The sequence below is a fragment of the Copadichromis virginalis genome, linkage group LG20 (genome assembly GCF_057382275.1).
Source record: "Copadichromis virginalis isolate Kocher_CV1m ecotype Utaka linkage group LG20, C_Virginalis_male_GT1.1, whole genome shotgun sequence".
Taxonomy (NCBI): domain Eukaryota; kingdom Metazoa; phylum Chordata; class Actinopteri; order Cichliformes; family Cichlidae; genus Copadichromis; species Copadichromis virginalis.
In genome coordinates, this window is record NC_140637.1 from 23,959,726 (window position 1) to 24,089,443 (window position 129,718).

Consider the following 129,718-nt stretch of genomic DNA (forward strand, 5'->3'; position numbering starts at 1 on the left):
CTTTCAGTAGTGCAGTAACGGGACGTTGTTACTGTACTAAATTCAGTAATTACAATTCAGTTACAATAATGCTGAACTTGACTCTTAATAAATAAGGCATTAAATAAATGAATGTATTAAATAATAATACATTTTATTGCATACACCTGTTCAATTGTTCATTAAGACAAATACCTGATCAGCCATGGTAAAAACATGGTCAAGACTTTGAACCTCCTGAAGTTCGAACCAAGCACCAGAATTGGGATAACGGTGATTTAAGTGACTTTGAATGTTCATGGTTGTTGGTGACAGACAGGCTGGTCTGAGTATTTTAGACACTACTGATCTACTGGGATTTTTTCAGACAATGGTCCAAAAGAGAGAAAGTATCCAATGAGCATCATTTCTGTGGACAAAAATGCTTTGTTGATGTTAGAGATCTGATAAGGAAGGCAAAAGTAGCTCAAATAACAACTCGTTACAACCAAAGTATGCAGAAGAGCATCTATGAACACACAATATGCCAAACCATCAAGAAGATGGGTAACAGCACCATAAGACCACAGACCACACTGATGCCACTCCTGTCAACGAAAAACAAGAAACTGAGGCTCACCAAAATTGGACAAAATAGGATTGAAAAGAAATTAGCTGATCTTTTGGGTCTCAATTCCTGCCACAATACTTGGATGCAAGGATATCTCCAAGTCATAAAGCTCTAATCATCTCAAGCTGGTTTAGTGAACATGACATTGAGTGCAATGTACTTAAATGATCTCCACAGTCACCAGAACTTAACCTGACAGAGCATCTGTTGTATGTGGTGAAATACAAGGCACACATCATTAACATGCAGCCAACAAATCCCCAAAAACTATATGATGCTAAAATGTCAGTATGGATCAAAATATCTGAGAAATGTTTTCAAACATCTGTTTAAATCTATGTAACAAAGAATGAAGGCAGTTCTGAAGACGAAAGAGGTCAAATCCTCTTCTGCCTTCAGAATAAGGTGGTCAGTGAATGTACAGGGTGGGCCATTTATATGGATACACCGTAATAACATGGGAATGGTTGGTGATATTAAAGTCCTGTTTGTGGCACATTAGTATATGTGAGCAGGCAAACTCCTCAAGATGGGTGGTGACCATGGTGGCCATTTAGAAGTCGGCCATCTTGGATACAACTTTTGTTTTTTCAATAGGAAGAGGGCCATGTGACACATCAAACTTATTGGTAATGTCACAAGAAAAACAATGGTGTGCTTCACACCATAGACAATTGCCTTCAGATGACCCCAAAGATAAAAGTCTAAGGGGGTCAGATCGGGAGACCTTGGGGGCCATTCAACTGGCCCATGACGACCAATCCACTTTCCAGGAAACTGTTCATCTAGGAATGCTCGGACCTGGCACCCATAATGTGGTGGTGCACCATCTTGCTGGAAAAACTCAGGGAACGTGTCAGCTTCAGTGTATAAAGAGGGAAACACATCATCATGTAGCAATTTCAAATATCCAGTGGCCTTGAGGTTTCCATTGATGAAGAATTGACCCACTATCGTTGTACCCCACACCAAACCATCACTTTTGTTGTTCCAACAGTCTTGGAGGGATCCATCCAATGTGGGTTAGTGTCAGACCAATAGACCACAATTTTGAACTGCTCCTCGCGTGTTAACCTCTTCGACATGTCAATGGCTGTGAAGAAAGAGAAACTTGTAAATAACTCATGAAAGAACAAAGTTACGTTGAAACCAAGCACACCATTGTTTTTCTTGTGACATTACCAATAAGTTTGATGTGTCACATGGCCCTCTTCCTATTGAAAAAACAAAAGTTGTATCCAAGATGGCCGACTTCCAAATGGCCACCATGGTCACCACCCATCTTGAGGAGTTTGCCCCCTCACATATACTAATGTGCCACAAACAGGACTTTAATATCACCAACCATTCCCATGTTATTACGGTGTATCCATATAAATGGCCCACCCTGTACATTTAATGAATGTCAATGGCTACAGAAAATAACAAAATAAATAGAAAATTACCTGGACAATAATCACAAATATTACTAATGATATAATAAACACACACACACACACACACACACACACACACACATATATATATATATATATATACACAAGTATTATAAATAGAGGAAAGTGAAAAGTCAGTCAGTCTCGTTCTCAAGTTAGCACTTTCACAAAGTTGGGTGTCCACACTGCTAGCCCACCCGGCACGGTGACAATACCCCATCAGCCTTTCACGGCTGAGGGGTAAAAGTGAAAATATCTACTATGATATCCCAAAAGCTAATGCTGTGTTTTTGCAGGTCTCGCTTTTTAACAGAAAAAAATAGAAACTGTTAATTCCATAATGGTCATTTTTCTTTTTACTAAAATTTAAATTGGCCTCTTTTTATTGATTAAAAATTGTGGTGCTTCAGGCAGAAATTTTTCTTGGAGTAGGAAAACTGGAAAAAGTTTGAGAACCACTCTTCTAATGCAACCTGAAATTGTACTGTTTTTATGGAAGAATGAAAAATATTTTAAAAGGCCACAAAATCTCCCATTTGAGAAGCTGTAATGAATATTTATCTAATTTGATTTGATTTGTTTTATCAGTTGACTAATCAGCTGCTTGATCTCATAAATGAACTCTGCATATGCTGTCGTGCAATCCTTACTTATTAGTGGCTTAAAGCTGATCTACTTCTCGGTGTAGTAAGTTGAATCCATTGAGTTATTTTTTTAAATGAGTTTGTGATTGATCACAAGCATGATCATCAGTATGTGTTGTTCTCAGCATTCCCTATGGATGAAATCAACTTTGTTTTGTTAGTACATTAATATCTTTCATCACCAACAGATACCAACACCTTTCCTCTCAGTGCTGTCCTGGCAACTTAACGGGAGAAAGAGGTTTATCAGCTTGTTACGTCAATCTCCATACCCCCTGCTTTGAGGTTTTTTAGCCTGTATGTGTGTGTGTGTGTGTGTGTGTGGTAGTAGTAGTGCATGTGTGCGTTTGTTTGAGCAACTGTGCGTATCAGCATACTCGTGAACAGAGTCAGTCGGCTCGCTCGCAGTCCCAGTTTCGCTCCCATTGAGTGATTGTGAGCGTTCGTTTCCTGCAGAGCAAACATGTTAGTTCGTCTGTTCTCACAGTGGGCAAACAGTGAAGGGGGCTCATGAGTGATGTTAATGGAGAGAAGATGGAGCGGGCTAAAGGGTAGATTGCGGAGGTGCAACGGAATATGATAGAGGGAATAGGGGTTTATAATCTAATGTGGAGCAAGAGTTGCGTCAGTATTTAATGCAAGTGATCACTCGTGTGTGTGTGTGTCTGTGTGTGTGTCTGTGTGTGTGTATAGGTGTGTGTAAGGGGCCACAGGGCAACCTTGGAGAGACTTCACTAATTGCGACCACTGGGTTTTACCTGAGGGTCTACTCTGGCTAATATCATTAGCTAATCTGCTGTGTGTTGTCCCCTTTGCCCTCTTCATCAGAGCAACCCACTCTAGTAACACAGCCAGCAGCATCCACATCCTTCCCCCCATCCCCCCCGCCTTACACCCCATGCCTACTTCCCAGAGCCCAGTGCAGACTGCTGAGTCCGGGCTTGTGCTGCTAGAAGGGCCCTGCATCTGGGCTCCACTGACAAAGAAGATTAATACCTCAGACACACACAGACACACAAGCGAGGGCATACTCACACACATTTCGCGCCCACGCAGCAAGGTACCCTCGTAGATCGTCACCAAATGCACACAAACACTCCAACCTCAATCTGAACTCAAAACAAAAGAGGGGTTCGGCCCAGGGTTCTCCTAACTTCCCACCACCCATACTCTCTCCTTCATCCCACCTACCTTTCTCCAGGCTGCGGACCACTCCACACTTCAAGACTATCTCCAAATTCCCCCCTCCTTAGCACCCGCTACCCCTAGACCCCACTTTAAATAGAGTCTCCGGGCCACAGAACAACAACTTTCTGCTGATGCGACTACTCCTTCATCCTTCCCATCTTTCCCCTCTTCCTCCCACTCTTATCACACACCTATGGATATGAATATTAGCTTTGAGCTTTGTTGCAAACATTATACCCATGTGGCTTTCAGCATGCTCCCGATGCCATCGGGGGCATCCATTTCCATTCAAAACCAACAACATCCAGATTGTTCAGTGAATGAAAAGAGTAGCACAACTAGTGAAAATAACTGGAAGCTCCAAAAATAATTAAGACATTTTATAAAATAAAGAAATCTGTGATCACAGTAGGATAAATAACTAGATTTTTTTTAATGCCAATTTTAAAGCACTGATGTTGTATTAGAATAAAAAGGAAGGTTATGTTACTTACTGATATGAATATCTCGTTTAAATCCGAAGCTTCTGTTGTTTTATGTTTTGCTTCTATCCACTTCCCTCTTCATCCTGTTTTGCCTTCCTCTGATAACGAGTGTTCTCCTTTGCTCAGGTAAAGTTTCATTGTGCCGTCTCATTGTCTTTTTACATGAGCAATGTAAAAACATAAATCAGTGCTGTTGTCTTCCTGTTTTGGTTGTGCAATCGAGCCCTACTTTTCTGAGGTTTGGTAGCTGGTGGCAGATAAACCTGCATAGGTTAAAAAATAAAATAAAAAAACTTCTAAACAAGAAATCCAAACATTGATGGTGTCACTATTCTATTAACAGTCACTGTTTAATGCTAGGTTGAAGCAAAAGGAAAAAATTAGCATGTCAACTCTTAAATTCCCACAATGTGGAGATGATGATCTCAGGGAGTAGTAAATGTGAAACTACTGACACCTATGTTAGCTAGAAAAGGTCAAAAAGGCAAAAGGGAAGTGGCGAAGTCTTAAGGAAACAGAGGAGAGGGTTATTTCCAGATGTGAATTATTTCTATACCTCATCTCTGTTCAAAGTGGAAACTCCCTGGCAATCCCCTGCCTCCTGCCAAATGTGTGGTTTGACCCATAAGAGAGTGGAGAGACGGGTGTCAAGGGGGCTAGAGGTGTTGACATAACCTTCTTCACCCACATTCACCTGTGGCAGCCTGCGGGACTCAAGCACCACACCTGCCACTGGAGTCCAGGTGTATATGTATATGTATACAGTATGTGTGACTTGGAGTTGTAGGAGGAGGAATAAAGAAAATGGGATCGAGAGAGAAAAGGAAAAAAAGAGCTAAGTGAGTGGAAAAATATTTGACCGTAACATCAGAGCTAAGGATCAGATAAAAGAGTAATCACTTAGACAAGGACGACTCTGGCACATCGCTGCACGCTTAAACGCTTCCCGGTGTCAGCACATTGGCTGCTTGTCAAAGCACAGAAAGAGAGCAACAGAGAGACTGAGATGGAAACACCGACCGAATCTACCACTGAAGCCAAAACTGTTTGGGGAAAAACACGGACAGGAAAAGGGTGAAGCGTCTCTCCTGGTGACGGTGTAAGCGCTCACTCAGCCACAGAAGGTGGTTTAAGGGGTGAGCGAAATTGAAACAACCAGCAGACACTTCCAACAGAAATTCAAACTCCTGGAGAGGAACAACAAGAAGGCTTTTAGATTAATTAAAAATGAAAAGAACTCCAAAGAGAGACGAGCTGTTTAAAGCACATGAAGCGAGGTGCTAAAAACCACATCCACCCTGGCCTGTGTATTAGGGAAGTTACAAAAAAATAACACTGCACTGTATTCCTCTTAAAATAGCTCTGACACTTTAACACAGAAAAAGCTTCATCTTCGTCTCTTTGTCACACTGTTTGTTTCTTCTTAAAATTTTGTCAGATCATCAAAAATCCTACCTTATAAATTTACATCCTTAACAACAGAGCTTTGATTTAGTGTACGAAACAATGAAACCGTAAAGTAGAAAAACAACCCGCCTGATGTTTTGCGAGTTATCAATAAGGGATTCAGTCTTTCCCTATATGTGTATCATAGTGTGATGCACTATACGATTCATGCACCAGAGAGAGGTGACACGAAAATAGCAACAAAAGTGGGTTTTAACTGATTTGATATCTGGCTTTATAGCATCCGTGAAAATATATCAAACTGTCTTTTAGACCGCGCGTGTGGGTGAGGCGGTGAAAGCAGAGGTAATATTATTCGAACAAAAATAATAAACCACTTTTACCATGTAATTTTACCATGAGCTATATTTCAATATCAGAATAAAAGGGGAACATTTGTGAACATTATAAAAATGAATAACTACAGTATGTGTCATGATCAAAGTTGTAATGTTATTTGGGATATATTGTTGGTGTATTCTTCCAGTCTCTGCACCCTGTCGGACCGGCTTTCCATGTCCTTATAAATAATTCATTTTTTAATCTGATTTACCAGAGCGATTCTCAGTGTGTTAGTCACATATTCAATAATGGCGTACCGTGAATAATCTGGCTGTGTATTTCTGTGATTTTCCCCCGTTTTCAGCGTAGGGGTGGGGAGGTCTGTCGGAGTCTGAAAGTAACTGGAAGAGGAGAGGAGAGGATCAGGTGCATCATCAGTCAACATCCCTACAAGATGACAATGAACAGATGCATGCCGTTTTTCTCCACATCCATGTTTAGGATTACTTGTCTCTCTCATCTGGAGCTTGAACATCAGTGCTGTCGCTCCTAACGCTTTCTCGTCGCCACACATCTGGAGGGCCTGGGATGGCTTTTTCAATGATTAAACAATTTCTCATCTGACAATGAGAGGTAGGAAATTATCAAGTAAAAAAAATGAGGTTGTGTTTAAATACTATAAAACTTCTGCATGTATAGAGTGTTTTTTAAGGATCTGCATAAAAGCAGAAAATAAACACATTAACAATACAAATCAAAATCTGAAACACACATGAGACATTTTCATTCATTTCTGGTTCTGGAATTTTTTCCAGTGTTTCGTCACAAAAGCAAAACCATGGCAAACAAGACAAATGATTTATAGTGGAATAAATTGTATTGGGGAAATGGCTTCAACAATGTAAGACAAACACATGCTAAAAATCTTCTTTTTTTTTTGTGCTTCTTGAAGCAGCGCAAACTTAAAGAGTGTGACACAAACATTTTGCCCAGGGTGCTGTATCCTTCACCAACACTGTCTGGCCACAAACACAGGCAAACATTCAAATGCAGTTAACCAAAACCTCGAAACACTGCAGAAACTGATTTTAATAAGTTTCCATATTGTAGCTATGTCTTTCAAAAAATATGTATCTAATTTACAATCATGCCAGGATTATATTTTTTTCAGCCACAGACAAGTGAGTCCCACAACAATAGAGCTGGAGGTCAATGAAAGGGTTCATACTGTGTCAGTACAAATGAAAGACAGTGCACGAGATGCCACAAAGCTGGAAAAATACGCAAAAAGAAATACTGCGTTGAAACAATGGGGCCGCAATGTTGTGCTTCTATAAGGACAGCTTAATCATAGAGCATTTCCCCTAAAGGCCGCATGATTGAATTACTGAGTTTATAGGTTTGAAGAGATACACACACACACACACACACTTACTTGTTTTAGTACTTCACTGTACTGAAACTGAGAAGACACATCTCAAACGTCGTGAATTAGTGCGCTAGTGTATGTGCACAAAAAAAAAGAAAGGGCAAAAAGTACATAATTAAGGACAGAATTAGCGAGTCCTTCCAATTCGGAAAATGCATAAACAAGACTAACAGTATATCTTTCAAATACCCAATTAGAGCACTCACTCTTTGTCCACTCAGCAAGTTTTATTCATATTCAGTGGTATTAGGTAACTAAATATGAAGCTGCGGACCAACTCCTGGAAAAGCCGTCATCTATTAACTCTTTTCTCACACAATAATTTGTAACTTAGAAGCTTAACCTCTGACCGTTCGCGGACATACACAGGGACACAGGGTTAATCATAAATATGTCTTGTGGAAGGATGTGGTGTGACAGGACTGGACAGCCAGTCCTTTCACATCTGCATGCACACCAACATTCTGAACATACAGCTCCAACTGTAAGCAGCGTGAAGCCTCAACAGTTGGCTTGACAAACCTAGAGCACCCCCTAGTGTCACTTTTCCATAATCCACAATCTCAACAAAATGCGTTTTTGATGACGGTGTTCATAACAACCATCAAATTCTGCGAGCCAAAGTGCAGCAACATAAGGATTAAGCATAAGCATTATTATAATAAGACATTTATTTTCTAAAAACTAAGAACAAAATTAATTATAAAAGAAAAACTACTCAGATCGCCACTGTCTAAGAGCAGAGCTGTGACTGGCCCACACAATATCATTTTAGATATGTGAATGAACAAACCTTTAAACTCATTTTCCCTGTATTTAATCCTAAGAGGTCAGATTGGAATGATTTTTAACATGCACTTTAACACAGCCCAACTTCTTTTTGGGCAGTAACATTTGAATAAATGAGTAGTTTTACAACACCCAAGTTGAAGCCTGACCTAAGATCTTTCTCTCAGGCTAGAAGGCAAAGATCCCACTTAGATTTTGGAGGGCTGAGTGCGATCTGAGACCTGGCTCGGCATCCAAAGAAAATCCTTGGCTAAAGCCTAATGTGCGTTTCCATCCAGACTCGTCTAAATGTTAGTGATTAAAAAGGGAGATATGAGAGCCGAGGCGTTTCTGCAATCTTGCACATCCTAATTTGGTACTAGGGGAGTTAACGCACCTGCCAGCTTCCTGCTGACGAGGGTGATTTCTCAACTGTTGTTGTTCGTGCCGTCAGTTTAAGGAAAGGTGAAGACAGTGAGATAGGGAGAGAAGTCTAGGCTGGGCAAGACAGAGCAAACACACACGCACACACAAACGGATCTCTGGCTGCTGCCAATGAGAGCCAATCCTAACATGTGAAAATGTTGACTGCTTGATGATTGATGGTAGTTATTTGTGGCTTTCTAACCCTCCTCCTTTGCCTCCACTCCCCTCCTCTTCCTCCTCTTTCTTCGTCCTCCCCCTCCTCATCATCCCCTCTCCTCCTCCTCATCTTTGCACACCCCCCCCAATTCCGAAAATGTGAAGATGATTAATAATATGTAATGTTGCATAAACAGCCTTCTGTCCATCACTCCTGCATTGTCTGACATTTTTTAAAACCAGAACAGAGTTAATGCTTTGTGTACTCTCTGTGTTAACCATATGTAGGTAAAATATAGACTTGCAACAAACATCCCTGAAGATATTAATAATAATCCATCAGAGTGTTATAAACATTTTTGTTCAGAAAATAAAACTTCTAGAAGCCTTCTGTGAGAAAATTTTGATTTTTCTCATTATGTACATCGATATTTAGATGTGCAAAAGACATAAAGACATGGAAATGAAAACAAATCAATGAGCAACAGAGCTGTTCTATTACTGCCACACTGCCATCTCTCCATCCATCATTGGCTAACACTGTGCATTGAAGTCAGCGTGTGTCTGAAGGAGGAAGAGGAGGAGGATAAGGAGGGAGGAAGACGAGAGGACATCGGAGGCCACAGTGCAAGCTCCTCATCCATCATCCTGTAAGACCAAACTTTAGAAGCAAAGGAAAAGGGCGAGGGGAGAGGATGAGAAGAGATGTTTTCTCAGAATGATTCTTTGCTTCCTTCCACTTTTCCTCAAGTAATCAATGAGGCAAAACCATGCCCTCGATGTTCCAACAGCACAGGAATTCCTCCGTTTCTGTGACTCACCCTCTACAACTAACAGTCGCTGCCCCTTCTGGCCGGCCCGCTACAACGTCCTTCCTCTGGCTGGTCTACAGACAAACGGGGGAAGGGTCACAGAGAGAGAGAGAGCGAGCGAAGGAGGAGGGAGGGAGAGAGGGGGAGACAAGACAGGACAGGGCCTTTAGTCTAGAGATCATTACCTTTACATTATTAATGTATGGCCAAACCACAAAGGACATTCGCAGACAATGAGGAACAGAGTGACTGCTTCTCTGCTCTTTACACCAGAACCCATAGAGAAGGTAGATTTTAAGATTAAAGTAGGTCGTGTGCCACCCTAAATGACTTCAAAAGGCCACTCATAAACAAGTTATTCAGTGAATTTCTTTGCTACAAAATTAATTTCTTCCAAATTTTATAATCAGGGCTGACTATCAAACTTCTTCTAAACCAGAATCTGTGCATATCTTTAAATGTATATATCCAAAGGGAAATACGCTTAAGAAAACAACAATTAAAATCAAAGAATTTTTTTCCCCAAATGCAAATAAATGCATGAAAAAAACCCGCCTGTGTGTTTTTGTATGTATATGCAAGGCATAAACGCAGGTTTGGCAGACAATTTGGTGAAGCAGTGAGCATAATTAAGGAGTGTGCTGTGTGTTTCATTAAATGCTCAATATATCTTGTGTTTTCTGGATCATTTAAGCCCCATTACAGAACAGTGGCACTGCTTTAATTTCTAAAGTGCCTTTGAAAGGCATCACCTCAGGCGCTTATTTCTGCTCCGTCACACACACGTATGCACGTGCACACTTCTATATGTATACATCATGTGCACACACTTTTGCTAGCGTGCAAGAAATGGCCCTGCCCACACACCTGCATTTTTACTCACACATACAACAATTTAAAGAAAAAAATCAGACCCTTCTTATAGTTTAAAACTTTATTTGTCTCCTCTCTGCTCATTATCTGCAACCGTCCCACTGTGTATCATGCTGCATAACAGATGACAGCAGCCTTGCAGTGGCTGAGGCCACTGTCTTGGCTGCCAGAAGCATTTGACTTGCCAGCTTGGCCGGAGGATGAACTCCCGGACTAACTGCTGCCAAGGTCAGATTCTCCCCGAGTGTGTTTGTGTGAACACAGGAATACTTGTCCATTTAGCTCGAGGTGTTAATGCTGATGAAGTTTGGTTTGGTTACTGTATATGCACCGTTGTTAACATTACAGGAGAGAGAAAAAAATCCTTTTGCGCTACTGCAAATTTGAGCTCGAGTCGCTGCACGTGAAGGTATGTGAGAAGTGTCTGCTGAGCCAGCTGCAGATTGAAGGGAGGTGGAGGTAAGAGGAGTGTTGTTCAGAGCAATTGATACATTGTGAATAGAGTGGGCTTCCTGTCCGTGTTTTGTGGCTAAGATGCTAAATGCTTCAGGAAACCAGATACACTTGCACATCCTCTAAACAGACAGAGGTCCAGGGTGGAAAGTTGGAGGGGTAAATGGAGTAAGAGCAAAAGTAGAGAAGGAGCCAGTCACTCTGAGGTTTCACTGTAGCCCTCCTGCTTCTTCTGTTAGCGCAAGATTATTCAAACTGTTGGCACTACAGCAGCCGCGATGGCAGCTTGAAGTCAAAGAAGGGTTCATTTCTCGGCGAATGCCTTTGTTGTTTGTTCTCCTTCTCCTCTCTAATGAGATGGAATGTGGCTAAATTAGCAGCTGAGAGGCAAAGCTTCATTTACAAGACAATCAAATGATCCTTTACAAAACACACTCAATATGCATTAGATGTCGGCTTTGTGAATATAGGATGGCCTCTTTATGCACTCAAATGAGGAGGGGGGGAGTATTTGGATGGTGCGCGGTGGTGAAAAATGCCAAACTGAAATCATCCATCACCATGCAATATAAAGGCCTGCAGCGCTCTGAGTGGGTGAGAGGAGTGAGATGTTTGTAGTGGCCCACTGGGTTTCCCCTCTGTGAAGGAGGGAATGCGTAAATGAACGTGTGAATGTTAAAAAATGTTCTTTTTATTAGACGAATTGCATCATTAAATCACATTATAAAAACAAAAAATGCACCATTAATTTCCTTCCCAAACAGCCGTAAGTACACGTCTCTCTGTCCCAGTGCCCATCTCTGTGTACCCCCATGGGGCGTCAATCTCAAAGCTATTCCATTCCATTATACTGATCAGTCCAGTAGGGCAGATCTATGAACACATGTTCGGGAATAGAGTTAGAAGTGAAGACAAAAGGGGGGAAAAATCAACTTTTTTAACTAATTGTGTGTAGGCTTCTTCCTCTGAAACAGACATGCCAGCAAACAGGTAGTATCTCCTTTCCACTTTTTGCCCTTCCTCCATCAGGACATGAAAGGTGGCATGAATAATAGATGAGGGAGGTGATGAGATCAATCAGAGGCTATCAGTCCAGGAGATAGGAGTGGACAGAGTAGGATGTAGATCTGCTGCGGACTAGAACAGCAGGGCTGCTGTCAGTGATAGCAGGAAGAGGCACAGATAAGCTCTGATCTGTAAAACACCAGGATGTCTTGACTAGAGAGTCCAAATATATGTGCAGAGCGGAATGAGAAACATCTCATCACGAGCCGGCATCCACACCCATCCCCGCATGCATTGACCTCCTGCACCTCTGCATCTCACATCTGTGACAATGCCACCGCTGCATGACAAATGCAAACAAAAGGTTCACCTATTCATCACTGTAGAGAGGAGGGTGGGGCTAATTATACAGCTGTGAAAATTATGACATTCTGCTGTTTGTTTGTCCTCTAAGAGATTACAATGCTGAGGATGAAGGTGTAGAGGGGAAAAAATAGCCCTACAGCTTCTCCTCCTTCATGAAGGAGGAGAGACACACAAAAAAGACAGACTCGCTAACACACACACACACAAAATACAGTTTGCATCCGTACCACCTCGTCTTCGCTTGCGGGCGTGATTAATCCAGTGCAGCGTGAGAAGATTTTGACCCTAAACAGAAAAGTCCTGTTGAGGCTGCAAGAGGCACTGATTTATGTTGGTACCACTCCATCCACATTAATTATCCCCATGCAGGTGTAGGCCCAAATTCTTCATCCCCCCAGCTGTACCCGTATGCTGGGATGCACTGAAATACACATACACACACACACATATGAAGACTCAAATAAATAAATAAGGCAAGCGCATGCAGCCTGCCCTCATTGTGGTGCCAGGCTGTACTTATGGTGTCTGGGTGGCACAGAGAACACTGGCCGTCACAGCCGTGAAGGATTGTGCACCCAGATTTAGCACAAACGCAAATAACAAACCAACTGCAAACACGAATAGACGCACACAGAGTTTGTCCTGAAACGTGGTTTTCCTGACTCCACTTCTTCTCTGAGAAGCTTACCATGCTCCAAGAAGGCTCCACTGCAAGCTTTAAAGCGCTAAAACTGACCTTTAGCAAGTCCAATTTCCAAAGCAACAAAGTTTGTTTGAATTTATCAGTTGTGTAACTATATTCTATTGTATGGTCATGATTCTAATAGTGTGCATGGTCCAAATGGTGCTCTATAATACTACTTAGTTACAGTTATTACAGTACTCAAATTATGGAAATAATAGTGCAGCTTCAGAAACATACTAGTCACCTCTGCCACCTATTTCAGCATTATCCACTACAACGCATCTGTGATCCTCCACTCCTTTATTTCTTTCCCTTATATTGGTTTTGTTCTGAAGTTATTGTCCCAGGTGTCACCAGGCTCGCAGTTACACCTGCATTTGTGTCTGCATGTGTGTCTGTGTGGTACTAGCAGCTCTACCACTGTGCTTCCCACCACTGTGTTAACAGAGCTAGTGGTGTGTGATGTGTCACTGAGAGCTCAACTCATTATGGCCTACATTAGCACCCTACCTCGCCCTGATTACTCCCCTGCTGAGCTCAAATCCACAGTACAAATGTGTTTGCGTGTGTGTGAAATCAAGACGAGGCAAAGGAAGCGAAAACGGAACACAGGGAGAAAGAGAGAGAGACCTTTTTTCACTTTAGGATGAACACTGTCTCTTCATCCCTGTGACAGCTTCCTCATTTTTCTAATACAAATGGCTGCCAGTGCTGGTCGGCATGCATCAGGAGCTTGGGAGTGGGCCCCATCACTGCTGCTCTGTCGCTCTCATTTATTACCCAGTTTGTTTGCACTCTTATCCGCGGCCTTGCCCTGCCGGCCCATCCATCAACACGCAGACACACTCAGGCACACATGTATACATGTCTACCCACCGACTGTCAGCACATAGTATTCCTGGGTAAGAAAAACACAGACGTATATGTGTACGTAATGCTTTCACATTTACATAAGCTTTTATATACTTATCGCCACACCAATGTGATTGTAAGGGAATATTACACCACACACTTACATGGCTAGATCAAATGGCGAATTCTCCCACATTTCTTTTTCCAGTAATACCACTTCATCACTGCCATCTGTTCTTTAGCTCGTTTTCTTTCCCCGCTCTCATTTTCAATACGTAAAGACTGTCTCCCAATCACAAATTCCCAAGAGAATAAGTTATGTGAAAGAGCATGGCGCTGGTCAAATCCTCTTTTATCAATATCAGTCAATACACATAATCTTACAGATTCATCAATCAATAGCTTCAAGAAAGCCCAGACACAGATCACGCTATCCCTCGGGGGATCTTTGAACATGTTTGCACAGAGGACAAGTGTGTAAATCCAACCAATCACAACAGCAACACCTTTATAATGACTGGGAGAGTGGTGGGGGCTATCTTTGTGGAAACAGAGATTTGAAGATGGCAACCCTCGTGCAAAGAAAGTGACAAGTGCGATTTAAGCATTGTTTTTTTTTAAATATGTAAAATTTACAGCTTTAAAATACTAAATAATTTTTAATCAAGCATATTTAAGGACCTTTTAAGTTTCTTCTTTCATACAATTAATCAGAAAAACATTGTCTGTGAAATTGGGAACATTTTATAAAATATTATCTTAATCTGTATATTTTTGCTCAGTTATTTGTGAAAATAAGATGCACTAAAAAACCTCTGACCAAATAAGAAACATAGTGAAGGCTTCGAAAAGTTTTATCCATTCTGAATCCATTATTTAAATCAGAAATTTAGTGTGATCCCTCCAAACCTGATTTAATCTAATTTGTTGACTTTTAAAAGCTTCCAGAGTAAAGTTTGAAATTCAAGAGTAAATTTTAAAATGCTAACAACCAGACAATCCAGCTAAAATTTGTAGGCCTTGAGGAGATTAAGTCCACTTCACACTTCTAGCTATAACCTCAAAGTTGAACAGCTTCACATACAGCGTCAAAGAAATATGTTTGCAAAGGTGCTCAATATATTGCATAGTGTAAATACAGACAACGTATAATGTTCCACACTTTAATTTCCAGTGTACTGAAAATACCTAAAGTCATGATCGATCACATGACCTCCCATTGATTACAAAGCTGAGAGACGTTTATTTGGGGCACAAATAGTACACCCATACTTTATGTTAAAAAAATGTAAATAATTTTAAATAATTAAAATCTGCTTAATTTTGGCCTGTCATGAAGTTAAATTATTAAATGATTACTAAGATAAAACCTGTTGTTAGTCATTTTAACCATCAACCCAATGCATGAAGTTGCTCCCGCCTTTCACATATAAGTTGCTTGCGATGTTTGTGCTGTAGAGCCCCAGTGTATTTCACAGACTGTAGATTATTGGGTCATTTAAACACTTTGTATGAGCTATAGCTCAAATAGAAAACCCCTAAAAGAGGGAGGACTAGATCATCTGATGCGTTATTAAACAAGTATTACAAATTAAATTTTACCGAAAACCTTAAATGCACCTCCTGTTCAGGGCACTAGACAGCACTGAGACCAAAGCATAGATTTCTCATACTGTCTCAAGGTCACACCACTGCACAAAAACCCATCACCTTCCTGTTAAGTGCTACTTCACTAAAGCCATATTTTTCTTTTCCAGGGACGGATTAGCCAGAGACAATCAATAACATTAATTATGTCTAGTGGAGGTCTTACCTAAATAGACAGTTCAAGTGGGAAATGTTAAAAAAAAATAAAGGTTGATTCTTTACACTGAGTATATAAAAAATTCACAGTACAAATCCTTATAAAACTTTGTGGTTTACATAACCCATTTATAACAGTGAAGTATTCGTCTTTCATATGCAAATTAAGCACAAGGGGGACTTGATGAAAAATACTGATATGCTTCATCATTAAGATATTCTCACATTCAAACCAATCACTGTGTGACCACACATACACAGTCCCCCCCTCACAGACACACACATACAGAGCATGTTTTGGGGGCCAACTGCCAGCAAATGAAGGATCTCCTTCCCAATTCACTTGTTATTGTGCTGTCTGGGTGACAAGTATACCTATAGAGTGAGTATTTATTTCCGGAATGTTTTGTTCCGTTTTCCTGCAATGATGAATGTTTCTTTTATAAATCCATCGCCAGGCCTTTTAAACCATAAACAATATTTCTCGAGCCCAGATTCCTTGTGCAGCAGTCTTGGGGAACCTTGAGATTTCCAGGCTCTGATTTAATGGCTCGTAATTCTTGAAAGGCAATCCTTCTTCACCCTCTGACGCGCAGATGCACCATCGTTCGGGCAGCCCACCATGCTTGCCCTGTGCTCCTCTCCAGATCCCCAGGCCAGGCCAACGCCAGATAAAACTATTCAGCTGGAAACAGCACCAGGTCCCTTCCATCAGTGGCACTGGATGATCTGCTGGGGGCTGACAGGGCAGGGCTTCCCGGTAAGGTTTTTTTGCAGACTGTGTGAGGAATGCTGCTTGTGAATCTGAGACGTCTACTGTGTGCTAACGGATCGGTGAGAACAGGAAGATGAGTAGTACGGCACATGGCTAATTAAACAATATTATAAAAGGTGTCTTTTAACCCCTTGAAATCCTACTAGTGGTAACCCTTGAAGCCCTTCTCACAAACGTAGGATTTCTATCATATTCCAGACCCGATCATAGGAAAAATAGTCAGCTGTCGGAAGTCAATGATGGTGCCTGTCGATGCAGCTAGCCTCGGAAAAATCTGGAAACTATTCTAATGGTCGTTAAATCACGTCTTTATTAATATACCCTGAGGTGTCAAAACCTATCATTAAAGGTACAGAGGAGGTCGTGAAACATTGTCTTTAAGGCAGGACAGAGTTCAGACTAATAGGCTTTGCTAACCGTGTGCTTATGATGACTGAAGAAACCTCTAAATTAGAATCCAAGCTCAGACGCTCTAAATAATGGACTCCTGTTTACACTAGGACACAGTGATTGCCTATATTTAGCCAATAAACACTGAAATACTTTGTGCACCAAACAGATAATGTTGAAAATGGGCAGACGACACATGACTGAGGAAACAAAAACGTGTACTTGATTAATTCAAAAGCAATGTTGAAATTAAGTTTTAAGAATTGATTGAGCAAGTACTGCACAATAAAAGGACACCAGTGGATCAAAGGGGACCGGCGCATATGCTGCAGGCCCGGATGCGCTGTCTACACTGGCTGTCTCTCACCTTTTACCCATCCCTGTTGCTTGTCATGTGTTTCTATGGTGGATTAAGAGTTTTCATGTGCTATGCGCTGAGGTGTTTTTTTTCTGTTCAAACTGATCTCCCTGTTGGAGCTCAGTCTGGGGGGAGTTCTTTTTTCTCCTTGTCCTTCCTGATGTTGTGCATTTTTCCATTGTTCGGTTCCAGGTCGCTGCTCGTGCAGCTGACCGGCCAGCTACCTAGCCTGACCTGTCTCCCCAATGTGATGTTTGTGTATTGTATGTATGGTCGACAAGGTCAGTCTCTTAATTGCCCCTTGGGGATAAATAAAGTCTTCTGAATCTGAAACCAGGGTGGATTAAATATTAGACTGTTCGGAAGGGAAGTTGGGCAATCAGAGGGCACAAAACGGAAAAAATCATTAAAGCTTTCTTTCGCATCTGGATATAACATGAGACAATTAAGCACCAACATACAGAGAGAATATAATTTGGTGCTTCATGCTGTTTAACAAGCTTATAGCAATAATAACTAAACAAGGATCCTTGATAATGCCTGCAGACATGCAGCTCAGCTCGTCTCCACAAGTCTGTGCAGTATTTAAAAACAATAATCAATTGGTGGTTTTTAATGGCATAGGCTGTTAAAACATTAGTGAATTTCACATGACACTGAACTTTACCTTATCGTGGTGGCACGTGGCAGAGGTTACGCTGATTTGAAAATATGCAATAAAAGCACCCCAGCAAGTCAACTAAGTACAAGAGGAAAAACAACAGCAAGTTAAAAAAGCAATCATTAAGCTGGTATCACTAATTGTGTTCCTTCCTCTCCTTGTGTATAATCTCTGGTTCCTTGCTTTGCCTTCATTAACAATGGATGAATTAATTAGAAACCTTCACAGGATTTCTGCACAGTGAACCCAGGAGATAAAAACATCCTATTCCTCAGACCTGCTCCTTTCCTTCTTTCTTCTTTTCCGCACTCTCTCCTCCCTCTGCTCTTAATTGTATTGTTTGCTTGTTGTGTCGATAGCAGGATTAATTTCACTATAGATCAGGATTATTGACCTTCTCGTCAATGTTATTTCATTTCTGTAAGGTGCTAATTATAGAGAACAGGGAGAAGCAAATTGCACTGTAACTTGCCTCACTTGCTTTCCAATAAAACAGAAAGAAAACAACATTAATTTCCTCTTAGCTGCTTTCCTTGGCGAGGTAAATTCAAACATTATCGCCCTATCTATGACAAATAGAGGGGACGCTGTTAGCGACTGTTTTACTTGATTGGTCAACTTTATATTCACAGCACTGTTGATTACTCTGACCTATTCCTCTCAGACAAATGCCATTCTTGTCACACTGCTCCCTTCTTGGTTCCCTCACTTCATTTCAGAGAAGGGGAGGGCACAGTTCATAAACAATTAACCGGCTGGATAAGTGATACACTCAAGCGCTAACAGACCTGAAAAACATTGTGTTAAATTCTGGTAATTGACTGGAGGGAGGTGAGCACCAGGCCACCGAGACTGAGCAGGCAGTATCTTAGAGCTGGTGCTTGGGGGGGGGGGCCTTTGGAACCATCATAATCTCATGAAAGGTGACAAAGGACCACACTTTTTTCAAAGGGAACGTGAAAGGCAACAGTATAAATGTCTTTAAATAGGCAATTACAGCCAACAAATCAAAAAAAGATCTCCAAGTCCAGTAATTTGCCACCATTATGGTCGTTTTGTGATTGAATCTACTTCCAAAGGTCTACCCAAGTACAATGAGCCCTAAGACCCTCTTATCCACCCTTTTCTTCCCCTCTCCACCCCTCCCTTCTCCAGCAGTCCTCTAATGAACTGAAAGGTCAGAGCACTAATAAAACTATTAGCAGAAATGAATCTCTCAGATGTGTTAATGCACTTTTAATTCCTGTTAGCAAATTTCATCCCCCAGCAGTTTGCTGCCCGCTAATGAGAAATAAAACGCCCCGCTCTAGGGAAGGGGGATGGGGGAATGGGTCGATGCTCCGGCTACTCCATAGCAGACTCCATACGCACACACACAAGTCATATACACTAACACTGCACCTTACAACACCCTGGATGTGCTGGATGTTATTCACGGACCGAGGCCTGTTTTCAGCCCTGTGATTCCGCAGGGTTAATTAAAGAGCACATCTCCATCTGTTCTCATTCAGCCTCAGCTCAGTCTCTTCCCATCAAGCACGCAAGACAGTCTCACACACACACACCCAAACACACACAACTGAATCGCGTTTTGACTCTGCTGGCGCTCTTCGGCACAAAGACAAGAAACTTGACAGTACGGTGTTCACAGGGACACAGGTAAACATGCTGGGTCTTAAAGACATGATCTGAGCTCTCAGCCTTTCCTGACCTGACTAATGAGGTACAGACAGATGATGTGACCCTGATGTCAACCGCTAACAGAGCTGGAGAATATACAGCCATTGTAGACAAGATGTTCCCTGTGTTTGTGTCAATGTGTCTGTCAGCTCAGCTGCCACGTGTGACCTTTCCCAGGAAATCAAGTGGGCTTTTTTTAACAACTTTTTTCCACTTACAAGGTGCATATGCTAGTGGAAGAAATCAATTTGAGCAACTAAGTCCATTAGTAAATAATTAATGTATCACTACAACTGGAAGCAGACAAAATGTGTTAGGAAGTTGGATTTACTGAGTCAGAATGAATGAAATATATATCTGAAATATGACTACAGCACTGTACAACAGTCTTGAACCACACTCTGTCAATATTCTGTGTGACCACCTTTATTCTTCAGCAAAACTATAGTAGCAAAACTTGGTTGCACTTTCTTGTTTCTCTTGTAATAGTTTTCATGAATAGTTCTCCAGGCTTCACAAGAGTCACAAGACAAAACCTGAACTTTTTATAAGTCCCATTACACGTGGCATAAAACCATCAAAACATTTCATAAAAAGAACATCATACCAGTAGAATTAATTGAATCATAAATTCTGCTCTCTACCAAAAAATCCTGCAGGAGAATGTCGGGCCATCAGTTGAGCACACCTAGATTATGCAGCAGGACAATGAAAGACACATATGAATCTTTTCAGAATGAAATCAGCATTTAAAAACTGCATTTTATATCAACTTGATTGATCTTTGTCTAATATTAAAATATCACTGATGATCTAAAACATGTAAGTGTAACGAATATGCAAAAACTAAGAAATCAGGAAGGGGGCAAATACTTTTTCACTGCATTTGACAACAAGTAAAGTGCTTTTGGTCCCATCCCTGGCTCCTGGGGTGGCACAGTTGTTTTTTTAATTGCATAGATAAAATGAAACACATAAATTTGCAAAACAGACAATTAATTCACAAAGTGATAATTATCCTGTAACAGAGGTCAAAAACTGACCTTTCAATTTGACTGGCTGACAACTTGATTTGGTTTGTTGAAAAACTTAAAATTAAATATATCTTTTTTTTCACAACCACAGAGGGGTAACTGATAAAACTGAGAGCACAAAAATGAAACGAAGAGCCCAGGGGGGAGGGGCAGAGAATTCTATTATCAAACTAAGCCTTTTAATCAATAAAGAGATAAAAGATATTTTAATCAAAGACATATTTCCTTGTTTGTATAATGCTTCTGCCGCCAACGTGCACATAATCTTTAAATGCTGAAAAGGATGCATAATGCTCTCCCAGAGAGCCACTCATCCATATAAACACAAAATAGGAGCAGTCAGCAGAAATACACACCAGCCCGGCCCGGCTCACAGACACTCCATAGACGCCAAATTACATTAGGATGGGCATATTAAGGGGAATTGCATCCTGTAAACTAGAATATTATTTCTACACACAAACATGCTGTGTATCCATACACACGCACACAAATAATTTTTCAACATCATACTCTCCCGTCCTGTGCTCACTATTAAGTAACAGATCCATATTGTTATATGTGTGTGCCTGAACATACACACGTAAACCATAAACACAAAGCATGGTGCTATTAGTGTGAGGGCTGTTTGTCGGACATGCAGGCATCCGCTGGCCGTGGCTAAAGCGTTTCAATGAGATTAGAGGGGTAACCGGAACCCTTCCAGGCCCACTGAACTGAGCTCACACCAGGATAACAAGTCCAGAGGTGGTGAGCAGGCTGGATCAGGTTCCAGGAGCTAATGGGTCAAATACCAACTGACACTTAATTGCGTGATAAAGTGTGCACATTTAGTTTTGTGTGTGTGTGTGTGTGTGTGTGTGTGTGTGTGTGTGTGTGTGTGTGTGTGTGTGGGAGGGGGGGTGTTTTCCTGTTTAATTCTCCTTTAGATTCCTGTATATGAATACTATTCTTGGTACAAACAATCTGTCTGTGTGTGAGTGTGTGTGGTCAAGAACAGTACACTCCTTGCAGTGCATCAGAGTTTGCACTTCTCCACTGGGGAAGCAAACAGCAGCTCCAGTAATGGTGATTCATGCTTTCCGTCAGGCCCCCTGACAGGCTGGGTTCGATCCCCTGCTCAGCGCGCTGTAGCGGCAGTAACAGCAGCCGAGCCAAGCGCAGGACCACGGACATCATCATAACTGCTGAGGGTGTGCTGGGCTGCTGACATATTGATCGACCCTCAGTTAGAAGATTTGATAGATTGACCCGAGACTCTTGACTTTAAACAGTAAATCGAGGAGGACAAATCAAAAAGTCTGAGAAAACAACTGAGGGAAAAGGTTAAAAGTAACAGATATAATTCAATTCATGCGTTTAAGAATGCAACTGCAAATTAACCTTTAGCCTGTTAAAAAAAGAAGAAGAAAGAAACTATATTGGTTTCTAAGAGCCCAAAGTCACCTTGACACAATTTCTAACTGCTTACTGATGACCAGTCAAAAAGTTTTCAAAAAGTACTTATACAAGCAGATAAATAAAACACTCTAAATCAGACTTCATGACTACACTACAATAATCTGCATATAGAACCACACCAGCAGTCTGCAGGCCCAATAACATATCAGACAGCCAGGCAAAGCTTAAGCCCTTTCCTCCTGTGGGTCCTGTGGGGCTCAGGGGCCAGGAAGGACCAGAGAGGCTACGAACTCACACTAACGATGGAGGAAACCGTGTCCAGTCGGCTGGAGCCTGAGATGGAACAGAAGACCCTGCACCATTGTTCTGCCAACACACTGACAGTCGGTGATTTAGGACCAGGGCTGCCCAGGAGCGTTAGGGGAGGGACAGGAGCAAGGGAGGTCAGAGAGAGGCTCCACAGGCACCCTTCAACAATCTTACCCGAATGCCTCCATCCATGAGATGGCAGAATTAATCATGGCTGACCTAGTGCGAGGCTTGGACCTGGCTCCTCTCCACCACCCCTATCCCCTCCATCGACCCCCTCTTCTCCCTGGACAAACATGACAAATCTTGTGTTTATTTACTTAAAAAGACCAGGAGAAAAAGCAAAAGGGGGGCAGATAAAAAACTGTATAAAATCAATACAGAGTTAGTAGTTCCTGCCCTGCTGCTGCTCTTTCTTGTCTGAGCAGCAGAAGAAACCTAAGCTCGGGATAATAAGGACTCCAGGAGGAAAGGGACGCAGGTGCCTTCAGCTACCTCCACATAACTGGAGGGAAATGTGTTAAAAAAAAAAATAAAAAAAAAAGCCAGCAGAGAATGAGAGCCTGGTACAAAATCCACCTAAAAATTACTTTACTACAAACATACCTAATTACCACCAAATAGGAATTTTAAAAAGCACTATTTAATTTCTCTGGATCATCTCAGGATCATCTTAAAAAATATGTAAGACAAGGCCTATGGTGTGCGCAATGTGTGTGCATAGTCAGGCATGTTGTGGTACAGCTAGTTTCTAAGTTTGAGTGCAGGCAGCAGAGGATTGAATCCACAGAGCCTCTGCTCTCGCCACATGACAGGGAGAAAACAGATAAGGCTTGCTCTCAGGGGAGAGGGAGGGTGGCCATCAAGCTAAACCCCTAAAAAGAAATAGCAGCAGTGAGTTGTCAAGGTTTCTGTCATATCCTACATCACGTCAGCCGCCCATTCCATCCCATCTCCTGGCAAACCATGCAGACTGCTACGGCCAAGGATGAAAGTGCTTGAAAATGGGAGTCATTGTAAACCATTTTCTGCCCTGGAGCCCCACCACCAACACCGCCCCCTCACCCTCACCATCCCCTCCATCTCCACCCCTCTTCTTCCCGACTGCTCTTGAAGACAAATGGGTCCAGGGCAATGACAGAGTGCCTGATCCACAAATCACCAGCGGCCGGTCTGCTCGTCCACTGCTTCCTCTTCCCCCACTGCCTCCTCCCTGCACCCAGCCTCACCCCCTCCCCGTTCCCAGCCCCTCCATTAGTCATGTGCACGCGGGCAGCAGCCAGCAGCCATAATTAGACAAGGACAAATAGCCAGCCGCGGACACGGACGAGTCCGGCCGCTAAATAAGGGCCTGTTTCCATACTGAAAGGTGGGCGGCAAGTAGGGCCAAGGAGAGGACTGGGGTGTCAGAGAGGGAAGCAGAAAGGAGCTGGTACTGTCCAATACACCCTGTGACCATCTTGCCCTGGCCTGGCAACTCATTTATTTTCCTACAGGCCTATGAGTTGAACCTACACAGCTAACCACATACCCCAAAACTAAACCCCCGCTCCAACGCCAATACAAACTGAGTTGTATTCATGGTCTTGGTTACTCTTCTCAAATGATGGTTAGTTTGGAAGGCTATCCTATAAACAGATTCATTTCATGACTGTTAAACTTTTTTCAAAGTGTTGAAAGTGTAAAATTCAAGATCAAATTGTTTTCTATACAAAACCCGAACACACCGATTCATCTGTCAAGGCAAGGGCAAGACAGAAACCTCATACAACTCTCCATCACATTCCTGTCAATGCACCACCACTACGTCACTTGTTTTTGTGGGTGGTCAAACCAACTCTAAATAAATAAATTGAGTAAGTAAAGCAATGCTGGAGCAATAAAGTGCAATAAAGAGGTTTCAGGGTACATTAGTTGTAACATTAGAAGGGTGGAATTAGCAAAAATGAGAACTCACAGAATCTGATTACACACGGCCGAAGAAACCGGCAGTCAACAAAATATAAATTACAGCCATATGAGCGTAGGGCAGGCTGAATCCACAGAGGAGTATCAGTAACAATTGCTTTGGCCAAGTCAGAGCTGCAACACACTTACTGGGCAGAAGGGGGTCGACAAAAAATGACCGCCACGCATACACACACACATGCGCACACGTACACATGCACACAGCATGCTCCACCAGAGCAAACCTTATTGATCTACCTCCTAATTTCCTAATTAGTTTTTATTGGATTTCATAATCGTCATCAGGACACATCAAAAGAAACTCAAAACCCCAGCAAGATTTTCTGCCCTCCTCAACATAATTTTTTTAAGCTGTGAAAATGAAGCCATGTATTCAATTCCAAGTCCCCAGCTGTGAGAGCGATCCTGTTTTTTTTTTCCCCCACTTTGCTACCAGAACTCCTTGGACAGCAAACACTGCACAAACACACATTTTCTCCCATGTGTAGTAACCGATGTTTAGCATTGCACATTTTCTGCATGATCTGCTGCTATTTGTCACACTGCGCTCCTCTGGTTGCCTCTCACTTGTAGGATTTGTTAAACATAGAGCTGAAAGAGGAGAAGAAAAATGTGTTCCTCACTAACACTGATAGTGGTCACTGTTCATTCAGCAGCTTGGCTTTCTTAAGTCTTTTACAGCTCATGTAACCTCACAAAACTTTTGTCATACCCCCTGGTGACTCTAAATTATTATTGGAATTTATCCCCATCACAGGAAATTTCTTTCTGCATTATAAATAACGTGAATACCACAGCTGCATGTACAAGAAAATACTAAAAGACTTCATTTTGAGCAGTGAACAGAGCAGCTGGCCAATAGTTTCTACACATTTTAATGTGCCAGACGTTATACTGAGTAGAGAAAGCAAACGGGGTTCAGAACATAAAAACATGTGGTCCTCATTCACATTTGGAACACTTGGATTCACTAGTGTCTGCTTATGAAGAACTAAACAGACACAAAGGCTTCCATGGGCTTCAACTTAACTGCATCTTTGCTACCCTATCCTCTCCAGATGATCCTTGGTCTGCAAAAATTGAAGACCAAGAGCATGAAAAAGAGGGAGTAAGAAACTATGTTCCATATAGCGCTCTTCTCTCTATTTGCAACACCCCTCTAATGCCAAAGTGTGCCAAAGTAAGAAACTGTAATAATACTAAAAACCCTCCTTTTCCAGGCTTTGCTGCACTTGCTAAATGTTCACACCCAGATGTTAAACAGCCACAACAACTGATTTTTTCTTTTTTTTTCCTCTTTGTTATGGCCCCATTTTGAGACAAAACCTCTGGCATGATGACACCAACACAGCTGCTTTGAAATGAGGGTGATGAAGATAAAGACAAGAAGAGAATGAAAGATGTTGCAGGATTGTCATTGTTATTGACAGCAGAGCACCAATAAGAGCTGATGAGGCAAACCTAAAAAGTAATCTTTGTGAAGTATATAAAGCTTTGTGTGTTGGCTCTTTTTGTGTTTGATTAAAAACAAGTCTGCTATTACTCAATGATCCCAGAATGACAAATTATTTTTTAATATTCACGATACTTTGAAACACATATTAGGGTTAGCCATTTTTTAAATCTGTGTAAATTAAACAGTTTAAACAGGGATAAATGATTTACAGTCCATAGAAAGGGCTAAGTTGAATAGTCCAGGTTGTGTTGAAATGTATCCTGTCGGATCATTCTTAAGATCTTGATGTACACTTGTAGGTAATTAAAATTAATCATTAAAAATAAAGACGTGTGTCTCATCAGATAGAGTTAAACCAGGTATCAAAGCCAGCGACATCCTGCTGGCTACATCTACCTTCTACATAGCGTTTGGTGAGGTCAAGAGAGACGTTCTCTCCCTTCTTCTGTCTAGTTGTCTCAAATAATCGACACCTTCACTCCACTCTGTACTACAATTTCTTACTGAATAGGTGAGCCCCGTCTGAAGAGCCTCTTAGTGACCCCACCGCTTCTATCACATCATCCTTTGCTCACACTGAGGTGTATAACGGGGGCACAAGAGAGCAGAACGAGCTTAAATCCCAGTGAAGATGTTTTTGGCCTTGATCACCAAGCCCATCGATCCCTGGCTGATTCCCACTCAGATACGTCTTATTTTATTAGTGGCTTCGGCCTTCTGCCGCCCCATTCCGCTGTGATCAATACCAGCTTGGGGATGGCCCTTATTTTTCACTTTTAGTGCCTTAACGCTGTTTAACCGTGTCACCTGATAAACGACAGGCCTTCCCCAAACACTGATTTCCTATTGATTTCTCCCTCATTCAGCCATCCCTTCCTTCGTCACTCTCCTATTGTTTTTATCTTCAGTTATCTTCTCCCCCCAACCTCCATACCTTTAGTTGAAACTGGTCAGCTAACCACCTTTAGACTATTTCAGCCACAGAAACCCATTTTGTTAAGAGTTAGCTGAGGTTCAAGAGGGTGGATCATCTCCTTTAGAGAGCTTGTAAAAGCGTACATCATTATATCATTATGTAAGATCACAGTAATTTCAAACCATTTCTATGTGGTGCTGAAAGGTAGGTTTGTGTTTCTCATTTTACATCATTACCCACCAAACGGCCCACACACAAACAGTGGTAGAGGTCTATCTGTGTGCATGCAAGCATTAACCATGCAGGATACAGTGAGCACCATGCAACAGATGCTAAGACAACCTGGAGGGAGACAGCTCCATCCATCATCCACTGAAGTCCTGATGATCGAAGCAGGGCTTGGACGATGGAGGAGAAATCTCTGGGAGTTCCAGTAGGGCAACATAAAATCCACTTACTGGGTTTCTATTGGCTATAACTCTATAAACAGATTACATGTGTGTACAGCAGAAGGTGAAATTAATTCAGAAACAGATGAACAGCACTGATGAACAAACAAGATAAAATGAAATAAACTGCACCTGAATACTGGAGGAGACATATCATAAAAATGGAGGACTGACCCACAATCTGGCTGTCCAACCTCTATTGCCCTCTCTCTTCTCACACTGTACATTATTTATGCAAAATTAAACCTGCTCCTATTCCTGCTTAGTCTGGCTTATCCACTCAGTTACCTCTTTATTGATCTCTCATCTAAGGCACTTCTGTAAATCCAGTCCACTCCTTCCAGCCTTGCTGCCATTAATGCCATTAAATATGGGTCTCTTATCACCAGATACTTTGAAGATATCTATCTTGTTGTCTCCAGATTATAATTCTGGGTTCATTTTCTAATTCAAAGGATAATAAAATAATCTTATCTTAGTAAAACTATGTTTATTTAAAGTTTGTGTCCTGTAAAAACACATTCTTGTGATTACCTGAGTTGTTTACTACTTTACACATTTACAAACTGTTCCTTATAACAAAAGAGAAATAAGCTGAGGTTGATTGGACTTACAAACATAATGACTTTTGAAAATTACAAAATTCATGTTACTCAAATACAGGGTTGGATATGTGATCACAGATTTTGGATACACAATCATTAGATACACAAACAGGATGAATGATCTCTTTATTATTCAAGGTGATATTTAAAATGCAATAAACAGTGCAAGCAGAACACCACCAATTTGGTAACATCATGAACTTAAAATAACTGTGTAGCAGTTGGATGCCAACCACACCGTGCACAGCTTTGAAGCGAAGGTGAAAACAGGTAGGAGGCGCAAAGTGGCATTTTGGTGCAAAATGTGTCTTGGACTTTAACCAGAAGCTAATCCCCATCTCACATTAATCTGCAGGTGCTTTGGTGATTTCTAACAAAATAAATCCATCCACTTTCTTCAGCTTATCCAATTCAAGGTCCCAGAGCCACTTGAGTCTCTCCCAGCTGCCCACAGGGCAAGAGGCAGGGTAGACCCTGTCCAGGTCGCTAGCCTGTCACAGGGCCAACACAGAGAGACAGACAACCGGTCACACTCACACTTATGGCCAATTCAGGATAACCTAAACCCACAAACTGCATGTTTTTGGACTGTGGGAGGAAGTTGGAGTACCTTGTAGAAAACCCACAAAGACACAGGGAAAACATGCAAACTCCACATAGAAAGGCCCCGGCCAGGTAATGGATTACAATTCAGGACCTTCTAGCTGGGAAAAAACAGTGCCACAAGCAATTATTTTGATAGTCGACTAGTCACCGATTATTTTTGCGATTAGTCGACTAATCAGATCATCCATTGAACACAAAAACGTACAGCTTATTGCACCAGCAGCATCTGCTCTTACAGTGGGGCAAAAAAGTATTTAGTCAGCCACCGATTGTGCAAGTTCCCCCACTTAAAATGATGAGAGAGGTCAGTAATTTGCACCAGAGGTACACTTCAACTGTGAGAGACAGAATGTGAAAAAAAAATCCATGAATCCACATGGTAGGATTTGTAAAGAATTTATTCGTAAATTAGGGTGGAAAATAAGTATTTGGTCACCTCAAACAAGGAAAATCTCTGGCTCTCACAGACCTGTAACGTCTTCTGTAAGAAGCTTTTCTGTCCCCCACTCGTTACCTGTATGAATGGCACCTGTTTGAACTCATCATCTGTATAAAAGACACCTGTCCACAGCCTCAAACAGTCAGACTCCAAACTCCGCCATGGCCAAGACCAAAGAGCTTTCGAAGGACACCAGGAAAAGTATTGTAGACCTGCATCAGACTGGGAAGAGTGAATCTACAATAGGCAAGCAGCTTGATGTGGAAAAATCAACTGTGGGCGCAATCATCAGAAAATGGAAGACATACAAGACCACTGATAATCTCCCTCGATCTGGGGCTCCACGCAAGATCTCATCCCGTGGGGTCAAAATGATCATGAGAACGGTGAGCAAAGATCCCAGAACCACACGGGGGGACCTGGTGAATGACCTGCAGAGAGCTGGGACCAAAGTAACAAAGGTCACCATCAGTAACACACTACAACGGCAGGGAATCAAATCCCGCAGTGCCAGACGTGTTCCGCTGCTGAAGCCAGTGCATGTCCAGGCCCGTCTGAAGTTTGCCAGAGAGCACATGGATGATACAGCAGAGGATTGGGAGAATGTCATGTGGTCAGATGAAACCAAAGTAGAACTTTTTGGTATAAACTCAACTCGTCGTGTTTGGAGGAAGAAGAATACTGAGTTGCATCCCAAGAACACCATACCTACTGTGAAGCATGGGGGTGGAAACATCATGCTATGGGGCTGTTTTTCTGCCAAGGGGACAGGACGACTGATCCGTGTTAAGGACAGAATGAATGGGGCCATGTATCGTGAGATTTTGAGCCAAAACCTCCTTCCATCAGTGAGAACTTTGAAGATGAAACGAGGCTGGGTCTTCCAACATGACAATGATCCAAAACACACCGCCCGGGCAACAAAGGAGTGGCTCCGTAAGAAGCATTTGAAAGTCCTGGAGTGGCCTAGCCAGTCTCCAGACCTCAACCCCATAGAAAATCTGTGGCGGGAGTTGAAAGTCCGTGTTGCTCGGCGACAGCCCCAAAACATCACTGCTCTCGAGAAGATCTGCATGGAGGAATGGGCCAAAATACCAGCTACTGTGTGTGCAAACCTGGTAAAGACCTATAGTAAACGTTTGACCTCTGTTATTGCCAACAAAGGTTATGTTACAAAGTATTGAGTTGTATTTTTGTTATTGACCAAATACTTATTTTCCACCCTGATTTACGAATAAATTCTTTACAAATCCTACCATGTGGATTCATGGATTTTTTTTTTCACATTCTGTCTCTCACAGTTGAAGTGTACCTCTGGTGCAAATTACTGACCTCTGTCATCATTTTAAGTGGGGGAACTTGCACAATCGGTGGCTGACTAAATACTTTTTTGCCCCACTGTATATAACTATCATTAGCTTACAGCTTTAAGTGTTTAAGGTATGTGCTAACTAAAAATAAAGACAAGATGATAGTTTATTAAATTTTAATGAAGTTTGCAGATTGTTTCGGTGAAGTTTAATAAACTCAGCTGTCTGCTCCTTGCTATCTAAAATATAACAGGACACCGGAGTATATTCTGGAGCATCTCACACTTCTGATAATCAGCTGTCTGCTTGATGTTTATTCAGCTGTGTAAAAACTATAACTTTAATCTCAGCCAAACCGATTTACTCAGGAACAAATAAAATACTGAAAAAAGCCAAACGATAACATTTTTAAGTTATCTAAGTGACTTATATATGTTTAACCTGAGTAGCGAAAAATGGCGGTGGGTTTGAAAACTATTTGCCGGGAGTCCGGTGTTCTCACGGGCTCTAGTGAGCCTTGCCCCCGGCTAGCTAACAAGCTAGTGGGTAACAGACGTCTCCGAAAACGTCGGAGCGCTTTTGAAAATATGTAGTCTTGATAAACTGAGCAGATATTTGAAGTTTACACAGCTACATTCTCGCCTGAAAATATGTTAAACGTTTATTTTGTGACCCAGAAAGAATAATAAGAGTAATATTAAAACTAACTAGCTCAGCCATGGGTTTCCATGGCTGAGCAGCTCCTGTAATGTGCCGCTGTCCCAGTACTTTTGTTGATGCAGAGTATAGTGTTAAATCTGCATCCTCTGATTTGAGAAGTGCAGTGCCATAATTAACTACTACCCACTGTGTTTTATCTCACAGTGGACAGTCATGTGCAAATACCACATAAATCAGACCAGATGATGCTGAAAAACTTTCTGATGAGTTGTTGTTGTGTCGCTTTGTACTTTTCAGGCAATTTCCAAGGAGATGCTTCTTATCGTTTGTTGAACTATCACGATGCCTCATACTCAACTTCTTGAGCCAAAAAAAACAGGTGTGCTTGAAAACATCCAGAGGATGCGTGTGCTCGGGAAATACTGCTTTGGGTGTGTCATGAAGTTTGTGCCTTTAAATTAGGGCTCTACTTGCTTTGGAATTGAATATGCATAACATAAAATTAACAATTTAATTTGAACCTTGGCTGTTACCATTACAAGCTAAAGAAATGTTCAAAGTCAAATGTTGCACTGTAAAAAAAAGTGGTCCCATTTCACATCCATGCATGAAGTTTGAATAAGTAAGCTTACAGCATCTGTTAAGGTGTCTGCTAACATCACCTGGCATCTTTCATTAGTTCCCCCCACCTTTTCACAGAAGGTTAAGTGATAAACTGGCATTTATAGCATGGCCTGCCAAGTAACACGGGTTAGAGAGCACACTGAGAAACTGACCGTGAAGTAATAACAAGCGAGCGTAGGCAAGAGATTTTCTATTAACACAAGGGGAGATGAGTTAAAAGGGTTGCTGGCTATGTGAAGACCAGTTTCTTCAACAAAACTGCCCCGCTTTAACAGCCTCCCCCCACCCCTACAGTACCACTGTGCAAACTTATCAGACTACAGCCATGAAGGAGCTTGAGCACCAGCTAGTGGTAAAGCCGTTTCACTGCCAAGACAGTCCTCACCAAACACATTAATCATGACCAGGGGAGTGTAAAATTCAATCGGCTCCTTCCATCCATTTCATGTGAAGCAGACTGAAGGCCGGCCTTGTAGTGCCTGAGAAAGGAAGGATGAAAAAAGGAGGAAAAAAGAAAAAGGAGCTCCCTGCACTTCATCAGAACCCCTACTTCATAACAAATGGAGTGTCTCTCTGGCGGAGGAGTGCCATCAGAAACACGCGTTCTCTCTATCCATTTAATTCCGGCAGTGGAGGAAGGGTCAGGGAGGGAGCAGTGGGTGCGTGTTCTGCTCTCCGCTCGCCGCTTCGCCAGTCACACAGTAAACTACCTTTTAGGAATTGTTTCTCAATAAGAAATGATCAGTCCATTTATCTGCACCAGGCGGGCCTGTCTCCTCACCCAGACCTCCAATATTTTTCGTTTGACCTGATCAGGGCTATAAACTAGACCGAGACACTTTCAATTTGTCACCCGAGGAGGCCTCTGCAAGTCCCACGCTACTGATTGCATCCTCCCTCCCAAATGTAAAAATTCCTCCTGTGCTTGAAGGCTTCTTTTTTTCGCCCATGCATACAGCTGCTTGGAAATAAAGCCTCTGATGCTATAAAAAATATTCAGAGAGATAATCGCATACATATATCCCAGAACATGTTATTTCTTCTAATGAATATGGTCAGATAAAATAGGTGCTAGTAGTTTAACAGATTATTCTTCAAGATTTTGCACATGATTGCAAAAATTCCTATCTCTCTGCACAAGTGCACTAATTACCATCTTATGTTGCACTCTTTTTAAATGCACCAACTATAGAAGCGTTCCCTTTTTTAAATAGCCTTATTATCAAGGTAATGACAGCAATGAGCATCAACCTCTAAGCGGATTAAACTTTTTAACTGTGTAAGTATCATGAAATTGTTAATGTTTAAGAACATTTACTGAGAAAAATCTTAACAGACTCAAATAACAAACAAGAATGTATTTCCCAATTTTTGGTCAAGCCACACAGTAAATAGGTAAAATAGTAACATCATCACATTTCTAATCATAAACCTAATCTTAGTACACTGCGAACCCCTCTGACAAACAAAATCTTGCAAAAGCTGTAAAAAAGCACTCATTACCAATTAAGTGGGGAAATATTAACCACAATGTTTTCTTTCAAAACACGTCTAAACTTTGAACAGGGGGTAATTACAAGTCACACATGGCTTGCTTTCCCATCAAGCGCTTTAAAACAGTTAAACATTCTTTGAATTGGATGGAACATGTCAATGATTTTTTGACAGTGCTGAAATATGGCGAGGAACGCTCAACCACATACGCACAACCTGTTCAAAACTGCTGCCTCGTCCGAGTCACATGCATGCTATTAATCACTGATACCTCCGGCTGTCAGCTAACATGTATGTGGTTATACAACACTAATGGGCAACTGAGTGGAACTGAAAAACACGTGTAGTAATGTAGCCTTTCATCTCTTACTTGTTTTTGTCCTCCACGAAGATGTCAGGTTGAGAAATTCATCATTCCCGTCAGCTGACAGTGAGACAGAAACACCATAGCTTAATGCGCCGTACCACCGAAGATCCTTAAAACAAAGAGCACACCAAATGCATAAGATGCATCAGCAGTGCCTTTGTGACAATGCGACTGAGCAAACTATGTTATAGGTGCATTGCATTGCAGTGCATTTAGTGTTTTAAAAGACACTCAAATGACCACATAACCTGGCATCACTAGATAACAACAGAAATGGCTATGAAAGAGCACAGGTGGGTTAACAGAGGCAAGAAAAACAAATAAAAGCAATCTGAATTTTAAAAAATGAATAACAGGAGGTAATGGAAATTATACAGTTGCAGTAATTTATGGAAATATTTGGTCGAATGGTCAACTAAGGGCTAAAATTCTGGCCTTTCTTCCAGCTTCTAACAATGATTAATAAATCATATTGATCATATTAAATCCCTCTTATACTAGGGAATTTAACCTTACAATGTAAAGTGGCTTGAAATGACTGTTGTTGTGCACTGGCGTTATATAACTAAGGTAAAATTGATCCATTTATAGACTGAGAAAGTATTCGCTTTAAAAAGACATGTGCAGTGTAAATGCTGGCCATCTCTGTGGAGACTGAGACATCATATGCATTATTTGAAATTCTCATTTAAAATATTGTCTTATTGTGATTATCTACACCATGGAAAGATATGTGTCTGCACCAACCCCCCCTCTTTATTTAGGCTGGCTACTGGCTGCTACAGCAAGTATGTAAGCTTTCTTCCTTGCTTTCATTTCTACTGTAAACTCCAACTCTTTCTCAGCATGCTTCATTTTGTTATCAAACCACAACCACCTGCATTAACTAATAATAAATGTGCAGCACAGGTTAGCCTCAAGACTTTAAGCAAAAAATCAGGCTTTCAACCCCAACCGAACTCACAGAAAGGTAAAAAAGAAAAGAAACTTTTACTCCTCAGGCCTGTAATTTTGGGACTCTTGTTATTGTTTGTTTAATTAGGACTCCTTCATAAAGTTTGCCCTGGCACAAGCTACCGCCTGAAAGTTAACATTATCGTCTCATCTTAAATCCGTCAGTTAACATCAGCAGCATCAGACTAAAAGCATCACTTTATGTAAGCATTGCCATAAAGCTAGCCAGCTACATTACTAGCTAACAGCTTAAAGGCAAAATAGTTCAATGAGCAATAAAGCGTCCATGCTGTACACAACATCTTAACTTTATACCTTGTCTGTGTTGGGGCACAGTCTGGGGAAGCACTCAGTAGATATTCAGTAGATAATTGATGCAGTGAGTTTGGTAGAAATGCACGTAAAGATGGCGCCTGCTGCTCAGCCTGCATGTCAGGTGTGTGCCGTACACTGAAGCACCTGTAAAACGCTCACCTGCCATTCAGCTAGCCTTTGTATGCGAGACCTGGCTACCTTAAACCCATATCCCTCTTGTTCCAAGTAGCTTTCAAAAGACATACAATTATTGGTGTTAGAAGTTTGTTCTTCAAATAATTCACATTATTTGAACCCCTGGACCTTTCCACCCTCACTAGGAACTCCAAAGAGTTTTGTTATTTTTGTTTGATTGGTTTGTTGTTTGTGTGTATTGTAAAATTTTGTATGCAACACATATATCAAAAAATAAGGTTGCGACATGCTGTTTGGATTGTTTTGTAGTATCTAGTAACATGTGGCCCAAAGAGCATTTGCTGCACACTCCTAGAAGTTGGAGGAAAGCTTAAAGAAAAAAAGAGCATTTAAAAAATAAATAAATAAACCAAACAGAAAAGTCTCAGTTAAACAAAACTTACATCTGTGCCAAATGCGCTTAAATATACTCATGCAGTGTCTACATTTCCGATTGTGTACACAGATTACTGCAGCTAGGGCCCAGGCGCTCATCAGACCGCACCTCCAAATGATCCACAAAGCAAGTTGTCACAGCAAAAGCAGCCGCTTACAGCACACGCACGTACCACAAGCGGAACAAATACACATACAGACACTGATAAATGCCTCTGCACTTACTGATGAGCTTCTGAATAATTGTGCCTCGGCGGCACTGTTTGCGGTGCAATGGTGACACCCCCCGGCGGACACATGTACTGCAAGAACACCAGTTAACCTTCTAAAGCCTGAAACATTAAATAATTTATAAAATTCAAATTTTCTGAAAATAGTATTTATTGAAACTTCTGTTGAAATTTAAAAGTCTATATAAAGACATTAATTTACATATATGCTACATCAGGCTATTTTGGGGGTAATTTATTGCTTATAAATTTAATGTGACATTTATTTTGGTTTTTCGGGAAGGGACAAAAAAAAATAAAAAACCCAATATGCTGATGATGTAAAAGTCTCAAAAAAAATTATATATCAAATATAATGCACTTGGCTTTAAAGAGTTAAGTGAGCACAGCAAATGACACTCAGCACTTAAGTGTATGACAGTAAGGCTTTATTTGATGATGGGAGGAAGAGATGGCAGGTGGCAGGTTGTATCTCAGAGGTAAGCTGTTACACGGGTCTACAGATTACTGCTTTGGCTGCATACATACTCAGTGTCTGCACAAAATAAGAGAGAACAAGTCACCTCAAATATTTTCATCTGCAACAAGTCTACGAGGTGATCTTAAATGTACAGGTCTACATCAGAGCACAACTTAGCATGCAGAGATACTTTTAATCGTAGTCATCTAATTTGAATTTGTTTGCCTACCTACTGTTTGGTGTTTTGTTTGCATCTACAGTTATAACCTAAAAAAAGAAGAAGAAAAAACAGGCATGTAGATGTAAAATTTGGTGGCAGGAGTAACTGTACTGGTTTGATGCCAGCAGAGTATAATATCAAAACCTTTATTATACAGCTCACTGAAGCTTTCAGGGCCAAACACCTCTGAAGGAAAACAAAAAGACAAACTCATGAATCCATACATGTGGAATGTAAAAACCCTTTTGCTAAACAGCTGCTTAGACAATACTCATGGACACAAAAACAAACAAATGAACTTGTTAAAACTATGAAACCATAAGAAGAAGTCAGATGTTTGCTACAGTGTCTTTTGAGGCTTTGGATGCACTTTACATCATCACAGGAACAAATGGCACTTCATTTGTTTTAGTTTCACAGCTTTTTGTTTACAATGTTTGGGTGTAATTTTCCCCCCCCCTTACATCTACAATTACATTTCAAAATGAAATGCAAAACACACTGTCAAAATAAACTGGCACAAAGTGGTGACAAGGCCACTATGTCTGAGCTATACTGTAGTCGAGCGGTAAGAGTGTAAAACGAGGATCCAAAAGTAATGCTATCCCTTCACAGTATCATTATTGGAGGATCTCAGGTTGACTGAACAAAATCATGAGTTTTGGTATGCTGTAGATGTGTTGGAAATATATACCACTACATTCTGTATGAAGGAAAAGAAATTTATAAGACATCAAAATTAAATCTGAGGTTAAGTAAACTAATTTAAACATAAAAGGCACCCAGTTTGTGGGGAAAGCAAAATAACTACAAACAAACAAAAACCATGCTCTTAAAGGACACGCCCTCACAGACCAGGGTCTATCATCCATCGGCAACAGGAAACAAAATATAGCACTTTAAAAAAAAAATGCAGCCTGGGACCAGGTGTGGACAGGCCTGTGGCACCGAAGCCCTTCCCTGGACCTGAGCCTGCTATGATTATATATATACACACACATATATATGAATGAACTACATGACCGTCCCAGAATGGACACTGGGTCAGGCACAGCCTAGACTCATTTCACATTCATTAGCATTTACTCTCATAGACTGAATATACACTACAGCACAGCCAAAACCGAGACACACTCAAATGGAGCAAGTTTAAATGTTTACATCAACATTTAAATTATACCGCTGAATCCCAGTGTAGCATGGCCACATAGTGTAGATGGGGTTGTGCAGGTGGACAATAAATATACATATATATATTACATCTTTATATACAGTGAAATGGAGAAGGGGCACAGTGGTAAATTATTCTTCCTCTTTTATCGTGGTGAAGTGATGAGGAGATTTAGAGGACCCTGGATCTCTTGCTGGCCAGCGAGCCATGCTAAAAGACACAAAAAAATAAAAATAATAATAATAATAATAATAAAACAAAATCAAAAAATACAGAAGCTGTGAGGGTTGTAGGATCTATCTTACAATATAAACTGCCTGTTGTTGTGATTTGGCGCTGTACAAATAAAATTGAATAGAACTGAATTGAATAGAAGTCACTTAGATGAGAGACTAAATGTTTCTCCCACTGAAAATGCTACGTCAAGATTAACAGTTGTGTTCTACAGAATCGTTTGTTCTATGGATGATGATGAATCAAATTATTTGCAATTTTATGTTGAAGACCATTATTCTGAAACTCTACAATCTGTAGGCGCAGTCCCAGTTCACTTAATTACTTGCAAAATATTCCACCAGCCATTTCTTTTCAATACCCCCTTACTTTTCCAGCTTTTTGTTACGCCATCCCAGTTTTTTGAGACACGTTACTGCCAACAAATTCAAAATGAGCCACTGTTTAAACATTTGATACTTCCTATGTTCTCTTGTGAATAAAATATGGGTTTGCGAGATTTGCGCATCATTTTTATTTACATTTTTACACAGCATCGCAACTCTTTTGGAACTGAGATTAAAAACAAAACACAACAATTATTGCACAATATATATTTGAGATTAATAACAAATAATAAGCTGGTCAGCTTTAATTGTTTGACATACCTTGGCTTGCTTGTAAAAGTGAGGGGCCAACTCAACCAGCCAAGACGACTCAACAGCAGTCACGTCACGCATGTAGTATTTTGATGTCTGCACCACTTCATTGAAGACAACCCTGAAAGAATGCAACACAGAAATGTTTACAGCATGTTTCTCTCAAACATGTCCAAATAAAAGATGCTTTTAGAAACAGTTAGGCATTTCAGTTCTCTGCAAAGCCTTAAGATCATTACTGACACTTCAGCAGCTCAAAGAATGAACACTGACCACTTTGGAGGTTTCTCTCCGTACAGCACAGAGTTTGGGTGGATGTGAAGCTCACGATCGTCTCGTAAAGTCCTGGCAAAGGAAAAAGAATGACGGAGTGCACCAAGTGGTTTTTGTAAAAAACAAAACAAAACATGAAAACTGTTAAAACCCCTCAGGTGGGAAAACTGAGACATCTAATAAAGTGACAGACGTTTGTCCTTACCGGTAGGAACCAGAATGGTGAATGCGAGCTGCATTAGCAAAAAATCCAGAGACAATGCACTTCAAGATCACATCTGGATCACCTGTGCGAGACACACATCAAGAAGATTACGGTGAAACAGCTTAAAAACAGGAGACTTCGTGCCTAACAAGTCAGAATGTGTCTTGGACTGAATGTGTGTACTCGGCTGGTACAAGCCCAGAAAGAAAACGCATACCTTCACTGGATGTTCGCGGCACTTTAAACTTGTTCATGAGGCGCCGGAGCTGCTCTCGTACAGTCACAGCTCGCAGCAGACCCTTGTAGTTGAGAAAATGCTCCTGACACCACTGGGAGCTCTTCTGGTGCTGCCGGAAAGAAGTAAAAACACAAGGTCAGAGTTGACTTTACTCCAGGCTTTGGCAAAGTTCGTGGTCACAGTCTGAGGAATGTGCATACGTGCGCTCACAACTATACCTTAATGAATGCTTCATACACATTCAGCATGGTGAGGTGGTCTCCTTCTGCGACTGCAAACTTCCTGTGCTCGCGGGCCTGCAGGCAGAGATAACAAAAATAAATAAATAAATAGGATAATTATTTTGCTGACTTAGCATTTCTGCTAAAAATACAACATGCTCCGTCTGAGGGCCGGTTTCCACTTACAGCAGCTTTCTTCTGATTGGGTGGCACGACAAATATATTCTGAATCTGCATCATTGCTGCTATGGTAACAATCTCTTTGGAGCACCCAAAGTTTCCCGACTCTAGGAGCATCTTAGCAAACATGGGGCTGAGGGGAAACTCTGCCATCCGCACACCCATGGGATCAGTCAAACGGCCGTAATGATCCAAACCTGCCAAGAGACACAAAATTAGCGACGAGTCTGCATTTTGCACGAGGACATTTTACCTCGAAGAAGCTTGTGAGTGCAGGATTTTGAAAGCTAGTCCTATAGTTGAAGGACAAACTTTGCTTTTCCACTATTTCACATCATTTTTAAGGACCTTGTTTCTTACCTCCCAGAGCGTAGAGAAGCTCCAGTGCCTGAACCATAGTCTGAGCTGGAGGAGGCTAATAAATCATAATAAAAATAAAGGCAATTTTAAGCACAATATTTACTCTAAACGACACAATGGAGTGGTAATTAGCACTCTTAGGAGGCCATGACATCTTTAAAAACACAAACTGCATTCATTTTATAGTTGCTATGCACATTTCTCTTTCTAATAAAAATATAAACTACGATTCCTTTCACAGTGGCTGAACACATCACAGCTACTCTGTGGATTCAAAGCGAGCCACTCACAGAGAGAAAGCTGAACCGCAGCACGTTGTCAATGCCCAACGCTTTGAGCTGCAGGATGACAGGGGCCAAATTGGAGCGCTGCATCTCTGGCACAGTGGAAGCCGGCAGTTTCTCAAAGTCCTCCTCTGACAAAGGAACAGCAGCGATAAAGTGGACAGGGAGACATGCAGACAAGAAAAGACAGGGAAAGGGAGTTATAATGAACAAAAATGTAAATAAAAATATGTTCATTGCGTGTATCATATGGCTGGAGGTTCACACATACCCGTGTACAGTCGAAAGCATTTCCCAGGTCGGTTGCGTCCAGCTCTCCCCGCCCTCTGACTGGCTGAAGCCTTGGAGATGGGCGTGACCACCAGCGATTCAATGGCAGTGCAAGGATTATAGGCTCGCAGCTTCACAAACGCACAGTCAATGACAAATACAATTCCATTTATAGTGATGGAGGTCTCAGCTATATTAGTGGCCACCACAACCTGGAAGAAAAATTAAATGATATTGTGTTAATAAAGGTTTATTTGCTTGTGCTGGCTCATACGTCACCAGTCTGTACCATTTCTATCATTACAAGAAATTCATCATAACAGTAAAAGATTGTTAATATATGCCAAAAATGGCAGTTATTTCATCCATTAACTAAAAATGTTGATATGATTATCCAGCCTGACTTGCATCTTGGATTGTCCATATAAACACACAAAAACAAGATTTTTACCTTGCGAACAGAAGAGGGCACCCGCTCAAAGACCTTCATCTGATCGGCGTAAGGAAGACCAGAATACATGGGCAAAATTCTCAGGTGCTTCTTCATGCCGTACCGTGACAGAGTCCTGGCCTGATCCTGCAGCAGGGACACCACCTTCTCCACCTCCTCCTAAGGTGAAAAAGAAAACAATCGAAACCATTAAGAAACCTGGTATATGGGATGATTTGGTTTTTACTGTTTTCACACTGATGTCAAATAAAAGCTAGGTCAGTAAATGATATGGCTGCTAACCTGCCCAGTGAGAAAAGCCAGGACATCTCCATCATCCTCAGTCTCGTGAATCTTGAGCACAGTCTCCACCGTAGCTTTCACATAATCTGGGACAGGACTGAAAGCAAACCAAACATACCTCAGGAAAAACAACAACAACAACAACAAAAAGGAATATGCAAAAATAACAGACTATTTGCTCAGTTTGGATTCTGTGTGTTGCCTACCTGACGGTGTAGAAGATATCCACCGGGTAAGAGCGTCCCTCTACTGTCAGAATTCCACAGGTGTCTTTGCTCGGATCGCCGGACTCATTCAGGTTGAAGAAGTCATGGAATTTCTTCACATAATATTCGTATTTCAATTAATAAAATGGACATTAATAAAGCATTTAACCACTAGTTGATTTGTCTCACGTTTGAATGGAGGCATTATAATTGCATTAACATTAAAGAAGCCAACTACACTGCTTCCACAGCTGGCAGGCTTGGCAAAGATTTAACACATTAAACATTTAAAACTGAATTTAATGTGTGATTCACTTTAACCAAACCAAAGAAACAGTTGGTGCCCTCACTCTGACATTTGAGAAAGTTCACAACTTCCAGCGCCGTTTAGCTGAAAAACACGGCACGTGTAGATAAAAGCCTTTTTAAACTGAACGTACAGAACACATCTGATATGACATTTCAGCTGACTCGGGTAATGCTTAGCACAATCGTGGCCTGATTGTGTCTTTCTATCATCAGGGTATCGCAGATGTCAGTACAACGTGATCTGACCTGACATCAGCTTTCCCTCTGTCGGTCTTTTGTTTATCTTTTCTGTCTAATCAAGCAAATCTGCTCATCTTAATGATTCAGTCACCTTGGCATCAAGAGTGGCAGAGGCCACAATCAGCCTCAGGTCTCGTCGCTTCTTCTGAATCTGCCGAAAAATCGGAGAGAAACGGATGAAAGTCAGAGGAATGAGCCACAACTTTCTCTCCTACTTAAACAGCTGTAAATTAATGAGTGACATTAACGTAAAATTTAGATTCGTTTCAGCGGGCATTACCTTCTTTAGCAGACCAATCGCTATGTCTGTATAGAGGGTCCTCTCATGCGCCTCGTCTAGCATCAACACACTTTGGGTGAGGGTACAATGAAGAACATTAGTTGCAAAAAAGTAAACATTAATTAATACTTTATAACAAAAACAACTTTACATGTAAGAGTTAGGATTTTTAGCAGATATCTCAGTGTGAAGATCACAGGCCAGCATCATGACAACTCTGTGTCCTGGTTTTGTACATGCGGCCTCCCTAGTAACGTATTTGCCATGCAGAGAAAAGGGACTGCTTAATGGCTCTATTGCAATCATGTACCTGTACTTTTTCAGAAGTGGATCAGACATCATCTCTCGCACCAGCATGCCATCTGTTAGAAACTGAAGCACACAGGTGCAGTTAAGCACTGAAGGACATTTACAGAGAGATTCAATGAAATTTCTGCCCATGGGTTACAAAGATCCAGTGATCACAGCCACACACTTTCCTGAAAACAAGGTTTCTTATCTTTAGATTATGAGATATTTTCCCCCAAATAATGACATATTAGTGTTAGGACTTCCCCCCAAATATCAGTATTGCTGAGGCTGATCCCCAATTAGCCTCTTAAAATATTGAGAAACATTCACAATTCACATCCGATGATAAGTCTGAGTTGTTTTTCTCAAATACGACCTCTAAAACATTTTTTCCCCCCCACACAAACAGAACTGGGCTTTCCTACAACCACACATGTAAAACGCTTATCGCTGAGGCCACAAACACAACTGACAAGCAAATACCTTGATCCTCGTAGCGTGGGGATCAGAACAGTCATCGAATCTAATAGTGTAGCCCACCTCATGGCCCAGCAGGGCCCCTCTCTCCTCTGCCACACGGTTAGCTACCTATCAGCAGGAAACAAAGAGGGGCGAAAATACAGAGTTTAAGGAATGTGTGTGACCTTCGGTGTGAGCTGAACTGCTGTGAAGGGAATGACATTGGCAAACAGCGAAGGAGCCGCGCAATAAGAGGAGATCAGTGGGGTTCTTACAGAGATAGCAGCCACACGTCGAGGCTGTGTCACTCCAATCACCTTCCCCTCCGCTGCCCAGCCAGCCTCCAGCAGGTACTGATGAAAATCACATGAAAAAAGAGAAGGTAGATCCAAAAAAGGAGGGAAGTACAAAGCATGAAAAGTGGACTGTGCATAAATTACATTCTAGCTGATGTGGTCCAAACACTTGCTTTCAAAAGAGGCTCCAAAAAGCACCAAAAAACAAGGTCATGTTAAACCGCTGTGGGAGTTAATCCACATGAAAAGGTGTGAGTCACTGCAGCATGACTTTGAAGGTACCCCACCACCCCCCCTTTTTTTTTTCCTGACTGCTATCATAAATGCAAGAAAACGGTTTTTTGTCATTCATCTTTTATGCCATAAATGTTGCATGGAGTAAATCACACTAACCTGAGGTATCTGTGTCGTCTTCCCACATCCAGTCTCACCAACTATGATTACAGTCTGGAAGCTCTCAACCAAGTACAAGATGTTGTTTCTGTGCTGGAGGGGCAGCAGTAACGAGAAGCACTTAATGAACAATTAAACAACAAGCACAGGGGATCACAAAATAACCCTGTAACATTAGAGCAGGTGCAAAAGCGGTTTAAAAACCTTAAAAACGGGGAGTTTCTGTCGCTGCTTCTCTATGGAGAGTGCGGTGTGGGGGTTGAAGATGATGGGGGAGCCGGTGGTCTCTGAGTTCAGCTCCCGCTCCTCTGAGATCCCCGGTGCCTCAGAGCCTGAAGCAGAGCAGATGGTGAAGGAGGAGAAGATAAGATATTTTATTTAAACGCAGGCAGGCTGAGGAAAAAGGGACTTAGGAGGATTTGATTTGGTGCAATGAACATGTCATGGCAGAGCGATAAAAGAAAGGTTTCGGCGCACACAAACTCCATCATGTGTGTTATTGTACCCTGCTCCACAGTGCGTGTGTCTGTTTTCCTCTGGAAGGTTATAGTTTGATTCCGCGCAGTTAAACCGAGCTGATCTGCGCCGGCTGCAGAAATCACGCAGCTGCCGTGAACGCCGCTGCAGCCGCACCGAGACTCGCTGGTCGACGTTAGCAGCTCACGCTAACAAATACAAACCCAAACAAACCACCAACAAGCTAATCTATCCTCTTTTATTCCTACTTACCCGGCTTCCAAAATTTCATCGTGGAGAGGGGAGCCGCCATCTTGGCTTCTACGTCACATATCCCCCCCTTTGCATAGCCGGGGGATGACGTCACAAGCTCTGTTTCCTTCGTTTTTATGAACGATGTCAGCTCGTTCAAAAACAGGTGCAAGGGGAAGTTTACGCTGACTTTTCAAGCTGTTAATTACATACGTCATAAATACTACATTTCAATATATACGCACACTGGACATTTTATTAGGTACATCTCGGTAGCACCAATTTGGAGCCCTTTTGGCTTCTGACCCGCCTTCATGGCACGGGTTCAACAAGATGAACCCCCTAAACGGGAAGGGTTGTTTAAAAACTTTGTGCTTTTTATGCTGATGCCACCATTGTTAACTTGGAAATCTAGTGTCACTTTGTGTCATTGTGAAGTCATATAATATTGTATTGAGATATTGTTTTAAAAGCTCAAACAAAGAAAGTGCTCATGTAAAGTTCGGAGATGATCCAATAGAAACTAAAGTTTTTTCCTAGCCATATGATTGGAGCAGAACTGATGATGCAGACAGCATGTTAACACAGAATTCATGCAGCGTGTGATTTTGTGAAACTTTATGGTATCATTGTGACATCGTAGGGCGTGTGATATAAAGCTCAGTTGTTCAGTTTACTTTTTGACATTTTTTAGCTTTAGTTTAGTTTTTATTAGTTTCAGTGTTAGTTCTAGTCTTTTTATTTATTAATGTATGTCCGGGGTGGGGAACTCAAGGCCTCAAGGGCATATTTGCACCGCACAAGACACTAAATAATGTGAATTGCACAACACTGGTCATTAGTCTTCATTTCCAGTTAATACTTGTACAGCTGCTGTTATTGTGTATATATATATTTATATTTCTTCATACATTCTTATATAGTTCTATACTGTGTACTGTGTATTTTGTTGTGCAGTTATTTTATTTTTTAACTTTAATTTATATATTTTATCTTATTCCTTCCTAGTTAAATTTACCCTTTTTAATTTTCATATTTATTTCCTATCTTATTCATAGCCTTTTCTTTTTAGGTCACGAGCAGTTGTCTAAGAAATTCACTGCATATCGTACTGTGTATGACTGTGTACATGACAAATAAAATTTGAATTTGAAATCAACACTGTGGCATAGCAACATTTGCACTGTCTGGGAATGATCAAGGAAAAGCTGCTGGTGACCTTTTACCACTCCACAATAGACCGTGTGTTAACATGGTGCCTCACAGTGTGAGATGCTGACTGCTCAGTAGCTCTACAGAAGGTCACCCCCAGACCGGCCCAAAAATTAATAAATCAAAAAAAAAAAAAAATCACTGGCGGCCTCTTTAACATTAAACACACGCTACCGTTACACAGAGCCCAAACATTGTAAAAGACTGCTCCCACCCTGCCTACCTGCTGTTCGACCTCCTGCAGACACCGCAGGTAAATAAAAATTTGTGGCCATTACCTCTCGCAACTATACATACAAAACAGTCACAGTAAACACTCACAAATATTCTTCCAATGACAGTTTCAGTTTTCATTCAATCACTTTTTAAATTTAGATTCAATAAACAAGAGACCACCTCTTTGAAAATGGAGGCCAAATAAAGCCCATGTTTAATGATTCCCAAAATTTTGATCAGAAAATACAAACCTTTCAAACACCAGCTGCATATCTAATATAACAGTACCATTGCATTAACTTTGCATGAACTGCTTTTTTTTTTTTTTTGAAGTTCTTCATGATAAAATACTGAAAAATGTTTAATCAAACAAGGCATAAATACAAATAAATCTGCATAATACAAGCTGGATTTAAGAAAGGGGACAATGCAGACATTTTACAGACAAGTTTAAATTAATTTCAACACAAGAACTAAGACTTTCTCATACGTAGCTTCCAGATCAAAGACATTAAATTAAAATAATTCTAACAGATCAGGTTTGACTTAAATCTGTTAATTGCATATGACCACAACATGCAAGTTTCCTCACTTTTTCCACTGAGGAACATGTATGGAGAGATAAATTTGATAGTTATCTGTTCCTGCAGCACATTGACACTAGTGACACTGAGATAGGATATTAGCCAATACACGCTCTTACAACCAGCATTTATTTCAATATTAAAAGTTAGACTCCAGCTACAATTTTCACATTCGTTAAATTTGACAGCAGATCTTTAGAAATACTAAGAAATTGAAGGTTTATATCCACTTGAGGGGGGGGGATGGAGTTCTATTTCACAAGAAAACATAACTCCAGCCTTCAAAATACAGACATACATATACTGTAGCTGGTAACCATAACAGTAAGCTGTAATATGCTGTACTTTAAGGCAGCTAAGATCTTAAAAAAAAAAAAAGAAAGAGACAAATATACATAAGGTAGATTGGGGGATTAACAGTGAAGCCACAGATTGAATCTTTTACTAGTACTTCTGTTCATCCGGTATGGTGGATTTTTGTCCCTGAAATAAAAGGAGACATTTAACATTCAACCGTGGACTGATTGAACCCTCTCGACTAAATGATGACACGCTGTTTTTACTGTCCTGCACCTGTCACCTGACTGGCCAGCCCGTGAGCAATAACCCGCGAGAACAGTGGCCATGCTCGCTATTCGTTTCCGCTTCACCCCGAAATCGATGTTCATGTCGCTCATCAAGCTACTGTTTATAAAAATTTATACCAATTCAACCAAATGGTTTCCTGTGCCTTTAGTGTTTTAACAGACAAGTGTTGAAGGAAATGAATGAATCAAATATGCCTTCAATAGAAACTCAAAAAAAAAAAAAAAAGACAGTATTTGAACATTTTCATTGCGGTGTTCTTCCTGGATCTTCCAAAGACAATTCCCATGATGCACTGCACACTGAGAAGCCATACTTTATGTAGTAGCACTGATAATCCCATACCACTGAGTTCTTGTATCTTGACAATTTACTTTAGCAGAAATGTTCAATGTTTTTAGTGTCTTACAGATTCCTCCTCAGTCAAAATGTAGAGCTGTGTAAAAGATTATCCACACCACCTGATCAAGAGAGAGAGAAAAAGATGTGATTACACTGACAATCAAAGCGTGGGCCTCAGACCTGACAAATTTCAAACTGAGCTGAAGAAAACCATCAGATAGCCTTAAAAACACTGATGTAATACAGAACTTTTGGTACCTTCACACTGTATCATATTCATCTCTCACAAGAACATGTATTTATGTTGTAAGGTAGACCCTACAATAATACAGAGAAAAACCCAGCAATCACATGACCCCCTATGAGCAAGCACTTTGGCAACAAACCAAAATTTTCTGGTAATGGTTCTCAGCACATATGCTCTCTTTTTTTCCAAAACAAACTTCCTGCTGGGCTGTGAAGCTTAATACACAGAATTAAAACATAACCATCACAAATTTGGATTGAATTTTAACAGAAACTTGCTATTTGTAAACACGTTTGGATTTACTGCATATCTGGGGGAATATCACAATGAAGTTGGATGAGAATCTTTGTTTCCATATTGAAACTATTATATTTGTGATGCAGTCACCTGATTTGGACCATTTGAAAGAATGTCATGTGCTTGGCATATGAGAAACTATAAATAGCACATCATTGCCCTGCCTGCAAAACTGTGGTTTCTACACACACGTATGAATCTGCTGTCAGATGTCGGACAGGCAAATATTTTAGAGAATTCAAACAACCATCAACATCAAGCTACACTCCTGAGTGTCTGTACTCAGAGCCACAGTGCCAGATATTTAATCTAAAAAGGACCTAGTTCAATGAGGTGGTATTTTTTCTTTGTTTGTTTGGGGTTTTTGCTCTTCAAAAACAGAAAAAACATCTACAAAACCACCTTAACTACATCTCACAATGCATTTAGAGAAAAAAAAACAAAAAAAACCCATTCCTATTAAGGAGCACATATTTCCCTGGATTTTCTTCCTTGGCATTTGGAAGGTTTTTGTTTGTTTGTTTTTATTTGATCAACTAACATGTCAGAGAGTAGGGTGAAAATTAATATCAAATACTATAAGAAGAAAACAATTAAAAAGCTTTAGACAAAGAGCTGAAATTTGATGGATCACAAAAATCTGTAAATGAAATAAAAACTCAGGGGAGGGGGGGGGGGGGGGGGAAAGGGGGAGGAAAAAAAGAGAATATGGAGGTTTAAGGTGACGGTGTTTTTGGTAGTAGCAGTTTAACATCTGGTCCTCATCTAAAAATCAACCAACTGTAAACTTTTAAAGTTTCACTGCATTTCACTCAGAGGTTTCCTTTCTCCTGGGCAGTCTAGAATTGAAAAAGTACTTCTGTGTGTTCATCTGTGTTTGAGAAGCAATAAACTAAAAAGAATTTAACATAATTATGTGTAGTAGCAAAAATCCACCCTACAGGCCTGTGGAAAAAGCCTGTCGCCTTCCTCGTGTATAAAAACACACATGTTCATTTATGATGTTTTAAATTAGAATAAATATAACAAAATATTATTTTTATTAGGGCTGCTCGATTATGGCAAAAATGATAATCACGATTATTTTCACTGAAATTGAGATCACGATTATTTGACGATATTTATTTAACCCTTTAAGACCTACTATAGAACCAAGTCCACCAGAGCTTATATTATTTTTTTTACATGCTGTAGTGCCATTTGTGGGAGCATTTCAAGTTGCTATACATCAATACAACTGTTATAGCCCATATTTTAATAATATGTATGCATTAAGTCCATAGTAATTACATAAATTGCAAAAAAGTGCAATAAACTACAAAAAAAATTGAAAATCGTTTTTGTTTTGTTTACATATATTTCTACTTGGAGAAATTTAAGAGGCTTATCCCTCAAAACTTTAAATACAATAAAGTTGCAAAAAATAGTTTCCCACCACAGGAAATTTATTTTGAGTGTCTTCATAGTTTTATTTTGGAGATACAGCAATTTTTATATACTGCAGGAAAAACAAAAAACAATCCTATGATGCAAATTTGCAAAGAAAACAGCAGGTGCATCATTTCACTGTGGGAAGTGTTACGAACAGCTGATCGGATCGGCAAAGCGTGTTTCTGGAATATTATGTTTTTGTTCCTGCAAGCGCTTTTTATGCAATTTTTGCAAAGCTATATGTGGAATGAAACCGTGACCGAGGACAAGCTGATGGCATAAGATGTAAGTACAACTCCTCCGGTTTCATATGCAAAACAAATTATTGAGCTAGCTTACACGGTTCAGGTTCTACAGGGATTTAAAAATAGTTACACAAAACGGAGCGTGCTGCTCTGACCGGCTTTAAAGGGTTAACAATGACTTTTAAAAAATAATATAAAATAGTGTGCAACACCACTGAAGTTTTTTTTTTTTTTTTTAAACTCTCTTTTCAACCAACGGCAGTCACTCTCCAAATAACTTCTGCTTAGCTTTCCGAGCTTCCCTCGGGTCCTCTTAATCAGCGGTCTCCAACCTTTTTTGCGCCACGGACCGGTTTATGCCCGACAATATTTTCACGGACCGGCCTTTAAGGTGTCGCGGATAAATGAGGGAGGGGCTAATAATCGGCTCAGTCATTTTTAATGATCGTTGAAAGCCCAGATCGTAATCGTGATTAAAATTCAATTAATTGAGCAGCCCTAATTTTTATTATATTTATCATATCACTGTTTATAGCAAGATGACAAAGAACATCAAACTATTCACTAATGAATACATATTTATTGCTCGTCTTTGCAAGCTACATATTAATCATATAAGATAAAGTCATTAACTGCAGGCACTGTTAGTGTAATTGCTTGATGAACACTTATTTACAATAATGCATTTCAACAAATTCCAGCGACACCAAAGTGCCACTGCACTAAAGATTTAATCTTTCATCCTATTTGTAACAGTTTTGCATTTTAGTGTTACGTTCATTGGGAATGGAAGAAACACAAAAAAAATTTCAAAGATCAATAAAAACGGCACGAAAAGCCCAGACAGTGGATGCTTTTCATTGCTTTTAACACTCCGTTTCACTTCAGCTCTTTGTATGTTTGAATTTCATGAATTTCTGTGGCTGGCTGACGGATCAACAGCAGCACATACTTTGTACACTGCCTCCACTGACACAGCTCTCTAGAGGTAAATGGGCCATCCTTGAACTGCTAACATACTACAAATGTGCTACCCTTGCTTAACCCAATGTGACATCTAACATGAATTTACATGCATGTACACCAGGAACCAAAATAGCCTATTTTGAAAGTCTAAGAAGTTTTGTTATACTTCAACAGTTTATACATTTTGAAAGACATTACTAAACCCACCAGAAACAGGGCAAAAGATGTCATGAAGCCTTCTTTGGTGAGTTCCCACGTGCCCCCATACTCTTCCTCATCGATCTGCTGAAAGCTGCTGAAGTATACATACAGGACGCCAGCATTGATAATGCAGAATCTAAAAAGCGCACACAAACACAAAAAGATGTTAGCTTTTCAGTGTTTCCTTTGGTACAACAGGATATGTAAAGGGTCAGTGAAAGATGTAAGGTTTAGACAAGCTGTACACAATACTTACATGGCTATTCCCAGAAACCCTTTTAGTGGTGCTACACCCCACATCACACCAAGGACAATTGCAATAATTTGTCGGAGCCAATAAATCACATCTAAGAACTCGTCCTGTGGAATAAAACAAACATTTTATTTAACAGGTCCTAAAACAGCAAAACAGCCCAAGACCATCACACCACCACCACCATGTTTGACTGTTGGTATGATGTTTATAAGAAATGCCCTGTCAGTTTTATGCCAGTTGTAACAGATTTTGTGGGGAAAAAGAAAAAAAAAATCAACTTTTGTCTAATCAGTTCAGAGAATATTTTCCCACAAGTCATGAAGATCATCACGATGCTTTTTGGCAGATGTGAGACAAGCCTTTGTGTTCTTTTTAATCAGCAGCTCTCCAATAGATGCAATTTTTGACCAGTCTTTTGTTGCGGAATCATGAACATTGTGCTTAACTGAGGCAAGCGAGGCCAGAAGCTCTTTAGATGTTGTTCTGGGTTCTTTTGTGTCCACCTGGATGAGTCGACAAAGCACTCTTGGAATAGTTGTGTCCGGCACTCCTGGGAAAGCTCACCACTGGGCCACCACAGGTTCTCTCCATTTGTGGATAACGGCTCTCACTGTGGTCCACTGGCATCCCGAAGCCTTATAAATGGCTTTGTAAACCTTTCCAGACTGTCAAGATTCTTATTAGGTATGTAGCCGGGGGGGGGAATTATTTTTTCCACTTTAATAAATGAACTCATCTTTTAAAACCTGCATTTTGTATTTACTCGGGTTACCTTTGTCTATACAGCACTGTATGTTGACATACTCAGCTACATGTTCTGCATCCAGTACTGAGTATACCACTAAAATAAATACATTTTAGTGGTATAAATAAATTCTCTTATAGGGGCATGTCAGTGATATTATCGACCAACCAATATATCAGTCAGACTTTGAAAGGCTTACAATATTTATTAGGCAATGAAATTCGTTATGAATAACCACAAACAAGAGCAATATCTGAAAGTAGGGCTAAATCACCAAGACGATTAACTCTACTCCCTTTAGATCTGACAGCTAGCCCAGATTAATCCTTCGCAGCCATACCTCCATGACTGCCACATTACACGCTTTCACAACTTTGAGGCGACTAACAACAAAAGCACTAACATAACAAAAAAGGACAAACTGACTGACCTTCTCTTCCCAAACAGCGTTACTGTTGAAGGCTTTGCTCCATGTGGACTGCTTTACACCTCCATTCACTAGATGACTTTCTTCTTTCCGCTTTGAAATGCTCGTCATTCTTTGCGCTTTCTTTCAGCGACACACGTGGAAAAGTTACACTCCAAGCTCGGTGACACCTACAGGTAGATTTCACTATTCTTCTCCGACCGGAGGCAGAAAGTGCTGGGAAATATTTGAAGGTATTAAGAAAATCTACGCTTCGCTGAGCTGACAGGTTTCAGAAGCTAACCGTAAAAGGGAGTCTGAGCATGCGTAATATCGTTTGAACCCAGCCAGCGACGGCCAATCAGAGAGTGCGACGTTTCTGCGCCGCTATTCCTCAGAATCGCTATAAATTCCACAGCGACCTCTGATGGTGAAACTCAGAAACTGACACATATATTGGCATCTATTATATTTAGTCAGCTTCTCCATTTCTATTACAGTTAAATCTGCCTTCTATATTGATAAGCTATCCAGAACTGTATATGTAATTATCTTATTATTACCTTTTGTTTATCCAAGTAAAAGTCTCACTGATTAGACGTTGGAGCACAAGAAGTATTAACTAACTTAAGCTATTATTCTGGGCTGATTCTTTCAACCATTTATTTATTATCTCCTTTGGTTTTTGAGATCTGGTTTTAGTGACTTGGTTTAGTCATTTTTATTTTCAAAGTAAATCAGAAAAGAAATCTAAATGGTAAATGGCCTGTATTTGTATAGCACTTTACTTAGTCCCTAAGGACCCCAAAGCGCTTTACACTACATTCAGTCATTCACACACTGGTGATGGCAAGCTCCATTGTAGCCACAGCTGCCTTGGGGCGCACTGACAGAGGCGAGGCTGCTGGACACTGGCGCCACCGGGCCCTCTGACCACCACCAGTAGGCAACAGGTGAAGTGTCGGAGCTGGGCGACCAGCAACCTTCCGATTACAAGATGAACTGCCAACTCTTGAGTCACGATCACCCCAGAGAGATTATAGTCCTCGTCTGACCTGGGAAAGCCTTGGAAGCCACCAGGAGGAATGGAAAATTGTAGCTGGAATACCCTGTGTAGGATACTTCAGATACGCAGAAGAAAATGGGTGGATGGATCTTTGAAACTGCAGAAGTACCCCCCAGAGTACAAATACGCCTCCTTGAAAATCACTGTTGTAATGTTGACAAAAAGTCAAAAAATTCAGAGTATATAAATTACTGGCATGCAGCTATGAAGACCAAAAAGGTGTATTTTTATGTAAGCTGCATAAAAAAGGTTCCATGGTTATTTTCTTTAATCCTATGATTATTCAGAGATCTCCACATCAGAGACTTCCACAAATAGCACATGTTAGCTCATGGAGCGGCACCTAATGACTAATCAACTGATCTGTTGATCTCAATAAGCCAACCTTTCATTTGGTCTGTGAGACCGCTGCTTTTTCTTGTTTGCTGAAGAACTGTGGCAGCTCTGAAGTATATTGCAAAACTAAGGGATAGTAATAAGGACAGTGTTCTGCATGTCTTGTGGTGAGAAAACATCAAAAGCGCTTCAGTGGATGTGAGCATGTATAAAAACAGAGAAAGGTGTTTCCCTGCATGCTGTGTCAGGACTTCTCCAAGGTATCAAAATAATTACAAGAGGGGGTTTTTGGTCTTTTTTTTTCATGTGAAATCCTGGATTTTTTTCTTCTCTAGCACCAGCTTGTTATATAAATAATACATCATAAAAAATGGTCATTAAATAAAAAGTTTGGGATCTATAGTTATATATAGCCTATGCAGAGATTTCCTAAAATAGCATTTACCACAAGCAAGCTGCAAGATTTATATGTTTTGATTAAAAAATGAAATCACAGAAATAATGTGTGACTTAACGAGCTTGCAAAGAAAAGCGTCTGGACTTCTTTAGTTCTCCTGTGCATAAAGAAGTCCAGACGCTTTTCTTTGCAAGCTCCTTTGACTACGATGACCTGGATGACTGAGAACCTTCACAGACGTGTGACTTAACTGTAATAACTGATGTAATATGAGTTTTTTAGCTGACAAATTGATGAATGGATGCTTGCTTACTTCTCTCACTGGCTGCTCTGACAGTCATAGAGGTACTTCTCTATACTGTCCAGCAGAGGGCTTCATTTGTTTTGATTGAGCTTCACCCCATTGAGTTCAAGTCATATCTCATAGCAACCCCAACGTATACCATGATAACTACAGTAATCGTGATTGTTTAACCTAAACTGACTTATTCGATTAATAAATTAATCAGTGTAAAATAGTTTATTCCTCTTCTTGTTCTTTTGGCTGCTCCTTTTGCCTGCATTTCACCCTATCTCTACCGTCCTTAGGCAACACCCACACATCTTTGTGGTCTTACTCTTTTCTTCGAGCCTGGAACTCCACATCCTGCATCCTATATCCACTCTTTCTAATCAGGAAATGTCCAAGCCTTCTCCAACTTTGTCTCCGAACAGCTCAACCTGAGCTGTCCCTCTGACATATTCATCATGTCCAACCCCATTCCCTTCTCACCCCCACCTCCATCTCTTCTTCCTGCCTTGTTGTCAGTGCCACTATCTTCAAACCTACACCAAAGCAGGTCTCACTAACATACTATAAACCTTCTCTTTCACTCTTGCTGCAAACCTTCTGTCACAAATCACCCCTAGTCTTGTCTCCACCCACTCCACCCTGCCTGCACTCTCTTCTTCACCTCTCCTGTGCACTGTGTATTAGTTTGGGTGGTTGTATTTAAACTCCTTCACTTTCACTACCTCTGATCCTTGCATCATTACTGTTACACCCACCTTTATCTCATTAGCACAAGTATTCTATCTTGTTTGAATTTCATTCCTCTTTTTTCCAGAGCATACCTCCACCTCTCCAGGCTCTCCTCCACCTGCTCCTTACTCTCGCTACAGATCACAATGTTGTCTGTGAACATTATAGCAGTGTCTCACTGTCCCCATACGTGTGCTGCACCATCCTCACGTATTTCTCAGCCAGTTCTGACTCCCTCATTCAGTACCACAGCCCCTCTCTCAGCACCCTATCTTATGTTTTGTCTACATCCACAAAGGTGGTGCAGCTCCTTCTGACTTTCTCTGTACTTCCCCATCAGCACTCTCAAAGCAAGCATTGTACCTGTGGAGCTCTTTCTCAGAATGAAACCATACTGCTGCTCACTGATCACCTTCTTAACCTAGCTTCAGCAACTCTTTACCATTTCTTCATGTTGTGGCTCATCAGCTCTGTAGTTACTACAGCTCTGCACATCACCCTTATTCTTGAAAATCTGTCTCATCACACGTCTTCTCATGCACTCCGGCATCCTCTCACACTCCAAGATTGTGTTAAACAATGTGGTCAACAAGTGCACTGCCCTCTCTCCTAAACATCTCCTCTATACGTATGTCAGCTGAACAACTAATGTAGTCACTGCAAATAAAGCAGTTTGGAAAAATAATTGATTAATGTGTCTGACTAGTGACTCCAATATATTATTAATGGGTCTCTAATGTTAGCTACAGTTTATTTGTTGCACTATTGAAAACCATTAAGAGAATTTCACTTTGACTCTTTTAAGTTGACCCACTGAGCAGTGACTCATTCAGAAAGATGTGGGGGATGTGACATCGTGTTTAATTTGAAGCTTACTGAACATACATATAACAAACAGGGCCCAATGGAAAATCAGTAACACTAGAATACTATATGATGTGTTTTATCTGCTTTATCAGCTACAAATGAGTTTACACGAATGTCTTTAAAGTGATGCTCCCATGCAGCTGCTTTTTGCCGACTGGCTTTGCACTGTGGTCCATTTTGTGAGCATTTCTGACTTTGCTGGGTTTTGGTTGTCTTTCTACTTTAGTCAGTTTAGGGATTTGTGATGCGAGTTCACCAACGTGCATGGAAAGCTCTCAGGTTTAACAAAATACCCGTTACAATGCAACAGGCAGCAAAACTAAATTCTTTTAAAGTTGCCTCAAGTGCTGGGCCAGCTGAGGATGTGGTTTATGTTGCAGTTGAATTGTAACACCAATGTAGAGGATATGCTGGTCTCTGTCCTTTTATATAACAAATGTTTTCAATCCCTTGCACCAACCTCCAAACCTATGGGAACAGAGCCTTCAGTATGCTTTGCAGCACCTCATCACTTCACCAAAGCCTTTAATTTCTAGCCTTTCTGTTAATTTATATACTTTTGTTTATTTGGACTCTTTTTTTTAAAGCTATAAAGAGTTATTATTATTAAACTGTATTGTTAAAGTCAAAGCTGGTGGCAAAGTCAAAGTCATTATTATTATAGTCATTGTTGTGAACAAAGGAAGACTATACAGCAGCCTGACGAAAAGAAATTAGCTTTTACCTCACCTGTACTTAATAAACTGTCATTTGAGTGGTCACCCGGCAAATTTAAATATTTGTCCACTCAGCTTCAAAGCTCGCCACTCTCACAGCACAGATAACTGCCCGCTCAGTGAAATCCATAAATTGCAGGCTATGTAAACTGAGATTTGCGTAATTACAGCTAAAAGGTCACGTGGACTAAAACACGTCTAACTGTAGTGGGTGTTTAATATGTTTGAATGGAGCTTTAAGAGCAGATTCATATTTATTGTGCGTCTTTATTAACCTTTTGCCACGCACCCGTTTGGCTCTATCTCTTTAAGAGCGGCTAGCCCACCTGGGAGGGGAGAGGGGAGGGGGGGGGGGAACAGGTGTGATGTGTTGTAACCGTTACCGTGCACGGTTAACGGTGCTGTGACCCTTTCAAAACCTCAAACACGGACCCCCCACCTGTGTAGATAGGATGGGATGGGGTGATGGTGTTGCTGGGTGAGGAAGGGGGCGTAGGGGGTCAAAGTCAGTACGGGATACGTGAGTCACTTCATACTCTGTGCTCGGCGGAGCTCGAGCTCTCACGCCAATTCCACCGTCAGTGACGTCGGCGTCACGTGTCTGCCTCTTCCCTCGGTACGTCCGTCGTATTTTCCTCCCCTTTCACTGCCTGCTGTAACACAGAGCCACTCGAAATAAACAAGCGCAAAAAAATAAGAGAGGGGCCGTTGTTGTTGTGAGAGGGAGGGGGGACCGGTCCGGCTCCAGTCACGTTTATTATTATCAGCGGCCGATTGTCAGAGGGGTCCTTACACCTATAAGTTACCATCAGAGAAGCCCAAAGCCGACCCCGTCCGTGTCTGGCTCCACTGAACCCGCACCAGTGTAAACTTTTTAATACCTGCGATGCATACGCTGAGCTCCGACAAAGCGAGGTGAGTGTGCTTCACTGATACGCATTTACTTAAGTGTTCACCTTTCCTAAACTTGTGCGCGAGCTGTCTTACCTTTACGGGCTTGTGGCTCAGCGGCGCTGGCCAGCTGCATGTCGCCTGCTTAAAATGGCGACAGCCAACCTGGGGGGGTGGTAGAGAGAGTAGTTTTTTTAAAAGCTTGGAGGGGGGCACGGCTTACCTTTTTTCCTCTCTCTCCGGTATGAATTGGTCGTAGTGTTCAAACCTATAATGCAGACAAGCCCTTTAAGTTGGGGCTCACTCCGCCTAACTTGAGCGGAAGATGAACACGCATCATTTTTCGGAAATATCTGACGCTGCTGCGCTCAGGGACCGAAACATTGCAGCGCAGACTCTTATTGTACCTCCCATTTTCGCGGAATATCGCCGATTAATCACCAAATTAGCGCCAATTAGATGTTGTCAGGGTGCACTGTAGCCCCCACCCGCTTACCCGGAAAAAATCCTGTAATATGTCCTGTAAACAATGCGCTGAATTTCCAAAATTTCTTCCAATCCGTCAATCCGTGCTATGAATGAAGTTTGGGAGTCATTTTTAAAAGTCCCAGTCACTTCCATCATATATCTACCATCTATTTAAAAAAAATTTTTAATTTAGCTTGAAAAATCTATGTGTGTGGACCTTGGTTTTAAATGAAAAGCACACCTTTTTCTTTTCTTCCACCAGCTGAGTTTGTTGTTGTTGTTCTCTAGCAGCCACTTGTCTTATTTGTTATTTCACTGTTGTCATGAGTGAGTTTGACTGCAGGGATTAGAGCAAAGATTTCCCACACCGCTAATTTGTGTCTGATGTCCACGTGAGTCCCAGGCACGGACACTTAGCTTAATCCAGCTCACCTTTTTACACTTTTAGAAACGGGCCAGGTTTTCCACACTGCTGCTCAGATCACACGTGGATCAGCTGTGAGGGGAGCTGTAGGTGATGATTAGTATTGTTATTGTTGTTACTATCTTGCTGTATTTCTTTGTGCTGGTGTGCTGATGGCTGTAGATTTCAGTCAATAGTACACTCTACCCCCCTCCTCTTCTGCCATCATCATCACTACCACCTCCACCTCCTGGGCCCTGTTTCCCTCCCTCCTTTCTCCTCCCTTTCTCTTCCTCAGATTTAGGTTAGTAGCTGACACAGGTTGAGTGGCTTTGTGTGGAAGGATTAATCAGTACGTCGCTTATTTAAAATCCATGGTGCCTTTGCATATTTTAGACAACTTTTTAAATGCTTTACTGGCAACCCTTGTTAAGTATTAAATGTTGTGCTGATGATTTAATAAAGCTGAACAATTCTTGAAGGGTGTCAGTCTGTAGGTAATGACTTCCCATCACATCTGTGCCTGCAGACCCATGTAAGACAGTTTATTTACAGATCTCTACCAAGTATGGCCACACAAAAAAAATCAAAAACAGGAGTCATCTGCTACTGAAGAGCCTTTTCACGTTGTTGGGGAAGAGCAGAGTAAGCCACTCGCACAGCCACAGCATTCAGGTCTGGGTCAGCAGCGGCAGCAGCCTCTTGGCTCTGCTTGGCTGGTTAACAGCTTGTGATGTCAGCCATTTTAGGTTGGACAGCACAGAGGCATGGTGCTCCGCCATTTTTCTCTCCCTCCCCTCTCAGCAACCCAATTTTAACGCATGCACCGGCAGCGGCCACAGCAATGCGGCCGTGCACAACCCACACAGCCACACGCTCCCTTGACCTGAGACTCAGGATCACATGAAAATGACACTGCGCTGTCACTGAGGCTCAGAGGCGCTCTGATTGTTGCCTGCATTGTGTGCGAGCCGAAGAGGGAGTGGAAAGAAGTTGGGCTGCAGAGAACCTGTGAGCATTTCTAGTGGTGGGTTGTTCGAGAGCAGGGGTGTATGAGCGAACAAGACCCTGAAAATGATTGATGAGAGAAGGTTAGCAGCTTAAGTCGTTTTTTGTTTGTTTGTTTTGAGGCAGAACAAAACAGCGTAGGATTTTTATTTTTTTTTTGAGGGTGGGCTTGGGGAAAACGCACAGGGGCGAGAGGTTGTCATCTCCTGAAAGGATAGCATCTGGCAGATAGGCCAGGCCTGTTTATGCGCTCATGGCTGCATTGCCTACAGTGACTACAGGAGCCCTGCGTGACTTTAGGGCCCTGTAGGCTGAAACACAGGAGCCCCCAGAGCAGTAGCCCGGGCAGATGCCTGAACCAAGACTCACAGACACTGAGTTAACAGGAAGAGACGCCATCAGCTTTGGAGAGTAGTGTGCCTTGGCGACGGCGACCACACCTACCAGGGAGACATGAACACTGCGTGAGGGAGGCACTGAAATAGGAGCAGGGCAGGGACTCTCCAAATACCACTGACAGGGGCGTGTGGAACAAACAAGCCCCACTAGAGCCAGAGACTGGATGGCATAGGAGACGTGTGCGTGTTTACCCACATGCGTGTACTTCAGAGAAATGAGCTGGTAGGAGAGAGAAAGAGGGGGTAGGAGGTGGTTGCCATGGGGACAGTAACACACCAGTGGCGCTGCCGACCTGTCTCCCTGGGCCAAACTTGCTCTGAGAGGAGGAAGTGGAGGGAGGGGAAGCAGAGGGTGCAGAGGCTGTTGGAGAAAGGGAGGGGGAGTGAGGGTGAAGAAGACGAGGAAGAGCGAGGAAACTAGGAGAAAGCTGCCTGTGCTGTACACCTTTTCGTCATCCTACTGGGAGAACATTTGTTACACGCACACATCAGTGTTACACCTGCATTCTCAGCGAGGTGACGAGATGACTAGTTTAGTTTGTGTGAAGCTATACAAAGGTGTGCGTGCGAGAGAGAGCTATTATTGGTCTGTGCTCAGAGGATCCATCCCCAGCCTAGAGGAGAGTCAGGCCACCGGATGAAAGGAGGTCACGCCTTGCTGAGCCAATGATGACATTAAGAATAATACAGGTTATGAACCGTGAGGTCAAAAATAATGTCTTTGTGTGTCACTGGGAGAGCTCTCTGACTCTCACACACAGGAAAAATTGCAGCCTGACTACCTCGATAAACAAGCCTCACACAGAGGCATTTAGCCAGCCTCCCCCACACGCCACACATACACACACTCACCAAGAGCTCACACGCACCCCACTCCTACCCCCCACCCCCTTTACTCTCAATCTCACAGGAAACCAACACATGCAAATGCTGACACACATATAACAGACACGAACCCACGGTCCCCTGCATGGTCAGTCAACGCATGTGCGGCATTCAAATGAAAAGTTTTCAGCTGATGCGCTCACACCCATGAGTCAACAGAGAGCTCATCTGATCCTGGCATGAGCTGCCCATTTCGACTCGCCAATTATAGCTCGGGCTTGTGCTGTTTTGATGCTCACCTGTGTGCGGCTGTATGTGTGTGTGAAAGAGAGTGAGAGAGGCCTCTGCGTCTCTGCTGGTTGCTTTCGCATTCGCTGAGGCCCAGGGCTTATCTGGAGTTGTGTTCGCACAGATGTGGTTTTTGATTTTTCACAGGCCCATCACAGTGTGATGTGTAAAGTTGGTAGTTGCTGTCTGTCAGTCAGTGTTTGCAGCTTTTGATCAGTCGTGGAAATAGGATTACATACTTAGCAGCTCTGACATTGTGTTTTGCTGGGTGTCTTAGTGTTAGTGATTATTTTGCACATGCCTGCTGACTGCCCGGGTGTGCACGCCACATGCAGGCGCTGAAGCAGGACTCCAGGTTATGTCCGCTGGCTGAATGTTCTGGGCTTTTGCAGTGCAGCAGGGAGGGAGGAGAGGGAAGGACTGTGATTGTAGTTTGGCGCTAGAAGGGGGCTTTGAAGCGCGGGGGAAGGCAGGGTTGGGCAGGCTAGTTGGAGGGGGGTATCGGGTAGGAAAATTCCTCACTGAAACACCTCAGTGCTTCCTCAACGATAGTTAACAACTCTCCTCACCCCATACCGACTCGCCCATCCCCCACCGTCCTTTCCCATTCGCTGTCCCTCTCCTCTCGCCTGCCATCCGCACCCAGCAGAACCACGTGATTGATGGTTGAGACTGCCCACCCATAAGCCTTTGTGTCGGTCATGTGACCAGCCAGCCTTGGCAGAGTGGTGCCCCCTGATGCAGAACCCAATGGCAGGGGGAGTCGAAGGGGTGCACAACAGCCCAAGTTGGTGCACGCGGGGTGGGGGACAAGGGGCATCACGTTCCTTCCACAGTAGCAAACTTAATTTGCCTGTTAACCCCTCACATTCAGATCCAAAGAGAGGGGAGCAGTCTTACTGTTCAAAAAAATAAAATACAATAAACAAAGAAGATACTATTTGTTTTGAGTCCAGCAATGTTTTCAGAGACTGCTCAGAAAACATTTTACTATTAGCAGTACTAAGGCAGACAGCAGATGATGGGAACTTTAACTTGCTTTTGCCGCCTCTGTCTGGGTTGTCATAGGCTTCTGAGTGCAGGAGAGTCAACTCTGCATACCTGTGCTCGGTCACAGTTGGAGCCCTCGTCCTGCAATAGTTAACTGGGTTTTGAATTAGTGTACTGTGATCTTTTCTATGGCAAATCGAAGATCTGCTAATGTGTCTGTGGGCACTTTAGAAAGAGGACATTCATCATTAGCGGATTTGTCGAATGGAGACATCGAGCTTGCTGCTCACCTTGTCATAAGTGAACAGCCTCGTGCACAATGAGGCTAAGCATCTGAAGGTATACCACCCCCTCACCCCCCAGCCAAGTTTAATATGAGCATGGAGTTGTTCTGCTTGCATGCACGAAAGGGTTTAAGCTTTTGAGCGCTGAAATGTGAAAACTGGATGTGTTTGTGAAGTATCTGGGCTGGACTGGGTGAGATTTTAAGCATTTTCCTGTTGTGTTTCTCTAAGCCGCTGAACTTTGTTGAGCTTTTGCTGCTCTGCGCATGAGGTGTCATGTCAGGGCAGAGTGACTGGGAGAGTAATTGCCCTAGAGCTGTCCTCTAGTACTGCATCACTACCTCTCTGTGCAAAGGAAGGAAGGAGAGGGAAAAGACGAAGCTTTTTTTTTCTTAATGGAGACAAAGAATCTAAGAGGTGTTGTGAAGGTTTTAAGATTTGAATTCTTATATAGGTGTGATTCCTGTCTGTACAGTGTGTACCATTGTTAGGATGGAGCCATTTTTCCGCAGAACATCTGTTCATCTGAACTGCTCAACTGCCCAGATGTTACGTGCACTATATTGCTGTAGGAATTTAAATAAAGATATTCAGTTAAACTACAGAGGCCCTGGATTAAAAAAAAAAACCCAGAATGTGCCCTCTCTGTTGGGGGTGTGTCTGAAAGAGGGGAAGTGAGACCGAGTTGTGTGGGGGGAGGGGAAAGAAGGGGGTAGGACAGGAGCTCTCTCTACAAGCCATCAGTGAAGATGCAGAGTGAGCTTGTGTGTAGGCCTTCATAAGAGAGACAGCCCTGGGTTTCTCTGATCAGAGGTTTTGAGCAGCAAGATCTGTGGATTTTAAAGCGCTCGAGCTCAATCTTTCCACAAGGTGTCCTTTATTACCTGTGCTGTTGACATTTTACCTGGAAACGGTGTCAGCAATGATGTGTTTTCCTCTGCTGAGATGGACCTGGGTTTTGCTGCGCTGAGTAAGATATTTCATTTGCTCTCAGTCGCCCAACTCATTTGCACTTAAAATGTAAATTTTCTCTCTTTTGTGTGTTTGTAACTCACCAAACCACTTGACTAAACTGTTGGCTGGTGATTGACAAACTAATCAGTGTTTCACTCTCTTTTTGCAGGATTTCCCGAAAAACTCAAGTGATAACCACAAGTGGACCCACGGACAAGACCCGCCACCCCCCTTCCCCCATGCCTGGTCTATAGTCAACGAGAAACCCATATTCTTTTTCACACCTCACTCTCAGCCATTTGACCACTCCTCCCACCCCCAGCCCCATTTTTTTTTTTCACACCATGGCCAGCAAAAGGAAGTCGTCCACTCCCTGTATGATACCTAGCAAGATTATTCGCCCCTTAGAGGAGGTTGAGCAGGACTCTCCTGCTCTCCGTCAGCCAAGGGTTTCTGGCAGTGACACACAGAGCCCCTTAGACCCTGGAGAGTCTTCCAAACCAGAGGCGGGGGATGCAGTCAAAGATGGTGCAGGCAGTTACACATGTAAGCCTTGTAATTTCGAAACGCATGACCTTAACTTATTTTTGGATCACGTCTACTCCGGGCACCCAGACTTCCGTGCTGACCCCAGCTTCTTTTGTGTCAGCTGTGGGGTTTCAGCACCCAAGTTTGAGGGCCTAGCATTGCACAACGCCAGGGTTCACCCCAGCACATTGAACACCACTCTGCGGCTGAGAAAGAGAGACAGGAGGCTGGTGGTGGAGCAACATCTGGTGGCTGGGCCAGAGAGCGGGAAGGACAGTGAGATTTCTATCACTAAAACCCCAATTATGCGGATGCTGAAGGGCAGATCGGAGCCTAAACGGATTGTGGTGTCTCACCCAGTCTCCGATGAGGCGTCCTCAGACCCACACACTATCTCTGCATCTAGAGAGACTGAGAGAAAAGAAACTGCCTCAGTAACAGTCGCCCATGTTCCTACGATTGTCCACAATGGAACAACTAAGGTCACACTTCCTTCAGCAATCCAGATAGTGAATGGCTCAGGAGCATTACCCATGTTAAAGACACCAATCACACAGGTAAATGTCAGTTTTTATTTCTCCTGGGTTTTTTTTTAGATGAAACATGTTTTTAAAAAAAAAAAAATTTTTTATTGGAGTCACTTGTTCTGATTCTTGAATGTTTTTTTTTTCCAGGTGGTTTCAGTAGTTCAAAACAGAAACCTTCATCATTCTGCGCCAGTCACCGCCTCCTCAAATATTTCCTCCAGTTCCTCAACTTCCTCCTCAGAAAATCTCCCAAAGGTAATTCTTTCTATCCAAATCTTATGAATTTTTAAATGTAAAATCAGTGGCTGATATTCAACCTTTCTCTCTCAGGTAATGATTCCTTTGAGCAGCATCCCTACCTACAGTGCCTCCATGGATTCCTCTTCCTTCCTGAAGACCTCCTTCAGCAAATTTCCGTACCCCACGAAAGCTGAGCTCTGCTACCTGACTGTGGTCACAAAGTTCCCAGAAGAGCAGATCAAGATCTGGTTCACAGCCCAGAGACTGAAGCAAGGCATCAGCTGGTCTCCTGAAGAGATAGAGGAGGCCAGGAGGAAGATGTTCAACACCATAATTCAAACGGCACCTTCCAACTCTCACAACCAGCCACAGAGTCACCACAGCCCAGCCCAGCAAACCATCACAGTCCTGCCTGCATCGCTTGGGGCCACAGGGATCCCTCACATCCTGCAGGGGTCTCTCGTCGGCCAAGGAGGGGTAATCGTCACACAGCCGGTCATGGCAAACGGTATCCAGGTTAACAGTACTCCTGTTGCCCTAGCTGTCACACCTAAGCCCCAGGCAGCAGCGCGGCCTATGATGCAGGCCCGACCTGCAGCGGCCCTGGTGGCAGACAAAGGCGTGAGCATGGTGGTGGGGTCAGTGGGAAGCAGCACAGGAACGAATATCATTAGCAGCTGTAATAGTAGTAGGAGTGGGGGAGGGGGCACTAGCAGTGCTCTTAGCAGCAGTCAAACTAGCGTGATCAACCTCAGCTTGGGAAGCAGTAGTCATAGTAATGCTAAGGCGAGCAGTGTCAATGGTAAAGACAGCAGCGGTAATGTTGACTCCAGCGATAAGGGCAACGGTGATGCAACTGGGCATGTAAATGCCAAGAACACAGATGTCAGCAATGCCAACAACACCAGCGTGCTGCAGAGTGACAACAAAGTAACCACAGAAAGCAAAAACATCACAGACATCAAAACCGTCAATGGCAACAGTTTACCGAAGAGCAAAGATGCTAATGGGAGCAGCAGCAAAAATAGTGAGACAAGCGCAGATGACGTCGACCCCTCTGCCAGTGACTCCCCACCCATGAAGATGGAGGAGGCTTCTTCCCCTGCCTCCAAGTCTTCTTCCCCATCCCCTGCATCTGCTTCGAGCAGCACGCTGGGATCCAGGACGCCCGTCAACCCCTTCCTGGATCCCAGCTTTTACAAAGGCAAAAAGTCTCAGGAGCAGCTCAATGCCCTAAAGGACAGTTTTCAGGTGTGCCAGTTTCCCGACCAGGAGGAGGTGGACCGGCTCATTGCGTTGACGGGGCTCACAGTGCGAGAAGTTCGCAAGTGGTTTAGTGACCGGCGCTACCACTTTCGCAACCTGAAAGGTACACGTGCCGGCTCAGGACCGCAGACTAAACCCGCCACCACACCCGGAACGGGCAGCAGTCCGAGTACGCCAGGAACAAGCGCCGCTGGCAGTGCCAACCCCATCGATCTGTCAGAAAGTAGCAACAACTCTGGTGCGAAAACTCCCCAACACAGCGCTGCACCCCTGAGCCCATCTTCATCATCACAGACACCCACATCTCCCACCACACCTTCCCGCCGACTCCCCAGGCCACCGTCACCTGATTTCACAGCCATCCGCTACAAGGAGAGAGAACCCCACCAGGTGAGGCCTTACTACGCAAGCTTCCTGTGTAATATAAGTGTAATAAGCTTAGCAGGTGGCCAGGTTTCCTCACTGTTTTTTGTCGTGATTACTCAGTTCTGTGGATTTCCACATCAAAGTCTGTTTATAAATGCAGGGGAGATCAGCTTTCTATTTGTAAGAGTTTACTTTTGTGGCTCCAGATGGAGCTGCACAAAATTAGATAAATAGTGTGTCTCCGGGGGTGTAGACTTCATCTACATTAGCTGCTACTACCACAACAATCTTGAATGTGCAAGTGAAATGTAAACAGTAAAGTTCAAACCTAAAAGAGGATATGTTTTATTTTCTTTCCATGCACAGCTTATAAGATGAATAAGTGAATTAGTTTTTGGTCTTGGAAGGCTTGAAAAATTGTAAAATGAGGTATTCAGAGTTTTGTTTTGTTTTTTAAACTACAAAGATGATGTCTTTAAATATCTCACTCTGTCTGAACTGTTACAGATGCTAGTTTTATTTTTAACTTGAATAACAAAATCATTAATCAAATATCTCACACATGCCAGTTCTTTGTCTTCATTGAAAAAAAGACGATACTAATAATTAACTTGCGTTTATTATGTTAGGTTAAAGCCCTAGAGGGCAGCTTTTCCCAGAACTCAGACCCATCAGGCGAGGAAGTGGATAGACTGCGGTCTGAGACCAAGATGACCAGAAGAGAAATCCACGGCTGGTTTGCTGAGAGGAGGAAGAGAGTGGCAGCTGAGAAAAAGAAAGAGGAGGCTGAGCGGGCAATGCGAGAGGAGGAGGAGGGTGAGGATATCGGGGTTGATGGAGAAGAGAGGCAGAGAGATGAAAGTTCAGGGGAACCAAAAGTCAACCCTATTAAAATAAATCTGAAGATGCTGAAGGTGACAGAGGCCAATGGGAAAACTGAGAGCGAAGGGCTGGATAGTACGGCCGCATCCTCCCTGGGTCCTGCCTCATCTGCCACCCCCAAAACATCGCAGACCTCCACGCCAACACCCAAACCAGCTCACTCCCCCAAACCCACAGGCGTCCGAGGTAAGAAGACAGCGGACCAGCTGCATCTGCTGAAACAAGTTTACGCTCGGACCCAGTGGCCCAGCGCCACTCAGTACGATGAACTCATCTCAAGCACTGGGCTGCCCAGGCCTGAAGTGGTGCGCTGGTTCGGAGATTGCCGTTATGTGCAGAAGAATGGGCAGCTGAAGTGGCTGGAGTCGTACCAGAACATGGCTCTGGAGGAAGACCTACAGAAGGGGAACGTGCACGTCCTCCAGGCTCACCTTGACGTCCACGGAAGGCTGGAAGACTCACAGGTATCAACAGCACCAAACATTTTTTTTATAGCTCAGTAGCTGAGAAACACAGGAACCTGAGAATCAAACGATTTCTCTGTACTATTGCTTTTATAAAAGCTGACAGCATATCCTCTAATTATACAGGCATGTCACTCCTGAAAGTCACACTAGGCTTTTAGAGTTCCACTTTCAAAATGCTTCTGTTGCATTAGATAGATATTTTGGGGATTTTAGGTGTAAATAACTGAAACCTCATATGTGATAGAAAAACCCTGACTCACTTCCTGTTATATCAATGTTAGGGGCATTCGCTATTTTAGCAAATCATCTCCTCTGGTTGGTGTGTGTGGTTTACTCATGATTAAAGTGTTATTTTCCCATCAATTCTTTCAGTGTTGACCTGCGAAGGCAAAAGTATTGCTTTATATATTTTAATTTACATGTTTTTCTGGCAACACACTTCAAACAAAATTAACCCCACTCATTTTTCTATACACTCCTGTATATAATCCAGGAAGTGGATATGGGATTATGTGCTTGATTGGAGATGTTGTGAGGTCATAAGGAAGGTTTTGGGTTGCAAACAGTGAAAATGTTGGATGCATTCAAGGGTCTGTTGGAATTTGATTGGTAGAACTGGGGTCATACCTCAGGAGGGCTCGAGCTTGTGCTTTTTAGAAGAAAAAAACATGTTGGCTAATTGATGCTTTTGTTTATTTGTTTCGTGGTCATTTTACTTTTACATGAAGTAAAATGCATTTATTCCAAACCAAGAAAAGGAAATGCAGGATACAACGGTATCATGTGATGTAATTCTGGATACAGTTCACCAACAAAGCAGTGTGTGGATTATATCTTATTTTATAAGTAAATATATGTAAATGTCTCTGAAGCCACTCTGACACATGCATTCCTTTCTATTAATCTGTCAGTGTGTCACCTAGTAGCATTTGCAAATCGATTTCAATCCACGTACGTTTTAGTGAACAACTAATCCAGCCTGTTTCTAAATTGCAATAAAAATTTATTTATTCATTCATTTTTTTAATGCATTCTTCATGTCCTGTCTGGACAGGAGTGAGACCTCTCGATCTCTCTCAGAACTCGTTCTTGGTGTCAGGAGGAACTAAAACAAAGTCATAGCTACAAGTGCACCAATTTTTTATTTTTTTATTTTTGCACATGTGGCTAAAATTTGATCGTGTTGCTCTCTCCATCTCTGTAAGTAGCTTTAAAGAGCTTTGACAAAAAAGTGAAAGAGATGAAAAAAATGGCATTGTGTGAACAGAAGCAAGCAGTGCTACTTGAAGAGTTTCATTATTACAACATAACATTTTTGTTCAAATTTACACTTGTGTTCACGAGTCACGTAAACTGAGCTGCAGGCTCCTGTGAACATCAGGATCTTTGATGAACATTTTCAAATTGCAAAAAATCTTCAAATTTGATCCCTTTTTTTTTTTTTTTTGGCCTTAATATAATTGTTGCCATTTAGCATCAGCATCTGTCTTCAGATTTTCATTGATTCCTAAATAAATATGAACTAAATATGTACATGTATATGCAACTATGATATAAAAATGATATTAAAACTTTAGAGTTCATTGAAAATCAAATAAGACGTTTTAGACTAGTGTAAGATGTAATATTATTGCAATATATTGAGGGTATTTTCAATAACATGTCATTAAAGGAAAACTGTCTAAATTCTAAAAGAACTGGGTTGCAAACAGGTATGAGTATGAAAAGGTGAAATGTGTCATCTAAGTGTCCACTTTGCACCTCAAATAACCGTGAACCTTCCTCTTGATTCCCCTTCTGTATGCACAGTTGCAGGAACTTGCTCAGAGTAGCAGTTTGACAACAGACTTGGTGCGACACTGGTTTACCACTAAGGCGTCTTTGCAACAAACTGCCGCCGCCAGTGCCGCTGCTCATACAACAGGAACGCGACCGGTTGCACCGGGTGTGGCTGCAGAGCCACCTACAACAGGATCCTCCCCTCCGGAGTCGCAGGCAGGAGGTGGGATGGAGGAGAAAACGGAGGCATCGGTGTGCAGTGTCGCATCAGAAGCAGAGGACGCAAACGCTGACGAGACTGTGAATGCTACTAAAGGTAATCTTCATCAGCGTGAGCGTAAGCTCTCCCTGCAGGGTCTGACCAAATATCCTGATTTGAGCAATTAAACACCTAAAGAAAAGCTGCAGAACTTCTAAAAGCAGAAGCAGAAGGTGTTTCATTATGAAAATATTATTTGCGCCTCCGTAACAATTAATTTTATTCGTGGCAGGGTTTAGGTGTTAAAAGGTGATAATTAAACACCTAAATGTTTATGATCGTCACTCAGGTGATACAGAAGCGCTAAGATAGAATATACAAACACACACATTCATCATAATTATGAGTAATGAGGCATGCTGTGGCAGGTTTGTGTTTCAAACCAGTGCGTGTGTAACTCCAGCACACTGTGTAGCAATGAAGGAAATTCAGACGTGTTTTCTGGAGCGTGTTGTCAGGGTGACAGATTTTTAATTTCTTTTTCCACTTTTTTTTTTTTTATTCTTTCTTCTTCTTTTTTTAATTGCAACAGGAACTGATTGAAGAGGCCTTTTTGTGCGAGGATGGAGTTGACATCGCAGGTGGTCTTTGTTCCGGGAGCCTGACTAAAAGACGGCAGATGCGTTTGTAACAAGATCACTGGAAGGAAATGGATCTTGGAGCCACCTCCACCCACCCCTCCTTACTCCCCCCCCACCCATCTCTCCCTCTCTCTGTCTCTCCTTACCGCTTACACCCCTCGAGGTGGGCATGACACCCCACATCCCCCAAACCGCCTACATGAGATGGACGCTATAGCAGCCCCCCCGCCCCCGCCAAAATCCACCCACCCAGCCGCCCACTCCCTTCTCTCCTTCTCCAGTTTTGTCTAGATCTCCACTACAACTCTCCACTATTCTCCCCTCCGCCATTTTCCCTTCAGGAGAAAGTAGACACTGAGGTGCAGGAGTGGAGGTGGCAGTGTAGGCGTTCAGGCTGACAGCGTTTTGCTGCCATGTTTTTTCCAACTGCCTGCTGTGATGGGGGTAAAGGAAGGGGTGGGAAGGAAAAAAAGAGAGGGGTGGATGTGTGGAAGCAGAAGAAGAGGGAGAAAAAAGTGTGTTTGAGACTGCAAACTTGGCAGATGTTGATCAGGTGGGGGTTGGGTTTGGACTCTTATCGACTAAGCTGAGACACGATTCAGTGAAGCGTTGAGACTGTTCATTGTTTGTTTTTTTTGGGGTACGAAAAACTGCAGTTTTGCTGCAGGGTGCTTGCCTAGGCCTTAATCGTAAATCAAATCAACCTTATTTTCCCATTGTGCTGTCTTCATGCTGCTTTTTTTTTTTTCCTGCATCACAAACTCTGACTTCATGCTTGCAGTTTATTTTAGAAATGTGCTAGCTGCTCTGTTCACAGCAACAAATGTGAAAAGCAGCACTGACGCTCATTCAACCCGAGGTTATTTTGGAACATGTTTTTGTTCACACTTTTCGTATCTGTACATACTTTTCATTTAACATGAAATTGCTCAGCGTGGGACGACATCGGGGATTGTTTCATCCAAAGAGGGCAAGCACCCTTTAGGGTCTAAAACAAACAAACAAACAAACAAAAAAGTGACACAGTATATTAGACTACATGACATACGGTTTGTGTTGTAGCATCAAGTGCTTCTTTACCTATCGGATATGTACGTATATTTGTTTTTATGAGACTTTGTTATGAAATAAATCACACTGTAAACAAACTGTGAACTACCAGAGTTCCATAGGCTTGATGTATAATTTTTACAGATGGCATTTCAGAATAAAAGCAATGTCAGAAAGCTGTGGCTCAGTGTGTCTGTTCATAAGTAAAGTTTTCTACATGGCTTACAGCACTGAGGCAAATTAAGAGGACTAAACCTCAAATAAGAATACTGAGGCCTTATGATGAAAGATTTACCTCATAAGTAATTTTAAGTCCCTGTCGAGCTAGCTTTGTTGCAAACACTCAGCCACTTTTTTTAGGTACTGTTGTAATTGCTCATTAACACAAATCTTTAATCAGTCAATGTAAACATGGTCAAGATGACATGCTTGGGTTCAAACTGACTTTAAGTGACTTTAAAAGTAGTGTGTTGTATGGGCTAGTTTAGGGGTGTCCAACTCCAGTCCTCAAGAGCTACTGTCCTGCAGCTTTTAGATGCATCCCTACTCCAACACAGTTGAATCAAATGGTTGGATTACCTCTTCAGCATGCCATCACGTTTGGCAAAGGCCCGATAAACAATCCATTTATTTGATTCAGGTGTGTCTTAGTAGGGATGCATCTAAAAGCTCCAGGACCGTAGCTCTTGAGGACTGGAGTTGCCCATATGGAAAAGAAATAGTAAAAACTTATATGTGATTACTCATGAAAGTGGCCACTTTCAGGAATAAATCATATAAGGATTACATGATTTACTCCTGAAAGTGGCCACTTTCTCATTACTTTCATACATTGTTTTAGTAAGTATCCAAAACATACAACTTTCATTATATAATTTTTCAAGGGATCTTATATGTGTTTTCACTCTTGTATGCTTTTCATACAAGTTTCACACAAGACAGATACAAACTTTATAAGATTTATATATATCTTTTCCATATGGGTGGACACCCGCTGGCTAGTCTGAGTATATGAAAAACTGCTGATTTACTGTGATTTTTTTTTCTTTCTCCGTACAACCATGTCTAGGGTCAGAAAAAGAATATCCAGAGCAGCAGTTGGGTGAAAATGCCTTTTGGTGCCAGAGGAGAATGGTTCGACTGCTTTGAGTGGGAGGCAACAGCCACAAAAGTAACCACTTGTTACAACGAGGGTATGGGGAAGAGCATCTTTGGGCGGCAGAAGACCACACTGGGTGCCAATCCTCTGAGCTAAGATTAGGAAACTGGGGCTACAATACGCACATGACTCCATCCTCCCTTTTATCAAAGGTTCAGGTTGGGAGTGATGATGTAATGAATGGTGTGAGGGATGTAGTCTTGTCACACTTTGGGTCCGTTATTACCGAGTTCAGTGCCACAGCCCAAGTATTGCTGCGGTCTATCCCAGATCTTCCAATGGCTTCTGATGGCTGATAATGCGCCATATCACAAAGCTTCTTGAACATGACAATGACTTCAGTGTACTGAAATCAGGCGCCAGCTCTCAACCCAATAATTTTCCCACAAAGAATTACACCAGTTTAGCAAGAACGCAAGTCTAACTCAATACGAGTAATAATGGATTGGATTTATATAGCGCTTTTCAAGGCACCCAAAGCGCTTTACAATACCACTATTCAGTCACTCTCACATTTACACACTGGTGGAGGCAAGCTACGGTTGTAGCCACAGCTGCCCTGGGGCAGACTGACAGAAGCGAGGCTGCCATATCGCCCCTCTGGCCAACACCAGTAGGCAAGTAGGGTAAAGTGTCTTGCCCAAGGACACAACGACCAGAACAGAGCCCAGGGATCGAATCGGCGACCTTCCGGTTACAGATGCGATTCCCAACCCCCTGAGCCACGGTCGCCCCCCTGGTGTATCTACCACAACGTGGCCTTTTGCCCTGTTTTCCAATAATGTACTTATGTTTCTTTTACAGTAGAATTGCCTTCAGATCGTTGGGTTTAAGGTATTGATAATAAACTTTCAGCACAGCAACACTTTGGTCACTTTCAGGCTGCTGTTCACACATTCTCATATTGAAACTACAGTACAGATTTCCTGTGGCGTAGTGTAGTTAGTGACACCTGTTGCAGTTACATTTTGGTCTTGGAACTGAAAAGAATTAACCTCACTGAGTCACACCAGCACATTTAAAAAAAGAAAGGCTAACAAAGATGTATAAGTAATAAGTATTTTATTTACTTTTCAGGCTTGAATATGTTTCATATGAAAGGCAAAATTAAGATGAATACTCTTCCTCTCCATATTTAGGCACATTACAGAAAGGCGGTTGTAAATGGAGCTGTCACTAACTAAACAGACAAGTCTGGAGAAAAACAAAAATGCAAAACTCAAATTACAGTTAAGGGCTCTGTGCACCCACACAGGTGTTCTCGGTTATTCTGGCAGATTAGAGCTCATTACAGGTTGGCGGGAGTACGTTTTGTCTCGACAGAAGTGAACAGTACAGTCGGGGGCATGTCAGTCAAACGTGGTCTGCAGAGGCTCACACGGTGCAGAGAAGCAAAGTGACAGCACCTGTGTGGGTGTACCATGGCTGTGCAGGTGATTTATGCCCAGCGGGGCAGGTGAAAGACGTGGCTTCAATGTGATGTGTACACAGATCGAGGCACATAGACATTAGCAGACAGTTCAGCAATGAGACCAATGCAGCATTGGAGGGTGAGCTCTTATCCATCGGAGAAATAAATGTTACACGGAGGAGCTTTGGGATTAGTATGGGGGTGCAAATGCAACATTTGTCTTTTTCTTTGAGACCTCAAGTATTCACTCCTGACCCTGCCTTTACCTCTAATCATAGCATATGGCTTAGGTGTGCCCCAGTGACTGAACACTGAGCAAGAATATTGAGCTTACATCATATAGTCACCACGTACAAGCAAAGAAAACACTGTTTCGAGTACAAACCTAGAAAGATAACACCATAAGTGCTCCTTCTGGGTTCAATGAAGGCGCAGATTACCTTTGTCATCCATGACTAAGCTACAGAAAAAAACAAAGAAAAATTCAAGCTTTAACTCTGCCTGTTCATGTCAATCTTGCTCTTACCCCAGAATCACAGGAAAGAACATCTCCCTGAACTTAATGCACAAGGGAGGTCCTGATCCACCAGCTGGACAAACGTTCACAATAATGAAATGTAGCATTCTGCATTCGCTTCGATCCATCAGTCAGTGTTTTGCACAAAGCCTCCATTTCTTTCCCTCTTGTTTTGTTTGCACATTTCATTACAAATAAAACCAAGGGCAGTGGCAATTTAATTACCTCTTAGGCAGTGTAATCCTCACTGGATTCTGGAAGCAGCATGTAGCTATGACAAAGCTGCCCAAAAATACCACAACAGCACAAACACGAACGGTCCTTTATGTCGCTGTGGCCCAGTGATGGGTACCAGATGGCACGATTACTTTATTCCCAACACTGGCAACTCAACCCTTCTCACTCAACCACTGCTGGTCAATACAGATTTCCTTTTTAACTAAAAAACAAAACAAAACAAGAAACAAAGAATATCTAAAACTGTTTGGTTACAGTAAAACACTTTCTTAGAACCATTTGAATACATATTTGTTGTAATCAAAACACACTTTCTTTAATATGAACTGTCCCCGATCTGTGGCCATTACGCCAAGAGATAATGTGAACAAATTAAAATGCTCAGAATAAAGTGGCCAGACATAGTTTTACGACGTGAAATCTGAGTTCAAAGGAGTATCCACTGCTTCATAAATCCTGGCAACAAAGGGCTGCATAGTTAAAAGGGTAACTATTACAATCATCATAATTACAGTAATCATGGCGCACTGACAAATTTAAAACATTTACAGTGTTCCCTGTAAATTAATCTAATTAGATTATTTTTATAGTAGTTTGAGGCACACATTCATGTCCCTCATATGAAGTCTGACTGCGACTGTAAATAATAACCACTGCTGAGGGGAGTGAACAGGATAATGTTTTGGCTGTAACCCACAGCCCTGTGACTCGTCCCTCTGAGTGACAGGACATCTGTAAATATGGCCTGTAACACATTGGTAGTACAAGTAAGAAGTGGAAGGAAAAAAAAAAAATAAAAAGCACATTTCTCACAATAAGACCTTTTTTTTTTGGCTTAACGTTTATCCCTGGTCCTGCTTCATCACACAGTGAGGTGTTGGATTCCCAGGACATGTCTCAATGTGTCACACTGGCTTGTAAATGCGTGTGAAACGCAGCAAACACGGAATGATGTGCACTTTTTGTTTTTCCTGGAATGTAGGTTAGAAATAAGTGTGTATATGTGCAGGCATAACATATGATCTGCTCTCTCACTGCTCCAAACACAAACAGGAAAAAAAAAAAAAAACATAAAATAAAAATTTAATATCACTCCAAGTTTAGGGTAGGAGATATGCTGGAGGCACACTATTTCCTCTGCAAAAAAACCCCGAAAAAACCCCCCAAAACAAAAGAAGAGAATTTTTTTTTTAAAGCAGTGAGAGCCCTCATGTTTTACACATGTACATAAAAAAAGAAATCACATTATGAATGTTTAAAGGTTTAAATAATCGTAATAATTAAAAACATAGAGACAGGAGCTCTTTGAGAGCAGGTGAGCTGGTGCTGTTCTCTGGCCAACAGCACAGCAGGAATAAATATATATGTGTATATATACATATACATATATATATATATTCATATTCGCCAAATAGAGAAGAGCAAAGAAACTTAACTGGAAACAGTTTCAAACTGATACCTTCTATAACTGTCCCCTTTCTTCATCTTAGCCTTCAAACTAAGCAGCTGTGCACACTGAAAACACGAGAGATTACAAACAGTCAGGCCAGAGCTGGAACTTTTTCAGTCTTGCTTTTTGTTCTACTGTGAATGTCGTTTCTTCTTCTTGCCCACAGCGGTCAGCTTCCTCTTAGTGACCCCCCCTCGCCCCTCTAATGTCCGAGTATGCTCCCTTCACCTTCTCGTCTGGCAAGTGGTGAAGAGAGGCTGGGCAGCAGGCAGGGAGGGGCAGAGACAGAAAGACAGTGTGGGAGAGAGAGAGAGAGAGGGGGGGGGGGGGGGGGGTTGGGCGAATGGAGGGAGAGAGAGCTGCCTGAAATGTAGGCCAAAGCGGTGGTGGGCGTTTCCATGGAAACTGTTCACAGCAGTCAGTGACATCATCGGTACGGGGGAGAGGCGACTGGGTGGTGGGGATGGGGAGGAGGAAGGGGGGGTTGCAACAGAAATGCGTCCTGATTGGCTTGGACTTAGACACGGTTCTCCACTCTGGTCCTCCGCGGGATCCTGAAGTGAAGACAAAGACAGGATAATGTCTGTAATCTTCTACACGTCCAAAACACTCTGGACAGGCATCTAACACCACAAAGAGAGACACACCACACACACACACACCTTCTGTTTTGCGCGTCCATGTCCAGCAGTGTCTCCTGGGACACCCTGAAGTCATCTATGGGGGACTGGTAGCGGGATTCAAAAGAGCCTTCCCTCCCTCTGTAGGCCATGGCCTGGGCTGGAGACTGAGGCAAAGGAGACATGCTGGAGGACGTTGAGGAGACTGAGCTCAGCTCCCCAAAACGCTCCCGCACTGACTGAGCTGTTGCCGACACTGATGAGGCCCCGACTGCAGCGAATGGGCTGAGAACCTCACCGTTTTCATCCTGAAATAAAAAACAAAACAAAGGAGTAAACACTAGTGGTTCTCTGTATAATCAAAGATGAGCTTAAAGTCTTGCATTTATAATTTTGTCAGGTCATTCAAGAACATAAGATGAACTATAAAGGCAAAAGTAAATGGGAAGAAAAGCTGGGGAGGGATTAAGAAATAATTTGAGGGAGGCAGCTACAGACAAAGAACATACAAGCACTTAACTCAGACAAGCAGAAGTGTTTTTTAAAAGGACTCATTTTTCCAAATCTGTGCTTTATATTGATGCTCGAGATAAAAGCAGTAGAGTCCCCTGCAACAATGTCCACTAATAGCAAATTCTGGGACCGCTAATGAAGCATTAGCTTTAAACAAAAATAACTGCGTTCACCTTTCGTACACAGAAACATCAGTCCACTGTACTGAGAGGCCCAAGGGAGATATTTTTTCATACATGGAAGCCTTTTATGGCCCATTTGGGTGTTTTGCACCATTCACTATCTGACGAATCTCATTGCAGACCTGCCGGCTAATGTGTGACTATACATTTGGTGGTTTGTTTTTGTTTTTTTGTTTGTGGCTGCTCGTATTTCAATTGTGCGATCCCACCCGAAGCTCAGTCAGCCTGGGGTGGTGGGCTGAGTTAAACGAAGGGTTATGTTTGTATACACAGGGTGTGATGGGGTCGGGGCTCATGGTTTAAGTGTTAAAATAGTGATGCATTTCTTCTTCTTTTAATGTCACTGCCCTTACATTTTTGCACCAGTTAGTAGCTAATTGTTTTTCATACAAATCATGTAATTCAGAAACATGTACAGTATACTATCACTACTAAGACATGAGGTACACTCACCCCTGCTTTTAAAGTAAGAATCAAAAAAAGAGGCTGTCCTGTGGTATTATTAACATACAGGAAATTAAACACGATGGAAATTAAAACCTAGGTTAGATGCAAAAAGTAAAAGCACTCTCATGTTTGTTCAGTAACTGTACAGCTACATGTTCACCTAGCTTTACATAAAGTCATGAAACAGGGTAGGAGTACGTTTACCTCGATCCAAAGGTAACGAAATCTGTGTAAAGCTCATTTGACTATTTGTTCTTCCATAAAAAAAATTAAAAATGTTTAAAAAGCAGAAAATAAATAAAATAAAAAAAATCAACATCTGGCTTTCACAGCACTCATTACTAATTTGTCAGCAATATGTCTGCTTGGCCTTCTTCAAGTTGTGTCTGCATGTTTTTGAGTGGTTTGTTGACAGTACAAACATTGTGGAGCTCACCCTTCCTCTGGTTATGTCCATGTGGACTAACAGAGAAGCTAACTCCAGGTCCTCGTTGTAGCTGTTCGTCAGAGGTACTGACCGGTAACCTATAAAGACAGAAGCAAAAGATTTATTTATTTATTTTTTATTAGTGGTCTGCAAAAAGATCCATCCATCCATTTTTTGCCAATTGGGGAGGCAGTCTAAGCAGGGAGGCCCACACCACCTCCTCCAGGTCTTCTGGGCAGATACCCTAACTAGTCAGATATGTGAAACTCCTCAGCTGGCTCCTTTGAATATGAAAGAGTAGCGGCCTTCTCTATGGAAGATATCTGCCACACTACAGGGAGTGCAGAATTATTAGGCAAGTTGTATTTTTGAGGAATAATTTTATTATTGAACAACAACCATGTTCTCAATGAACCCAAAAATCTCATTAATATCAAAGCTGAATGTTTTTGGAAGTAGTTTTTAGTTTTAGCTATTTTAGGGGGATATCTGTGTGTGCAGGTGACTATTACTGTGCATAATTATTAGGCAACTTAACAAAAAACTAATATATACCCATTTCAATTATTTATTTTTACCAGTGAAACCAATATAACATCTCCACATTCACAAATATACATTTCTGACATTCAAAAACAAAACAAAAACAAATCAGCGACCAATATAGCCACCTTTCTTTGCAAGGACACTCAAAAGCCTGCCATCCATGGATTCTGTCAGTGTTTTGATCTGTTCACCATCAACATTGCGTGCAGCAGCAACCACAGCCTCCCAGACACTGTTCAGAGAGGTGTACTGTTTTCCCTCCTTGTAAATCTCACATTTGATGATGGACCACAGGTTCTCAATGGGGTTCAGATCAGGTGAACAAGGTGGCCATGTCATTAGTTTTTCTTCTTTTATACCCTTTCTTGCCAGCCACGCTGTGGAGTACTTGGACACGTGTGATGGAGCATTGTCCTGCATGAAGATCATGTTTTTCTTGAACGATGCAGACTTCTTCCTGTACCACTGCTTGAAGAAGGTGTCTTCCAGAAACTGGCAGTAGGACTGGGAGTTGAGCTTGACTCCATCCTCAACCCGAAAAGGCCCCACAAGCTCATCTTTGATGATACCAGCCCAAACCAGTACTCCACCTCCACCTTGCTGGCGTCTGAGTCGGACTGGAGCTCTCTGCCCTTTACCAATCCAGCCACGGGCCCATCCATCTGGCCCATCAAGACTCACTCCCATTTCATCAGTCCATAAAACCTTAGAAAAATCAGTCTTGAGATATTTCTTGGCCCAGTCTTGACGTTTCAGCTTGTGTGTCTTGTTCAGTGGTGGTCGTCTTTCAGCCTTTCTTACCTTGTGCAATACTCAGAGACATGGCCACCTTGTGCTTTTGGGCACTCCAGTGATGTTGCAGCTCTGAAATATGGCCAAACTGGTGGCAAGTGGCATCTTGGCAGCTGCACGCTTGACTTTTCTCAGTTCATGGGCAGTTATTTTGCGCCTTGGTTTTTTCCACACGCTTCTTGCGACCCTGTTGACTATTTTGAATGAAACGCTTGATTGTTCGATGATCACGCTTCAGAAGCTTTGCAATTTTGAGACTGCTGCATCCCTCTGCAAGATATCTCACTATTTTTGACTTTTCTGAGCCTGTCAAGTCCTTCTTTTGACCCATTTTGCCAAAGGAAAGGACGTTGCCTAATAATTATCAGGGCTCTAGAGTGCGACCAATTTGGTCGCAAATGCGACCAAATTTTTCAGTGGTGCGGCTAAAAAAAATTAATTTGGTTGCACCTGTGCGACCAACTGTTCGGGTAGCAAAAAAAAAAAAAAAAAAAAAAAAAAAAAAAAAAAATCTGCAACCTTCCCTGTGGTCAACAACAGACACACATTATGCCCCTATCGTGGACTAAACCAATCAGAGATAGTAAGGGGCGGGACCTCTCTGATTGGCCGTGGTCCAGTTGAAAGTGCAGGTGGATAGATGGAGGTGAGTAGCTTGAATAAAGCAATATCAATTAATTAAATCCTGAATCGACTTTTAAATATAACTGTGTTTTGTCATAAACGCCAGATTCTCAGATTAAAGTTCACAAAACCATTTCAACAACAACCAAACAGCAGATGAGAGCAGGTACACGCACTCCACACACAGACGTAAACACAGAATGGACCGACGCATCAGAATCAACTTTGTCTTTCTCGGCTTTCTCACCTGACGGCCCGTAGACGGACACGCTGTCGGAGCTTAGCGATCCTGATGCGTCCGGTCCGCGCTGTGTTTACGTCTTTTTGCGCTGAACCAAAATTCACCGAGCCAGCAGCAAAAGAAGCAGCAAACTGCGCTTCACATTTGGTCAGTGTCATCATGAATTTTGCTGTTTTGCTTCCACGACTATTAAAATCACACTCCATGCACAGCTAGCTCTCTCTATCTCTCTCTGTACTTCAAGAACAGTTTCCCGTCTCCAATCTCTGTTTTCTGTGTTATTCATTCGCTTATTACCCACCAGTCTACCGTTGTTTACAGCGCTGTGGCTGCTGTCTTTTTCTTTTCTTTTTTTCACTTAAATGACCTCGGACAAGAAAGCCTATTTTTTCTGTTGTTCAATACTGAAGAAATTTAAACTTTATATGCAGAACATTGTAGAATATTTTTAAGGTTATCTGCTATAAAAAGCCAGACCAGGAAAATCTCCTTCATGTTTTTCTGTGTTTTATTCTCAGTTTCACACAAAGGCATCTGCTGTGATGTTCACAATTCTGATGAAGTCAGTACTGATAAATGATCAGAATTATAATATTTCTGACTGTCTGAGGCTAAGTTGAATCGAATCGGGACTTTGAAAACCGGAATTGAAGGGATTATAGAAATCAGTGATGATACCCAGCCCTAGTGAGCAGCCTAGGCACGACAGAAGTGGATGTAGCTGTAATAGGAAAAGAACTATTGCTAACTTTTCTGTTAAGGCCTGATCCTTCTGAAATTCATAGCCAGTGCTCTGACACGGTGTCATCAATCTTTGAATGCTGAAAAAGCACAGTGTATCCAGAAAAACACATTATATTATATCAATTATTATAAAATTTGTGTGCGCCTAACTTTTGTGCCGGCACGCCTAACTTTTTAAAGTTAGGCGTGCCGGCACGCCCATGGCAAAAAGTTAGTCTAGAGCCCGGATTATGCACACCTGATATAGGGTGTTGATGTCATTAGACCACACCCCTTCTGATTACAGAGATGCACATCACCTAATATGCTTAATTGGTAGTAGGCTTTCGAGCCTATACAGCTTGGAGTAAGACAACATGCATGAAGAGGATGATGTGGACAAAATACTCATTTGCCTAATAATTCTGCACTCCCTGTATAGAAGAAGCTAATTTCCAGTGCTTGCATTGGTCACTACCAAAGCTCATGCCTGTAAGTGAGCAGATAAATGTAGATCGACTGGTAAAACTCACTTTTACACTCAATCCCCCGCTCTACTCACCCCTCACCTCAAACAAGACCCCGAGATACTTAAAGTCAGCAACAAAACATGTAAAAACTATTTACAGACATGTTGAAGGCGTACCTGTCTTTAGCCCGTGAATGGGGAACGTAGCCTGAGCCAGGAAGTTTTGGTCGTTGAACATGTCGATCTCATACACCACAAAACGCAGAAAGGCAAAAGCAGAGTTGCACACGGTGAACTGGAATGTCTTTCTCGGCCAAGTGGGATTGAGACCATTATCAGCTACAGAAGAAAAGAAATATTGAAAATGTAAAGGGTGTATTCTCAATTCTCTAACATTTGTGCAATTATATTTCCCTTGTAACAGCAGTATAAAGACTTCTGTAATTAGCTGCTAGATAAAGGTTGCACCTCTACATTACACGGAAATAAAACCCTTTCCAGGACAAAAAAAAAAAAAAAAAGAGAGTATGTCATTAACAGAAAATTATTTTTCCTTGGCTCGCTGCCCTTTCTGTAGAACCAGAGAGCAGTGAGGAAAAAACAGCAGAAGGAAATGCCAAATGTGTTAAAATTTTGAGTTTATGTTTATGTATTTATATTTAAAAGATAAATATGAGCTGGGCTTACATCAGAATCTGCCATCTAAAGTAACAGAAGTTATCTGATGACCTAGTTTTGAATAAGTGCCAAATTCAAAGGGGTGATGAACTTCACTGATAAAATGATTGACATTTAAAAAGTGTGTGTACAACCAGTACAGGCAAATAAATATAAATGGGAACAAATGCTGCTAGAGCCCACAGTACAATATGCCGATATACCACTTTTTAGTAATATACTGAAAAAAAAGTCGTTATAAGTATAGATTACATTTCTTAAATTTGTACTAAAGTAAATCCTGTCCTTACTCACTGATGGGAATTTTAGAGAATAAAGTATAGGTTGCAGTAAAATTTCCCAGTATCCACATCAAAGTATGTAGCAAACAAAATCTATGCATTAAACCATCAAAACATAAAAAATAAAAAAAAAAGTGTTTCTTCTGTCATAACGACCTGATGAGAGCTGTGCGAGTTTCAATGTTTTCCCTTTGTATTCCCACACATGGCACAGTTGTTTGTATAACTTCCTGTTTTTCCTCAGACCATACAGGAAATTACACGAGGAAAATATATCCAGTAAACAGCAACTGCTTTTTTTTTTTTCTTCCTCCCCAGTTTTGGCAGGGCCTGTCTTTACTGGCAGAGGAACTCGTGTTTAAATAAGAGCAGCTTCACCTTCAGAGTCTGTTTTTTGCTTGGCGCTGTCGTACTCCGCTCCGCACACCTCGATCTCAATCAGAGGGCAAACGATGCCACGTCCATGCTTGGGCAGATGCCGGGAGCCCAAGACCTTCAGAGGACAAAAAGCGATTACGTCTTTGGAATTTTTGTTTACATTAACATGTTGCTACACACAAACACACAATGCTTTTCCATCAGTGACATCTTATATTGTGTTTTTCTGCTCAATTGCTAACTGAGTGTTTGAACTACAGGTTGAACTCCTCCTTTAAACATGTGTAATTAAAAGCATGACTATGAGCAGTGTTTGCAGTACACCATTGGAAGCAGTCAGTGAGTCTCACAGTGAAGAAACAACAATGAGCTTCCTGACTTGATTTCTAAACAAGTTCATGAATGTTTATTCATAATTTATGAAAAGTGAGTTACCTTTAATCAAAAAATATTATTACATCTGCAACTAAAGGGGAATGTATTTATATGTAAATTGCAGCAATTGGTTGCTAGGTTTTGTAAAGTACCTCGGTTACCTCTCCGAGCTGTGTTACAATCACTGCTGCTGCTCCAGTGGGCAACTACAATCACACTGTTAACAAAACACCACCTGTCAGTTTCACCTTGTCTGTCTCCATAACCACCACCCGCTTCATTTATCCCAAAGAGATGAAGGGCAGACTCGTTTCTGCACAACTGCGTCACACCCGAAAGCAGAAAAATCCAGTCCTCAGTCTACTGTACCTCAATCTCTAGACTGACTTGCTCCACACCCCGTAGTGTTTGTCTGTCAAAGGGATCAAAGTTGTCGTCCCTCATGATGGGCGGCTGAAGGACGTAGCCACTTCTTCCGTTCAGCATGAACAGGGCCTGGTTCATCTGCATGGGCTTGTCTGCAGGGAGGGAAAGAGGAAGGAATAGAAGGAAAAAAATGTAAAAAACACGTAAACAAATGAAATGTACTGTCTGTCTTCCAGCTTTGCTCTCAGAAGGGAAGAGAAGATACCTCCTGTCTGGAAGTTAAGTGCTACCAGCTGAGATCCGCAGAGCCACATGGGGAGCGGGTCATAGTTAGAAGAGTCTAATCTCTGGCCTCTGGGGTAGATCCTGGACAGCTGCAGCCGATTGTACTGCAGGAACTTCTTCCCCTTGATTTTGTTGACGTATTTCTCTGCCTTGGTTTCAGGGAAGGATGACATATCCCGGAAACAGGCTCGCTCTGTGCCAATCTCTAAAAAAAAAAAAAGCGACGACAAAAGAGAAATGTGACCCCATCTGCATTTGGTGTTTTTCTTTTTATTATGTGTGCAGGTGAGTGAGTGCACATAGTTCTTACTTTCTTCATCAAATGGCACAGGCCTACAGTAGATGACAAGGTCAGATAATTCCAGTGCAATCTTCTTCCTCCTTTCCATCATCTTCCCCTCTTCTATCTGGCCACAGACATGGCACAAGTATAAATATAGTAGTACCAACAGTGAGGCACATCACTGCTCAGCTTAAACCCAAAGTGTGAGTGCATTTCATGTGAAGCATATTATTTCTGTATATTTACCTTGGCCTCTGAGGTCAAGGTGACCTCACGGATCTTGAACACCCATTCCTTGAGCTCTTCTTGCGTGTTTGCAGCGATGTCGAGCGGTATGCCTAGCCGCACAGGGGTATTCTGTGTCAGGGTGAAAACATAAGGCCTGCTGCCTTTCCCTTCGGTACGAACATCTGAAGAGAAAAAAAAAGAAAAAAGTTAGAAAAAGGGAACCAATAAATGGAAGTAATGACGGTTTTAAAAAAGTAAATAAATGAGGCTGGTGCTGAAATCATGGACATACTAGACTAACAGACCATAAGCAAAGGAAGAAAACATGGTGGAGAAGAACCACCTGAGAAGAGCCCAAGATGACAAATCCATAGCAATTATTGTAAACCATCTGTATCATCCAGTATTAGACAATAAGTGATAACATTCAGCAAGGAGTTATTTTTAAAGAATGAAAGGATTATATAAAACCAAATAATCCCTTTTAGAATATAGTTGGGTTTTTTTTAATTAAAACATTCATGTTTTTGTAAATGAATGCAATTACTTTCTGAGCATTTTTAGCTCATCTTTCATACTACCACTAGATGGTGCCAACGAGCCACCCAGATGGACAAACGGACTCAGGTTAACAATGCAAGGCAGCATGTGCCAGACCTAATAGGGGTGTACTGACAAGGCTGCAGGATGTCAATAACATATCAAATGCAAATCGGAGAGAAAAGCAACAGTAATAATAAAAACAGAGAAGACTTATTAAACTAAGAGGCTGATAATGGAGAAAAATAACAATAAAGAGAGTGATGACTAGGGCCGGGGCGACGTGTCGACGTAATCGATTACGCCGACGCGTCGTCACTTTCAAAACAGACATGGCGGCAGTGAGTAGCGGCAACACGAGTGAGGCAGCCGCAGTCGACTTAAATCATTCCACCCGAACACGCAGTTCTACAGTATGGGGATATTTTAACAGAAAAGGAAGCACGACGGCTATGCACTTTGCACATTTCATTTCTTGTTAAATGCTATCTCTAATATAAGATTGTACTACTACAACTTTATTTTGCAATTTTTTTATTAAAAGGTGTTGAAATGAAGAAATTTGTGTTTTCATTGAGATACATAAATTAGTAAATGTGAAATTGCTATACAAGTCAAATAATGCGGAAATAATCGATAATCAAATCAAATCAAAACAGAATCGGATTGAAAAATTAATCGGTAGATTCATCGATTAGGAAAATAATCATTTTGCCCAGCCCTAGTGATGACTGTGTCCTACAATTAAATTTATTTTTAAAAGCAGTTAGTAGGGGTTTACTGCTCTCAAGGTGACTTGCTACAGGAAGCGAAGGTGCTACTTACTAATCTGACAGGCAGACACATCAAGACTTCCTCTCAGCATATCTCCAAGAGGACTGTTTTCTGTCATCTCCTGTTGACAGAAAACAGAGCACATATGTATCTTTGTAAATGAAGACATGAATGACCTCACTGTGGTGGGAGCAGGTGTACTCATTTCTCTTTAAATAAATACAAAAAAATGTGCTTGAGTAAGCATCTCGTTTTAAGGGTTTGATCCTCACAGTTCTATCAGGCTCGGCTGCTGACGGACTGATCTCCTCCACGTAGTTTGCCGGAAACCACATCTGCTTCTTTCCTCCACAGTCACCCTTCCACCTGAAAGAAGAAGAGGCGGGAGGGGTAAAGACACAAGGGATGTGGTTTGTAAATATTTAGAAGCCTTTCATATTTAGAAAATGATCCCAGGACAGCTAAGAGAATTTTAAATGTGTCATTCACTAATTTACCGTAGTTCTCTAATGCTAAGCACATATTTGCAGTCTAAATTAATAATTAAGAGCTACTTCCTGAATGGATTTGATGCCACTCACTTACCATCCCCCTTCCTGTTTTTCCACATTAGAGATGATAGCATTCTTAGTGAAGGAAAGCTCATCGTCTCTCTGGGCTTTATACTCATACATGGCTCGCACCGTGCACTGAAAGACAGCACACAAGGTTACGTCATGTTTACATGTCCAAGTGTTGATGTTGCAGATCTCAGCTAACTGTCGATTTCTCCATCCTGCACTCTTACCTTAAATGTTGGCATTTGATTAGCCTCCACATAAAAGCCTGGATTCCTTCCCTCATACAGTGACCCGTAGTCTGGCTCCTATTGGGCAATACATTATGAGTTTGTTTTTCTTTTTGCTAGGCTGGTGGTGATTTCACCACAGAATGAAACTAGCATAATGCCATGAAACAATACAGCATTTTTCACTGGCCAGACGTTTCCTTTGTAGACTGTATAATGTGGTACTTACAGCAGTGCCTATCTTTTCCAGTGTGTCCTCGTTGATGGGATAGCGTAGTTTCATTTTACGGTACAAAGGGTGCTTCTCATAGTAGCTAATAAGATCTACAAGGCTGTCAAACTCTGAGGTGCCCAGCACCACGGTCTGACCCTCCTGCTGCACACGACAGTGCTTTATTTTACCCTCGGCTCTGTGAAGAAACCCAAAGAGAGAACTCTGCTAAATAACAATGATACAAGGCATTTATGTGCATGTACACTCAATATGCTGATCATCTAAGATTTAAACTGGCAACTAAGTTACCTGAATGAAATGGCAAAGGAGTTGGGCTCTGCCCTTTTCCTGACTAGAAAAGCCCCATCGCGAGGAACCCTCATCAACATGTTCTCTGCATGGCTCCTGGAGAGGTTGGCGTGGTACCACCTGCGACAAACAAAAACAAAAATATGATGCACATCACGTAATAAATTCAGCACTTTCTCAGTAATCTTTGAAAATGCATATGTGTACTCACTCTTTGCTCTCGTGAGCATTGGTCTGAGGTACCGGCTCAGTCAGCTTCATCTCAAATTCGTTACAGCGCAGCGCCACCTGCTGGTAGTGGGTAATCAGAGCAAAGAGCGTGTCAAATACCAGGTTGTCAGTCAGGTAGAACTTTGGGCTGCCTGCCTCCTGACGAGAGTGGATGCGACAGTGCTGCACCCGCCCCGAGCGCCTGTTGCAGAGATGGGAGGCATGGAGAGAGAGAGAGAGAGATAGAGAGAGATACAATGAAAGGTCAGTTTTTCTTCCAGTTTGATAAACAAGTTAAGAACACGTGAACTCTTGTTCATCTTTAACAAACTGCCTTGTGATACCATCTCTACATTGTTCCCATAGCTTGCAGGTAAATAACAGAGACTGATCTGTCCTGCCCTCCTTTCACAAAGAGCTCATAATATCAGACAGATCACACGCCACACTGTGACTGATCTGCCAGTGCGACACTTAAATTTGGTTATATTTTAGTGGCACGTGCTAGTTTTCTACATACAAGTTAAAGTTTCCTATACTTAAAAGTGATTTCCCCTAAATTACCGTTTCCACCCTGAAATCCAATAGATGTTTTTTTAAATACAAAATATGTGTACTTACCAGAAAGACAAGGTGTAGTCTCCGACAAAAGTCTCGCTCTCCCGAACTAGGAAGGAGCCATCAGGAGCTCCAGTCTCCAGGCAGTACTCAGACAGCAGCCTCTCGGCTATCTGCCGTCCATCCCGCCCAGCACCAAGCTTTCCATGAAACCATTTCTCTGTCACATGTTGATCCATACCATAGGACACCTGGGAAGATTCAAGATGTGTTCACTTTATGTGTATCTACATACTTTATCTCTAAATAAGAGCCTCCCACAGACCTCTAAATATTAAAATTGCATCAAATTCCGAACAATGCGAACAAATGTTCACGCTCAAAAATAATTTCTGTACTTCAGCAGCAGGTCAGACCTACTAACCTCTCTGTGCTCCTCCTCATCATCGTTTCCCGGGTTACTGGAGGTCTCTTCTGAGTAGTAGATCTTACTGCTGGTCAGAACAAAAAAATGAGGGTACCACTCCTGGGATGAAGGGAGAGAAATGAGACAGATTGTTAGTTCAAATAGCTGGATCAAATATTTACAAGATCCATGTGTTACAGTGCAAAGTGGCACAAGATGATACAGAATAAGAACTTGATATCCCAAGGAAAAAATGCTGATAAAGCATGTCTGAGTTATAATTGTAAGTGTAAGAGATGATAAAGGAAGACTGCAACATAATTTGTCTTAACTTGATTTTTCATGTTTTTACTGATAAACACCACATAAAGCATATGTGATACAGAAGCTAGTTTTTCTTTTCTGACCATTTCTGCCCAAAAATTCTTTCTCGTGCAGGATTCAGAAACTATTTATACACTGAACATGCTTACATGGTTAATGGGATCTTCCAGGTACAGGATGCCATTTTTAATGGAGTTGCTGATATCATTCTCTGAGTAGGGAGTGGTGGTGGACACCTCCTCATAGGCACTGCCTTCTGCGAGCTTCTTATGCTGCATCAGATAAGAGGAGAAGGACAGACAGAGTAAGGTTACTAATCCCCACCCCCCAAAAATCAAAAGATTTCTCATGACTCCAAGAGGCTCTGACCTTGATGAGGATCTTCCTCTTGAGCTGATTGGGTGAGGGCAGCCCATCTGCTGCGATATCCACTGCCTTGGTTAGAAGCATGTCTCCAAACACCTTCTTAAAGTGAGTGGCCATATTCCTCTGCTGCACAATACTACAGTGGTCCTCTATGGACAGGATGATGGGATATCTGTAAAAGGGACCACCGATTCAACCTCAGAGGAGTGGCAAATCCAAGGAAACCCCTTGTTTAACTTTGTTCTGATGTGACTTTTATTTTCTCACAGTGATGTCACTGTGGCCTGCCTACAGTGTTTCTACATTAGTGTGTGCCCGTCATCTCTTTATCTTCACCATCTCTTAGCCTGTTAATCACCACATCCCCACTGACAGTCATAAAAAGAGAAGAAAACAAAACAAAACAAGAATAGCGCGTTGTCATGCACACTCACTCAGATGTGACAAAGGCGTGCTCTTTGATGGTGGTCAAGACATCAGAAAACTTGATTTTGGTTGTAAGGGTGTGCCCATGGTAGATGACTGGCATTCCCTCAGGGCCATCCCAGCAGTCCACTGAAGAAAAAAAAAAAAAAAAAAACATAGACACATGCATGTAACATCATTTTATCTTTTATCCTTTAAGGATAAAGAAAATCAACAGATGTGTGTGAGTGACGAGACAATTGCAGGATCTGTATGTTTCAAGGCAAACAAGATCTACAACAAACAAGTCTTATTTATAGAAACCTGCCTGACAAGGGTTTGCTGAAAAGCAATATCGGGAACGGTTGCATAAGTATTTGCATGTGAGGACCTGGTTAAGGGTATATTAACTGGGCTTAAAAGTCGAGCTGTGAAGGATAAGAAAGTGGGTAAAAGTTAATTAGTTGGTTAAAAGTCAAGCAGTGGTGATTTACTACTCGTGGGTAAACCGTACACCTTCCTGTGTGTGTGTGTGTGTGTGTGTGTGTGTGTGTGTGTGTGTGTGTGTGTGTGTGTGTGTGTGTGTGTGTGTGTTCCTACATTCAATACAGCGACAGCCCATCCTCAGACAGCGTGCGTATGCCTCCAAGGACGATTCACTGGAAAACTGGTCTCCTGTCAGGTAGCTAAAAATAAGCACACATTGTCAAGTACGTACACAAAACACACAGCCACACAGGATTAACATGTCAGGGAGTGTCTTAACACACGAACACACTTTTTATGGTGATTACATAAATAAATCAATACAGTCATATCAAAAGGGCTCGTTCTCCTCTGTTGACCGGATAAATACTTCTTACTCATTCAGTCAGTCAATTCAAGCCTAATCAAAGCAACATGGGAAACTTTCATTCCGTTGCTCCAATGAGCATTGTTTCACATTTAGTACAGAATTACTTGCGCCGACTTTCACACACTTTTCAATGGGAGGAAAAATACATTTTCCTGCAAAATAAACGCCTGATCTCATTCGGGAAAGAGATTGTTAAATAATACACTTTTATCTGATGTGTGAAGCCAGTTCAAAAGACCTCTTTTTGGGCAGAGGTTTCAAGAACTCCAGCATTCCCAGGGCCCAATTAAAGCAGGCAAACCAGACACATGCATAAATGCCCTTCATGCTTACGTGTTGTGCGAAGAGGAGATCCAGTAGTGAGACAGGGGGTTGTTCATATTCTCAGGACACACTTGGTCCAGGGAGGAATCCCAGATGGTGTTCTCTTTGGAGAACAGGTATGTGAGGAACTACACAAGAGAGAATGAGGAGCAGTGAAAAGTGGGAAGAATTGCAGACCCTAGCAATATACCGACGTGGCACTGAAATGATAATGATCAGATTCTTAAAAACATCTGACCTAAATACTCAGGAATCAGGGCACCGTTGCTTAAGGCATTTAAGAAGTGGCTCAACACCTGTTTGTATGCACAGGCATGCACTAGAGCCCCCAAGGAGAGGCGAACTGCCAAGTTCTGATCCAGCCTTTGGACTGTGAGAACTGTTGAGTTTGTGTTTCCACCAAAATTATTGTTATTTTTATGTTACTGGTGAAAAGGTCTATCTTGGTTTCAATATAATTCTAAATTCCAAGATATAAAGTAAAAAAACAAAACAAATACAAAACCTAAACATTTCACTGCACGATCCCATCTATCCTGTAAGCAGGTACACCACATCACTGACCATGCACAACTGCCAACATGAATAAATTACAAAAACTAAGAAAAACTGAGATGGAACATCTGGGGAACATGTGGGGTTCAAAATGTCATAATTATTGTCATAATTGCTTAATCCAGATTCTTAGATTTAACTTGTGTATTAAACACATAATGACATTGGATTCCATAATCAGCAAACAAAAACATCACATTAGAGTAGGATTTGTACATATCAGATTCCCATTAAACTTCAACTATAATAATTTCCATGTAGTGATAATATTTAAAATAAAGTATCTATTTTTTTAACTATTCATGGGCTTTTCTTTGCACATAATCAAGGCCTGGGCACATGTGACCTAACATCCTCTGGCACGAAGACACAGCATCACCTCCTGCAGGCTCGCTTGTCCCACTTTCCTCTTTTATTCATGATTTACGGTGACCACAAAAATCATCCTTCGCTTTCTGCAGAACTGTCATGCCGCACTATACTCAATAACCTTTTATATCTGTGTAGGAGGAGGTGCTTCAGGGCCAAGATCATGGCCAGTCATGTTAATTTCTGAGCATCTCCCTCCCACACTAACAACACAGGGGGGAAATCGGAAAACATAACCTATGAAAACATGGTACATTTTTCCGTTAGTGAGCGAAGACCCAGAAAAAAAACACAAGAACACAAGTGAGAAAAGGGGGGAAAAGAAAGAGTGAGGCATCGAGGTGCGCATACCTCGTCTTGCTGGAAATAAGGCTGCTCCACTTCCCTCAGGGGGTCTTTCAGGTAGCCGAACATAAACTCTTGCACTTTGTTGTTATCTGTGGCCCACATCTCCTGCAACAGCAAACACAAACATGCATTAGAGCATGGAAAGAAAACAAATCGGCAATAAAGTATGTAAATGTCCAACAACCGAGAGAATACCTTTTGAGACTCCAAGAGGAAGCTCTTGAAGTCCTCCAGGGAAATCCTCTGTTCTGGTCTATCAATGAACCTGATAGAAAAAGTACTGGTTAATTTCAGCAAACAACCGTGATGCAAGAGAAAACATCACTGTATGTGTGTGCGTTTTGTATGCCTACCTTTGTAGAAATGGGATTTCCATCTAAAAGATAGTAAAGAGACAAAAAACATTTAAAGTAATTAATCAAAGCGCTGCACTTTCAGTGTTAGACATCCTGTGAGGTGGGGGAGGGCACTGAGGTTATCCATTTTATCTGACCCCTGCTTGCCTGCCTTCTTATCTGTGTGTGTGTGTGTGTTTGTGTGTCCTAATGGCTTCCACCAGAGAGGTTTGGTGGGTTTTTAGCTGCTGCATATTGATCTTGAAGCCATTTGAGGACGGACAGATGGGAGATGAAGTGAGCCTTGGCAGAGCATCAGATGGGGTGCTAGGGGGATGAAAGCACAGGGACTATCTGTGGATACATAAAAAGACTGCACTTACGTTTTTCTGGGCATCAAACATGAGACTACGATAAAGCTGCGCAAACTGGCTGAAGGACACGTCTCCATTCCTCATCTCCGAGTCCTATAAAAGAAGCAGAGAATCAGAAAGAAAACTGAAATGACTGTTAACGGCAAATCATAAATCTTTAGCCTCAAACAACATCATCGTGAAAGGGAAGTTGGCGGGGAGATGGAGTGGGAAGGAGGTTTGTGATAAGAAAAGTAAGCAGCAAGAGGTTACCGGAAGTTTCTCTCGGAGGAACCTCATGTTGGGCACCCTGTAGTTGACCTGGCTCAGCATGCTCTTCAGATCCTTACAGGATATCCTAAACACGTTTTGTTGAAAAATAAAACAAACACGGATAAGCATGTGCAACATGTGCAAACACTTCTACTTGTAGATACTATTGTGAGGCAGAAATGCCATTTTGAGTTTACAGATGGGCTGAAACCTTGTAAACAGACACCCTGCATGTTCTGTTGAGTGGTTTGGGCTTCACTTCTGCTACACAGCTTGGAATTTTGGCCAGAAACGACAATACACGGCGCACACACAGTAACAAAGGCCTGTCAGGGATGTAACAGACAAACATCTCTGTACATCTCCTCTCCATTCTCTGCAGTCTGTTTCCTGCTGCAGGAAGAGTTGTTGGTGTGCGGCTGAGGGGTTAGTTCCCTTACTACACCTCAACTGAGCTCTCTCAAAGACACCTACCAGCCAGTTGCAGCAAGTCTATGTGCTCTTAGATGAAAGGGCACACAACTGGTGTAGCAAACAATTGAGTTACATCTTATAACATCCATTTCTTGTGAGGGCGATCTGATTAACTCTGCAGCTGATATCCTTTGACCGAGTTTAGTTACCTGTCTTCTCTGTTGCGATCGACTGCGTAGAACTGCTTACGTAACCACCTTAAAATTAAGGAAAAGAAAGAAAGACTTAAGCGATTTCTTGCATACAGAAAACAGATAATGCCGTCTATTTACACAAACTTTGAGTTCAGATTTACCGCTCGATCTGAAGAGGTGTTGGAGACTTCAATGTGTCAGTCACAAGCGAGGTTAACCCTTGCACCCACATGGTCATCTCTTCATCAGATGTTGCTGTAGCAAAAACAGCTGACCTAAATAACTCAATTCTGTCACAGGCTAAAAATACAAGAAGCCTAGCAACAAACAAAATGTGAAGATTTGATTTATCAATGGTACTAATGATCTTATTGAGGTACAATGGTAACAGGCTACTTCTTGTCAATGTGTAAGCAGTCCTTCTCTGAGCATACCTGCCAGGCTGAGTGATTTAAGGCGAAACTCTGTGCCGTACAGAATAACAAAGCAGTGGGCCTGATCGAGCCGTGCTGCAGAGTCCTCCACATAGCGATCAAAGTCCCGAGATTTCTGTCCAGAACGGATCTCCTTGATTTCTCGAATATCAACTGTAGATACAGACAGATATGTAATAGTTAGCAAAACACAAAGCTGCAGGTTCCCAACACATGACACGGTAATATTCTGGTGTGAATATGGTGCGCAAAACTTATATGCAATGATATGTTAATAATCAAAATAACAGTATCTGGCACAAAACTGCAGACTTAGCTCCAAGCTCTCCTTGTTTTCTAATTCCATTTCATGTAGGAAACATGAAACACTTCAGTACTAACCCTAACAGTCTAACATACAAAAAATAAAAACATTGTGCAAGTACCTGCAGCCCCTCTGACCACATAAAACAATGAAGCTGAGGCGGTGACCCAAACCACATTCAAGTATAGATCAAAAACCACCAATTAGTAAGCAATGGGGAGAGGGCAGTTTTTTTGTTGTTGTTTGGGTTGTTTTTTTTAGAAGCTACTGGTCAGGTCTAAATGATTGAGATTTCAAATATAAATATACATGACAAATATATCACAGTATGTACCTACCTGTGCTCGTAAGTGCAGGCTGTTAAGTGTGCGTGTTTAAACATTTAAACAATATATGATCGGAACTATGATCATGCTAACGTTTTCACACAACGGCTTCACGGTTTATCTGTAGACATGACAAATGAGGAAAAAAAAAAAAAAAAAAAGACCAGATATAATTTTATCTCAACTCCATAAACAATCATTGAGAAACTTTACAAGTGTGTGGGCTGCAAAGTAGCACAGCGGGTTCCTATCAGTGTTACATTAACTGCAGTTCAAGACCTACAGCAGGGACTCTCTTACTAAGCACACACACACACACACACAGACACACACTTCTTTCAGCTCCTGCTCCTCTTCCTGCCCCTGAACCACACATCCTGTGCCTTTGTCGCCTACACACCACATCTGTGCTTGCGTATAGGTGAGCATGTGCATGTTCTTTTCTCAAGCATAAAAATGTCTTCTCACAGAATTTCACCAAACTGTGCTCTAATCATATATCATATCTCCGTTTACTTAACCCGCCACACGGGCCAGCAGACTTCCGTTTAGACTGAAGCACTTCTGACAGGCTGATCTGTTAGACAACACTTTTAGTCATTTGTGTCAAAATATTTGGAGCTTGCCTCAGACAGATGCAGGAAAGAAAGAGATAGCCAGAGGTGTAACCTTACCAAAAGAGATGAGAGGAGGTATCCTGCAAAACACTACCACACTTCCTTCTGTGCTGTGCCCTGTCTTCCAACATTTTTCATACCCAAGCAAAAGTATTGTCAGTAAAAATATGACAGCCTGATGTTTAAACTTTGGCCAATGTAAAGTTTATCCCCTTCCCCCAATTTCCTTTTTGTTTGTTGTTGTTGTTGTTTTACTTTAAATAAGCCAATGTTATGATATTGTGAAAAAGCAAACGATCAAAAAGAACATTTCTGTTTTTCATCTAAAATGTCAAACTTCTACTGTTTCACACACAATGTCAGGATGTTCTTCTTTTCCATTTTTATACAACTGAAAATACTGTGAACCAAAAATAAAATATAGGAAGAAGGCCCAACTTTCTGACATTTCACATACATTTACTAAGAAAATTAAAAGAAATTATATCACAAATAAAACAAATCAAAAGTAACTGTCAGCTTTAGTGTTGCTATAAAGCCTAAAATATTGGATTGGATGGGTAAAGACATAAGCATGATTATTACTGAACTGCATTCAACCAGCGACTCAAAATCTTGAGATTAAGAATCGCTTCTGTGACAGTGTCCTTTTCCCAGGTAGCCCATATTTTTCAACTCTGCATGGGTTCAAATTGCACACCTTCTTGCAGTGTTTACAACTGAACCACGGTGGTGTCAAAAGTCAATACGTTCACAATTCGCTTAGAATTTCATGGCAACTGAAAACGTCACACTCGGCCACGCAGACTTAAAGAGTTTTGACTGATAATCATGTTCACAATGTCAGCAAAGGACCATTGAGCAATTATTTTGCTAAATATTCTAAGTGAGAAAATATAAAGATGACTATAGAATAAATAAAAACATATGGGTATGCAATATGAACTTGACACTGTAGGATCTTTCTTGCATATGGGGCACATCCACAAATTACCTGGACTGCATATTTTATATTTTTAACCTTAAATAGCCAGAAATAAATCTGTGAGGTAAGCCCCAGATTCATCTTTTTAACTATTAAGCAGATCAATCGTGTTTATATGCACCATCCATTCTAAAGCAAGAAAAAAAACCCTGAACATTTCCAAGTGACTATGCGGCCTATGTTGTGACAATGTTTCACTGCACACTTCCACATCAGCTGATCCATGTGAGCTTCACTGACAGCATATGGGATCAACTTCAGCAGAAGACTTTTCCTCTGACAAACATCTGACAAGCCGCTAAAAGGGTTCAGTTCCCCTTTCCAACAATCTCTAAATGGAACGAGTCTGCTGTTGAGTTCTGCTTGTTTTCCAGCAACAGCCTGCTCTTTACAACGTTTTCATACAGACAATCAATCTGAAAGCAGTTTCTGATTAAGTAACAGCGTTGCTGCCTGAGGGCTAATGTCTCAGTATTTTGTTGAAAATGTTCTTACATATAAACTACGGCCAGATCCAAACGAGTAACACAAACACACACAAAAAAAAGGTGGGTCAGTTAGAAATGACATCACGTCTGAGGTGTTACAGTGTATGCACGTCCTTTGCGGGAGGTATGGAAAAAGCACATCAGAAGGACGACAGTTTTCACACGTGTGTGCAAGTTAATTCCACCCGCTGGTTATGTAACTTAACATAAACAACCCAAAGACTTCTTCATTCTCAAAAAAGGATTTCCAGGCTACAGGTGAGAACATTTATTGGTACTGCTGCTGAAAAGGAACTCCTCCAATGTCGTGGTGCGTGTTAAAACAGTATGTGGTTTGAATTATTGTCAAAACTGCTCACCGACGTATCATAACAACAACGACGACAACACAGTTCTAAATCCTGTCTACACCTGAACACGCCTCACATTCCTGCACCATTCAAATTAAAAGGTTGTCAATGAATCCTTTCATTGTAGATGAATCTGCCAATTATTGCCCCAATGACAGTGTAAAATCTCAGGGCAGCAGTGGAAAATACCCATCCTAGTTTCCCCAGAGTCCAAATTTCAATATCTAATTTTGTCACGATCAGAGTCCACAGCCCAAAGATATTGAGTTAGCAGTCATATTAAGCAAACAACAATGTTTACAGTAGAAAAATCTATAAACATATTTGAGGAATTTTTGTTAAAAGACATAAATTTTTAAAAGACATAAAAAAGACATTTTTTTTTTTTTATTCCTATTTATTCTATTTATCCCCTTCGTATATTTTATTTATATTGTCTCTGTATTTATATATATGTGTGTGTGTATAACTCTGTAACTTCTGTCGGTGCTGTGCTTTTTTGGAAATCGAATTTCCCAGAGGAACCCACCCGAGGGATTAATAAAGTTCTATCTTATCTTATCTCTCTTATCTTATCTTACTATCAAAATAGATGTGGCTTCTTTTCTTGTGCTCATCTAGAATTACAGCTCTTATTCAAATGCCATGAATTTGACCGTTTCTGCATTTATGTGAACTGCCCCTCTGTGACTGAGCAGATCAATGCAACAGTAGATGTAGAAAGTAACTCGTGTCATTACAATGCAACAGTTCAGTGATATCCAGTAGAGTGCAAAACAAATCTGTGAAAAATATCCCTAAAAGACCAAAAAACTCGAGTTATCCATGTATTCAGTGCACTGTATTGTCAGTGAGTATTATCACAATTTTTCAACTTTTGAATAGTCTGTAAATTCACTCAGTTAGCTCTCCGATTCTCTTGCAGTCTGCCATCGTCGCTTTCCGAGCTGCTTCTTCCTCAACGCAAGCCGGTTAACAACATTCATTTTAACCTCTTTTATTTGCTCAATGTCAACATGAAGAGTCAAGAAATTGTGGCTCTAGCTAAGGAATCCATTTAGATTGGCAGGATGCGCAAGAAGTTTAATTCGCATAGCCATTTTAGCGTTGCTGTAAGCTTTGGAGAAAAACTAAAGGACAGACGCTTGTCAGTTTTTAAAGGTTAAAAAGAATGAAACAATAAAAAATAAAATCACATACTCTGATAATATAGGCTTAGGGGTCAGAGTACTGACTGAGGCCTCACGGGGTTAAATAAAAAAAATTGATTCTGTTGCTAGTGTATTGATAACACCATAGGAGGAAGCGGATGTGGTATACTGCAGCATCGATTTTATCCCAAACCTAGGAGCAGTTGCAGCACGGCATCATTATGTAGTGTTTATAAAGGGGAAAAAAGTCTCATATTCAAACTCACGATGTGTCAGTCATTACTTAGCAAGTTTATATGCATTTGTCCTGGAATTAATATTACACTGCAGCTTGCATTTCTACAAGACTTTGCCCACGAGTTGAATTTCATGCTTACTGCTGACCATTTATCCTTGCGTGGTTCACACTACATGTGAGAAGTGTTTAATAAAATATGTAATGTTTATATTTAATTTTATCAGTGTCTGAGCTGTGATGTGAGATAGATATATATAGAGACACACACACATTTACATATTCTAAACCAAAAATCTGGGGGGGCTTTTCTGTAATGTTTGCAATAAACTGTTCATTATTGTCCATAATATACATAAAAACTTAATGTCCAACTATACACTTACAGATTTAGAGAAGATTTTCTCAACATTCAACTGAGCAAAAGTGGAAAGGATGTAGAACTTCTAATGAACACCACACCAGGCTTATCAAGATGCAACAAATTTACCCACAGTGGTTTTCTTCAACCAGAGATAAACTGGATGACAGAAACATTTCTACAGTATGTTATTAAATATAACCTGCTAAACAGTGCAGCTAGCCTGTGACGCTGTGTTTGAAGATGAGCAATTTAATGTTGCCCAACGCCACGGCAAAAAGGAAGGACATTAAAGATTTTTCATATCAGGACATAATAAATTACTATTTAGTCTTTACCAGGTCTTACAATTAGGTAAATAGAACTTCAGATGAATAACAAAATAAATAAACCACAATTCAGTAAGAAACTGTGAAATTAACTACATCACATGATTCAAATGCATATAGAGCTGCCTATAGCAGCAATAGCTTGTAGTAATTATTTTCTGTATGCCTTCATGAGTTTCTCATATTGTTGTGGAGGTATTTCGTCCCACGCTTCTTTACAGCGTTGCAGGCATTCATTTATGCACAGCTCTCTTAAGGTCCCACCACAGCATATCACTCAGGCTGATGTCTGGACTTTGCCTTGTCCACTATTCTGTTGTAGATTTGCTGCTTTGTTGCATGACCCAGTTTCAGCCTAGCTTTAGCTGTAGACAGATGGCTTCACTCTAGAATACTTATGGTTCATGGTTGACTCAATGACTGCAAGGTGCCCAGCTCCTGTGGCTGCAAAACAAACCCAACCCATCACCTCTCCACCACCATGCTTGACAACTGGTATGGGGTGTTTGTGCTGACATGCTGTGTTTAGTTTTCACTAGTGGTGGTGCTTTGCATTATTACCAAACATCTCCAGTTTGGTCTTACCTGTTCAAATAACATTGCCTCGGAAGTCTTGTGATTTGCTCACATGCATTTTTGCCTAAGCGGTGCTGTCATGTTCTTTTTATTAAGAAGAGGCTTCCAAACAAGCCATACTTGTTCCATCTTGTTCTTTTTTTACTGTCACAAACTTTAACACTTAAAATGCTAACTGAGGCCTGTACAGTCCGAGATGTTGCTTTTAGGTTTTTTGCAGTTTTCTGAGGATTGCAAGGTCTGCAATGAATTTGTTAGGAGATCCACACTTAAAGACTGATGGACTTTAATTTTTTTGGAAATGGCCTCATATACTTCCCTGATGTCTTTTCTCTTTGCCACTGTGTTAACACACCTGAATTCCCCAGAGCAGTAAATTCCTGAAACATCTGCTTTTGCAGAGATGCTCACACTCACTGATGATCAATTTCCGACTCACAAACAGCTAAGGCCACCACCACCATGTCTTCCATACATACACCTGCCCACCACCCCACTAATGTGAGCCATTGTCTACGTAGCACCTCATCTTTCAGGCTACTTACATACAGACTATATATACGGACCAAGTCCTTTGCAATTTGCCCTTTTAATGAGTGACTTCATCTTGCTTTGTTATTTATTACTGTTGTCCTATTGTCTATTTATATTTCCTTCACAGTTTCGATGTACATGTACAATGACAATAAAGACGTACTCTCTTCTATTCCAAATAAGTGCATCTGATTGGCAGCATTAGTCTTTCACACACTGCTTCTGCATTTTGGCTTCATTTTTGTTAAATAATGTGCTTTTATGCCTTTTTTTGCCAATTGTATTTCAGTTTCTTCAACCAGAGCTTGTAAACATAACAGGGTATGACTATGAGGTTACAAGAACTAAGTTGTTTTGGGGTTTTTTCAAACCAGGACACAAAACTCAAATAAATGGTTGAGAGTATAAAAGTATTCATTCATAAAACTCTAGAAGCGGCTCAGAGTTCATCAAAGCTTGCCAGCGAACTCACTTTCCATCTCCGTAGCTCTCTGATATTAAAATGAGTTGATGGTGCCTAATGACTCAAACATGATTTCGATTCATGTACATGTCACCTGGTATCTGTCACACACTAAACGAGGGGGTTAGAAAATGATTCGCATGATACTGCTGAGTTTTACTGAGGATGCTGTGCAGGACGTGTTGCAGCAGTCTCTTTGAAAACAAACTGTACACTCATGTAGTGACTAACAGAACTGGAGCAAACTTTTTCACTTAAAAAGACAGACTGTGAAGCCCAGGTATCCAAGCTGCATATTTATGACACGCTCAGAAGGCACGTCTGTCTACTGACAATCATTCTGCAAGACCACATCCTGCTATGTCAAGCCGCACATACATCATAGTGTGCTGTAGAGTAATATACAAGTGTGCGAGCCACAAATGAGTGCAGCCAATTATCTGATTGGAAACACGGGGCAAAAACTGAAAGGCAAATCACGTGGAGTGGTGAAAAAAAATGCACAAAATACACTTTAAGAGAGGATGGAACAAATGGGTCCACTTCTCAGCACTTTATATTTAGAAGCATACGAGACTGCCGTTTCCACAGTTAATGGACATCATTCTTTCATTGCCATTGATAGGGGGTAAATACACGGGGCCAAATCGTTCCTGAACGATTACACACTTCCAGTAAAAACCCTGGTATTCTATTTCTGAACATTAATGAGCAGCTCAGGCCAATTTCACCTCTCCAGGAGTATCAAATGGCAGCTATGAGCTCATGGGCGTATGAAACCCTTCACTAAGAAGATGATACTGATTTTACCAAAAAAAAAAACAAAACAAAAAAAGAAAAGAACACCACTAAGCCTACCCTCCTTTGTGTATGTGTGTGTGTGCTCTTTTTGTTGCATCCGGAGCAGAGTGCAGCTGTGCACAAGGCATCCTGCTACCCAAGAGACAGATGACATTACGACTCACTAAAGGCCTGTGCGTCCTCAGTTAGACACGCTGCTTTGTTGAAGATTAACCTGAATGCCAGCTTCCTGGTACTATACAGAATATTCCTATTAAAAAGGAACAAAAGAGCGCAAGGAAGCAGTATTTTTTCTCTGCGTCGACCCTACAACTATTTGTACCTGACACGTGATTTAATTTCTTCTTCCTCTGATATTCATACCTGCTTTTTCCAAGAGAAATAAATATATTATATTGCAAGAAAATAATCCCAAACAACTGAACATTTAAGCAACCTGTGGTTCAGTAAAGAAGCACTTTAAACACTGATATTACGACACACAGGCGGGGTTGTATGTTTTCTTTCTATCATACAACTTTAGCTATCAGATTGATTTATGCGCTTAAAAAGCAGCCGGTTCAGTTTTACTTCTACCGTACTGATCCCAGTTTCTCCAAACTGTCTTTAGTGTAAAAACCTTGTAAAACCAACCAACCTCTTAAACTACTCATGTATTTGCTCAGTAACTTTAATTTTTAATCCTGGCAGTACAACTTACATTTTTCACAACACAAAGGTTTTGGCATCTTTAAAGGTTAATCAGTTGCCTTGGGTTCCAATGTAGACATCACCTAAAATATCTTACACCAATAGCGACTAGTTACTTGACGCTTAAAGCACTTTTAGCTGTAATGTATAAAAAAAAAAAAAAAATCCCACATCTACAATATCACTGCACTACCAGTCTCTTATTGATCAGTGGAATCAGTGGAGATTTCACTGCGTCTTTGCTGTATGAATTCAATTATTTGGGGCTTTTAGATGTGACATCACATCCTAACTGACAACACTATCCAACTGTTCACAATACCATCATGTCGGCCCATCGTACAAGTCTTTTGTGAGGCATTCAAGCATCTTAAAAAAAACGCTGCACCCATCATATTTCTGACTGTATGCCAACCAACCAGTTCTGGCACATATACCTTACAAATTTACCAGTCATCAGGAGCGCTGATATTTGTATGAGCATGTTTGCACTGACAGAATACTCACTCTCGCCCTCTATTTTATCCGTGCCCCGAGTCCAGATAATAGTCCTGGTCTCCAGCTTTACTTGAAATGTCCTTCTCTCTGGCCGCTGGGACTTCTTAGAATAAAATAGTGTCAGTACTGTCCCCAGCTCCAGGTCTCGGTACAGGTTGTTCATCTCTGTGGCGTTGTCCATCCACGGCACAGGTCCATTGGAAAAGAAGCCAGAGGTCCCAGCCATGTTCACTTCCCCTGTTTGTTATCCGTTTCCTCTCAGAACAATCTGCTCAGTACAGGCTTAGACAGGGATACCTACAGGAGGAGAAGAAGGGAGGGGAAGCCCGTGAAACAACAATTCCTCTGGGACTTCATGTGTGTCAGTGCTGCATGCACATTATAAGGCACCAAAGAGTTTGATGCTGTCAAGAGCCATGCTTTAAACGATATTGCATGAAGTGTAAATGTTTCTATCATCCAATCTTTATAAATAAATGCACACTGTAAGACACTGCTACCCATATGTTGAGATACATGTCAAATATGAACGTAGGCAGTAATAATGCTTTATAATGACCATTTATAAAATTATATTTCTAAAAACTCTTCTTTAATGTTCAGTCCCGAAACCACAAATGACTCATGTCATGTCATACACACACAAATATATATATATATATATATATATAGATAGATATTTTACGTTGTACGTCTTGATTACAAACATTCAACTTCTCAGATCATCTTATCTTCCGTACTTACAAGCTAAACAAAAAATGTGGGCAAAGAATATATTTCAAAACATACCTTTGACCTTATTAACTTAAGGGTACAAGTACTGAGAGCAACGATTAGGCTACAACCTTTCAATCCCATCAGAGTGCATTATGTATCATTAAGAGTGGTGTGAATAAATGAGAGCTGCATCAGAAACCCATCGTGCAACGAGAAATCATGTTGATGTAGATAAATACAACAGAAAGGAGAAACGGGGCTTAATGTTATTTAGACTGCTTTTTCAATTAAAAAAAGAAAAAGACCAACAGGCCTGTAACTCCCTACAGGAAAAAAAGTTTCCTGTGAAAACAGTTTTAGGAATACAACTGGTGGCGAATGGCAGAAGAGTGGGGTTAACGCTGTAACAAGAACCGTCTGGCTATTTTCACGGCGTGGAAACGGGGCCGGTGTGTGCTAGCATTTCGCTGGGCGAAAACAACAAACATACCCTGCTAGACCCGTAAAAAAAAACAGGGGGCTGAGGTAGCAGTAGCTGTTCTATTCATTCCTACTCCTCCTTTTCCTTTTCCGTGCGAAGAAAAATTAACTGGGAAAACAACACGTCGGAGAGGGGCTGCCGTGCTGGAACTACCTACCGCCGCAATCTCGGCCCGACCGCACATCTCCAACGGCTGGCTGCTCCTCTCTCCTCGCGTCTTTTCTCCTTCTTTTTTTTCCCACCCACACTCAGGTTTTCCGTGATTAAATCATCGCCGGGCTCTCATAAGGCGCTGCGGTCCGGACAACAACAATTCCCGTTTCCTCTTCTCGCCTCTGGCCGTCCATAGAGAGAGAGAGGCAGACAGACACCGAAGCCCGTGGTAAGACTACGCAAGTTTGTCTGCTCTCGGATCAAGCCAGCGCAGGCCCTCTCTGGCACGTCAAGCGACCCGGAGTCTGTCACGAGGCTTCCGTCGCGGCTTTTCACAATAAAAGAAGTAATCGCGTCGCGTAAAGAGGTTGAGAATGTAGTTTAAAAAAAGATTAATTTCGTGTAACGCGCCCGTTTCTTAATTAGGGCGACCTGATGTCCCTCTTTATGTGGGACAGCGAGTTTAATTTATTCGTTTTTTGTTTTTGTTTTTTGTTTTATTCCTTGCCCCACTGTCCTACATCTTGAGACAATGTTACACATTTTGACTGGTTCATGCACATTTCTGGCTTTTGCAAAAACTTTTTAATATAGTCAGAAAAAGGTTATCCTAATGCCAGTTCAATCCACTTTTATTTATATAGTGCCAGATCACAAAAACAGTTACCTCAAGGTGCTTTGTATTGTAAAGTAATGACTACATTAATATAGCGAAAACCTCAACAATAACTCGACCTCCTTATGAGCTAGCATTTCGCACAAACTGTGTTTAGTCTGCATTTATTTTATAGCGATCTGGTCGCCCTATTCACAACAGCTGTATGAAAAACAGATACATAACACTTCACATATCTTTCACACATTTAACATATGCATGTTTATTATCATTATCAATGTTTATTATCAAAGTAGTTGTGCTTTATTTCAAATAAACAGAGGCATCACCATGAGTGTTGGCGAGCGTGTGTACTTTTGGTGTTCTGTTTATGCAGTTGCTTTATCATCTGTGGTGACGGTGAAGCATGTTGTAATACTGGTTTTAAATAGGAAGCAACATCCACAGTTGAATGAGGAAGCAGAAAAAACTGCCGCTCCTTGAGGTTCCTTGAAGGAAATGGTGACCCTGTCATATTTTCAAGATATGACAGGGCTCATAGGGGAGAGCCTCTGATTGTTGGGGAGCGTTTCTAATGTTGTAGGGCCTTTACTCTCCTATACAAAACAACATGAGGTGGCTGATGTTGTGAATTGGTGCAACATAATTAAAATTAAAAAACAAGTAGTTGTCACTTGAAGATGGCTCCTAAATGGAGTCCGATTCCATACACTCTTATGGTAAAATGTTCAGCGTCACAACACAAAAAGTATATTTACAAAATAACGTTTGCAAAATACAATTTGGACAGTTTCTGTCTGTTTGGACAGTTTCAGCCCTCATAACAAACTTCAGTAGGGCAATTTATTTTTTTTAGTTAAAATCCAAAATTCCAAAGCCAAGGTTGATGTCATAGTGGTTATGTCCATCTTTGTATACAGTCTATAGTTTTAAACAGGTATTTATCACTTGTATGTTAAGTTTACATCCAAGCCATTTATTACTGATACCATCTAATTATATGCTTGTAATTTTTCTTACTGCATCATTTTGAAACATTCTTTCTTCTTGTTGTTTACCTTGGATTTCTTTGTATGTAGATGTGGAGAAGCAGAGACATCAGACAGTTTGTTTCTCTGATAGTCACACTTATTAGTGGGAAAAAGTGACTAAATAAAACCAATAACTACACTTTAAGGTCACTTACATTTCAGGTAGATAACTTAATCAGACTGATTTATGTCCTTCAAAGAAACCACTGACGCCTGTTTCCCTAATTATTCTTCAGTGTACAGTATTATCAACACCCCGATATTTTTTGTATTTGCTCAACAGAATTGTGACATTAAATTTCTCCCGCTGCCTTTAATGTCCATGTTTTATAAACCCAAGGACTAAGGGTTGTTGTTTTGACCTGATTTGCCATCTCTAAAAGTCAGTCAGTAGCCCTGTATTACAATATTCAGCTAAAATATGTGTATATGGCTGCTAATTGCTGCGAGGTAAAGCATCGTTACCTGATTTGCGTTCTAAATCCAACATCTGCAAAACTCTTTTTGAGGGCAAACGTTTTGACAAAGACATGCACTTAATTTGTAGTCAATCATGGCACTTCCGGTTTGACCCTGCTGTTCTGACTGCAAATAACGGCACAACGAGCAGTTGAAGCGGAATGGTATCGGCCTCTTAAAGACCCAGACCTTTCCTGAACACAGAGCTTACTGTCTCCTAAACATAGCCTTAAATAAACTTTTTTTTTTTTTTAGTTATTTTTTCCATTATAATTGTACATTTTAAAACATAAGTTGTTGACTGATTCCTGTTGATTCCCTCCACATCAGGAATCAGACAATGATTACACAGACATGTGTAATCAGACAATGAGCTTATTTTTAATGCCCACTTGAAAACTAATCAAAGCTGGCAACAAAAAGACGAAAAAGACAAGTCTGATGTTTTATTCTGAAACCTACAAAGCTCAAAACAAGCATTCAACTAACCAGGATTGCGATTGTGTGGTACAAGATCATATAGCAAGAAATATTAATGACAAAAGTTAGAATATCCATTCACATTTGCAAATGAATTCAAAGACACGTTCTGCTTTATCAGAGCAATACAAAAACAGCACGTTACAATGACAGACTTTTGAGATCTTATTTGGCAAAAATCCACCCCCCTTTTGTCAGGAGGAGCTATCCTGTATTTATTTTTTATTTTTTTTTTAGCTCTGGCATACAGTACATACACTGCCTTTCAGCTGCTTCAAGTAACCAAGATCCATATTACACAGAGTTCATCGTAAAACTGAGGAAACGAACACGCAAAAGTTGCATTTGAGCAATGAAAAGCCTTCTGTTATAATGCTTACAGCACACATTTTAAAAAATACTGAATCAGTCACTAAAAGAACAAAACAAAACAAAAAACAGACAAAAGTATATGTACATCCCTGAAAGAAACAGCAAACTCAGAGAGGTGATGGAAAAAAGGACGACATTCTGTGCGCTAATAGTTGTGCGAGCATAGTGCTGGGGGTTTTCTGATCTTCACACTGTCACCAGTCTGTCATTTCATTTCATCTTTCACACTAAAATTACACAAATGAAAAGTCATCACATCACCTCTCTCTCGTGTTGCGTCTCACAGTCTCCCATACAAACATTTGTTTAATTCATTATTCTATGACAATATAGATTTATTTCTCAATAAATCTGATGGCTTACAAATTTCAATACATTTTATCTCACAAAAGATAATACTAATGTGTCCGTCGCTGCTGGGTCACAGGCAGATAGCTGCAGCTACATACGCAATACTGTAGTTTTGTAAGAGAGAGATGCCCTTCGGCAGCTTGGTCAAATGGTTAAGGAGTTATTTTCCTATACATAGCTAATCCTTATGTACAGCACAATTATTCACCTGCGATCGGCTCTCGAGCAGAGGCTTACCTTCCTCCTTCACTGCCCTGCAGCAGCAACACAGTGGAAACATTTTGACATCTCCTGCAAACCATTTTCATATCAAAGGCATGGGTATAAAAGGTAAAACATTAAATAGGTTTAAAACTCATAGTCTTTATCGGCCATGTCGATCGCCCAGGCGAACTTCTCTCTCTGGGTTTTGTTGTAGATTTTCTCAATGGGAATACCGAACTTCTTGCACCTGGGATTGGAGGAAAGACAAGACAGAATGAAAAAAGAAATACTGTGTGAAATGCAACAGTGGCAGTTCGACAAATAGGTTGATAAAAGAGTGGTTTTGTTTCAGCTGATGGCTGCTGTCAGGTCTTGCGAGCTTCCGTTAACTGCAGTTTTCTTACGCTTCTGTATAATTACGGTTTCAGATCCCCTCGCTCTCTCTTTTGCTTTTTGAGTGTTTCATTTGACAAAAACAATAAAACACAATATGAACGATTTCAAGATTAAGAGATTTGACTTAATTTTTCATATATTCTCTACATATTGTTATAACTTGGCCACAAAAAGCATGCAGTGAAAGTCTGCTGTCACGTCAATACTAATACTGGATTTTATTTTTTGTTACAGTACTGGTAAATTTGCAGCAGTTTGTTGGATATCAGTAGGACATCACATCGTCTTTGGCTTGGAGACTGACTGGGCCGTTTGTCCTTGGTTTGCAGGCAATCTAAACAATGTGGCATGAAAGTGTCCATGTGACTCACTGAACAGGAAAGTCTAAGAAGAATATTAGAGAGCAAATCAGCTGCAAACAGAAAATTAGTTTCTGTTTTCTAAGAAAGGTTTTATGCACACATTCACAGAACACTGAACTACTGGTGATGGTAAAAAAATGATTCACTCTGGTTACACGGCCCTCGTGTAGGCTTCTTTTTCTACCACAAACTTATCAGTAGAAACACCTTATACCAACTGTCAAGCACGGTGGTGGAGGGGTGATGATTTGGGCTTGTTTTGACCTGGGAACTCAAGTATTCTTGAGGGAGATGTCAGGCCATCTGTCCAACAGCTAAAGCTCAGCACAAGTATGGGCAATCGCAATTCCAAGCACAGCAGCAAATCTACAAAAAATAAGAGTCGAGGTGTTGCAACAGGCCAGTCAAAGTCCAGACCTCGACCCGAATGAAATGTGGTAGGCCCTTAAGAGAGCTGTGCAGATGCCCACAAACCTCAATGAACTAAAGCAAAACTAAAGCTGTAAAGAAATGTGTGACAAAGTTTCTTCACAACAATGTGAACGAGTCTTACAGAGAACAATTACTTTAAGTTATTGCTGCTAAAAGCGGTTGTTGGGGTCGAGTTTTTGAAAGCTTTCTTTTTCACATCATTGTGATCTGAGACGTCTGGAACAAAGATACTTAATTGACACACAAGATTTTACAAGCCTGCTGCCTGTGGCAGGACATAAAACATATTTATCCATCCTTTTTTAAATCTGTTTATTCAATTCAGGGTCGCAGGGAGGCTGGAGTCTATCCCGGCTGTGTTGGGGTGAAAGGTACACAGTGGACAGTTTGACAGTCAATCGTTATGCTCTCATATTATTTCTAATACATAAAAACAAACACACAGCTTCTGATTTTGTAGTTTTTACATAAAAAACAATTACGGTTTATAATTGAAGGTTAAACCTTAACATGTGGATCCAATACTCTAACAAACTAACAATCACACTTCACACAGCTTTATGTGACTGTTGAGGGCAAAGTTAAAAGCATAAAATGTGGCAAGAATGGAGTAGAAGAAGAATAAAGACAGAATGAAACACTTTTGATTAGACAGCTTTGACAAAGATTACTTAATAAATATTACGATGTATATTAAGTATTTATACTTCTTCTGCAGCGCGGTACTGTTTATGTTATGGTCTCAAGGGTCTTGTGTATTATTTGGACCCTCAGTTAACATTAGTGAAAGTCAGTTTCTGTTTAATTGCTGCTGCTGCTTTTAATGTTTAAAGTTTTTGATCTTTGTGCTCAACTTCTGAGTCCTTGCTTCAGATTTATCATTTTGTTGACAGTTAATTTTGAAATTTGTAGATAAAGACTCAATAAAGACTTTCCTGGTTAAGTCATCCAAAAGCTAAAGCTGTTACTGAGATATAATAAAATGAGAGAAACCATGATTAACTAGCTAAAATTTTAATTTCCTAGCCGTTAAGCCAGTGTACCTTCACCATACCATTACTCACAAATACCATAGTTTACACCATGTTCCCATGCACCACCCTTTATTAGGATCCCCATCCCTTACGCCCTACAACCAAGAAAATCACGGAGGATTCCTGTATCCATTGTGCTTGAGGAGGAGGTTCTCCATAAATAGCTGTGGGGCATCGGTTAAGGAGGGCGGACCGCCATGTTCCCCCTCTCTATGGCCAAGTCCCTCCATTCACCCACAGACAGCACCTCATTGCCTTCCCACATGGAGGAAGGAGGGCTGTTTTGCGACGCTCCCTAGCTTTCAGAAACAAACCCCATTGTTCCTCACGCTCACACGCTTTTCTTCCTCTTATTTTCCTTTTGCAGCAGTTAGCTTTTTTGCTTGAGCTGCTCCTTTTCCTACAATGCAAAAGCATTTCCTGCCTTTCTGTCACCAAGGGTAGGTATGGACTGCACATACCCACCCACCCAGAGGCTGCCTGCCTATTTATCAGTAGGGGGGTTGCTCATAAAGTCATAGTATAAAACAACAAACAAACAAACAAAAAAAAAAAGATGCTCTGATTAAATAATAATTAACAGCTAATAAACGCAGATACAGAATGTCTTCTGTGCACAATAAATACCATGCCACAGAGATGCGTGGATCCAGGTAATTAAGCTTGGAGGTTCCCAGAGCAATTTGTTTGTTCTCCTCTCTGTCTGTGGCTTGCACCTGGAGTTTCATCAGCTGCTCCTCTATCCTCTGTACAGCTTTACGCTTCATCTCCACAGCCCTTACAAAGAAAAACAAACACAGGGCAGAGAGAAGGAAGAAGACAGATACACAAGATGCAAAGGAAAACAAAGACGGGGGTGTACGAAGGCGGGGAGACAGAGAGAGACGAGGAATTATAACGACAGACTTTAAATGCCCTGGACACCATTTAAACTTCGTTGCTGAGGAGCAAAGATGTTTAAGTAATTAAGTAATTGATCAAACTCTCTTGTACTCATTAGCGGTGCTAATGTTTTCTTACTTTTTGCTCTTGTCATCATGGGAAGCCTTGTGATCAGCTTTGGCAGCCTTCAGCTGCTTCCTGGCTGCTGATAGTTGATTTTGTTTCTCATCGATCTACAATCACAACAAATGCACACAGAGTGAAGTCTAAAAGCTGCACCACCAAAAGAGTGGATAGCTTTACCTTTAATGGGTACAAAAAAAAATGCCTGTTTACTGAGAACAAATTCTAATGGAGGAATAACAAAACCAGAAACAATCGTAACACAGACGTTTACCTTGTTCTGAAGATTTTGCATGGACTTCTCAAATGTTTTGGGCGGAGCTCTCTGGTGGTTGCAAAGAATGGCCACGGCCCGGTTGGCTCGGTTGTACGATAGGATCTTTGCTGGGATGCTGTCATCAGCTGTTGATCCAAAAACAACATAAGAGGAAAAGTTTAGAATGATTTAAATTTAAAATGACCCAAACTTTGCTGTGTAAAGGGTTTAGCCAATTTGCTAAATTGCTGCTAACCTGCTGTTACTATAATTCTATCACATAATGTAATAAAGTAGTTATTTTTGAATGGAAAGGCCCAAAAAGGCATTAAGTGTACAATGCTCATGTGAACAGTTATTATTAGTCATTCCTTCTTCCTTTTTCACCTTTCCTCTGCGCTGTTGCTCTCCCAGGTTTAATGAACAGACACGCGTATAATGACATCTGTCTGTACAGTACAAGTAGACTGGTATACAGCTTAAAAGTACAGGCTTAAAGTTACCTGTGTGAGAGGAGCAGGAGTCAGTACTTTTGTTTACATGGTGGAAACAATACTTTAATACCTGCACTGTCATGAATATAAACTCCAGAGTCCAGGTGTCACAAACAGTGACTGTAGAAAACAAAATCACTTCTACAGTCACTGGTCACAACACAGCACAGAAGCCACCAGTTACAGCTTCACATACACTCCCAGGTCACTTTATTATGCAAACTTGTTCAGCTGCTTGCAAATATCTAATAAGCCATGGCAGCAGCTCAGTACATTTAGGAATGCAGACACGGTCAAGTTCAAAGTGAGCGTCAGAACGAGAAAGAAAAGTGATTTAAATGTCTTTGAACCTGGCGTGCTGGTTGGTGCCAGGCTGGTCTGAGTATCTGAGAAACAGCTGATTTGCTGGGATTTTCCCATACAACTATCTCTAATGGTACAGAGAACTGTATAAAAAAGAAAAAATATCCAGTGAGCAGCACTTCTCTAGGAAAAAATGCCTTGTTCATGTCAGAAATCAGAGAAGAATAATCTGAATGCTTCGAGCTGACAGGAAGGAAACAGTAAAAGTTAAAGAACCAATTGTTATACCCAAGGTATGCAGAAGAGCACCTCTAAAAGCACAACACATTTAACACTGAAGAAGACGGGCTACAGCAGCAGAAGATGACACCGGTGCCACATCAGTCAGCAAAGAACACGAACATGAGTCTACAATTTGCACGAGCTCACCCAAACTGCACAACAGAAGATTGGCTCATCTGATGAGATTTGAGTTCATTCTGTAGAGTCAGAATTTGATGTACATGAAAACACTGATTCATCCTGTCTTATAATAGTTCAGACTGCTGCTGCTGGTGTAATGTTGTGGGATATGCTTTCTTGGCAGACTTCGGGCCCCTTAATACCAGCTGAGCCTGCCTGAGTATTGTTGCTGAATCCATCTAACCCCGCTCCTGTCAGGATAAAACACCATGTCACAAAGCTCAGATCATCTCAGTCTGGTTTCTTGAACATAACAAGAAGTTCACTGTACTCAAACAACCTCCACAGTCACCAGATCTCAAACCAATAGAGAAACTTTGGAATGAGGTAGAATGGGAGATTTGAGTTATGGATGTGTGGCTGACAAATCTGCAACAACTGATGCCGTCATATGAATGTGGACCAAAATCTCTGAGGAATGTTTCCAGCACCTTGTTGAATCTATATCATGAAGAATTAAGGCAGTTGTGAAGGCCAAACCTGAGAGTAGCAAAGAGTACCTAATAAATTGAGACTAGCACTAACTTATTTAATGATGACAATGAGTTGCTATAAGACTACATGAAACCATTTTCACTCACAACAGGTCAGCTCCTTGAGCTGCTGTTGCAGGGTGATGGAGGCGTTATAGGTACGGAAAACTTTGGCTGTAAGTCCATCCATCAGCTCCTGTAGGTGCTTATTTAGAATAGATGTCTGCAGGAAACACAGAAAAGAAGAGGGAACAACAGTTAAGGAGGGCAGGTGAATCAGAATTATACAAAGTAGTTAAAGTAAACATTTAACGTGAAGGCAGGTATTCTTGTGTGTTTCTCACATTCAGTCTGTCAAAGAGGTCGTCTTCAGGCTGTTTGTTTTCCAGGAACAACTGGAGGTTTTTAAAGACCTGACAGGAAACAAGAACGAAGATGTACTCAGCCTCAAATCAGTCACTTACATTTAACTCTTAAAACTGTGGCCATGGATGCACTGACACATTGTTACCAGCAGAGGGTGTGGGTTTATTTGTGCCCATGATGACAAGTGCAGGTGGTTTATAGACTGCAGGTTAGTGTGCTTTGTGTGAGTGCTTTTTAACTGGTACTTCAGAGGAAATGCAGCCAAACAGACAGGACCCAGACGTGCTGAAGAATTTGCAATTAAAAACGCGCGTGTGTGTGTGTGTGTGTGTGTGTGTGTGTGTGTGTGTGTGTGTGTGTGTCGTTTGTACACTCTGTTAATGGCAGGAAACAGACCACCCTGTGAGGCAGAGCTGACGGAAAACTATTTCTTTCTGATCACCTGCCTGTACAAACATCCTCCATAGATTAGAACATTTTTATCTCATCAACACTAAATTCCACATCTGTCATTACACAACCAATATCTGCCACAGCACCTCTTTCTTCCCTCATTAACTCCTCCCCTTCTCATTTCCTTCCTTACCCTCTTCTCCACGGGTATTTTGTTGTAGTAGCGGATGGAGTCTTTTCCTAAAAAGTCAAACTCCACAACGTACTCCTGGTCGTCCAGCTTGGGGTACAGTTTGATGTGTTCCACTCGCAGCGAGCAGCAGCCAACGGTGTCCGCCGTCTCGCCTTCCTCCTTTTCGTTACCTGCCCTCAGAGCCAGCTATGAGAAAAACACCAAACATCACAAACATAAGCAAAACTTCAGAGCAGAACATTTGGTCAGGATTTATGTAGGCCCTGTGATGAACTGCTGAGCTGTTAGAAATTAAAGGATACCACATTGTTTGATGGAAATTAACATTTTCAGCCTACAGAGGGCTGAATTTAAAGACATCCCAAAAACCACAAAGATGCTGGTCTTCTATGGCAAATGCCAATCAGGCTCCACAGTTTCATGCAGTGAGCACAGAGCCCAGCTCACCCTGCCCCTTGCACAAAGGAGCAGATACTGGTCCTACTGATGGGTTAAGGACTTTCTACGGTCAGCAAACCTTCTGGTAATGACACGTATTGATGTGCCATCCTGGAGGAGCTGGACTACCTGTGAAACCTCTGTAGGGTGCAGGTGTTGCCTCATGCTACCAGTAGTGACACTGACCCCAGCCAAAGAGGGAGGAAGAAGAGGGGAAGCCGTCTAAGATAAGATTTAATTGCTGGGATTTTTATAGATGGAGATGATATGACGTATGATAGGGAACTAGCCAAAGAAGCAATGTTGAAAAAGTGAAAAGTAGATTGAAGTTGGAAGGAAATTCATTCTAATTTGGTGGGGTTTATATCTCAAGCACAGACATCAGGACTGCCTCTGCACGTGGGCCCACGGCCCTGGATGTCTGGAGTGAGAGATGAGACGAGGAGTCAGCAATGGCCTTATGGTGGCCTGGAATATGTTCAGCTCGGAATAGGAACTGGTGAGTGACTGACAGCTGTGGAGGACAACACATTAAAGGGATGATGGACGGAAATGAGAACGTAGTGCTTGGAGGCATAGGGAATGCACGAGATGTGAAAATTCAGCTGAATTATCTACAATAGTTCACGTCACTTTACAGCGATTTCCCTTTTCAACCTACTACTTCCACTAGTTCTACTTCTACTACTTAAATCAAAGCTGCTGTACGTTCTTGTCTATAATCTACTTTATCTATTTTATCACTTGGTGCAGTCACCATAATTTTATTGTATTCTTATTTACCTTGTCTATGAAGTACAGCGCCACAGCTCTCTGTCTGATCCTCATCTCTTTTGACTTCCAGTCCTCTCTGTACTGAGCACGGATGCGATCCACACACTTCTTTAAACGCCGGGCAGTTTCATATTTCTGCCAGTCCTTCTCCCCCTGCACACACACACACACACACACACACACACACACACACGTACGTCCCATCATTGGGAAAATGGTAGAAAAAAAAGGTTACTGGGGGAAAAGGCGGCGAAAGCGCGGGTACCTTGATCCTGGAGCTCGGGTTTAACATGATGTACTTGATGGAGCCCTGGATGTTCTCTGTCCAAGATGCTAACCAGGTTACTTTGTTGTCATGTCGAACCTCCTTCCATTTTGTCCCTGGGGGAGGTTTGGGGTGCTTGGAGTCCCTACATAAAAAGAGCCAGAGTTACCAAACAGGTGCAAAACATGCTGGCACATTTCCACTGATCTATGTTTGGAGCTGTTCCCACGGTGGAGCTTTGTGCTGATTTAAAAGCGTTCCTCAGAGGTACCAAAAATTAAATAACTCATCTTTTTTCTGCAGTGTAAACACCACAGCTATGAGACAATAGTGCAAAGAGAACATAAAATCCCACCTTCCAGTATGCGGGGGTGAACATGTCCTCCCTGGCTTGTGTTATTGTTTGCACGGATACAGTTTACACTGACAGGAAGACCACCTTTGACATGGTGCCAGAAGCGCATGTGTGTGTCAGTGATACATCTGCCATACTGTATATGCGACAGGCAGCACGTACAATCTTTTACCCAGTGTTTTTTCTTTGATGGCAACTGACCGCTACAATTTAGCTTTCCCATAAACTCTCCCACACATCCCGCCTCCAAAGCAAAAACAACATCATTTCCACAGTCTGTAAATAAATACGGTAATCACAAAATCAAAAGACAGAAGCACAGATTAACAGAAAACAAGGCAGACAGGTGGTAAAACAAGGTGATCGGTGTGGGGTAAATGCCTGTGACCTCCTGACCAAACACTTCATCAATACTCAAAGCCTCATCAGTTGCTGCTTATTATATCCTTTCACATGCACACATCCTCTTATTTTATCCCTTTAACAACAACAGTCTCATCATCTTTCACATGTCCTCACCTAAAATGGTTTTACAGGGCCACCTTGTGGTAAATCTCATAACCAAACACGATAACAACAACTTGTGTCCAGATTTTATGTTTCTGCTATGCTTCGCCTCTGAAACAGGAACGGTTAAAGATCAGGGCAGCTGAGGTGGCGATAACGGTGACAAAGAGATTTCCTACTTGCTACAGTTAATAATGATGTCTTCGGGTCTGATGCGCCGCTTCAGCATGCCCATCTTTGGATGGTCCCCCCGTCCTCGGAAAAGGCCCGGCGGCTCGATGCGGAAATTTCCGATCCTCTCCTTGTGGTTGTCCATGATGCAGAAACCATACTCCTGAAGGAGCCGTTCATTTTCCTCTTTGATTTTCTACAAGATGTATGAAGATATATTGAGAAATCCCAGAGTTCTCGAGGTTGGAAGAGTGCACCTAACTGCAATACCTGTTTCTCCTCTTTAGACATCTGTTTCCGAGCTTCTGACTGGGCCTTGAAGTACTCGCTCATCTCACTGAAGTCACATTTATTCAGGTCAGTAATCACAGACTTCTCCTCTGATGTCATTTCCTAAAATAAAACAGAAGACATGTGAAGCCCCATTTAAATACTTGGAAATTCACACTATCTGCAGAGCCATGTCCATTTTCCTCACCTTCCTCCAGTCTTTAAAGAAGTTCTTCCTAAAGATGTCCTTCGTGGTATACTCATGATCCAACATTTTGGCAAAAAATGTTGCAACCTCTTCAGCAGGAGCACTCAGCTTCATAGGCTTACCTACAAATACAGGAAATTACATTATTTTAATAAAAGATAATAATAAGTACACAAAAATAAGTTTTCTTTAATACAAACTGACTCACCACCATAGTAAAATTTAACTTTGCCTGGCAAGGGTTCGTATGGAGGCGCAAACACTGGACCTTTATGTTCCAGGAAGCGCCATTTGGAGCCGTCGGTATATCTTTCCTCCTCCCACCTAATCATGACAAACAACAACACAACACAACCGATGAGAGAGAAAAAACTGCACTTTATCTAAATAAGTGGTTTGTAATTTCCTGAGGAAAAGATCAATTTGTGTCTATAATTAACTCACCATTTCCACTTCTCTTCTTCTTCTTTTTTCACTTTCTTCCCGTCTGTTCCTTTTTTGTCTTTTATCTTCTTTTTGTGCTTTATACCCTAAAAATGGATTCAATTAAATAGATCTACAAGGAGATACACAGCAGATGCCCCAACCCGGAAAATATTTTTGTCATTACAGTGTATTAACATGTAATAAACCTCATCTTCCTCGTCTTCGTCGTACTCATGTTTCCTCTTTTTGGCCTTTTTGTCGTGTTCCAACTTGACTTTTTTGGGCTTGTATTCATATCTGTAGAAAATTACACCACTACATGAACAACCAAAGCTGAACTGCAACTACAAGCGTATTGGATTCATTTGAATGACACCTACTCTTCATCATCATACTCTTGTCTGGAGCTCTTGTTGTGTTGGGGTGAGGGGTAGAAGCCATTGTCTTCCTCAGGTTCACTCTTAATGCCAGCAGGGCTCCTGTCTCTAATTGGCACGTCAAAGACATTGAACAGCATTTTAGTAAATGACAACAAAGCAATAACTGCTCTTTAGTATAATTATTTTAAAAGCAAATAACGGCTGATTCATGAGTACTTTTACTGCATGATAACTGCAAAGGTCTTTAGCCATCTGTCATTTCTTGTTATTTTGCTAGAAAAACAGGAAATGGGTGCAGTGATGGACTGAAACGTGCAGGCACAAATGACACTGCAGACTATAAGTCAAAAACAGAGTTTGTGCAATTCTAAAATGAAAGTCAATATTTGGTATGACCACATTTATAAAGTCTCTTAGGCAAGCCTGTAATTTCTTTAAATCTTCAGGAATCATTCTCCAGGCTTCTAGAAGGACATTCAAAGCTCTTCGTTGGATGTTGGCTAATCCATGACTGACCGTGTTTCTTTCTGCATTTTCTATTTTTTTTCTTTCAACTATATTAGTAGTGTGTTTTGGAATAAATAGCAAGCTGAAAAATAAAGGATTTGCCAGACACTTTTCAAATGATATTCCAGGTTCAATCAAAATCTGTCACGTTACTGTGTTCATAATTTTATCAATTTTGGCAAGTGCCATTTTTATGCTTGAATCATGCATACATCAGTGTTAAGTGTCTTAAAAAAACAAACAAAAAAAACATTCCTCTGAAAATGGTCAGGTACAAGGACTGGACTGAAAATAAGTAAAAACACAAAACAAAAACAAAAAATCAGCCAATGTTCAAAGTAAAACTTTGAAAAACCTTCGGATATAATGGAGAACTGTTGTTCAAGAGCATTTTACCACTAGAAGTAATAGATAAAGAAATGAAATGTGCTTCAGGACTTGTGCAGAGTCTGTAGCTGCAACAAAGCGATCATGTTTACCTCACATATCCATTTTCCTTCTCCCTTTTAGGCTTCTCTAAATGAGATGATTGAATCTGAGAAATGAGAAAATATAGAAAACCATGTTAAAACGTATGCCACACCTTTGCCAACTTTAAAAACTAATTTTAAACTTTAGCATATAGTCAGAGTTAACTGAAAACCAGAGGGGCTCTGGTTGCTTGTCAGTGTTTGTTTCTAATGAGGCCAATCTCTCTGGAGGATTTTAGAAACGTTAAAAAAAACAGGACCAAAAACAATTTGTCACAAAAAATAACGACTCACAATCTTTACTCCAAACACATATAAAGCTTTTCATTTAAAAGCATACCGACGGATTTACTTTACCAAACTGACCATCCCAGCCTTGCCGTAATGGTCCATTTGATTCACCTTTTATTGTTTATTTTATTTTCACTTACTGAATACCAAACGGGACAGGCCCAAAAAAAAAAAAAAAAAAAAAAAAAAATATCAGGTTTCAACATCTTTTGCCATAATACTTTGAATACACAGGAAAAAAATAAAAAATTTAAAAAAAAATTAAAAAAAAATAAAAGCATACCGACGACCCATAAACAAACCTTCTCTTCTCTCCTCTTGTCTTTGTCCCTGTCTTTGTGTTTTTGTCTGTGTTTGTCTGAGCTGCTGTCGCTGTGCTTCAGTCGCTCTTTGTCTTTGTCTCTGTGTTTCTTCTCAGAGTGCTCCTTATGCTCACTAGAACACAGAAGACACAAAAGGCAGAGATCAAGCGTAAAAGGTCAGACGAGGTCTGGATGTGCAGACACAGAAGATGCCATCACAAAAAAAACCAAAAAAAACAACCACCGGCAACGTACGCTTATCGTTTTTAATCACACAAAGACAGAGACGCGGGCTGTCAACAATAACGGACAAAGTAATGACAGCTACTTATGACACACAAAAAGAAACCATAACAAATCCACAATGGTTCCAAGATTGAAAGATTTCATTAAGAAACTTAATTTGACGTTGCTGTATTTATTTTAGTTAAATCAGCAGTCACTTATTGAGTCTTTCATATTACTGTGTTTGATACTGACAAAATGAAATTTGGATTTTGTCAGGATCCTCCTCATTTAAAATGTTCCCATAACACCGCAAAAGTGAATACATACCATTACAAAGACTTAACTCTGAAAACCGATTATTTCAAGAGAGTAAGGGAACAGCCAAACATAAAGGCAGGTGTGAATGATGTTTAGCAGATCACCAAATAACTGAGACAAAGAAACAGACATCTTACCTGTTGCTGTGCTTGAATTTCTCTCGCTCCTTGTCTTTTTTGTGATCTTTGTGTCTGTGTTCCTTGTCTTTGTGCTTGTCTTTATGTTTGTGTGTGTCTACAGTACAAGGGAGAAATCAACTTGTTGAGAAGCATTTAAAGATATCAGAACAAAAACTTTTTAAATGATTCTTTCACAATTAGCTGTTTGCAATTTGCATGATTTGTCAGGATGTGTCACCTCCAAGGCAACATTCACTTACCAACACTTTATTAGGTACACTTATTCAATTGCTTGTTAATGCAAATATCCAATCAGCCATTCACATGAAAGCATTTATTATGTATTCAGGCAGCATCAAAAAGGTGAGGAAAGGTGAAGTGATTTTTGATGTGGTGTGGTTGATGGTGCCAGATATCCCAGACATTTCAGAAACTGCTGATTTACTGGGATCTTCCCATACAACCATCTCTAGGTTTACAGAGAATGGTCCAAAAATATTTACAGAGAGCGGCAGTTATCTGGGAGAAATCGTCTTGTTGATGCCACAGATCAGAGTAGAATGGCCAAAGTGCCTATAGGAAAGGAACAGTAAGTCAAATAACCAATTGTTATAACCAAAATGTGCAGAAGAGCATCTCTCAGCAGCAGAAGACCACACTGGGTGCCACTCCTGTCAGCTAAGAACAGGCTAAAATTTGCACAGGCTCACCACAATCACCAGATCACAAGTCAAAAGAGCACACTATGGGATGCATGGCTGGATGGATATGCAACTTACAAATCTCCAGCATCTATGATGCCATCATGTCGACATGGGCCAAACTCTCTGAGGAACGTTTCCAGCACGTCGTTGAATCTATACCACTAGAAATTAAAGTAGCTCTGAAGGCAGGCCACAGCCTGCACAAAGTGTACCTAATAAAGCGGCAGCTGAATGTACATGCCTTGGTAAAGCTGCAACAAATCTACTGAGAAGTGACATCTTAAGGACGAACTGTGCAACAAACGTCCGTTCCCTTACTTCTGGTTCCAAATCTCGGAGAAACACTTTGTCAACAAACATGCAAACACACAAAACAAAAATCTCTTAATGCATGCAGAGATAATTGCAATGAGACAATAAGAGACACAAATCTCCAAAAGAAGAACTTGGCTGGTGAGGACTGGGGGGGGGCTAAGTATGTTTCATACCCACCCAGCAAAACATCATTCCTCCACGGGTATTTTCCACATAGATCAATTTTGTTTTCATACACTCCTGCTGCCAGCCAAACGACTAGCCCGTAATGATTCTGCATGTTCTCCTAATATTAAAATGCTTCCTGCTGAGTAAAATCCCCCCAAAGGTAGACCTGAAACAGTCTGATCATCACCTTGTGACTCTCTGTTGTCATGGCAGTTTAATAACCACATAATCAGCTTTTGTAATATATACCACATTTTAATAAGAAACTAATTTCCCTCAGACAGCTTTGCTTTGCATCAAATAAAGCATTTAAACAAAAAAGGCTGCTCCCAACTTAAGTGTAATTTAAGTATAATTTGTGCCAAAAAAATAAAAAAATGTGGATGTTTTTAATAATGCCGTGCAACTTTTTTCAGTGTGTGAGAGGGCTTGAAGTTTGGTGTGAGTATTCCTCGTTAACAGTGCAGATAAATATCTCTTAAGGAAGGATGGAGGCAGAGCACAGGTGGTGGTGAGATAGGGGCAGGGAGAGGCGATAAGCTCCCAGCTCTCGCCTCCATATCACGGCAGACAGTTGGCTCTGTGCTCGGCGCCCTGCCTGCTTCATACAGAAAAAGAAAATGGCGCAGAGACTAAGTCCTCAGCCCCAATTCGGCCACTTTCGGCTCCAAAATTCGCTGCGATTCCACGCACGTATCGCCAGTCTAAAGCATGCAAAATTTACACGACGCCAGGCCCTTTCGGAATACCCCGTCAGATTAAAAAAACGAGACTGGCAAGGGTGCATTTCAGACCCTCTTTTTGAACAATAGCCGCAAGAGAGTGGAGGAGAAGGGACTTAGTCTCTGGGACGCCATTTCTGTCCTTTAAAAAAACTAACAGTAGACAGATTCCAGCTGGAAATCGAGAGTCAGAATGAACAAGAAAATCCTCATTAGAGGTCCTACCGCTTCCTTTAGATCCGGAATTGACCTGAAAATTGTGAAAAAAATGTTTTTAATATTTCAATTTTAAAAACGCCGGTAAGCTCGCTTATTCAAGTTTCAATAGGAATATACGCTGAGCCTAGGAATGTGCGTATTTCTGCACAACAAAGAGCCGAGAGAGCACAAAAATGTAAAAGTTTTCTCCTAAAATAAACAGAGCAGCCTAACTTGCAGCGACAGCTAACGTTAATTTGCGCTCATTTCATATCCTGATGGTTAATACTTGTGTTATGTCTGTTATTGCTGAGAGAATTGATCCAAAACTGTACAGAAGACACTAATTATCGGCCAAAAGCTACCTGGGAGTCTCCGCGTCCGTGGTCTCCGCTCATGGTCAAGTTGTTTTTGTTTGTTACGCAGGTAAAGTTAAGAGTAGACAGCTGTTAAAGGATGCAGCCGCACAGGATGCGAGGCTCGGGGAACCCTCACTGACAGCCTGGAATGGAGTCCCGATGTTTACCGACTGCGCATGCGCAACCCAACCTGGAAGAAGGCTGTGCATGGTCCTTACCTGAACCGCTATCATAACACCATTTTTACCGGGTTGGTGAGGACACTGGACATAAAAGATCGGAAAACTGGAAATTGTGTTGGAGCCCAAAGATTTTGAACTTTTAGCTGTTTCACAAGTTTTTACAGCTTTTCCTGTTGGGCTTCAATTTGATAAATATGTGTGTAAACTTACGGAAAAAAGTTATGTTAGCTCAGTGTGAACATTTGTTGTTATTTTATAGCATATTTCTATAGTACATATTGGAAAAACCAAACCAAAACAACAACAAAAAACCCCACACTTTGTTATGTTAAGTCCAAAATTGACGTCATGTCCAGTGGCCACATTGAAGTCTTTTGATCCTCGGGCCCCATGTTTGACATCTATGAACAAACATTGAAAATGTGACGTCATTCAGGGGTAAAAGCGCAAAGGATTCTGGGAACGAGTGGCAAGTGGTACTAGCGCACGCAGGCTTTCACATGAAAACAGTCACACAGCGATAAAAAGAAACACAAAAAATGGCAAGAATTTGTTGTATTATTAACTGCAATAGCCGGTCGCATGACAGCCACGGGAAGCCGACGGTAAAGAGATCGGTTTTTATCGGATTACGTCGTGGAAGAGAAATTGTTTAACCCTTGTATGGTGTTCGGGTCTGTGAGACCCGTTTTCAGTTTTTTTCAAAAGAAAAATTAAACAATTAATTATTTTTTCAACCTGAAATTCATTGGCTTTGGCTTATTTTCTGTGAAGAACATAAATCTGGACTAATTTTCAATGACCTCATACTGTACCTCCCCCCACGCATTTACATTACATACAAGGTGTTCGGGTCCACTGGACCCAGGTCTAATAAAAGTGTTGAAAGTGCAGGTCCTGTGTTCCCACACTCTGTCCTCCTCCTTTCTGGTGCTGCTGATAGTGTTTTCTTCCCCTCCTGCTCCCGCACAAAGTTGCAACATTGTTGAAAATTCAACTATCAACACCGTCTGCTCTGACATTCCCACACATTTTACCCTCTTTCTTGAGGGATCCAAATTTTATTTTCTCATACCCTGTCCCACCTGCAAATTAGGGGCATAATACTATAAATAAGACTTTGCCAGTGTGGTTCTTTATCACAACTGATCAAGATGGCAAAAGATTATCTGCTGCGAGGGCCATCCAATTGATTTTGGAAAAGAGAGAGGCTTCGGATGATGATGTTGACAAAGAGGTTTCAGAATATTTCACATTTCTGAAAATTCAGAGTCTGACAGTGACTTTGAAGAAGAGGACGAGGTTGATCACCATTTAGTAACAAAACGAAGACGAGCACCCCATCTGCAGCCAGCTCCAGGACCAGAACAAGCCCACCAGACAGCAAGTGAAGAAATATGGATGTCAATAACTGGTGAAATTGAATGGTCTTCTTGCCCAAGAAATGAGCCACCCTGCAGAGCTGTTACTGTGATAAGCCAGGGCCAACACGGCTGACAGTTACTCATGTGCAGGACATCAAGTCTTCATTTGAGCTTTTCATCCCAGATCCCATCCAGAAAATTATTCTGGATTGCAGTAATCTAGAAGGAAGGTGTTTTTTTGGAGAGAGGTGGAAGGAGATGGACCAAATTCAGGAGTTTTCAGGTCCAAAGGGGAATCCACCGAATCCCTGTGGGATTCAGAAACCGGCACGAACCTTTCCGTGCATCAATGTCTCTGGAAAACTTCCACAAAATTTCCAGGATTATCTGTTTTTAACCGAGACGACAGACCAGCTCGACGGCAGAGAGACAAGCTAGCTGCCATCAGGACAGTGTGGGATAAGTGTGTGCACCACCTCTCCCTGTTTTACAAACCTGGGCCTAATGTCACCATTGATGAGCAGCTGATCCCATTTAGTTGTGAAACATATTGCTTCACGTGTAAATGTGTTGTGTCTTTCCACTCACTCCACTTGATTATAACTGATTTATTTTTTTTATAACATTTTATAAAAAGAAACAAAAAACGAGAAGCACATTAATTCATAAATGTGATCTAACAAAGGTAAAGGGAAAAAATTAACCATGTTTGCTGTTCATATGGCTTGTAATTGGGATGAAGTAAACATCTGTTGAGTAATTTAACATAAAATTGTTTGATAGTGTTAATTTGGAAAGCCAAAACTCTGGCGGGTCCACCAGACCCATGAACACTGGCTGAGTAACAAAACTATGAACACCACACAAGGGTTAAGCCATGTTTCCGAAGTAACAAAGAGCCGACGGATGGCCTGGATTGCAGAGCAAATATAACGTTTCAGAACACTCCAGCTCACATGTTAGTCTGCTCCAAGCATTTCCACAAAGGTACGTCTTCTGTTGTAGTTGTGATTGTGTAATTTATCTTAATATAATTGTTGATGTAGGTTACAAAGAAGTCTTATATTGATTTGAACTGAATTTGTTGCGCTATGCTGCTTTGTTCACTGTGGCTTTGCGGGCTAATGTTTGTTGTGTTTTGTAGGAAAACCAGCCTACAAAATGCTGGAATGCGATCCACCCTCTGTCAACCGGGGTCATACCGATTGGAAAGCTGCTACCACAGCAGGATTTGATCGGTTAAGACAGAGAGCGATATCAAAACAGCCACGAAGCGTCCCGCATATATGTGCCCAAGTGTTGTATTGAAGCAATCAAGTGATGAATAACGATTTTCCAGTATGTTGTTTTGCAATAGTTTTGTTTTTGTTTTTTTACCGAAGCAGCTAATAAAGCATAATGGAATACAATTTTGCCTCTTTCTTGTAAGATTCTATAATAGAATGAAACAATAATGCCAGTTATAAATAAAAACAATAAATTGAATGAATTACGAAACACTCATTTTATTTATATTAGATCTGAAAATGTTGTGTAATACTACAACCTGAAAAGACGTTGGCCTGTACAGGAGATAAAGGGGAAAAAAACAGCAGCTGTTAAATGGAATAGTCCAAATCACAAAAGTAAACTGGACCTGGGCTTGTTGCAGGGATCTGAAGTTACTAAACATATTGTGAGTGTATGCACTCACACTTAGGACCATATAATAATAAATAGGTGCGTGATGAAAGTTGGGCACCACGCTAACGTCCTTACTCCACTCTGTATGCTCGTATGGGTCTGACCATTTCACTCCTTTGATTTTTTTCCTCGTCCTTTTTTTGCCATTTCGTCAAGTCTGTCTTTGTTTGGACCTGCCGTGTTCTCCGTCGTTTTGTACATAACTGTTTTTGGGGCGAATAAAATGCAAGTAGGGATTAAAACCGCAGAATTAATGATTACCGATGCTGGAAATACTAGCGCTTGATGCAGTGTTTTTTTTTAATTTCTGCCACAGGTACCCACAAAACAATGCGCGAAAGTCACGTGGTCTGTCAATCTCTATATAGTTTTACTGGTCTGGCCCGCTTAAACTCAAAGTCTGACATTCCTGTTTAAAGCAACTAAAGAGTGAATTAAGGGCAACACACAGATCAAATGACTCATTTCCACAGAAAAAAAGCGGTAGAAAATTTTATTTGTTTTACATTATACCGTCATGACAAGCTGCACCATCTATCTTCACATGATTAATCCAGCATTTCATATAAAAAGCACATTCACACAAACTGTATGCACACCTAACTACAATCTCACGTGGACACGACAATAGCATGATTCCTTTTAAAACAATCTGTACACAGGTCTCTTCCTCTAGTAAAAATTTATAATCCTGCTCAGAGAAACCATTATCAAGTGATTCACAGCGGGGAAACAAAAACATTTACAGTACATTTCACAGGTAAACACAACTGTAGTCGTGCCTACTTAGACTTCCTTCTCTTGGCCTGCGTGGGGCTCGCTCCAGCTTCTGTCAAAGAGAAGACATGCATTTGTGTCGGGGAAATGGTAGCAGGCACAGCTTGGATATAGTGATTGATACGGTGTCTTTTTTAATTACCTTTCACAGCAGCACTGGTTGCAGGCCTGGCCGATCTCTTCCTAAGGCTGCTGTCTGCTACTGGCTCCTCCTCCACCTCTTTCTCAGCCCGGGAGCTGCGCCTGCTTGGCCCTTTGGGCTTCTCCACAGCAGCTCTGGGAGAACAAGATAGAAAAGGGGAAAAAATGGAAAAGAAAAGGAGAACAACACAAGAAAGTGTTACCAAACAGACAACGGTGTGAGTTAACTCTGCTCTAGTCAGAGAAAGATATAATACCAATCAGGACTCTGCTGTTTTTCCTCGTCTACCACAGATACTGTCCATCTTCATCCCGACAGCATCCACTACGCTGACATGATCACTGCTTGTGTCTTTTCAGCACAAACGTGTTAAAATACATACCTTGAGACTAAGTTGATGGGCGCCTTTCTTTTCTTTGCCCATCTGTGATAGAAGTGGAAAAACAGCGGTAAACTATACACTGTGCTGAACAAAACATGGCTTCACTTCCCCCCACCACAACACGACAATCCCCAGGAAAAGAAACATGGCCATAAAGGTCAGTGGGAGAGCTGCAACTTGTTCTGTGATGGGCTGCTCATTGTTCAACCTTTTGACATGCATTAATATAATTATATTGTTGCATGCTTATCATACGTACCCATTGCTGGGGCCATATGGCTCATTGATTTCACCATGTATCCCTCCGTGGCCAAGCAAATGAACTCCCTGAGTTTCAGTGAAGCTTGAAATGTCTAAGCATTTCTTCTTCAAAAGCATCAATCTTAAGATTAGGCCAGCTTTTTCAAAGATCAGCAGTAAGGGACACCTTAAAAACCCTAGCCCGTGACACATTACACAGCAATTAACAAACCATAACAAAGAACATGATCTTACCCCTGTTCAGAACCGGTCGAAGCCTCTTCACCTGAACAAAACAAAAACAGGAATTATTCACGTGCAATTTAAATTCCAATTGCTTATATTCTATTTTAGAGAGAAGTATTTTAACAGCTCAAAAACAAGGATGACAACACTAACCGGTCTTCTCGGTAGCAGTAGGTTCCTGTGACTGTGGAGCTTCTTGTTGAATAGGTGCTGGGAGGTGAAAGAATAAAACAGTTCAATTGACATATCTAAATAAATAACACATTAAAATACACACCACTAACTGTTCACATATGGGCACATATGATATAGCTATGTAATTGTATATAGGGAGCTAAGCAGTGGATTCTTCCCACTATGGGAATCAGTTGCCAGAATATTTGCACAGAGAAACAGCCTTTTTCTATCGAAAAAGACATAAACATTAAACAATACTTCATACATAAGCTAGCATTATACACGTTTTTTGTAACATACAATAAGTGGACCTAAGCACATGACTGACATGTAGTGCATTAAGGTGCTCATCAGCTTCAAAAATTAATGTAGCTCACGGCTGCACGTTTACCTGCTGTGGTCTGAGTGGTTTCAGCAGCTGCTCCAGCTGTTGGGATGGAGGGCTCCACAGCTGTTGCAGGGTCAGACTGGCCTGCTGGAACTCCGCTTGGGTTAGCAGCTGGAGAGGATGTGGTCTGGGAACCCTCGCGAACAGGTCCAGGTGTGGCAAGGGTTGGAATAATGGACGGTACTGGACTTTGCACAAGAGGAACTGTGGAGAGCACAGCTGAAGAAGAAACACCAGTGGGAGTACCAACTACAGCCACAACAGGAGCTTGAGATGTTACAGCTTGCATTGGGGTTGAGACTGAAGCTGGTGCATGTGCTTGAGTCTGGCTTATAATCTGAGTAGGAGCAGTGACTTGACCAGGAACTGGGACTGGAGATGAAACTGCAGATATAGCAAGGGTGTTTTGGGAAACAGCAGTAGTATGGGGGGCTTGTGCTTCAATCTGAATGGCTGGACTAGCAGGAGGATGAAAGACCTGTGGTGGCACAGCCCCTGTGTGCCCCTGTGCAGGCCTTTCCACAGGACTTTGCTGGGAGTCCGCTGTAACAGAAACAGCTACAGCAACCTGTGCAGGCTTACTTCTTAACTGGGCAGTTGGAGATGAAGAAACAGGGCTTTTCCGGACGGTGTTAACAGCCCCAGGACTAGAGCAGGGAAGAGGAGAAGCCAGAGGTGGCTGAAAGGGAGATGCTGAAGGGTTGGGATGAGGAGATGGCTGTGGAACTGGGTGAGATTTTGGAGTAGAAATAGCCTCACCGGGGCTTTCTGTTTTGTTAGCTGCTGGGTTACTTTGAAGACCTAGGGGAGGTGCTGGGGCCGGTGATGACATACTAGTGGCAATCTGAAGCTGTCCAACAGCATTTCTAGTGGGCTGACTGCTGGTCATGTTAGTCCCTGAGGACTGGGTAGAGCTTGGAGCAGCAGAAAGCTGGATATTTGCATTTGACACTTGGATAGACCCCACCATGGTGACTGACTGAGATACCACTGTAGTATTGGGAGCCACAGATGAACTTGGGACCTGGAAAATTGGGTTGATAAATACAGGGGTGGTTGTGATGAACTGAGGAGGTCGGGATGCTGAGCTCTGCTGCCGGATGTCCTGAGGTCTAATGTTCCTGTGAGGGACAGCCACCATAGTTGAAACCATAGATGTGGGCGGCTGTGAAGCAGGGGCAGAAGTGATAGGGTTTGAGGCCACAAACACAGTGATCTGGTTGGGGGAAATGGTGCTAGAAGAGGCAGGGATCTGTATGACTGAGTGTACACTTGTCACAGTTTTAGGACTAGGGCTTGGTTTAGTAGCCGAACCAATTGGGTTTACAGCAGAGCTAGAGTTCGAACTACTACTAACTGTGGACGCAGAACTAATCTGACTGGAAGCAATTGTACTGGGGTTTACACTTGTGGTGGCATTAGTGTTGGTACTGACTGTGTGTGTAGGTGTTGCATTTACATTTGAACTAGGAATGACACCAAGACTGGAAACTGGGTTTTGATTAAGGCTGGGAGTGGTATTGGAGTTCATGCTATTGGGAGGATGTGAACCAGGAACTGAAACAGGCAGTAAGTTAGGACTGCTGGTAGGGACTGGGACAGCAGGTTTGAGTTTAGCTTCGGTTTCTGCAGTATTAGCAACAGACACTGCCACATCTGTGCTTTGGGAATTACTGTGAAGTGGTCTTTCTGGATCAAAAGCAGACTTAGGACTGTCCTTTCCCATTACATCCCTAACAGTACTACTCTGTACGGTTCTCAGGGACATATTTGGAACACCTGTGTTATCCAGTAACTGGTTTAGGGAAGTCGGGGCTACTCTGATAGCAGGTGAGACCTCGGACTCCTGTACAGGCGCTGAATGCGTCAGCTGCCTATCAACAGTGCAAGCCTGCAGTTCCAAGTCAGTTTTAGGCTGCTGAGGTGCAGGCAGACGAGGGCTAGTCATTCTGGGTGCTGATAACTCCCTTAAAGGCTGTGGCTGTGACTGAGACTGTGGTATCTGTCGCTGCTCTGCTGTTATCATTCCCTGACTATCCCTGACTCCATCAGCAGGGTTACCTTGAATTCCATGAAGGTTGCTCTGGGTCTGCTGCGCCTCCATGGAACCAGTCACTTGTGAAGCCATAGATACTGGACTTGGAGGTACTGAGGTAGGGCTTAGCATCATTGTTTGCCCCTGAGGACTGACCAACTGCTGCTGGTGTGGAGGGCCAGTGACAGCCATTTTTGCCCCTTTCTGTCTTCCTGGACTCGGGGTGGCTGACTTACGACTAGAGGCTGGGCTTGACCTCCTACTATTGCTGGGACTTGCCCTCTTACCCTGCACTCCAGCTGGTTTGTCCTGTTTAGCACCTACCATCCCAGTACCAGAACCAGCAGAAAATGCCTGCTGATTGTTGTTAGTGTTATTTCCACCAGCACTGCCATTGTTGTTTCCTGGTAAAGTTAGGTTAGGAGGTGCCTGTCCAATGGCTTTCAGAGTTGTTGGATTAAGACCTTGCTGATCAAATCCCCTGTTTAGGTTTGGCTGCCTTGGAGGCAAAGGAATGTTAATTTTGGGAGGAAAAAGCCCTGCAATAGAGGCATTTAGCCTCTCGGGTGAAAGGTTAATTTCTGAGGGTTCAGTACTGGGTGGACGATTGGTTGGGGTGAGGGGATGGTGGTATGGTCTGGGGCTGGCTCTGTTGGGGGTTTTAGGTCTTGAACTCTGTGAGGTTGTGGGGACATTGGGGAAATGAAGACCAGGCATGGGACCTCCTTGTTGAGGTTGAGTGGGTAACTGCTGCTGAG

The 129,718-nt window shown here is 41.6% G+C and overlaps 6 protein-coding genes and 1 long non-coding RNA gene across 9 annotated transcripts in view; 1 reads left to right on the forward strand and 6 right to left on the reverse strand.

The window, feature by feature from the left end:
* Positions 1–9,697: 9,697 nt before the first annotated feature.
* On the reverse strand, positions 9,698–34,597 carry LOC146684854 (uncharacterized). The gene is made up of 3 exons (XR_014917184.1): positions 34,470–34,597; positions 33,204–33,309; positions 9,698–9,735 (listed from the first exon to the last, which is right to left on the reverse strand). It is a non-coding gene; the product is annotated as an uncharacterized LOC146684854 (long non-coding RNA).
* A 1,083-nt stretch (positions 34,598–35,680) lies between these two features.
* On the reverse strand, positions 35,681–44,042 carry dhx35 (DEAH-box helicase 35). Its single transcript, XM_085443940.1, has 21 exons — positions 43,960–44,042; positions 43,435–43,562; positions 43,231–43,323; positions 42,817–42,894; positions 42,566–42,670; positions 42,102–42,163; positions 41,792–41,861; positions 41,603–41,662; positions 40,963–41,075; positions 40,757–40,853; positions 40,475–40,633; positions 40,025–40,235; positions 39,760–39,884; positions 39,470–39,524; positions 39,116–39,306; positions 38,927–39,004; positions 38,688–38,817; positions 38,471–38,552; positions 38,266–38,337; positions 38,002–38,113; positions 35,681–37,330 (listed from the first exon to the last, which is right to left on the reverse strand). Exons 1-21 carry the CDS (start codon positions 43,997–43,999, stop codon positions 37,292–37,294), a joined length of 2,100 nt encoding a protein of 699 aa, XP_085300066.1. The 5' UTR covers positions 44,000–44,042; the 3' UTR covers positions 35,681–37,291.
* Positions 44,043–45,549: 1,507 nt separating this feature from the next.
* On the reverse strand, positions 45,550–52,013 carry rab5if (RAB5 interacting factor). The gene is made up of 4 exons (XM_085444278.1): positions 51,696–52,013; positions 50,521–50,624; positions 50,271–50,400; positions 45,550–46,996 (listed from the first exon to the last, which is right to left on the reverse strand). The coding sequence occupies exons 1-4, from the start codon at positions 51,801–51,803 to the stop codon at positions 46,955–46,957; spliced, it is 384 nt and encodes a 127-aa protein (XP_085300404.1). The 5' UTR covers positions 51,804–52,013; the 3' UTR covers positions 45,550–46,954.
* Positions 52,014–56,578: 4,565 nt separating this feature from the next.
* zhx3b (zinc fingers and homeoboxes 3b) lies at positions 56,579–70,695 on the forward strand. Its single transcript, XM_085444037.1, has 7 exons — positions 56,579–56,989; positions 62,753–63,668; positions 63,786–63,893; positions 63,969–65,534; positions 66,140–66,856; positions 68,669–68,954; positions 69,430–70,695. Exons 2-7 carry the CDS (start codon positions 62,928–62,930, stop codon positions 69,438–69,440), a joined length of 3,429 nt encoding a protein of 1,142 aa, XP_085300163.1. The 5' UTR covers positions 56,579–56,989; positions 62,753–62,927; the 3' UTR covers positions 69,441–70,695.
* A 2,037-nt stretch (positions 70,696–72,732) lies between these two features.
* Positions 72,733–103,465, reverse strand: plcg1 (phospholipase C, gamma 1). Its single transcript, XM_085442965.1, has 33 exons — positions 103,172–103,465; positions 101,826–102,113; positions 93,109–93,261; positions 92,836–92,929; positions 92,690–92,737; positions 92,067–92,151; positions 91,824–91,907; positions 91,459–91,481; positions 91,301–91,370; positions 91,109–91,210; positions 89,843–89,961; positions 89,254–89,339; positions 88,683–88,803; positions 88,252–88,420; positions 88,032–88,154; positions 87,577–87,678; positions 87,216–87,403; positions 86,596–86,796; positions 86,385–86,504; positions 86,091–86,271; positions 85,862–85,939; positions 85,660–85,763; positions 85,347–85,440; positions 85,126–85,195; positions 83,779–83,942; positions 83,560–83,656; positions 83,230–83,454; positions 82,968–83,116; positions 82,224–82,338; positions 81,064–81,225; positions 77,501–77,589; positions 75,965–76,230; positions 72,733–75,856 (listed from the first exon to the last, which is right to left on the reverse strand). The coding sequence occupies exons 2-33, from the start codon at positions 102,040–102,042 to the stop codon at positions 75,820–75,822; spliced, it is 3,936 nt and encodes a 1,311-aa protein (XP_085299091.1). The 5' UTR covers positions 102,043–102,113; positions 103,172–103,465; the 3' UTR covers positions 72,733–75,819.
* Positions 103,466–105,705: 2,240 nt separating this feature from the next.
* top1b (DNA topoisomerase Ib) lies at positions 105,706–121,504 on the reverse strand. Its single transcript, XM_085443441.1, has 21 exons — positions 121,351–121,504; positions 121,013–121,037; positions 118,897–118,993; positions 118,214–118,346; positions 117,630–117,685; positions 116,644–116,748; positions 116,470–116,560; positions 116,282–116,367; positions 116,046–116,161; positions 115,838–115,959; positions 115,630–115,752; positions 115,368–115,555; positions 114,327–114,471; positions 114,071–114,214; positions 112,850–113,035; positions 112,242–112,310; positions 112,006–112,120; positions 110,184–110,311; positions 109,925–110,019; positions 109,532–109,681; positions 105,706–106,927 (listed from the first exon to the last, which is right to left on the reverse strand). Exons 1-21 carry the CDS (start codon positions 121,381–121,383, stop codon positions 106,825–106,827), a joined length of 2,310 nt encoding a protein of 769 aa, XP_085299567.1. The 5' UTR covers positions 121,384–121,504; the 3' UTR covers positions 105,706–106,824.
* Positions 121,505–125,052: 3,548 nt separating this feature from the next.
* ncoa6 (nuclear receptor coactivator 6) overlaps positions 125,053–129,718 on the reverse strand; it is a 16,658-nt gene continuing 11,992 nt past the window's right edge. For 2 of the 3 annotated variants that reach the window (XM_085443314.1, XM_085443313.1), the window contains exons 12-17: positions 126,929–129,718; positions 126,514–126,570; positions 126,370–126,400; positions 125,875–125,916; positions 125,493–125,626; positions 125,053–125,402 (exon numbers count right to left, since the gene is read on the reverse strand). The exon at positions 126,929–129,718 is cut by the window's right edge and continues 238 nt beyond it. In XM_085443314.1, the coding sequence (XP_085299440.1) occupies positions 125,356–125,402; positions 125,493–125,626; positions 125,875–125,916; positions 126,370–126,400; positions 126,514–126,570; positions 126,929–129,718 (3,101 nt within the window). In that variant the 3' untranslated portion in view covers positions 125,053–125,355. The remainder of the gene's footprint in view (positions 125,403–125,492; positions 125,627–125,874; positions 125,917–126,369; positions 126,401–126,513; positions 126,571–126,928) is intronic. The other variant, XM_085443315.1, reaches the window with a different exon arrangement.

Excerpts from the sequence above, each read along its gene's own strand:
- dhx35 (XM_085443940.1), bottom strand. The coding sequence starts at position 43,999 with ATGGCGGCTCCCCTCTCCACGATGAAATTTTGGAAGCCGG. Across the intron at positions 43,324-43,434 it reads AGAAACTCCCCGTTTTTAAG|CACAGAAACAACATCTTGTA; the intron begins GTTTTTAAACCG and ends CTGCCCCTCCAG. Across the intron at positions 38,338-38,470 it reads CACCATTCTGGTTCCTACCG|GACTTTACGAGACGATCGTG; the intron begins GTAAGGACAAAC and ends TTCCTTTGCCAG.
- rab5if (XM_085444278.1), bottom strand. The coding sequence starts at position 51,803 with ATGACGAGCATTTCAAAGCGGAAAGAAGAAAGTCATCTAGTGAATGGA. Across the intron at positions 50,625-51,695 it reads ACGCTGTTTGGGAAGAGAAG|GACGAGTTCTTAGATGTGAT; the intron begins GTCAGTCAGTTT and ends TTTATTCCACAG. Across the intron at positions 46,997-50,270 it reads CATCTTTTGCCCTGTTTCTG|GTGGTGTGGATAATCTTTTA; the intron begins GTGGGTTTAGTA and ends TCTCTTGATCAG.
- zhx3b (XM_085444037.1), top strand. The coding sequence starts at position 62,928 with ATGGCCAGCAAAAGGAAGTCGTCCACTCCCTGTATGATACCTAGCAAG. Across the intron at positions 63,894-63,968 it reads CCTCAGAAAATCTCCCAAAG|GTAATGATTCCTTTGAGCAG; the intron begins GTAATTCTTTCT and ends TTTCTCTCTCAG. Across the intron at positions 65,535-66,139 it reads AGGAGAGAGAACCCCACCAG|GTTAAAGCCCTAGAGGGCAG; the intron begins GTGAGGCCTTAC and ends TTATTATGTTAG.
- plcg1 (XM_085442965.1), bottom strand. The coding sequence starts at position 102,042 with ATGGCTGGGACCTCTGGCTTCTTTTCCAATGGACCTGTGCCGTGGATG. Across the intron at positions 83,657-83,778 it reads CCTTGACCTCAGAGGCCAAG|ATAGAAGAGGGGAAGATGAT; the intron begins GTAAATATACAG and ends GTCTGTGGCCAG. Across the intron at positions 83,117-83,229 it reads ACTTAACTTCCAGACAGGAG|ACAAGCCCATGCAGATGAAC; the intron begins GTATCTTCTCTT and ends CCCTCCCTGCAG.
- top1b (XM_085443441.1), bottom strand. The coding sequence starts at position 121,383 with ATGAGCGGAGACCACGGACGCGGAGACTCCCAG. Across the intron at positions 121,038-121,350 it reads ACGGACGCGGAGACTCCCAG|GTCAATTCCGGATCTAAAGG; the intron begins GTAGCTTTTGGC and ends CACAATTTTCAG. Across the intron at positions 112,311-112,849 it reads AAATACCCGTGGAGAAGAGG|GTCTTTAAAAACCTCCAGTT; the intron begins GTAAGGAAGGAA and ends GTTTCCTGTCAG.